The sequence below is a fragment of the Chiloscyllium punctatum genome, chromosome 40, assembly GCF_047496795.1.
Source record: "Chiloscyllium punctatum isolate Juve2018m chromosome 40, sChiPun1.3, whole genome shotgun sequence".
In the NCBI taxonomy this organism is placed as follows: domain Eukaryota; kingdom Metazoa; phylum Chordata; class Chondrichthyes; order Orectolobiformes; family Hemiscylliidae; genus Chiloscyllium; species Chiloscyllium punctatum.
In genome coordinates, this window is record NC_092778.1 from 2,235,005 (window position 1) to 2,353,755 (window position 118,751).

The 118,751-nt window shown below is 43.0% G+C and overlaps 1 protein-coding gene across 1 annotated transcript; it reads right to left on the reverse strand.

Annotated features, from left to right (window-relative positions):
* Positions 1 to 40,288: 40,288 nt before the first annotated feature.
* LOC140464750 (sodium/myo-inositol cotransporter 2-like) lies at positions 40,289 to 104,622 on the reverse strand. Its single transcript, XM_072560244.1, has 15 exons — positions 104,464 to 104,622; positions 97,327 to 97,398; positions 97,140 to 97,244; positions 95,398 to 95,457; positions 94,257 to 94,361; positions 89,580 to 89,685; positions 78,405 to 78,485; positions 70,567 to 70,772; positions 68,052 to 68,187; positions 65,408 to 65,515; positions 60,612 to 60,762; positions 51,206 to 51,374; positions 46,398 to 46,613; positions 42,555 to 42,693; positions 40,289 to 40,494 (listed from the first exon to the last, which is right to left on the reverse strand). The coding sequence occupies exons 1-15, from the start codon at positions 104,620 to 104,622 to the stop codon at positions 40,289 to 40,291; spliced, it is 2,019 nt and encodes a 672-aa protein (XP_072416345.1).
* Between the last annotated feature and the right edge of the window lie 14,129 nt (positions 104,623 to 118,751).

Here is a 118,751-nt window from a genome sequence, read left to right on the forward strand (position 1 = left end):
CAGGAACATCGACGTTTCGGGCAAAAGTCCTTCGTCAGGAATCGAGGCAGGAAGCCTCCAGCGTGGAGAGATAGATGGGGGGGTGGGGAGAAAGTAGAAAAGAGTACAATAGGTGAATGGGGGTAGGGATGGAGATGATAGATCAGAGGGGAGGGTGGGGGAAGGTAGCAAAGAGTACAATAGGTGAATGGGGTGGGGATGGAGGTGATAGATCAGAGGGGAGGGTGGGGAAAGGTAGCAAAGAGTACAATAGGTGAATGGGGTGGGGATGGAGGTGATAGATCAGAGGGGAGGGTGGGGGAAGGTAGCAAAGAGTACAATAGGTGAATGGGGTGGGGATGGAGATGATAGATCAGAGGGGAGGGTGGGGGAAGGTAGCAAAGAGTACAATAGGTGAATGGGGTGGGGATGGAGGTGACAGGTCAGAGGGGAGAGTGGAACGGATAGGTAGGAAGGGAGATTGGCAGGTAGGACAGGTCATGAGGATGGTGCTGAGCTGGAAGGTTAGAACTGAGGTAAGGTGGGGGAAGGGGAAATGAGGAAACTAGTGAAATCCACATTGATGCCCTGGGGTTGAAGTGTTCCGAGGTGGAAGATGAGGCGTTCTTCCTCCAGGCGTCTGGTGGTGAGGGAGTGGCGGTGGAGGAGGCCCAGGGCCTCCATGTCCTCAGCTGAGAGAGAGAGGGGATGTTGAAATGTTGGCCACGGGGCGGTGGGGTTGATTGGTGCGGGTGTCCTGGAGATGTATCCTAAAGCGCTCTGCGAGGAGGTGTCCAGTCTCCCCAATGTATAGGAGACCGTATTGGGAGCAACGGATACAATAAATGATATTGGTGGATGTGCAGGTGAAACTTTGATGGATGTGGAAGGCTCCTTTGAGGTCTTGGATGGAGGTGAGGGAGGAGGTGTGGGCACAGGTTTTGCAATTCCTGCGGTGGCAGGGGAAGGTGCCAGGATGAGAGGGTGGGTTGTAGGGGGGGGCGTGGACCTGACCAGGTAGTCACGGAGGGAACGGTCTTTGCGGAAGGCGGAAAGGGGTGGGGAGGGAAATATATCCCTGGTGGTGGGGTCTTTTTGGAGGTGGCGGAAATGTTGGCGGATGATGTGCTTTATGCGAAGGTTGATAGCGTGGAAAGTGAGGACCCGGGGGGCGGGGAGGGGGCGGTGGGGGGGGGTTCTGTCAAGTTGGTCGCCATTAATGGAGATGGAGAGGTCCAGGAAGGGGAGGGAGGTGTCAGAGATGGTCCAGGTAAATTTAAGGTCAGGGTGGAATGTGTTGGTGAAGTTGATGAATTGCTCAACCTCCTCACGGGAGCACGAGGTGGTGCCAATGCAGTCATCAATGTAGTGGAGGAAGGGGTGGAGAGTGGTGCCAGTGTAACTACATAAGATGGACTGTTCTATGTAGCCAACAAAGAGACAGACATAGCTGGAGCCCATACGGGTGCCCATGGCTACCCCTTTGGTCTGGAGGAAGTGGGAGGATTCAAAGGAGAAATTGTTGTGGGTGGGGATGAGTTCAGCCAAACGAATGAGAGTGTCTGTGGAAGGGTACTGTTGGGGACATCAGGAGAGGAAGAAACAGACGGCTTGGAGGCCCTGGTCATGGCGGATGGAGATGTAGAGGGATTGGATATCCATGGTGAAGATGAGGCATTGGGGGCCGGGGAAACGGAAGTCTTGGAGGAGGTGGAGGGTTTAGGTGGTGTCTCGAACATATGAGGGGAGTTCCTGGACTAGGGGGGATAGGACAGTATCGAGGTAGGTCGAGATGAGTTCAGTGGGGCAGGAGCATGCTGAGACAATAGGTCGGCCAGGGTGGTCAGGCTTGTTTTTCCTGGGAAGGAGGTAGAATCGGGCGGTGGGGGGTTCCCGGACTATTAGGTTGGAAGCTGTGGGTGGGAGATCTCCTGAGAGAAGGAGGTTCTGTATGGTCTGGGAGATAATGGTTTGGTGATGGGGTTGGGGTCATAGTCAAGGGGCAGTAGGAGGAGGTGTCTTCGAGTTGGTGTCTGGCTTCAGCGGTGTAGAGGTCAGTGCACCAAACGACCACTGCGCCCCCTTTATCTGCTGGTTTGATGGTGAGGTTGAGATTGGAGCACAGGGAGTGAAGGGCTGCGCGTTGTGAGGGTGAGAGGTTGGAGTGGGGGAAGGTGGTAGACAGGTTGAGGCGGTTAATGGCCCGGCAGCAGTTGGAAATGAAGAGGTCGAGGGCAGTAAATAGGCCAGCGCGGGGTGTCCAGGTGGATGCAGTGCGTTGGAGGTGGGCGAAGGGGTCCTTGGAAGGTGGGCGGGAGTCCTGATTGTGAAAGTAAGCTCGAAGGTGGAGGCTGCGGAAGAAGTGTTCGACGTCACAATGGGTATTAAATTCATTGATGCGTGGGCGGGGGGCGGGGGCAGAGGGGAATGAAGGCAAGGCCTTTGCTGAGGACTGATCGTTCGTCCTCAGTGAGGGTAACGTCAGGAAGGATGGTGAAAACTCGGCAGGGCTGGGAGCTCGGACCAGGTGTAGGTGTGGAGCTGGGAGTGGGGACGGAGCCTGTAACTAGAGTGGGTGTGGTGGTGGGGGGAATGGGGGTGGAGTCATGAGCTGGGGTGATGTTCCCCTCAAGTTTCTGGGGGGCAGGGGTGGTGACAGTGGGATCTGTTGGGGGGGGCGTGACAGCAGAATGCAGGTGAGTGGCATTAGTGGGGGCAGAAGTGGTGGCGACCATGGCAGTAGAGGGGGCAGAAGTTGCTGAACTTGTGACGTCAGCGATGATGTGGGGTGCGGAGGTGATGTCACATGTAAGTACAACAAACGTTTATACACCCACATCCATAACCAGCGCTCCTCAAACATTCCAGAAGATTCCCCCTGGCCTCTGGAACTGCTCGGATGCCATTAGCCATGTGGCTGGTACAGCTACCACCCCCACGGTGATCGATGACATCCTTCCGCCCTCATCATGGCCACTTCCGCAACCACTTCCGCCCCTCACGATTCCTCATGCACCACCCCCTCCATTTATCTCTCCACCCTGGAGGCTTCCTGCCTCTATTTCTGATGAAGGGCTTTTGCCATTAGCGTAGATTTTTCCTGCTCCTTGGATGCTTCCTGACCTGCTGTGCTTTTCCAGCACCACTCTGATCTAGACTCTGGTTTCCAGCATCTGCAGTCCTCACTTTTGCCATGTGATAACAAGACCTGGTTTGTGGGGGTTGGGATAAGGACACTGGAGAGCTCAAGCTTAAAATTATTGAACTCAATATTGAGTCTGGAGGGCTGCAGGGTCCCCAAGCGGAAAATGAGGTGCTGTTCTTTCAACTTCGCTGGAGCACTGCAGCAAGATTGAGACAGAGATGTTGGCCAGGGAACAGGGTGAAATGTTGAAACAACAGGCAGCTGGAAATTCAGGGTCTTTTTTGCACATACAGCACAAGTGTTCTGCGAAGCAGTCCCCAGTGCTTCATTTCCCCAATGTAGAGGAGACCACATTGTGAACAGCGAAGACAGTGGACTAGATTGTGAGAAATGCAGGCAAGGTGCTGCTTCACTTGGAAGGTATGTTTAGGCCCTCAGATACTGAGGAGGGTGGAGATAAACAGATAGTGTTGTACCTTCCGGTTGCAACAGAAGGTGTTGTTTTGGGTGGGAGAATTGGGAATGAAGGAAGAGTGGACCAAAGTGTCCCAGAGGGAACAGACCCTGTGGAAAGCAGACAAGGAAGGGGAGGGTAATATATATCTGGTTGTGGCATCTTGCTGGAGGTGGCGGAAATGGGGGTCCAATGTTCCTCCGGATGTAGATGCTGATGGCATAGTAGGTAAGGACAAGGGGAACTCTACTGTTCCCTTGGAGAGAAGATAAAGGATGAGGGCTGAAGTGCAGGAAATGGGTCAGACCTGGCTGGAGGGCCCTTTCAACTAAGGTGCTGGGAATCCTTGGTTGAGGAAGAAGATGGACATTTCAGAGGATCCCTTGTCAAAGTTGGCATCTTCAAAACAAATGAGACAGAGGAGTATGGGATAGTCTTTACAGAAAGCAGGGTGTGAGGATGCATAGGCCAGTAACTGTGGGAGTCGCTGGGTTTATAGTGAATATTAGTGACCAGTGGGGAAAGACTGATGTTTCCCTCCCTTTGCTTGTCAGTCTTCCAAGGGGACTGTTAGTTGCGGGACACCCTGGTCCACTCTTCCTTCACTGTCAACAGACCTGCTGAGATTTTCCAGCAATTCCTATTTTTGTCTCGACCATTAATTGCAACCTTAACAATTCTGGTTTATGAAGTGAATGGTTGAGCCCTTGAAAACAGGAAAACTTAAGGTATAAGCAAGAGGGCACAAGCTTAAGATGATCACAAGATAACTACAGGAGAGTTGGAGGAAAAGAAAGGTTTTTGCATAAAATTGGCTAAAGTATGGCATTTACTGTGGCAATCATTTTGTGTTCTGCCAAGGCCACTCGCAGGGCTGGGGTAAAAGAGGCTGCTTTTGTCATTAGCACTTGACAGAGTGTGGCACTGATGAGATCTAACAGAATTGAGAACCAAGTAAATCTCTCCACAGTCCAACCCTGCACACAGCAAGATAATTGTGGTTGTTGAAAACCATTCATCTTAATCACACAATATAGATACAGTGAAGTGCCTTAAGCCATAGCAATATTACAGAATAAGCCTTCAGCTGGATAAACTAGCTGCCCAGTCTAACCCCATTTACCCAGAGCCTGATCTATAGCCTCACTGGTTACAGAGCTTCAGCTGCAGCTCCAAGTTTCTTTTCAAATGAAGTTGAGTGTTTCCACCTCAGCAGCAAACCAGACAGTAAAATTCAGCCACCAACCAAAACCATATAAGCAGTGCAACAGCGACCCCCCTCAAACACCACTTCCTAGAAACAGCTTCCTATTTGCAAAACATCTATCCACGACTACATTTTGTTTCCTGTCACGGAACCAATTTTGGATCAAACTCATTATATTCCCTTGGGTCCCATGGATTTCATTTTTTTCTGACTAGTCTGCCATAGGATCCTGTCAAATGCCTTGCTAAAAAAAATCCATGTCGACAATATCCACTGCATTACCCTCATTGATTGTGAAATAGCCAAGTGTGTACCATGCCCATAGAATCTCACTTTTGGATGCTTCCATCTTAGAGTAGATGGATTTCCTGCCCGAAATGTCAACTCTCCTGCTCCTCAGATGCTGCCTGATCTGCTGTGTTTTTTCCAGTGCCACAATCTATCTACTCTGAATCTCCAGCATCTACAGTCCTCACTATCTCCTAGGTGCTTCCATTTTGCCATTGATTTTCCTTCAAGTGACTGAGATTTAATGAGAGAGTTGACACTATATTAGCTTGCTAATAGGTTTAGAATGATCAAATAATGTTTTTAGCTTAAAGAAAAAGCCAGAGGTGAAAAAATATTGATTCATTTTGAAGGAGACCCAACTGAAGTTAGATATGAGTTTCTCCCAGCAAAAAGAATTTGTTCAGAGCAGTTATCTCAGTGTAAGGGTTTATTTCATGAAAACCTCAAAACCAGGAGTGTTTCTTTGGAACTCTGCAGATTATTAAAGACTCAGAAACTCTGTATTCTTAGTGAGTGAGTAGTCAAAAGACAAAAGCCTCACAATTCACCAGTGGTCATATTGACTACAGGAGGTGGGAGGTCATGTTGTGGCTGTACAGGACATTGGTTAGGCTATTTTTGGAATATTACGTGAAATTCTAGTCTCCTTCCTATCGGAAGGATGTTGCAAAACGTGAAAGGGTTCAGACAAGATTTATAAGGATGTTGCCAGGGTTGGAGAGCTATAGGGAGAGGATGAATAGGTTCTAACCAAACTTAGATTTGATAAAAAAAGGGAAGTTTCTCTGATGTCTTTATTAACTATGAAGTGATGGTGTTGGATGGTTTTTCTTGTTGCTTTTGAATTCTTTTAAACTATGCTATATTTAGATTGCTTTTCTTTAAAAAAATCTTGTGTATTAAATGTCTGTTTTTTTGTAAAAACAAACCCGCAGCCCTTGTGCGTTTGTTTCAGTGGAAGACTGCCAAATTAAATAAAAATTTAAAGATTAAGTATGTTGTATCAGGCCAGAATTCATTCTGCAATCTGACTTGCCCAGTCGTATCATCAGTTGGAATCATAACAAATAGAAAAATAGGATTACAATAATCAGATGGGGTTTAGACATGAAAGGGCTTTCTTTTCCACAAAAAAAGTTCCTGTGATTAAGATTCTTCTTTAGAAACAATTCACACATTTTATAGTGCTGGCTGAAAATTAATTTTTCTTTTCACCTGGCTACTGTACATGTTCTAAACTACAATATCAATGAGGAGGCAAAATTGATTCTTGTCATAATTCTTGTCACAAGGTGCAATAGATGAAAGTGTAGATTCTTAGGTTCACAATTTTTTTTATTTGAGAACTAAGAGGTAAACATAAAAACAAAAATAACAAGAATTCACTTTGAGTATTTAAATATGATTGTAATGAGGCTGGCAGGAAGCTGTTTGTTTGGTCTCTGATATGGAGACCCAAGAGGAATCCGTTAACCCCCAAGAAACAGATGAAGAGGAGATGGCCAAATGAGTTCTGCAAATGAAAAGGAATGAATTGGTTAATGAAGCTAACAATCTAATCTGTTAAAGTTAATTACATCAGTATTGACAAATCATGAACAAAGCAGAATGACTAGATCCTGATAACTAAAACTGAATGAACAGAGTACAGCTAGCGAGTCAGTTATGTGATCCACCAGTGGATGGCAGTAGTGACATGACATTTCAATATTCCAAGAAATATAATCCGTTAACAGTTTGGGTGAAAATCCTTTCATGGATTTTCTACAGCTAATCATTTCCATTTTGCTTTCATTTTAAACTTGTATTTTTGTATAATGTGGTATTATATACTGGATTACAAGACAACAGCCTTATCCATAGATGAATGGTACATTAATTGGTGTCTGTGCTCTTTCCAATATTGATTAGAGAGGAAATCTATTGATGGTATTATGGGGTGGTCCAAACGTGCCACAGTAATTCACTGATGTGCATTACATATCTGCAGACTTCTGAATAAAGCTTTGGCAAACTTGCCCTACTAAATGGGGGGAAGAGGAATTCTCTTGTCTATTGGTCAAAGTTCACAGACATTTTTCTACATTTTAGTGCTATTCTGTTGATTTGGCCATGTGTGTAAGGGAATTATTAACTATAATGATGTATTGGTAGTTCTTTCAGAGAGACACCATGATGAGCAAAATAACCTTCTCATCGGAGTAATTAAAAACCTTACAAGTAATAATTACTTCATACCTTTTAAAGGTATTACACTTGGAAGTGTAGTATCAGAGGTACCTTAAAACTATTTCGCTTGAAGCCATCATAATTCTAAATGCCACTTTTCCAAAAGATGGAGATTTACAGTTAAGTGACTTAAATACTCTGATGATAAATTGTTTTTTTTTATCATGCAGGTTATCAGGAGGAACTATAAGCAGGTCAGCCACAGTGAGTCTCTCTGTGAGGTGAAGTGTACATGTAGATGAAGGTCAGTGTTTGATCATGTGCTCCCACAGTTTCCATCTTATGAGCACGACATGAAACACTGTTGCTAAATGAATATGAGTAATATAAATGCTTTTCCTTGAGGTCTTGTGAAAACCTGCAGTTTTAAAATTCTGTGAGATAATGGGGCGGCATGGTGTCTCAGTGGTTAGCACTGCTGCCTCACAGCACCAGGGACCTGGATTTGATTCCAGCCCCAGGCGACTGTCTGTGTGGAGTTTACACATTCTCCCTGTGTCTGCGTGGGTTTCCTCCGGGTGCTCCGGTTTCCTCCCACAATCCTAAGACGTGCAGGTCAGGTGAACTGGCCATGTTAAATTGCCCAGAGAGTTAGGTGCATTAGTCAGGGGTAAATATGGGGAATGGGTTTGGGTGGGTTACTCTTCAGAGGGTTGGTGTGAACTTGTTGGGCCAAAGGGCCTGTTTCCATACTGTAGGAAATCTAATCTAATGATTCTGAAGGGTTTCATGTTTATGCTATACTAGTTCTACTTGGTGATGTCTTCCAGTTTCAGAGACAAGGAGTTCTTCTTCAGCCTTTGGAGGGAGTCAATGTATCTGTCCCAGCTCCCTGAGATCCTAGTGATAATGTCGGACCAAATGCAGTTGTATTTGTGTCATGTGATGCAGTTGTACTTATTGCTATCATGTGACAAACCTTCATGTTATCTAAAATCAGCACCTTCTCTGCAGAAAATATATGGTGGTTATCCGCTGACCTTAATCATTAAAACAAAGACAAAACAAAGACAATTGAAGATTGGTGGTAGCAAGCGACCTCAAACAGCCCATGCCCAGTCCTATATACTGGTGGAGGGTGGTGTCTGGATGAAGTATATCTGGAGATTGGGGTTTTAACCACTTTGAATGTTATTGGCTTCTTGAACACATTGTTAAAATTTTAAATACACTTATCCTATTATTTATCTCATCACTGTCATGTTCACATGTTCAGTATCTTGGGCAAATATCAAAACAAAATAATTCTTTTGTCTTTCTGCTCTCTATCATCACCTGTGGTATCATACAGTCTATTCCTTAATGGTCCTATCTACAACCACTCATTAAATATTTCCCATTGCTATTGTTTGCTCATAAAATTGCCCATTTTCCCTCTCTGGCTCTATTCTAATGCCCTCAAAATCCACTTGTCTCAGTCTATTAGCCAGTTTTCTTGCCATATTTATGTCCTTCCCTATTATCATCTTGAAGCATATTATATTAAGATTACTAATGTCTAAATGTTCCCTTTTATTTCCTACTCTTGTTCATTACTTGTTACTCAATCTTTACTTATTTTGGCTTTTCTTATGTAATGTGTCAGAAAGAAGGTACGGAACACATTGTAAAGAACTCTATTCTGTTATCCCCTTTATTTACATGGAAATCGCCCTACAAATTCTAGCATCTCTTTCTCTTTTTCTCTCTGCACTACCTTTGTCTTTCTATTCTATTGATCGGTGATTCTCTGGTCCAAATCATTATCCATTTTTTCTTCCCAAGTTCCAAATGCACTATCCTAAACTTTTATTCTTTCCTGTATCTTCACCCAATTAAAATCAAGGCTTTTGGTAGTCTATTTTCCTCAGGTTATCCCTGAGGATTGAAAATGTTAAATGCTTTTGATCTTTTGAAATCCTGTTAAAATCCTGAACCATGTAAGGTTTTTGCTCTTCAGTGAGAGTTCCTGTCAATATAAGAAATGTCCCCAGTTCCACATTAGGAAGCCACTCAGTACTCTACCTGAGTCTAGGACGACATATGTTGATTTCTCATAGCATTTGAGGAATGCCTGAGGAGTCATCAGCTCTGAACTGGCGCACAAATACTTGATGGTATTCTCCTTGATGATTAGATGTCGGATTTCTTCAGGCACCGTATGGTTTGGTCCAGTGATGTTTTTCTGTATGAGTGAGATGTGTTGTCACTATCAACTGTAGACCACTTCCTTTACAGGTTAAAGCACAACTGGCAACAGTAGCAGCAGCTATCTCTCTCTAATGAGACAGCAGCCCCATGCTCTCGTAAGGCAATGGTTACCTTATTTTATACATGCACTGTCTCCAAGTCTGGTGGAAACTGAGATATGGCTGCAGATACCCCCACGGTTCCTAATTCCTCCCTGCTGTGTCCTTTTACCTTCCTAGCCCAGGGTTTCCTGGCTCCCTATGATCACATCCAGAGTTCCTGAACCACTTCCCTTGACCCCCCATTGGTATTTCCCTGCTGTTATATTTCCACCACAAGGTGGGGCCGACTGGATTTAGGTGAGTCACTGATAATATTCATCCTAATAATGTCTGATCATTATGATTCGCCAAGTGTCCATGAACTGGAACCACCTGTGCCCCTCCCCAGTTAAAACGGGCGCCTTTATATTAATGACAGAGATGGCATGACACACTGTAGAGTTGCCACCTCTTGGATTGCTGTGAAGTCTCCAGAAGTTGAAGATGAATCCTAAAGCCTGCTGTAGGAAGTGGCTGGTTGGAGGTGGGGGTGGGGGTGGGAGTGGGGGTGGGTGTAGTTCAGAGAGTTTTGTTTTAAAAACTGTTTCTTGTCTCAATTTTCTTTGTGCATATTATACATTAATTATAGAAATATTGAAAAAAGTGAGAAATTGGCCTCTTTAGTGAGATGGTTGGAGGTTCCATGTGGCACCTTGAGGAGTGGATTTAACCAACTTGGTCAACCCTCAGGTATGGGGCACCTGAATGGTAGACCAATGGAGCAAGTTGCTGCCAGGGTTAATAAAAGCCACTGCTTGTGTATAGTACTCTGCAATCATTCAATAAGAAAGGCCTCCGGCAACAAAGACCCTCAGCATATCTGGGCTGTCCAGACACACAACTGCCCCCAGGGTTAAACCACTGCACTTGACTGGAGAAGAATCCCCGAGGTAAAAACAATGACTGCAGATGCTGGAAACCAGATTCTGGATTAGTGGTGCTGGAAGAGCACAGCAGTTCAGGCAGCACCCAAGGAGCTTCGAAGCTACTTGGATGCTGTCTGAACTGCTGTGCTCTTCCAGCACCACTAATCCAGAATGGAGAAGAATCCCCTTCCACTTTACCCCACTCCCATCCATGCTTTACTGTATTCCCTTCCCCTATAAATATTGTTACTCCTTGTCACCTACTGTCATTCCGCCTTACCCCCTCAAGCTGTAGTGTCCTATCCCTAAGAATAGGTTCCTGAGTCTCCTGCCCACAGTAACAGCCCCTCACCCTCCTCCACATCCCCATTCCCCTGATTTCTCAGGATGGGACTGACAGACCGAGCCAGGCCAACATCTTGGATAGGTTGTGCCCAGAGCCCTGACGGATGCCTGTATATATTCCCCGACTGTGTTCATTCTATATCTGGCCGCTGAGCAGCCACGGGACTGACTGTGAGCCACTGCCCACTGTACAGAGGCATGGACTTCCTGACCAGACCCCTGACCAAGGCCACACCTCTGGACTGGTCTCGTGGATGGTGCTGGGATCTGTTGCCTCTACATGGACATTGGTGAGACCCATTCCTGTCAGAGTCTGATTCCTGGCTGCCCAGGCAGAGTGCTTGTTGGGTAAGCTGCTGGCACATGGTGCTGCTGGAAGATAGACCTAACTCACTGGCGTACAGCAAGATGTCTTCCTCCTGTGATTGAGGATTGCAAGCTGCCTGGATGTGTGACTGTGCTACAAGGTAAAGCAAGGCAGGGATGCTGTGAGCCACTAAGTGAATGAGTGCTGAGAGAGCAAGCAAGCAGCCCTGAGATGTAGCATGGTCCAATCAATGAGCTGGGAGTACGTGCCTCTCCATAAACCCTTCCTGCACCAGCCTGGTCCATGCTGGTTGCCAGTGCACCCTGCAGTGAAACAGCCTGCAATTGGATCGATAAGGTACCCTGAGGATCCTGGGAGGTTGGCAAATATCAGATGCCAATGTCTGTTGAGGAGATTTGCATGCAGCTGATGTCCATGGTTCATGCCATGAGATACTGCCTGCTGCTGAGTAACAAGGAGAACTCTTTGCAGATCACAGCCCATGGGCAGTGACTGACTGGGCCCTCTCTGTATGGTGGAGAAAGTGAGGACTGCAGATGCTGGAGAGTTAGAGTCAAAAGGTGTGCTGCTGGACAAGTACAGCTGGTCAGGCAGCATCCTGATGAAGTGCTTAAGCCCGAAACGTCGACTCTCCTGCTCCTCGGATGCTGCCTGACCTGCTGTGCTTTTCCAGTGCCACACTTTTTGACTCTGCCCCTCCATGTGTGGTGGTTGGTATCATTAAAGCACCATCTTCACCACATCATCAGGATACGTTTGGGACTCACCTTTAGTATAACCCCTGTCATTTGGAGCTCACCGTGACAGTGCTGCTGTCGGATTGCTTTGTGTGCAGGAACAGGGCATTCACCTCATGCAGTGGAACAGGGTACGTCCCAGAGCTCACCAATCACTTTCCTGACTTGCCTTGTCTTTCAGTGTAGACAGATAGCCAGGCAGGCTGGCATGTCAGACAGCAACAGACAGTCACAGGGACTCTGGTCAGTCAGGGGGCTGCTCAAGAAAGGTGGTGAGAAATATCAAGTGAGTGAGTGAGGGAGTGAGCAAGCAAGTCAGCGAGATAGTGAGGGATTGAATGAGTGAAACAGTGAGCGAGTGAACGAATGAGTGAGTTAGTGAGTATGCAAATGAGTGAGTGATTGAGAGAGGCGAGTGAGCGATATAGCAAGTGAGTGAGTAAGCGAGTGAGGGAATGAGTGGTGGATTGAATGTGAGTGATTGAGCAAGGTGAGTGTGAGGGAGGTGAGTGATTGAGGGTCAAGAGTGTGGAGCTGGAAAAACACAGCAGGTCAGGCAGTACCCGAGGAGCAGGAGAGTTGATTTTTGGGCATAAGCCCATCATCAGGAAGCTCTTCGTCAGCCCTTCACCTCCTGCTCCTTGGATGCTGCCTGACCTGCTGTGCTTTTCCAGCAATACACTCTCGACTCTGATCTCCAACATCTGCAGTCCCTACTTTCTCCACGGTGAGTGATTGAGGTGAGTGACTGAGTGAGTGAGTGAGTGAGGTGTGTGAGTGTGAATGGGGGGTGAGTGATTGAGTGAGTGAGGGAGGGAGTAGGAAGTGAATGAGTGAATAGGAAATGTAGAGGACAGGAAGAGTTAGTGTTTAAGGGGATGGGGTGAATAAGAGCCATTGAGGGAATTGAGAGTGAGGTTAGGTGAGGGAGGGGGCAGGGCAGGGGGGGGGGGGGCAGGGCAGGGGGGGGCAGGGCAGGGCAGGGCAGGGCAGGGGGGAGCAGGGCAGGGCAGGGCAGGGCAGGGGGGGGCGGGGGGGGCAGGGGGGGCAGGGCAGGGCAGGGGGGGGCAGGGGGGGGCAGGGGGGGGCAGGGCAGGGCAGGGCAGGGGGGGACAGGGGGGGGCAGGGCAGGGCAGGGCAGGGCAGGGCAGGGGGGGCAGGGGGGGCAGGGCAGGGCAGGGGGGGGCAGGGCAGGGCAGGGCAGGGGGGGCAGGGGGGGGCAGGGCAGGGCAGGGCAGGGGGGGACAGGGGGGGGCAGGGCAGGGCAGGGCAGGGCGGGGGGGGCAGGGCAGGGCAGGGCAGGGCAGGGCAGGGCAGGGGGGGGCAGGGCAGGGCAGGGCAGGGCAGGGGGGGCAGGGCAGGGCAGGGCAGGGGGGGACAGGGGGGGCAGGGCAGGGGGGGGCAGGGGGGGCAGGGCAGGGCAGGGCAGGGGGGGGCAGGGGGGGGCAGGGGGGGGCAGGGCAGGGGGGGCAGGGCAGGGCAGGGCAGGGGGGGGCGGGGGGGGCAGGGCAGGGGGGGACAGGGGGGGCAGGGCAGGGCAGGGCAGGGCAGGGCAGGGGGGGGGCAGGGGGGGGCAGGGCAGGGCAGGGCAGGGCAGGGGGGGGGGGGAGCTAGCAGAGTGAAGATGCTGGGACTTACCGTGGTCCTGAACCTTCCCGATCCATTACTGTGCACTCCTCCAGACTGTGGGCACTGCATTGACACTTGGTGCTACCTCAGAACAGACTGGCAGCATTGGCGTACTGCACGGTTGGGTTTTAATAATGGCACCCTTGGCGTAAACGTCAGATAATCCCAGCACCAGGGTGCATGAGGTCGATTGGGGAGTTATGGAGACATGATGTGTACTTAATGAGGTGAGCAGTGTGAAGGAACTCAAGCTCAGGAGAAGAACCGTCCCTGAACCTCCCCGGAAATGGCCCTAAGCCCATTTCGGTTAAAAATCGGCCCATTGTCTCAGTGAAGGTGAGTTCTCCGCTGCACTGCCTGAAATGCAAGCACAGGAATCAAATTCACAGCTTCAGATCGGATTCAAACTCTGACCTTTGGATTTTGCTGGATGTAAATCCCAAGTTTCAGGAGGAGAGTGAGACATTCTGGGACCAGCTTGTCCACAGGCTCCATCTCTGAAGTGTCCATCATCAGGGTGAGAGGCAGGTTCACTGGTCGCTGCAACCATTGGCGATACAGTCGATCTGGGATATTGTGTGACATCACAAGGATCTTAGTGTCTGTCTGAACCAGCCTAAGAGTAAGTGAGGTACAAGGAAATATGGCAAAAGAGAAACAAAAATTCCATATTACTCTCTAATTGGAAACATGGAGAAAAAATCTTCTATGAGACACATTGTGTCAGCACAGTGAGAATAATAAGGCAAGAATATCAGAGGAAGACATGCAGAGGCCAGCTGGGATGTCCATACTTGGTTAAATGTCCAGTCTATGGTCATTGTCCAGACCCTCACCAAAATATCAGCAAAATACCAGGGGGCTGCAAATTCACTAACCACTTCTTCCCAATATGGCAGCAGAGGGAGGGCAAGGTCTGAAGAGGTAAACAGTGAGAATATTATTCCTGCTGTTTGTTATCAAGGCAGCATACAGATCTGATCTGTACTGAAAGCGTCAACTAGAGGGAATGTCAGAGGATTGTAATGTGTTATGATATAACCCACAACCCTTAGGGTGGCAATTGTTAATATAGAATTCGCAAAAAGTTTAAAGAACATTAATGAGCATGAGAGAAAACATAGCTTGGGTCCAACCCTGGGCCAGATGTTTGAGGAATTTAGTGTTACTTGATTTAGTTTGTAACGATGTTACTTGCCGCTCAGTGTCCACAGTCACAATCTTTCCATCTTATTGTAAATTAAGATTGTGACAAATTCAAAAATATGTTCAAGGCTTAAGCATATTAATTTTGTTTGCAAAAAGAGGTTCCTCTGCATGGATGTATGTCACTTCTAGCAAGGGTAACTTGGGCCATGCTATGAGCTCAACTGATTACATTAACTTAGTTATTAGTGTAACTAAGCTATTGGTGCACCCGGGATTACTAAGGAAGTGCTGCCGAATCATCGAATCACCTTTAACTTTGGACTTTTTTTAGGATTTGCAGATGTGGGCTGGTTGGGTACAGTGTACACACAACAATCAAAGGAACATACTGTTTCATTTGCTCAGCCAATCATTGAATTTAAGCCAACATACCTGGCAACATACTGGCACTGAATTTTATACATGAGCATCTGTGTGGTAGACAGAATATCGTTGTGAACTGATGATTGCATTCATTCATGGAAAACATCACTCACATTACCATTGAATATTATAAACATGAAATGGCTTCATTAATCTGTTCAATCTTTTGAGAAACCTTGCTTCTCTAGTTTAATGTGAAATAGACCAGGTATGTTTTAGTTGTCTGGTGGTGATAGCCTCTGGCTCATTATGAGTTTGTGTGGTATGTCACAAACTGTAATCAGATCAGGAAAGCATTGGCCAGCAGGATAGCTTTGGTGGGATTGATTTCTGAGTCAAGATTATAAGTTGAGCAAATGACTAAGGTCCTATTTACAAAATGGTTAATGGGCTGTTTCACATTTGCTAAGTAACGGCTGCAGTCAGTCCAAAAAACATAGTGTAGATATGTTTGGCTGAGAGTCCAGATTCAGAAAATGCTAAACTCGTCGGGTGGCTGTTTAGGCAGCTGGAGAGAACTGATGACTTTAAACAGCAAGTGCTGGAAAAACCAAAAGTTCCAAGGAAGAGGCATGTTGCACTCAAAATGTAAATTTTCTGTCAATCGCTGCTGCCAGACCTCTTGAGTTTCTGCAGTCTTCTCTGTTTTTATTTCAGATCTCCAGCATCGACAACATTTTGCCTTTATTATTAAGTTAACTTTGCTTGATTGGCGTTGTTATGTGGGTTATAATAAATTAGTTTTTCTGTGATTCTTTTGTCAATGTCTCCATGTTTGTTTACATTTGGTTAAATAAATAGAACATAGAACAGTACAGCACAGAACAGGCCCTTCAGCCCACGATGTTGTGCCGACCACTGATCCTAATGTATGCACCCTCAAATTTCTGTGACCATATGCATGTCCAGGAGTCTCTTAAATGTCCCCAATGACCCTGCCTCCACAACTGCTGCTGGCAACGCATTCCATGTTCTCACAACTCTCTGTGTAAAGAACCCGCCTCTGACATCCCCTCTATACTTTCCTCCAACCAGCTTAAAACTATGACCCCTCGTGTTAGTCATTTCTGCCCTGGGAAATAGTCTCTGGCTATCGACTCTATCTATGCCTCTCATTATCTTGTATACCTCAATTAGGTCCCCTCTCCTCCTCCTTTTCTCCAATGAAAAAAGTCCGAGCTCAGTCAACCTCTCTTCATAAGATAAGCCCTCCAGTCCAGGCAGCATCCTGGTAAATCTCCTCTGAACCCTCTCCAAAGCATCCACATCTTTCTTATAATAGGGTGACCAGAACTGGACGCAGTATTCCAAGTGCGGTCCAACCAAAGTTTTATAGAGCTGCAACAAGATCTCACGACTCTTAAACTCAATCCCCCTGTTAATGAAAGCCAAAACACCATATGCTTTCTTAACAACCCTGTCCACTTGGGTGGCCATTTTAAGGGATCTATGTACCTGCACCCCAAGATCCCTCTGTTCCTTCACACTGCCAAGAATCCTATCCTTAATCCTGTACTCAGCTTTCAAATTCGACCTTCCAAAATGCATCACCTCGCATTTATCTTGTTGAACTCCATCTGCCACCTCTCAGCCCATCTCTGCATCCTGTCAATGTCCCTCTGCAGCCTACAACAGCTCTCTATACTGTCAACAACACCTCCAACCTTTGTATCATCTGCAAACTTGCTGACCCATCCTTCAATCCCCTCATCCAAGTCATTAATAAAAATTATAAACAGTAGAGGCCCAAGGACAGAGCCCTGCGGAACACCACTCACCACAGACTTCCAGGCAGAATATTTTCCTTCTACTACCATTCACTGTCTTCTGTTGGCCAGCCAATTCTGTATCCAGACAGCTAAGTTCCCCTGTATCCCATTCCTCCTGATCTTCTGAATGAGCCTACCATGGGGAACCTTATCAAATGCCTTGCTGAAGTCCATATACACCACATCCACAGCTCGACCCTCATCAACTTTTCTAGTCACATCCTCAAAGAACTCGATAAGGTTTATGAGGCATGACCTGCCCCTCACAAAGCCATGTTGACTGCATTTAATCAAGCCATGCTATTCCAGATGGTCATAAATCCTATTCCTCAGAATCCTTTCAAACACCTTGCAGACAACAGACATGAGACTTACTGGTCTGTAATTGCTGGGGATTTCCCTATTTCCTTTCTTGAAGAGAAGAATTACATTTGCCTCTCTCTAGTCCTCAGGTACGACTCTAGTGGAGAGCGAGGATGAAAAAATCTTCGCAAGTGGTGAAGCAATTACTTTTCTCGTTTCCCAAAGCAGCCGAGGACAAATCTGGTCCGGGCCTGGTGACTTGTCAATCTTGATGTTTGACAAAATTTTCAGCACATCAGCTTCCTCTATCTCTATCCATTTCAGCATGCACGCCTGTTCTTCAAAGGTTTCATTCACTACAAAGTTCGTTTCTTTCATAAAGACAGAAGCAAAAAAACTCATTTAGGGCTTCCCCTACCTCCTCAGACTCCACACACAAGTTCCCTGTGCTATCCCTGATCAGCCCTACTCTTTCTTTGACCATTCTCTTATTCCTCACATGAGTGTAAAATGCCTTTTATGTTCTCCCTAATCCGTTCTGCCAAGCCTTTCTCATGCCCCCTCCTGGCTCTCCTCAGACCATTTTTGAGCTCCTTCTTCACCTGCCTGTAATCCTCTAGAGCTGAGCTTGACCCTTGCTTCCTCCACCTTATGTAAGCTACTTTCTTCCTTTTGACGAGAAGCTCCACCGCTCTCGTCATCCAAGGTTCCTTTATCTTACCCCTTCTTGCCTGTCTCAGAGGGACATATTTAATCATCACTTGCAACAACTGTTCCTTAAACAGTCTCCACATGTCGATAGTGCCTTTAACCATGGGACAATTGCTCCCAATCCATGCTTCCTAAATGTGTGAGAAGTGGTTAGAGGTTCTGCCATTCACAATTTGAAAGTCTGTTTGATTGACATTTTTGGGGTATTCTCACTCCACCTTGCTTTCAACACATTAGTGAACGGGTGTTTCACTTCTAAGTAGTTTCACAGGTGGCATGGTTATCATAAGGTCACCGGTCCTTTGCGCAGTGTATTCTGGATGAATGGGTATGGAAGAGCCATGAATAGTGGTATAAAACCATGTTCTTTATTCAAAATGACTTCATTTATTGAGTGGCTGAAGCCATTGGCTAAGTTTCAAAAGACCGAGGAATAGCATTTTAAAGACTTAACTAGTAGCTCTTAATGTGGCTGAACATTTACACTGTTACACTATAGAGCCTATGGTCAGTCAGAGACTGCTGTCACAGTCAAGGGCATGATCTCAGTCCAGGGATTGATCATGATCAACTTAATCTAAATATTGAACATAACAGTTTAAGAATTAATTGAATTAATTCACTTTAAATATTGACATTTGGTGTAATTGGGGCCTTGTGATCAGTGTCCTTGCAGTTGGGGAATGAGCCAAGGTCAGTCCTGCAGGTTCAGTTGAACCAGTCTGGGGTTGAGATTGTGTCAGTTGGGAAGCTGAGGACTCATCAATCAGGGGGCTATTGGCTGTTCCCTGGGACACACACTGAGACAAGCATCAACTGTGCCTGGAGGGCCATCAGTTTGGTGAAAGATGCTCTTTGGTCTGCCTGAAACTTGTTGGTCTTCCAGAGCATGGAGTTGACCCTAATCAAGTATTGCAGACTGGCACATTCCAAGGTCCTGGACTACGTGCTGAGGGATGTGCTAAACCCTGGGGCAGCTCCTGTCAAGGTGCAGTGGGGAAAGAGTACTGCCTGAGGTCATGCTGTTGAAGGTAAATGGAGGCCTGTTCAGTTATCAGACCCTCCCAGTGTCTCAAGAATATGTAAATATTAGTATTATATCCATAAGAGAGGTCTTTTGTTTTTTGGATAGAGTCAAAGTCTTCTTTGTTTATTTGATATGTAACTGTTCAGAACTGAACTGATGGAACCCATTCAACTGAGATACAGAGGGGCTGATAACTATGAAGAGCATCCCTCCAAATATAAGGTTGGGATTTAATATAGTATGGGTGGACATTGTCCTGTGGGAGTTGTTTTTTTTCTGCAAGTCACCATCCTGTTGTCTTCAGTGGAGGGGACACTGGATAGTGATAGCGGGTTGGAAGGGCTGAAGGTAAGACAACTTCATGGTTTTGGAGCTTGACATAGATTGAACCATTGCATAAAGGTGCTGCATCAAATAGTGAAAGGGCTGGACCATTAGCGTTGGTGGGAGCTGTGTGCAATGGAAGAGTTCAAGTGAGAGTGAGTTGAGCAGCGAGATGATAATGGCAGAGATCCTTGCATGGTGTCAAAGTTCAATAACCATCTTTCTACATTTCCAGGCTACAATTCTTCATTCAGGGGCACTGCATTGAGCTAGGTGGCTCTCTCTGGCAATGCCTGGTGCCATGGCCTCCTTTGATGGTATGAAAGAAAGAGGATTACATGTCCTCTCCATCACCCCATCCGCCAAGACAAACAGGCTGATGGACTAGGTGCCACCTCCCAATCAAGTGACAGTTTATAGCTTGGCAGCATTTCAGCTGGTACTGGTTAGAAATCTGGTGCCCACAGCATGAACGCTGGGAGGTCCTGGCAGCAGTGAGCACTTCTGTCTCTGTGACTGCACAGTCAGACGAGAAGGGCATTGTGGATGAGGCAAGCTATGGAGGATTGCATGAGAAAATGTGCCATGTGCCATGGTGGGAAACTCCCCATGAAGCTCCCTGAAATAACACTGCACCAAAGCATGGGGAAAATTCATTCCAGTCCTACACAAGATCCACAGCAAAATGAAAAGGAAGAAAAAAGCTTACCCTTCTTCATCAGATTGGTTGGTGAGATCCCGGATTACACAGTAAAGCACATCAATGGAAGACTGAAAATAAAAATGAAAAAAGCAGTCATCAGAATCATTGTAGTATTTTACTTGGATTAACACAAAGTTAGTCAAAGTGTCAACATAGACATTGCACTTAGATTATTCTTATTTATGCTCCTAACTGGTGGTCATGGAACTGCATGAGTTTGCGTGGAGCTGTACTCAATTAGTTATGTCTGTGATGTTAGCCTCTATCCTTAACTTGTCATATATATATTATACTTCAAATGCAAGTCAATGAACTGTGTTGCCACTTTGAATTGTACAACTGTGTTGCTGCAGATGTTTTCAACTGTGTCGAACTTGTTGGGTGCATCCCCTGAAAACCTTTGACTGACTTTATAAAGAAATGTGTACCTAAGATTTCACAGTTCTTCATTTGACTCAACTCATGAATCAGTATTGCATTGAGTTTGTTGCGTGCTGATGACCTTATCTCTGCAGGCTTTGAAACAATCCTGAGGTAAAATGGTTGGACTGTTCTGGGAGACCTTTTCTATCCATGTTTCAAGGTCTATGTACCTAGGCTGTGTCTTGGCAAGTCACTGTAGGAAATGAACTGGTTTGTTAACGTCCTTCATGTGTCCTTGATAGTCTGCAGTGCAACGATGATGACAGCTCCTCCTCTGTCAGTTAGTATGCTCAAGCGATGCTTCCCAGGTTCGCTTGAACATACCATTTTCACTGTTGAGAGAGCTTGTTTTTGCCACTGAGTAAATCTGTTCTGCCAGGCTGCTTGTACGTAATAGTTGTTTGCAATCTGTTGTATACTCACCTTCATCTGTCACTTCTTCTCTGGTCAAGTTGTCTCTTGTTTCAGATATTTCTGGCAAGGTGACTCCCATCTGCCTCTGGCTGTAGGTGGTTTGTGTCTGTGGCTGAAGTGCTGTTTGCTGTGGTGTCTCTCTATGTCTTCACGACCAGACGTCCCACCTAACATTGCCTCACACTCTTTTAACCTGAGGCCTTCCAGTTGGGCATTTGTGTACCTCAAAGGAAACTAGATTTCAATCTTTTACATGTTACCATGTAAAAACAAAGAACAGGAGTAGACCATACAGCTCATTCTAGCTCTCTTCGATTTTCCAGCACCATCTCCATATTCCTTACTGTCATTAAGCTATCATGTACCATCTTGAACTTGTGTTATGGTCAGATCTCCATAACCCTCTGGGACGGAAACGTTCATGGTTCACCACCTTCTGAATGAAGTGATTCTTCCTCATCTCAGTTTGAAATGGCTTGTCCCTAATTCTGTGATGTTGTCCCCTAGTCTGAGACCCGCCTGCCAGGTTACATCCACTCTGTCAATCCCTGTCAGAATTTTGTAAATTTCAGTGAGGTCACTTCTCATTCTGCAAAACGCTACAAGATACGGATCAAGTTGCCTTATTCCCTTCCCCTAAGGAAATCCCACCATCACAGGTATTAATTTGGAGAACACATCCTGTAATCTCTCTATGAGAAGTGTATCCTTTCTTCGATAAAGAGACCAATACAGTGCACAATGCTCCAGGTGATGACTTGCCAAGAGCCTCTACAACTGCTGCAAGGCATCTTTGCTTCTGTACTCAGATCCCCTTGAAATGAATGCCAACATCCCATATTCCTTTCTAGTTGCTTGTTAGCTTTTCCTGACTCTGGAATAAGGAGACTCGTATTGTTTTGAACACCCACACATCCCAAACTCTCACTATTTAATAGATATTCCTCCTTTCTGTCTTTTTCTACCTAAGTGAATAACTGCACATTGGACTTTGTATCCTATCTGCCATGTTCTAGCCTATTCACTCAGGCTGTCCAAGTGCTCTCGATGCCTTCTACCATCCTCCTCACAATTTGCATTCCCAGCCAGCTTGGTGCCATCAGCAAATGTGGAAACATTATATTTCATCATCACATCCAAACCATTGATATGATTGTGAACAAGGGTGGATCTAATACTGACCCTTGAGTTACCAGATTATTAACAACCTGCCAACCTGAGAATGACCCATTTATTCCTAATCTCTACTTTCTATCATTTTTACCAATTCTCAATCCATAGTAACATATTGCCCCAATCCCATCTGTTCTAATTTTATTTAGTAACCTCCTATACTGATCCTTATCAAAGTGTTCTGAAAATCAAATACACCATGTCCACCACTTTTCCTTTACAATGCTTCAAGTAACATCCTTAAAAACTTCCAACATGTTTGGCAAACGTGATTTTCCATTTCTGGCCCAATTTTGCAGTCTTTCTGAAATGTTCAGTTCTCACATAATTTTTTACTGGTTTTTGACATTTTCCTTACTGTAGAAGTCAAGCTAACAGGTTTGCAGCTCCCTCTCTTCTGCCCTCTTAAATACTGGGTTACATTTGCTACCTTCCAGTCAGCAGGAATCTTTTCAGTATCTACAGAATTATAAAAGACACCTACCAAAGTACCCACTGTCTTCTTTGCTACTTCCTTCAATGTTCTGGAATGCAGCTCATCTGGTCCAGGGACGTTATCAGTCCTCTGTGCTGCTTTTTCTCCCCCAGTTCTATCTCTGACTAAAATTAATTTCTTTACACAAAGTAAATTTCCTTTGTACAGTACATTTCTGTAATTTCCTTGTTCTCCACCGTAAATTTTCCTGTCACCATCTGACAGAGGCTCATTTTTTATCCTTACTAATCTTTTTCCTTTCACATATTGGTATAAGTGTCTATAGTCTGTCTTTATGTTCCTCACTAGCTAACATTCACATCCTCTTTTCTGTTTCCTTATCATTTTTATGGCCCTGCTTTGTTGGATCTTAAATTGATCTCAATCTTCAGGCTTACAACTATTTCTGCCATTGCCATGAGCCAATTCCTTTAATCTAATGCACGCTTTAACTTCTTTTGTTAACCATGGTATGTTTACCCATCCCTTCAGGTGTTTGTACTATAGAAAAATGTACATCTGTCATCAACCTTTTGGTATGTCATTAAATACTAATCATTCCCTGTCTACCTTCAAACACCTTAGAGTATTTTCCCCTGTCCACTGTGATGCTGTTGTCCCTTTAACAAAGATTTTGTTGTCCTGGGTTTTTTTGAAGAGAGGTTGTAAAGCTAGAGGTACTGAACTGGCTCCTGAAAACAGCTTCAGTCAATAACGTAGGAGGCCTTTGGGTTTTTTTCAAAACAGTTGGAACAATGGAAGGGAGTGGCCAGCTCTCACTGACCAGGCTTTCTAGTGTTTTGAGCTGTCGCAGTCAGAAGGTGTTTTGGGTCCCAGAAGGTTGGAAGCTTCAGGAAAGGATTCCTAGCTGCTACTCTCTCTGCAATCTCTCTTGATATTGTTTCCTCCTGGGATTGGAGAATTGCATGCGAGAATCTATGTCTGAATTTATCTTTTTTGCCAAGGGGTTTGTTTATGGGATGTTACTATAATAGAACAATAAATTGGTATGAAGTACCGTATCTATTATTTGGTTAAGTTTTCCAATAGTTAAGTTATTCTAAACTCCTCTTTCTTTGTTTGCATTTTAACTACATTGTTTAAATAAATTGTTTTCTGCTTAATGTTGAGTAGTTTGGTCAGCCACATCACATCTACCTTCGAATTAAGGAAATGTTAGGATCTAGTCTACCTTCTTAAAATATTTTGAGGGGGTCTTATCTGGGCCATAACACAACCTCAGTTGACCCTCATACCTTCATACATCACTTTGTGCAGATCTAAGCTCCAGTTTCTGAATGTTGTGTTTAAATGTTAAGCAACATTCTACCATATTGTGGTCACTCTTTCCCAAAGGCTGCTTTACAGCTGGTTATTCATTAGACCTTCCCCATCGAACAATATCAATTCCAAACTAATCCAATCCATAGTTGGCTCCTCAACAGATTGTTCTAGAAACCCCTTTATTACACAGTCCAGGAATTCATCCTCCAAACCGTTAGTGCTGATTAGTTTTACCTAATCTATATGTAAATCAAAGTTCCCTCTTATTGTTGTATTACCCATTTTTCATGCATCTCTAATTTTCTGATTTATAGATACCCAATATGATTGCTATAGTTTGGTGTTCTATAATCAGCTCCCACCATTCTTTCCTTCCTCTTGTAGTTTCTCAGCTCCACTCAAACTGACTCAGGGAGGCAACATGCCAACCTGGAGTCACAGTTGTAGCTGCAGAAATGGCTGTCCATTTCCCTAACTGAAGAATCCCCTATCAGACCAACTCTTTCACTCTCCTTTCTCCCTTCCAGTAGAGCAGAGATGCCCACGATGCCACTAATTCGGCTCTGACCGCACTGCTGTGAGGAACCATCCCTTTCACCAGTGTCTATTGCAGAAAACCAATTTATGAAAAAAACATCTCAGGGAACTCCAAGGGGGAGGGTGATGGCCTAGTGGGACTATTGCTTGATTATTAATCCAGAGACCCAGGTAATGTTCTGAGGACCTGGGTTTGAGTCCCACAACAGCAGAGAGTGGAATTTAAATTCAATTTTTAAAAAAAGGGACTATGACTCTAATGATGACCCTGAAACCATAGTTGGAAAAAACCCCACTTTGTTCACTAATGTCCTTTAGGGAAGGAAATTACCACCCTTACCTAGTTTGGACTACACATGACTCCAGACCAACAACAATGTGGTTGACTCTCAACTACCTTCTGGCCAATAAATGCTGTCCTAGATAGTGATGCCCCCCCCGCCCCACATCCTGTGAATGAATAAACAATATTCCTGTACTACCTGCTTGACTCTCCTGAAATGGCTATTTGAGCTAAAATGTCCAAGTACGCTATAACGCATGTTTCTTCAATGCAAATTGGCTATAACATGATTGAAGAATTTAGACCATTATGTGTAGAACGGTTTCCTTTCCTGTATTGGTTATAACATGATTCCAGTCCCATTGGTTTAAATGGTGCTGCTGTTATGCAATTTTCTTATAACGCGGGATTGCACAGAAACAGAACTATCGCTTTGTATCAGAACAGACTGTACTTGCTTTCCACTTCGTTTACAGCTGCCAATCCACCACCGCTGCCACCATGTTGTATTATCTTGGCTGGGATCAATGCACACTTAGTTAAAGAGAACATAGAAGTTGTACTTGGTGTTCTATTGTGAGACAGTTCTTTGTGCTTCAACCATGGTGACACCACTTGGCTGATTGTATCACTCCCAGCCCCACCACGAACATGTGCACAAGCATATTCACATTACATGACCCACTTCTAATTAACCCAGCAAAAAAAAGTCCAGTTCTCACTGAACAAAAAAAAATCACAATTCTAATAGTAAATGACCATGGTCCTAATACTCCATAACCTTCCTGGGTACATTGGCACCTTCTGTATGTGCAAAGTGGGTTGGAGATTATTTCTCAACAACTCCAAAGAACGTGATTGCGATGATTTAATTAGCAACTGAATAGAAAGGCTATCACTTGCCCATTATCACTTAACCAAGCTTGGCTGAAAGGTTACTGCTGAATAAAACATGCCACTGATGCACACCTCTCTGTGGATGCAGAACACTTGTGGCATTTCTGTTCAATATATCTTTTTGGCACTATTTCCCTGTAACCCAACTGAGATTGCAATTTACCGGGCAGATATTAACCAGTAATCCTGTCAGGTTTGATCCCCAAGTGTTCTGTGTTCTTTGCCCAGTGAGGTAGAGATTACAGGAGATTACTGTGTTTAGGACAGTATCTGCGTTTTGTCACAATATACTTTACACGGTATTTCTTGGTCAAAGGAGTTTATAGTTTTAAACAATGACAGTGCATTGATTCCATCATTTCAAACACTTGCTCCTGAGGCAGATGCAGTGGAGACGCTACACTTAGCTTAATTCACAATTTGTTTTAATATTGTGCATCTGTTTTGAATGATTACTCGTTACTGGACCCTGTGGTGGAATGTTGCTGTTAAGAAGTGATGGCATTATATTCAGGAATCTGGTACAAAGTGCAAAGTGAGGCCATTACGTTGCTCACCTCCAGCAGATGTATATAGTAGGTTGGGTGCATCAACAGTAATCCTGTTACTGGCATCTCCTGGTACTGGGAGTGTATTTTGTGAAGTAGAACTTCATAGTAATCTACAAAGTAGCAGGTGATGAATTCAACTTTAAAGCAGATGCACTGCTTAACATTTAAACTGTCAAACATTTAAAACATCTACAAAAGCAAATGGACAGCATAAGATTAAAGATTCCCTTTGCCTGATTTCCCCCAGTCTATGCATTACCATAATATCCTTTGATGTTAGCTACCCTTCCCAATAATCCCTGACTTTCTGTACAGCTTTACTAACATTTTCAAAACTTTCTCACTGCAACTGTCTTTGATATAATTTTTTATGTACTGTAAGACTGTAACGTTCTCTTCATTGTACCTTGCTGATATATCTCACACTCTATTATAAGACTGTCTGATATGACACATCTTCTTTACAATAGCATTCTTTGCCAAATCCCACTCTTTACTTTTCTCCACATTGTAACATTCTCCACATACATACATACTCCGATGTGACTGTATCTTTGGTATAACTCACATTCATCTTCAAAAATGTTTACCCCCCCTCCACCCAAACCTTCATTATAAATTCCCTTTCTTTATCCCGTGCAATTAGTATAACACCTTCTGATATGACTTTCCAATATTCCCCTGGGGAAGTAAACAAGGTTTCTTTAGGGTCAGAGTCTCCAAAGTGACAACACCAATGATGGAATCAATTGTTTCCTTTGTTTAGATTATTGGTACATGGAATGTTGGTGTCACTGGCTTGGTCAGCATTTGTTGTCCATCCCTTACTGACCCAGAAGAGGTGGTAGTGAACTGTCCTCTCGAACTGCTGCAGTTCATGTGGAATAAGTACATCCACACTACTTTTTGGAAGGGACCAAGATTCTGATTCAGCAACGGTGAAGGAATAACAATGTAATCAAATGCTTTTGTGATGTCCAAGGCATTCACTCTCACCTCCCCTCTGGAATCCAGCTGTTTGGACCAAGGCTTTGGGACATCACAATTCAAGTGGCCATGGTGGAACTCAAACTGAGTGTCAGTGGATACATTATTGCTGAGAAAGTGGAATCTGATCACACTATTAATGACCTCTTCCATCAGTTTGCTGATGGAAGTAGGTTGTTGTGGGATTCATTGGCTGCTTTGAATATGTCCTTTTTCTGGCTTGGACATACCTGGCCTATTTTCCATATTTCTGGGTTAAAGCCAGTAGCTGTAGTGGAACAGCTTAGCTAGGGTCACAACTAGTTCTAGAGCACGAACCTTCAGTACTGTTTCCAGAACATTGTCAGAGGCCATTGGCCCATGGTTCTTAGCTGACCCAATCATTTAATATCTTAACCACATAGGTTTTCAATATTCCAAGACTACTGTAAGTCATTAATGTGATAACCTGGATTATTATTGGGACCTGGGTGGCTGTGACTATCTTTGGGAGCCACAGTTCCTCTCCAATGACTCCAGGTAAACCTGCACGGTGATGAATACCCAAATAAATAGTAACGTTCTAGCTAGAGGAGCAGTGAGAATCAATTCAAGTAAGTGGTATGGTTGGAGTTTCTATTCTCTATATCCTTCATTAACATATTTTAACATGCTATATACGCTTAGGAAATTTATGATAAAGCCTGTTAATATGACAATCTCTGCCCATTACCAGTGACTGTTTTCAACTGCAAAGGCATAAAATGTTATTATCTGACTTAGATATGGTTATTGTTTCCAAACCTGCAATTTGTTTCCTGTCTGTCATCGATGGGTCAAATGAGCTGACGTATACTAATCGGTGCAGAATGAATTTCTGTTAAAATGGAAAACTGGAAATCAAATTCAGATAAAGATATTTCAGTTATTTCTCTAAATTCAACTCTGCTTTCAAAGTGATAGTTTGGGAGATATTTCACATACAAAAGTAATTACTAAATTAAGTATTTGCAAGGTAGATTTTTTTCAAATCTTTAATCATACAATTGCTCGGTGGAATCTTAGGGCATCAATACTTTTGGCTGATTTGAAATTTCCTGTTCTCCAAAAGGTTAGTGCAGGAATGAACCCATTTTAGTACATCTTCTGAAATAGGGCCCTCAAAAGTTAGCCAGTATCATATTTAGGCTTGAACTTGATGTATCTTTGCATTTGTTCTTCTGAGCTTTAACCAACCATAAGACCCATGAGGCATAAGAGCAAAAGTAGGTCTATCAAGTCTGCGCCATCATTCAATGAGATCATGGCTGATCTGATAATCTTCAAATCCACTTTCTTGTTTTTTATTCCCCATAATCTTTGGTTCCCCTTACTGATTAAAAATGTGTTTATTTCTGCCTTGAATAGATGTAATGCCTTAACAGCTGTAATGAAGCTGTTCCTTTAACAAAGTTAGGTTGTCCTTGGTTTTTTTTCAGAGAGATTGTAAATGACACAGGTTCCGAAACATCTGAGGTTGGATGGATTTTAGGGCCAATTTGTTTACAGCTAACAGATACTGCCTCAGACAGAAGGCGTTCAAATTTAAAGAAAAAAGATCACTTGTATAAAGAAAGAAGAGTGGCCTGTTCTACCAGCTCAGCTATCCTTTGGTTTGGTTTTAATGCAGCAGTGGGTGTGTGAGGAAAGGTCACTGGACTCTCTCTCTCTCTGACTTCTCTCCTGTAAGAACTTGTTTGATTTTTCCTTTTCTGTTAAAGAGTGTTTATGGGGATTATTGCAAGTATTTTACTAAGGGGAGGTCATGCCTGACAAACCTGTTGGTATTCTTTGAAGAGGTGACAAGTAGGTTAGACGAGGGAAACCCAGTGGATGTGGTCTATCTAGACTTCCAAAAGGCCTTTGATAAGGTGCCACACGGGAGGCTGCTTAGCAAGCTGAGGGCCCATGGTGTTCGAGGTGAGCTGCTGGGATGGATTGAGGATTGGCTATCTAACAGAAGGCAGAGAGTTGGGATAAAAGGTTCTTTTTCAGAATGGCAGCCGGTGACGAGCGTTGTCCCGCAGGGTTCAGTGCTGGGGCCACAGCTGTTCGCATTATATATTAATGATCTGGATGAAGGGACTGGGGGCATTCTAGCGAAGTTTGCCGATGATACGAAGATAGGTGGACAGGCAGGTAGTACTGAGGAAGTGGGGAGGCTGCAGAAGGATCTAGACAGTTTGGGAGAGTGGTCCAGGAAATGGCTGATGGAATTCAATGTGAGCAAATGCGAGGTCTTGCACTTTGGCAAAAAGAATAAAAGCATGGACTACTTTCTAAACGGTGAGAAAATTCGTAAAGCCAAAGTACAGAGGGATCTGGGAGTGCTAGTCGAGGATTCTCTAAAGGTCAACATGCAGGTTGAGTCTGTGATTAAGAAAACGAATGCAATGTTGTCTCTTATCTCAAGAGGGTTGGAATATAAAAGCAGAGATGTGCTACTGAGACTTTATAAAGCTCTGGTTAGGCCCCATTTGGAGTACTGTGTCCAGTTTTGGTCCCCACACCTCAGGAAGGACATACTGGCACTGGAACGTGTCCAGCGGAGATTCACACGGATGATCCCTGGAATGCTAGGTCTAACATACGAGGAACGGCTGAGGATCCTGGGATTGTATTCATTGAAGTTTAGAAGGTTAAGGGGAGATCTAATAGAAACTTACAAGATAATACATGGCTTGGAAAGGGTGGACACTAGGAAATTGTTTCCGTTAGGCGAGGAGATTAGGACCCGTGGACACAGCCTTAGAATTAGAGGGGTAAATTCAGGACAGAAATGCGGAGACATTTCTTCAGCCAGAGTGTGGTGGGCCTGTGGAATTCATTGCCGCAGAGTGCAGTGGAGGCCGGGACGCTAAATGTCTTCAAGGCCGAGATTGATAGATTCTTGTTGTCTCGGGGAATTAAGGGCTACGGGGAGAATGCGGGTAAATGGAGTTGAAGTGCCCAGCAGCCATGATTGAATGGCGGAGTGGACTCGATGGGCCGAATGGCCTTACTTCCATTTCTATGTCTTATGGTCTTATGGTCTTATTTTGGAACAGCATCATTAAGTTGGGATCGTCTGTTGAGTGGTTAAGATATGTTATTTGGTATTCTATTTTCTGTTCTTTGTGTTTCATTTGGTAATCTTTTAAATAAATTCCGTTTTGTTTAAAACTAAGTAGTTTGACCAGCTGATACTCTCCTGGAATATCCACTGTCCACCTGCTTAAAACAACGAGCAAAGTTAGGGTCTGCGCTACCTTCTTGAAACTGCTGGAACTAAATCTGTACATTAGGTGCCATCTGTGAAGAGAGGAGAAACAAAATTGCACATTTGTTGCTTGCTCTTGAAAAATTCAGCCTGATCTATTTTGCATTTCCATCATTTTCCTTTTTTAAGTGTGTGGACAAACCCTTAGAAACAATTTCTATCTGTCCACTGCGTTTATGGTCTGGTAGCTCAGTTTCCATAACGATAGTCCCAGCTATAATCATAGCCATTAAATGTGTTCATACCCTTAATTCTCACAGTATAATTTCAGGATCTTTACTCTGGCCACGGATTTTCCTGAACAAATAGAGAATAAAAGAGGCAATTTCTTCACACAGAGGGTGGTACATGTATGGAATGAGCTGCCAGAGGATGTAGTGGAGGCTGGTACAATTGTAACATTTAAAAGGCTTCTGGATGCGTATATGAATTAGAGGGATATGGGCCAGGTGCTGGCAGGTGGGACTCGATTGAGTTGGGATATCTGGTCGGCATTGACAAGTTGAACCAAAGGGTCTGTTTCCGTGCTGTACATCTCTATGACTCTATTAATCTGTGTTATTATCACAAAGCAACTTAAACCTTAACATTAGCAATAATTCCAAGGTGTTGCAGCAAGGATCCTGAGCTGTAAGTCACTGGGAAAATCCCTGATGCAGTATGGAACTGGGACTTAATTTGAACTGGAAAATGTGGGTATCCCTGCTCAGGTGGCACCCTATGTTCCACATGGTGGGGCAGAGTTTAGAAAATTGACAGTTGATCTCATTGAAACATATTAGATTCTTAGGCGGCTTGACAGGGTCAATACTGAGAGGATGTTTCCCCTCATGGGAGGGTGTAGGATCAGAGGGTGTAGTCTCAGAATAGAGGGGCACCAATTTAAGACTGAGATGAGGAGAACTTTCTCCTTTCAGAGGGTTGAGAGTCTTTGCAGCTCATTGCCAAAGAGAACTATGAGGGCAGAGTCCTTGTGTATATTTGAGGCTGAGATAGATAGATTCTTGATCAGTCAGGGAACCAAGGACTATGGCAAAAGGTCAGGAACGTGGATATGAGGAAGTTCGGATCAACCATGATCTCATTGAGGGTGACTGACCTACTTCTGTTCCTGTTTCTTATGGCCTTATGGTCTTGTAGTATCTTCTCATGCCGAGGATTGCAATACAAAACTGGAAGGATTTGGCACTCTGGCACTGCTCAGAGGTGGAACTGCTGATGGAATAAGAGGTGGTGGTGATGAAAGGGGAATCGAGTATGTCTGAATGAGTAATGGATATGACAGCCCAATGAACACTTGTGGAGGACAGAAATAGGAATCATTACATATGTACAGAGTCCAGCCAATCCTGTGGCAGAGATGAGCAGGAAGTTTAAGCCCCCCCAGTTCCCTCTTGGGGACATAAATCCAGGTTTCAGACAGGCATCTGTTTCCTACCAGCCAGCAGCCATCCTTGAGGAGTTTGTTGCAAACCTCCCAGGTATCCTCCCAGACCCTTGTTAACCCAACCCCTGATAGATTGTGGATTTTCACCATCACTCTGCACCCTTCCTTTGAACCTTTGAGCTTCACTCTATCACCCTCACCCTGGCTTTGGGGACCATCCTCCCAACCCACCTATTCTTGACCAATTATTATTCAATCTAGAGCATCCCCACCCCTCTCTTCAGTCAGCACCTGGCCCCACCCATCACGTCACACATTCACATTGCCCTAGTTTAGCCTCCACCTGCCATCCATCATCTTTACCTCTCCCTCTGTTACTATTGATTCTCAGAACCTCACACTTGTCCTTTCCTGTCTAACCCTTGATCGCCCCAGAATCAAGCTTGCTTTATTGTCTGTGTAGTCCAGTTTCCTATCTCCGTCCTCCACAAGTTTTCATTGGACTGTCATATCCCTCCTTCAGTCAGACATTTTTGGTTCTTCTTTCATAGACATCACCTCTCATTGCAGCAATGGCTCCTCTCCCCTTGTATCCCCGCACAAGATCCAACATTGTGGGTTTAGAAGGTGCTGTCAAAGGAGGCTTGAGCAAGTTGCTGCAGTAACGCTGGGCATGATAGACGTGACTGCCATTGTGTGCCAGTGGTGCAGGGAATGAAGTTTAAGGTGCTGGTAGCAGAATGATCAAGTAGCCAGCTTAGCGTTGGAGGGTGGCAAGGTTTTTCAGTGTTGTTGAAGTTACACTCGCCCAGGAAAATGGGGAGTATTCTATCACATTCCTGGTCAAGAAATGGAGTCAAGAAATGAGGTACTCATCACAGATTCCCCGGTGCTCCAAACAATTGTTCCGGACAATAAATGCCAGATTAGCCAGTGTTGTCCACACCCCATGAAATATTGCTTCAGTATCTCTGAGGAGTCATAAATAGTACTGAAAACTGTGCCATCCTCAACAGACATCTCCACTTCACCTTGTGATGGAGAGGACATGTTATTGATGAAGCAGCTGAAGGTGGTTGGACCTGAGGCACTGCCCTGAGGAACTCCTGCTCAGATGTCCTGGAGTGGATTGAGGTTTCTGACTCCTCTTTTGGGCAAAGTCCAGTAACTTTCTTCCTACTGGAGGTTTTGAAAAGTCATTGCCTGAGGTGTTAGACACAACATTCTCTGGTGACGAACACTTACCTCTAAGTGAACCTACACTTTGAAACCACCAACATATAGTGACATACCTTGTTGAGGAAGCATTGCAGGTCATGAAGAGTCATGTACAGAGAATTTCTCTCCACTGCTGCCAGTTTCTCATTTTGAGATGTGGAGGTGGATGCGTGACTGGCACTGAAAACTGTTGAAGTCATTTCAATTGTCTGGTGACCTTTGGATGCCAAATTCAGAACGATTTGTCAGTTTTGTTTTCCGAGGTTTTACCTGCTCCTGAATATTGTGGTAGTATTCACACTAAGTTTGGGAAAATAGCGACAAGTTGTACACGAATCTGTCGTTTAGCAACAACTACATTCAAATGCAAACAGCAGCAACACATCACAATAAAAAATTCCAGTGAACATTCTATAGATTCTCAATCAAGAGTCAGTTTAGTTTTAGTTTCCTCTTTGTCCACAGAACTCTATCCTTGAGTTAATGTCTGTATTATAGGAGATACATTGGGGTAAAATGAGATAGAGGGGGAGGTTAGTTGTCAGTCTGCGTGGGAGTGTTCGGTCATGTCCACAACCTGCTGGACTCAATTCTAAGTATGTGGGAAGTTTGCTTGAGAATGGAGGGAATCTGAGAGTTAAATATATAAAATGCAAATTAATCAAAGGTTTCATGCTGGATTCTAGTTCTTAATGGCAGTGCTTCGGTTTCCTGGACTGTTGAAACTTGTCAGGGTCAACAAGGCGATTTCTGGAGCTCAATAACTGCAAGCTGGGAAACCTTTAAATGCAGGCTGTGTCAGATGTTTCTTTGTCTGAGTGAAATCACTTTACTCCGAGGACCTGCTCTCAGAGTGTGGTTTCACTGCTTTTGAGATTTCAAAGGTTTTGAAAGTCATTTCTGTTATTATGGAAGGTTTTAACTTGAACCTACTCTTTACAGCAGCATGGATTAATGCAGCTCCACCTTAGATGACGGACAAGAGCAGCAAACCACCTCAGTACTGTGTACAGCAGGAACAATACCAACAGGGAGGTAATAGCAGCCTATTCTGCAGCCACATTGCAGCCCCATAGAGCACAGCTCCAGTTACAGAAGGAGATACACTCACACGTGGTAAACAGACACATGGCTGGCTTTCTGCACCAGTGCTTCAGCTGCTCTGACTTTCACAGTAGGTCATTGTTAACGTGCGGATCTTCCTGACCCAGGACCTGGACACATTGGCCACAGAATGCTAATGGCAGTCAAGGTCACCACAGCCCTTAGTTGTCCCTGGGGTTCTCCAGGTGAAACCTGTAGGAGTTCAAACTCCTCTGTGCACAAGTGCCTCTCTAAGCTGACTGTTGAAGGGAGCCACCAGCTACATCCACTTTGTTATTGATGAGGGTTGTCCAACTGAAAGGGCCCTCACAGCCCTGGCTGAATGTTCAAGCAGCCATTGATTGTACCCAATGTGGTAATCAGGAATCAATCCCAAAACAGTTCCTGGTCCCTAGAACCACTGTAACAAGAACCTTTAGCAATCAACTCAGGCTTTATTCCATGTTCAAGCTGTCCCAGGAAATCTCATTCAGCATATCCTCGCTGGTGTATACCGCCCCCAGACCATCACTGGTTTTACTGAAGGGTGGGGCAGACTCGAACAGCAGGGTGGCCTACGTTGCTCCTACTTTGTATGTTTGTAAGCAGGCGTATTTGTGAATTGACATGGATTCCATTCCCTCAGTATTCAGTCAGGATGCCTTTGTTCTGTACCAGCCAATTCTATTTTCAGTCTCCATGCCTCCAAGCAGAGGCAGCAGGTGGCCTTAAAGACAAAGGCTTTCCTTGATGGATGTGGCTGACAAACCATTGACACAAACAAAAGCTCCAGCTGAAGACATGTGAGCACATCAGTGGTCTTTCAGTAAGCTTCTGGTTGTTAAAGTTGTGATCCAGACTCCAGGAAGGATGAGGGGGCACTGTCCATATACACCTCCAAGGCTCTCCAGAATGATGATCCTGACTGACTGCCAAATTTGTTGGTACAATCTGTCTCGGGACCAGTAATGTTTTTTTTTGTTTAAACTATACAATTTGACATCACATGTACTTGCTAAGAGAATAAAGCCACACAATTTCACAATTTTCAACAAATAATATTAACTTTACTCTACTAGAGGTAGAATTGTAAACAAAACCTATCGTACACCACTTATACACTAACATCTGGAATTAATTTGAGGTAAGTATGGATAACAGATAAACTGTGGTAAAATACCCCACAGAGCACATCAAAGAATAAACACAATAAAGACAAATCCTGCGGATTTCTCAGCCATTTCCTGACGCGGTAAATCAAACACAGCATCTGATGCCAGGGACTTGGACAATATCAGTCAGCCATTTGGGCCAGTCACAGCCAGGTTTCTCATCATTTAATGATGTGAAGATGAATGTAGGGCAGCCAACTTGACACTTTTTGCCCACTTTTCTCCTGAAATGACAGAAACAGAGACAATTACGGGTGATGAAAGTGGGTGGCGCAGCTGTTACCATTGATGCATGTGGGGCAATCTCCTGATGAAGTGGGTTGGTAATGCAGGGGGCATACAGGTTAGTGGTGCTGGGTGTTGGGGTTGATGATGCCGACTAGGGAAACCAATAGTGAGACTGGTAGAGCATGAACCTTGGTGGGAGGTTGGTACAGTAACAGAGATGGAAATGGGTGTGAGACATCAGATAGAAGTCAGTGACACTTATGCTGGTGGAGTCGAGAAGGTTCTTGACCTAGTTCTCGCAGTGTTGGACATTTCTCCAAGTGGCTGGGAACTGCTTTATTCCAGATGGCAGCATTGGACAATGGCAGCATTGGACGTCACCTGCTGTCATGCCAAGAGGAAGAGGATGTCCTACTTCCAGGACCCTGCCCACACAGTGTGGCACTAATTTCCCCTGCCTGCCATGTCCAGGACAATGAAGGGGACCATGCGGGGCAGCTTTTGACTGACAGTATTTGTCCAGATGTGCAATGAGCTTTTAAAGATGGCACTGGTGCCAGGAATGTCAGTCAATTTCAAGATATCCAGTGAGTGATGGGTTGATTTGGGATGCCCTGTGATAAATTAGGGAAAGTACTGGAGGAGTGAGATGCCACGCGGGTGGGTAATTAATGAGATATGTTTGGTAAGATATGGTGAAAAAACTCAAGAACTCACAACATCAAAACCTTCCATAAAATTCGACACAATCTGCACTTAACCAAAAAACTGTAACATGCAGCCCTTAAGAGTATTTCTTAAATGGTGAGAGGTTAAGAAATGTGGAACTTCAGATGAACTTGGGTGTGCTTATTCATGAGGCACTGAAAATTGAGATCCAATCACAGTCACAATTAAGAAGATAAATGCTATGTTGGCCTTTGTTAGATAGGGATTTGAGTGTAAGGTATCTTTATGGAGTTATATACAGCCTTGGTGAGACCACCCTTGGGGTTGTGTGTGCAGTTTTGCCCTACTTACCAATGAAGGCATGAAGTTGCAATAGAGGATGTGGAGCAAAAGTTCACCAAACTAATTCCTGGCATGGAGCAATTGTCCTGTGTGGAAAAGTTCAATATTCTCTGGAGTTTAGAAGAATGAGAAGTAATCTTATACAGACATGCAGGGATCGACAGAGTAAATGCAGAAGAAATGTTAGCCGATGAGGGGTCTGGAAGCAGGAAGCACATTCTCAGAGTAAGGGACAGGCCATTTCAGACTGAGAAGAGGAGGAAATTCTTCACCCAAAGGTTAGTGAATCTTCAGAATGGTCCACCCTCGAAGACTGACAATAATATAGGTTCACAACTGAAATTAATAGATTTCTACTCACTTAAACCCATCAAAGGATACACAATATTGAAGAAAAAAAGTGTTGATGACACCTTTCATTACATTACTGATAGGATGATAATTGGCAAGGTAGAATATTTCACTGTTTTCAATAAACAAGACTTACTGAGACAATTTTCTGTATTGCTGGATAGATGCCAATGTTGCAGCTCTACTGAAATAGCTTGGCTAGACTTGTGGCTTATTCTGGAGAACAGATTTCAGCACAATTGTTGGGAATATAATCAGGGCCGATTGCCTTTACAGTAAGCATTTTTGTTGATACATTGGTTGAATTCAATTCTGCTGCAGTCACAGGATCCCATGAATGCCCTGTTTTGAACTGTTAAAGTTTTTCAAAATTGACAGAGTAGATTCCATTTAGCATAAAGTTATTGACATACAACATACAACACAATGGAAGATATCATTATTGTGAAGACGGATCTTAGACTCCACAAGGAGTCTCTCCTACCAAACTGTCATGGGCAGATGCATCAGGATCAACCAGATCAGTGACAATGATGTCAAATACCATTTTCCCTCTTGTTGGCTCTCTCACCACTTGCTACAGATTCAGCACAGGCTTTATTTCCTCTGGGACTTAGCCAGAACAGTTTGCAATGGTGTTACTGAGCCATTCTTAGTCACCATGACTTGGAGGTGCCAGTGTTGGACTGGAGTAGACAAAATTAAAAATCACACAATCATTCTTGGTGATGATATTGAGGTCCTGTCCTACCCTGTCCACGGAACTTGCACAAACCCAACCCCATGTTGAGAGTGTGTTGCTGGGAAAGCACAACAGGTCAAGCAGTATCCAAGGAGCAGGAGAATTGACGTTTTGGGCATAAGCCCTTCATCAGGAACGAGGCTTGCGGGCCAAGGCTGAGAGATAAATGGGGGGGTGCTAGGTTGCTGAGAAAGCGATAGGTGGATGATGGTCGGGGAGAATGTGATAGGTCAGAAGGGGGAGTGATGGACAGGTCTGGAGGGCGGTGCCAAGTTGGAGGCTTGGGACTGGGATAATGTGGGGGGGAAGGGAAATGAGGAAGCTGTTGAAATCCACATTTATCGTGTGTATTTGAAGGGTCCTAAGGTGGAACATTCCTCCTCCAGGCGTCTTTAGTTTAATTTTACCCTGACTGGATCCATTCTCAAGCCATCAAAATGAGACCTTTTCCCATTTAAACATCCTACTTATGGTGTTCTCCTTGCTCTCCTACCTTTCAGTCAAGATCCTGTGGAAAGATGATCATTCCTGCCCAAGTGCTCCCTCACAGACACGACTTACCTCATTTCCCAGCACCACTTGCAGAAGTGCCTACTTAGGTGAGTCAGGGCACACTGGTCAAGGAAGTTCTTCCAAACATATTTGCAAAATTCCTCCTCCTCATTACCCACTAGTCTAACACAATCCCAATTTTTCTAATTAAAGTATTCCAGTAATCCAACACATGGTTTTTATACATCACAGTTGTTTACTTGCAGTTTTGCCCCTTTATCTCCCCCTCATAATTTAGCTGCCTATAGAACATCTCCAGTAATGTGATGAAACCATTTTTTTCCCCATCTCTAACCAAATGCATTCTGTCCTTGAACCCTCATGGATTTTCCGACTTTCTATGACTACAATATTTTCTGTGTTGTCACCCTACTAGACTCTTATGCTTCCCTACTTTTTCTGAACAAATTAAATCTTTGCATATTAAGTTCTCACCTTCCATTAGCCATGACCACAACAAGATGTTCTCACATGGCTATTTGTGCTTGTAGCTAACTAATCTTATTCATTTCATTTTGAGCATTTATGTACATGCATTGTAATTCTATCTTAATATTCCTCAATGTTCTACTTAGTCTACACCTTTCTGGTATAGAACTACTTCTTCTAGTACTAATCAATACTCTTACGTTAAGCCCTTTATTCCACTGCTGTCATCCATCCCCTTGCTAATTCAATCTAAACCAATCCAACCAACTGAATTAGTGAACATCCAAGTGAAGAATGGTTTCCAATCCTGTTGAAATGCTGACATCCCTTTTGAAAGGTACCTTCCTCCCCAGACTGTTCTCAATGCCCACCAATCTCACCAGTCTGAAGCCTTCCCACCCACTCTAGGCCCCAGGCTGCACCTTGCTCCATCATTCTGTTTCTATTTCACTAAAGTGTGGCACTGGGAGTATCCAGAGATTGCACCTTTCAATTGTTGATTTCCTCCCTACTTCCTGAAAATGTGTTAATACATACCCTTTCTATGTCATCATTTAAATGTGTAGCACAGCTTATAACTGACTCCCTTTCTCCTGCAGAATATTCTGCATTCTCTCCCTGATGCCCTAACCTTGGCACGGGAAGGCAACATATCATGCGTACCTTATGACAATGGCAATAAAAATATCTGTCATGTTAACCATGGAACCTCCTTTAGTGACTGCATTTCTGTACATCGTTGTTCCCCATTGTGGAGACCCTTGCCCATTGATCCTATGTTCTGGACTGCAGTTTTTTGTAGTGTCATCAATCCCAGCAGTTCAAATGCCAAGCAGCTGTTTAAGAGTTGGCATATACTCTGATGATTCCTGTACTTCCTGCCTCTTGCTGTCTTCCAGAAAGCTGCCCAGTTACTATCCTGACTGTTTGTTGCCCAAGGACTGGCCTTTTCTTGGAATAAGGGGTCCAGGAAACTCTAAGCAACCGTGAAGGTGTGCAGTGACTCCAGCTGCTCCCCACACTTTGAAATACTGAGCATAAGCTAAAGCAGCTGGAGATGCTGCTAAAGAAGGGGTTGCATATCTCACAACCTTTCAAAAGCACTTGAAATGTCATAACAGTCAAGGTTCTGGGCCAAGTGCTGGAAGTTAGGGCTAGTGTTGTTAGGTGGGTGAGGATCTGATGGACTGAAGGGCCTTTTCTGTGTTGTATGACTCTCTAACTCTCTCCCTTTCAATGACAATGTAGCCCCTGTGTCTTCCCAAATGGTGCATGATTTGGAGATGCCGGTGTTGGACTGGGGTGTACAAAGTTAAAAAAATCACACAACACCAGGTTATAGTCCAACAGGTTTAATTGGAAGCACTAGCTTTTGGAGTGTTGCTCCTCCACTTGATGTAGGAGCGGTGTTCCGAAAGCTAGTGCTTCCAATTAAGCCTGATGGACTATAACCTGGTGTTGTGTGAGTTTGAACTTTGTCCACATGGTGCAGGAATTGTAAACATATGGTCTCAGGCACTCATTTCGAACTGAACCTATTTTCTCTTTGACAATCTAGTGAGAACATTCTTTATACACTTTAAATATTTTTTATGGAAACTATTAAAGTTTTATTTAGTCTCTGGCTAATAAAGAAAGGCATTTTAGAGATATTACATATAACTGATAAAAAGGCTGTGTTAAACTTAATCAAAACAGTATTAAAACTCTTCCTTCAGTCAGGTGCTGGGAGTAAACTCTGACGGATGTGGGTGTTACACTTCACTCTGAGCAGTCTGCCTCCAGTATCTAACACACTGGATAAGGAACACAAAACAGGAATTGCTGGGAAAACTCAAAAAGCAAAGTTCACACTGAGGTGTGTGGTGTGTTTCAAATAAATAATTGACAGTGTCATTTTGCAGACATATGATTGGTTTATTGTCTTATGCAAAATAACTGTAAAGAAAGATAACAGCACCCACACAAAGGAGTAAGTTAGCATTGACCACATATCGCAGGCGGGGCTCTTCATAAAGTGAGCCAATATAACGGGTTTGAGTGTCAACAAAAGAAATATGCATCTGTCTTTCTTCCATCCCAAGGCACCACAACAACACACACAATGCTTTTGCTTTCATTGTCCTTTTACCTGCAAAAGATAAGCATAACTACCATTAATTTTGAAATTTTTATAGTCAATATTCTGATCCTTAAATTAGTATTTTAAACGAGTCATCTCTATTCATTCCCCCCCATTCCTACCTGTGGTGATTATCCTGCCTCTTTTATCTCATTCCAATCCTTCCCCACCTACCCATTGAAACTACGGCCAGATACAGAAGGAAGGGGCAGTGGCTTGAAATGCTCCATGCCTCCAAAAACAGTGACAGTTTAGTGATGAAACCAAACTAAGAGACCTGCTACATTCCCCTTTTCACATTGACACTGGAACTGTGTTCACCAATGACCTTTCTTTAAATGGAGTAGCAAGTCTGCATTCATCCTGTGAATTATTTACTGCCTTACATCATACGGCCTTCTTGTGTTTGCTCTTTACAACTTCAACTCCTGATACAACTACAACTGGTTTTCAATTGCACAGAATGTGGTCATTGGTGGATGGCTCAGTGTTTAATGCCATCCTTAACTGCCCTGGAGAAGTTGGTGGTGAACTGGCTTCTCGAACCGCTGTCCAGGTGGGAGTTCCAGCATTGTGACCCAGCAAAACTGAAGCAGCAGTGATGTCATTCCCAGCCAGGATGGTGTGGGGTTTTACAACATTATAAACTTCAGAACTTTAATAACTTTTCATAGATTGAAAGAAACAAAGATAAACCATTACACAGAAAGAAGTAGCAATAACACTGTCTGGACTCAGCTACGAAAGGACAAGGACACATTTATATAGGAATTGAAAGCAAATAGCCATATCTGGGAAAAGAGAGGGTTGAGAATATGTAGACAAACTGTTTGGATGCCTGCTTGATAAAGTGGATACTTTAATACCATCAAGGACAAGGATTGAATTGCCGAAAAATTTAAGGAGTGCATCACAGGAAAGTTGTGGACTCGAACAGACAGTTAAAGCCAAATGTAATAAGGAACAAGGAAATTACTTCCAACTAGAAGGTAAGTTGCAGAATTGCAATGATTCGGATGAAAGGACTTTAAAAGAATCATCAATATATCACATCACAGATCTGAAGGAGAAAAGTCTGTATAAGAATGGAACAGCAGAGCTCCCCCTTTAGAGACCTTCAAAGAACATATTGACTTTACAAGGGTCGAACCCTGGACACTTGTAGAGACAGATATGGTTAGTGGAATCTGGCCAAGTTACACCATTAATCGAGGAATAACCAAGTTGGGTTGTGATGCTTAACATGGTCTTAGTTTGGTTGCTACATGCAATAAAGTTTAAATCACCATTTGAATATTTGATTGTCTACAGGATTTCTGTATAAGTAAACATAACTTATGGTGATTTACCCACAACAGCTTGGAGGGGAAACTTCAAGCGTAAGTAAAATTAAATGAGTTTTAAAACAGGACAATCTGTTTCAATCAGTATCCTGTCAGGCATGTTAAGTTAAAATTACTTGGATAGCTACTTGTGCAAATAACAATTTGTTCGAACAATGATGAAAAACTAAACAAATATTACATTTTGTGGAAATGTGAAATAATATCAGAAAGTGCTGGAGGTACTTTGTAGGTCAGGCAGCAACTGTGGAGAGAAAGACAGATTTGGCTTTCAGGTCTGTGACCATTCACCAGAACAATTTCTGTGATCTATTTCTTCCATCTTTCCATTTCAGCCTTTCATTGGCAATTCTGAATCTATGCTTCGTAGTAACCAATTCAGCAAACATTATAAATAATCTTGTCCTTTGCATTCTCACAAAAATTTTGCTAAATTACCTAAGAGTTCTTTAGTGTACACTCTTGAAGTGAAGGAGCTTGATGGTACATATGTGATATGTTTGCTTCTTTATTTAAGGAGTAAGAAGGGCCTTAGCACTGACCTTCCATTTACCTTTTTGTGGCTCAGTTGTCTAGTAAGCAATGGAGAGAAGAGTTCTTTGATTAAGTCAGTTTGGGAGGGGCCCAGATTCTCATTGTAATTAACAGTAACAGTATCCTTCTGTTGTGTAGATGATGCTATAATCCAGGTGCTATGCAGTGAGGTGAATGCAAAAACTAGCCTACCATCCAGGGAGAAATCCAAGTCTTCATTTGTGATATTTTCCGTTAGTGTCGTATCTGACCCTTGAACAATGACAGGATCATCCTGGTCATGAGGTTCCAGTTGATTGGCATGGCGTGTATACCAGGTCAACTGAGCGATCTGGGAATGCAGATTGAAACAGAGCATCACACATCCATTGAAGGCAAAACTGGTTGAGGGTCAAAAGGATAATATCTGTAGGAGTGACCACTGCACAGTCCTTATATAGTCATTGAGTCATACAGCACAGAAGAGGCCCTTCAGCCCATCAAGTCTGTGATGACCTATCTACACCAATCCCACCTCCTAGCACTTGGCCCATAGCCTTGAATGTTATGATAGTTCATGTACTTTATAGAGGTTGTGATGTTTCCATCCTCTCCTTCCCTCCCAGACAGTACATTTGAGATTCCTATCAATGTCTGGGTGGAGTACCTTTTCTCAAATCCCTTCCAAATGTCCTGCCCTTCTCTTTAAAATTATACACCCTCATTATTCATCCTTTGACTAAGGTGAACAGCTGGTCTCTATCCATCCTGTCCATGCCCCCCAGGATCTCATACTCCACAGTCTGGTCTCCCCTCCAATGTCTTTGCTCCAAAGAAAACAACTTGAACTTATCCAGCATCTCTTCATAGCTAAATAGCAGCAATGTGCCCTCTGCAGTTCCCTCCAGTGTAATGACAGCCTTCTGACAGTGCGGCGACCAGAACTGCATACAGTACTTTAGCTATGGCCTAATCAAAACCTAGACAGCTCCAACATGATCTCCCCGCTCTTATCATCTCAGTTGTAAGTGTCTCACATGCTTCTTAGCCACCCTATTACTGTGTTCTGCCACCTCAGGGTCCCTCTGGTTTCTTTGAGGTTCCTAGTGCCCTTCCATTCACTGAGTATGCCCTTCTCTTGTTACTTCTTCCAGAGTGCACCACCTCACATGTTTCAGGGTTCAATTCCATCTGATCTGCCTATCTGACCAACCTATTGTGCTGTAAACTAAGACCTTTCTCCCTACTGTTAACCACCCTGGCCAATCTTTGTACCATCCATGAACTTTCTTATTATCATAGAATACCTACAGTGCACATAGAGGTCATTCAGCCTATTAAGGCCGCACTGACCCTCCGAAGAGCATGCCACCCAGATCCCCGCACCATCCCTGTAACCCCACATTTCCCATGTGCTAACCCATCTAACCTGCACATCCCTGGACATTTAGAATGACCCAATCCACCTAACCTTTGCACTGTGAGAGAAAACTGGAGCACCCGGAGAAAACCCACGCAGACAAGGGGAGAATGTGCAAACTCCAGACAGACAGTCACCTGAGGCTGTAATTGAACCTGGGTCCCTGGCGCTGTGAGGCAGCAGTGCTAACCACTGAGCCATCGTTGCATCATCATCCCCCTCATATTCACATCTATATTATATATATATATATATATATATATATATCAAGAATAATAAGGGGCCAGCCCTGATCCCTGTGCTATGTTACTGGACACCAGCCTCCAGTCACAGCCACTGCTCCTCTGTCTCCTGTCACTCTACCCATTTCAGATCCATCATGCCATTCTACCCTGGATCTCATTTGCTTTTACCTTATTTGTCAGTCTCCATGCAAGACTTTCTCAAAGACTTTGCTGACATCCATACAAACTACATCAACTGCACTACCCTCATCCCACACACCTGGTGACCTGAGAAAATGTTAGGTGTGATCTGGTTTTATTCATTCACAAGATGAGGGCATTGCTCGGAAAACTAGCATTTATTGCCCATCCCTAGGCCAATTAAGAGTCAACCACATTGCTGCGAGTCTGGAGTCACATGGAGGCCAGACCAGGTAAGGATGGGAGCTTTCTTCATCAAAGGGCATTAATCAACCAGCTGGGTTTTTCCAACAATTGAGAATGGATTCATGGTCATCATTAGTCTCTTCACTCCAGATTTCCAATGAATTCAAATTCTATTATCTGTTCATAGCGGGATTCAAACCCGGGTCCCCAGAACATTACCTGGATCTCTAGGTTAACAGTCGAGAGTGTGGTACTGGAAAAGCACAGCAGGTCAGGTAGCATCCGAGGAGCAGGGGTATCGACATTTTGGGATGACCAGAACATTGATTCTCCTGCTCCTCGGATGCTGCCTGACCTGCTGTGCTTTTCCAGTACCACACTCTTGACTCTGATCTCCAACAGCTGTAGTCCTCACTTTCTCTGCATTAACAGACCAGTACTAATATGACCATGCCATCAGCTCCCCAGTAATCACCCTCTGACAGGACCATACTGACTGTTCCTGAACAAACCCTGCCTCCAAGTGGAGATGAATTCTCTCCTTCAATGTTTCCTCCACTAGTTTCCTTACAGCTGATGTGAGACTCAATGATCTTTATATCCCTGATTTATTTCTACCAGCCTCCTTGAAAAATGAAACTGCATTAGCTGTCCTCTAGTCCCCTGGTGTCTCCCCTGTGGCCAGGCAGGAATTTGAAATTTGGGTCTGAGTTCCTGCAATTTCTTGCCCTGCTGCCCACAGCAGCCTGGGATGGAACTCCTCTGGGCCTGAGGATTTATCCACTTCTAAAATTGCTAGAGTCACCAATGCCTCCTCACTCCCTATTTCAATCTACTCAAGACCCTCATAATCCCTCTCCCCAGATTTTGTACAACATCCTCCTTCTGAATGAAGGCAGATGTGAATTACTTGTTCAACATTCTACCAATATCCTCTGGCTCCATGCACAGAGTGCCCTAGTTTTCCTTTTCCATTCAATGTATTTACAGAATATCTTGGGATTTTCAGTAATTTTATCCGCCCGTGTTCCTTCATGCTGCCTCATTGCTCTCCTCGTTGCTTACTTCAGAAACCCCCCTTCACTTTCTACATTCCACCAGGACCTTGATTGGGTTACTCCCTTTACATTGCTAAGAGCCTCACTTTTCATTCTTCTCCTAGTTCTCTGGGATTGTCGTTCCAACATTTCACCTGAAAGGGATTCTCCTTATTTCCTGTTTGAATGCCGCAGATCTTCCCACAAGTAGCTGCTCCCAGTCTACTTTGGCCAGAACTGGCCTTATTTGAATAAAATCTGCCTTCCCCCAATCCAACATCTTTTCTTCAGACTATCTCTTTTCTTTTCCATTTTAAACTTAAATCGTACTGTGTTGTGACCGCTATCAATAAAATTCTTCCCCATTGCCAACCTGACCAACTGCCCAGTTTATAACAAATCTGCTGGAAGTTAGATTAGCCACTCATTTAAATAAGGACTGCTCCTGATGATCTGAGCCAATGAAACACTTTTGAGATAAAAATGGGGATCTTCTGCACTCAGCAAGTTACGTTGAACATAACCCTGCACTGTTGAAATGAAGTTAATTCGATGCTGGGCACTGTGGGCTTGGGTTTTCTTTGTTTTTTCACAGTAGCTCTTTTTAGGAAGTGCTTATATATTTGGCTAGTAGGCATGGCCTGTTGACAGAGCAGAAGCAACTAGTAAATCTGATCTTCTTTGTTTTTATCTTGATATTCAAAATGCATTAGCACACACTGCACCAAGAGGGATTTTGAACCCTTTTGAGAGTGGAGTGGGCAGAGTCAGATTCAATCATGGACTATACCAAAGGGAATTGGGTCACTGTTTGTAAAGCAAGCATTTGCAAGGTATTGGGAGACTGGTGAGGGTGAAGGGGCTCCAATTTACTCTTGCAGACAGCCAGCATGGTCACAATCCTCTGTGCCTTAGCTATTCCACGATAAGTGAAATGGAATCACTAGAGTTAAGGAACGGTTCAACAAAGTATTTTACAAATACTTACTTGCTCTGGCGATGGAGGTTTAGAAAGGAGGCTGATGATCACCACTACAATAAGTGTAAGGAGACAGAGGATGAGGGAAAAGTACAGGAAGTGAACGTCTCTGACAACCACCGGCCGTGTATCAGGACTGCCGCATGCTGGCGGAGTGAAAATGAGATCCAAAATCATCCGGATTATGCCAGCACACATGCCAGCAGCAAGGCCCCAGAACGCAGCCTGTACAGAAAAGTCAGATATTAGCGCCTTAGTTCAGTAAATATTGAATGAGGTATTCACATGTAAACGATCACAGGAGCTTTTAAAACATCAGGAGTTTGGGAAATTTACCCTAACACTAAGGCTTCGATCAGAGACGGAGTTTCTATTGCAGTAATTGCTAGAAATACTCAGCAGATGTGGCAGCATCTATGGGGAAAGGAGTGGAGTGAATGTTTGAGGTGGGTGACTTTTAACGAGAACAGGAATCCAGTGTAATTTGTTTCTGATTGAGATAGAGAGCTGTTCCTCCGCGGTTTATGATTAATGTTCATTCCCTATGTTAGAACGATTTCCTCATTGGAAATGCTAGCAGACAGTATTCTGAGCCCCTCTTCCTCATATAACAGCCACAAAAAAATGTTGGAGCATCCAACGGTGGGCGTTGCCTTTCTTCAAAGCTAACACGGGATTTGTTCTCTGGCACCAGCAAGATAGGGACATTAATTCTCAAGGTGAAGATGTATTGTTGTTGTATCAGTGCACGGCCACTTTACTGTAAGAAGTGTTAAATTGACTTTGAAAATTACTTTTTTTCCTGTTGCTGATCAATTTGATCAAAAGGTTACAAACATATTGAACATCATTCAGCGTTTTATCCCACGCCGGGTTTTCATGTTGGAGCTGAAAGGGGAAATATTGGTTTGACCACAGAAGGCATCCCAGCTAATCCCATTCTTTATCAGGCATACATGTTTAAAACCAGGATATATTACAGAGGCACAGCCTTTTAGTGGTTCATTTCCTTAAGTATGGTGCAGACACCTAAAAGCACCTCTATTGCTGCCCTTTCTGACCATCTGAGTTTGTCACTATAATGTTGCAGCCAGAAACCAGTGTAATCACAGAAACACATAATCATTCAAACACAGCAGGAAGCCATTCAGCTCAGTGGGCCTCCACATGAGCATCTCACCCTCTGCATGTGCTTCTTTTTCAAATAGCAATCCTGTTCCCTCTGAGTGCTTCATTTGGAACTGCCTCTAACACACTCAGGCAGCATATTCCAGACGATAACCATTTGTTGCATGACTTTACTCTCATTATCATTTATTGTCATATCATTTTGCTAAATATATTAAATGTGTACCTTCTCATTCTTGACCTATTCACAAAATATTTTCCTCTTTATGTTGTCCAGTTGTCTCTTGATTGCAAATACTTTAACCAGATCCCCTCTCAGCCTTCCTTTTTCCAAGAATACAGTCTCAATTTCTCCAATTTATCGTCAAAAATAAAATCATGAGGGGTGTGGTTAGGGTAAGTAGACAAGGTCTTTTCCCTGGGGTGGGGGAGTCCAGAACTGGAGGGCATAGGTTTAGGGTGAGAGGGGAAAGATATAAAAGAGATCTAAGGGGCAACATTTTCATGCAGAGAGTGTTATGTGTATGGAATGAGCTGCCAGAGGACGTGGTGGAGGCTGGTACAATTACAACATTTAAAAGGCATCTGGATGAGTACAGAGGAACCTCGATTCTCCAAATATCAATTATCCGAATTTTGGATTATCTGAAGGGGATCTCAAGGTCCCGATAGAAACATTATGTCAATGATCTGTTTCAATCCTGATCCTGACAGGTACAATGATTAAAAATGAACTCAGCTCATTGACATGAACTCGGCTCATTGACATGAACTCGGCTCATTGACATGCTGCTGAGAACAGTCCTGGACCGTCCAGGCACCGTCTCTAAATGACTGACCTCCCCCCCCTCTCTCTTCCCCCCCCCCCCCCACACTTTCCCTGGAGTTCTACACAGGGATGTACCCTAAACCCCCCCCTTCTCCAGACAATCTCTCAAACATTATCCTGTACAGGGTAGAGGTAGAACGTGTCAAATTTTGTGCGTGCGTGCGTGTGTGTGTGCACTATTTGGAGAATTGCCCCACAAAGGCAGCAGCAGTCTTACTGTTGGTGTACAGTCTGACTGCCCCGGGGGAGGGGAGGGGGGGGGGGCATGGGCGTGGACAGGGATTGGACAGTGGGTGGGGATGGACAGGGGCGTGGGATTGGGGCAGCGGTGTTGGGGGGTGGGCTGGAGGGACAGGTTTGGATAGAAATGGGGCTGGGTTAGGGGGGGCAGTGTGGGAGTGGGTGGGGTTGGGGGTGGGCTGGGGGTGGGGTGGGAGTAGACGGGGATGCGAGGTGGTGTTGGACGTGGTTGGGGGCGGGGGGATGGGGTGGGAGTAGACGGGGATGCGAGGTGGTGTTGGACGTGGTTGGGGGTGGGAGGATGGGGTGGGAGCAGATGGGGAGGCAGAGTGGTGTTGGATGTGGTTGGGGGCAGGGGGATGGGGTGGGAGCAGACAGAGGGGTGGGGTCTTTCGCCTAGTCTCCTGAATGGTGAGCAGACTTCCCAGAAAACTCTGAGCCCCAGAGGAAATCACTTACCCAAATAATCAATTATCTGAACAAAATAGTGCCCGCCCATCTTGTTCGGATAATCGAGATTCCTCTGTAAATGAATAGGAAGGGTTTAGAGGGCCAAATGCTGGCAAATTGGGACTAGATTAATTTGGAATATCTGTTTGGCATGGACATGTTGGACTGAAGCGTCTGTTTCCGTGCTGTATAACTCTATAACTTTGATCTGCTGGAATCAGCCTCCCTTCTGCATTCTGACAGCTTCCCTCTCTCAAAGGGCAACCTGAGTCCTCTTTGACCATTTCACACCCTGGCTAGGCACTCTCTCCTTGCTTATTATTTTTCCTTCTCTGCTCCAGTCCCTTATTGTAAATAATACCCCACAATCTGACTGCTTTGTGTCCAGGAAATGAAGTTAAAAATTCAGTTGAGAGTGTGATATTGATTTCTGCACGGCCTCCTCCCCAACAACCAGCCCAGTCCCTCCCAGTAAATACCTGGACCATAGTGTTTACATCCAGGTGAAATACTATTAGCTTGAGACATCCCACTACGTTGAAACTGGCAATTTTGAATTAGACTTTGCTCAGCACAGAAACAGACCCTCTGGTCCAACTCATCCATACTGACCAAGTTTCCCAACCTAAACTAGTCCCAGTTTGGTCCATATCCTTCGAAACCTTTCTTATTCATGTACATATCCGAATGTCTTTTAAATGTTGTAACTGTACCTGCATCCATCACTTCCTCTGGCAGTTTATTCCACATACCAACCACCCTCTGTGTAAAAAGGTTGCCCCCTCACCTCCCTTTAAAATCTTCCTCCTCTCACCTTAAAAATACAGCCCCAAGTTTTGAATTCCACCACCCTAGCAAAAAGACCTTTGTGGGCGGCACGGTGGCACAGTGGTTAGCACTGCTGCCTCACAGCACCAGAGACCCGGGTTCAATTCCCGCCTCAGGCGACTGACTGTGTGGAGTTTGCACGTTCTCCCCGTGTCTCCGTGGGTTTCCTCCGGGTGCTCCGGTTCCCTCTCACAGTCCAAAGATGTGCAGGTCAGGTGAATTGGCCATGCTAAATTGTCCGTAGTGTAGGTAAGGGGTAGACGTAGGGGTATGGGTGGGTTGCGCTTCGGCGGGGCGGTGTGGACTTGTTGGGCCGAAGGGCCTGTTTCCACACTGTAAGTAATCTAATCTAATCATTCATCTTATCTATTTTATAAACCTCTAGAAGGTCACCCCTCAGCTTCCCACTCTCTCGTGAAAAAAGTCACAGCCTATTCCAGCTTCCCTTTATAACTCAAACTCTCCATTCCCAGCAACATCCTGGTAAATCTTTTCTGAACCCTCTCTTTCTGAACCCTAATAACATCCTTCCTATGACAAGTTGACCAGATCTGTACAGTACTTCAGAAGATCCTCACCAACATCCTGTACAATCTCAACATGACGTCCCAACTTCAATACCCTATGGTCTGAGCAATGAAAGCAAGTGTGCTTTGTAACCTTTGTAACCACCCTGTCTACATGTGATGCAAATTTCAACAAAATATGGACCTGAACCTTACAGGGAAGGAAATTCTGCACATCGTGTGGGAGCTTGAACAGAGCTACCAAAATAATCCAAGTCTCCTGCTCATTCACCATGGCCTGCAAATTCTTCCTTTTTAGGTATGTATGGAATTCTGCTTTCAAAATTACTACTGAATCTGCTTCCACCATCAATTTAAGCATTATACCCAAGATCACAGCAACTCGCTATTGAGAATAAAGTTCTTCGCTTTTCCAACCTGGTTCTTTTTGCTAATTATCTTATCTTAAACCTAGCTCCTCCTTAAACCTAGTTATTAACTGTCCTGCCTGTGGAAAACAGTTTTTGCCTATCTACTCAATCAAATCACTTCACTATTTTTACCATCTCTATTTTATTTCCCCTTAACTCTCCATGCCATTAAGAAAACAATCCCAGATTTTCTCATTTTTCCAAGTAACTGAGGTTCATTACCCCTGTTTCAGTTCTGTATCCTCTCTAAGGAATAGACTGAGGCAATTATTCCCATTGCTCTTGCAGTATTAGCTAATTTAGACCAAATCAAAACTTAATCCTGGGACACACTAGTCTGAAAGCAATTTGACCAATTCGGGTATTTGGAAGACTGTGAAGTCACCGCCAGAAGAAACTATTCACCTTTTCATTCGTTCGTTTCCAAAAGCAGCCAGCTACAAAGATCACTGCAATCGGTGGGGTCAGGTTGGAGGTGATTGACTGGATGTACATGAAGAGCTGACCTCCTTGGCTTGATTGCACCAGAGGAATCCACAAAACAGACACCACCACCAGGACCAGCACAAACAGTCTGAAACAAATGGAAAATCACATTTAGGAATGACACAGGAACTTCATTTAGTCATAGAGTCACAGAGATGTACAGCATGAAAACAGACCCTTCAGTCCAACCCGTCCATGCCAACCAGATATCCCAACCCAATCTAGTCCCACCTGCCAGCACCCAGCCCATATCCCTCCAAACCCTTCCTATTCATATACCCATCCAAATGCCTCTGAAATGTTGCAATTGTACCAGCCTCCACCACTTCCTCTGGCAGCTTATTCCATACCCATACCACCCTCTGTATGAAAAGGTTGCCCCTTAGGTCTCTTTTATATCTTTCCCCTCTCACCCTAAACCTCTAGTTCTGGACTCCCCAACCTCAGGGAAAAGACTTTGTCTATTTATCCTATCCATGACCCTCATAATTTTGTAAACCTCTATAAGGTCACCCCTCAGCCTCTGACGCTCCAGGGAAAACAGCCCCATCCTGTTCAGCCTCTCCCTGTAGCTCAAATCCTCCAACCCTGGCAACGTCCTTGTAAATCTTTTCTGAACCCTTTCAAGTTTCACAACATCTTTCCGAGAGGAAGGAGATCAGAATTGCACACAATATTCCAACAGTGGCCTAACCAATGTTCTGTACAGCTGCAACATGACCTCCCAACTCCTGTACTCAATACTCTGACCAATAAAGGAAAGCATACCAAACGCCTTCTTCACTATCCTATCTACCTGCGATTTCACTTTCAAGGAGCTATGAACCTACACTCCAAGGTCTCTTTGTTCAGCAACACTCCCTAGGACCTTACCATTAAGTGTATAAGTCCTGCTAAGATTTGCTTTCCCAAAGTGCAGCACCTCACATTTATCTGAATTAAACTCCATCTGCCACTTCTCAGCCCATTGGCCCATCTGATCAAGATCCTGTTGTAATTTGAGGTAACCCTCTTCGCTGCCCACTACACCTCCAATTTTGGTGTCATCTGCAAACTTACTAACTGTACCTCTAATGCTCACATCCAAATCATTTATGTAAATGACAAAAAGTAGAGGGCCCAGCACCGATCCTTGTGGCACTCCACTGGTCACAGGCCTCCAGTCTGAAAAACAACCCTCCACCACCACCCTCTGTCTTCTACCTTTGAGCCAGTTCTGTATCCAAATGGTCAGTTCTCCCTGTATTCCATGAGATCTAACCTTGCTAATTAGTCTCCCATGGGGAACCTTGTCGAACGCCTTAATGAAGTCCATATAGATCACATCTACTGCTCTGCTCTCATCAATCTTCTTTGTTACTTCTTCAAAAACTCAATCAAGTTTGTGAGACATGATTTCCCACGCACAAAGCCATGTTGACTATCCTGAATCAGTCCTTACCTTTTCAAATACATGTACATCCTGTCCCTCAGGATTCCCTCCAACAACTTGCCCACCACTGACATCAGGCTCACCGGTCTATAGTTCCCTGGCTTGTCCTTACCACCCTTCTTAAAAAGTGGCACCACGTTAGCCAACCTCCAGTCTTCCAGCACCTCACCTGTGACTATCAATGATACAAATATTTCAGTAAGAGGCCCAGCAATCACTTCTCTAGCTTCCCACAGAGTTCGAGGTAACACCTGATCAGGTCATGGGGATTTATCCACTTTAACCATTTCAAGACATCCAGCACTTCCTCCTCTGTAATCTGGACATTTTTTTAAGATATCACCATCTATTTCCCTACAGTCTACATCTTCCATATCCTTTTCCACAGTAAATACTGATGCAAAGATCTAGGCAGTACCTGGACAGCACGGTGGCACAGTGGTTAGCACTGCTGCCCCACAGCACCAGAGACCCGGGTTCAGTTCCCACCTCAGGTGACTCTCTGTGTGGAGTTTGCACATTCTCCTCGTGTCTGTGCGGGTTTGCTCCGGTTTCCTCCCACACTCCAAAAATGTACAGGTTAGGTGAATTGGCCATGCTAAATTGCCCCTAGTGTTAGGTGAAGGGATTAAATATAGGGGGGTGGGTTGCGGGTCGGTGTGGGCTTGTTGGGCCAAAGGGCCTGTTTCCACACTGTAAGTAATCTAAAAAATATTCATTTAGTATCTTCCCCATTTTCTGTGGCTCCACACAAAGGCCGCCTTGCTGATCTTTGAGGGGCCCTATTCTCTCCCTAGTTACCATTTTGTCCTTAATATATTTGTAAAAACCCTTTGGATTCTCCTTAATTCTATTTGCCAAAGCTATCTCATGTCCCCATTTTGCCCTCCTGATTTCCCTCTTAAGTATATTCCTACTGCCTTTATACTTTTCTAAGGATTCACTCGATCTATCCTGTCTATACCTGACATATGCTTCCTTCTTTTTCTTAACCAAACCCTCAATTTCTTTAGTCATCCAGCATTCCCTATACCTACCAGCCTTCCCTTTCACCCTGACAGGAATATACTTTCTAATTTCTGAAGGCTTCCCATTTTCCAGTCGTCCCTTTACCTGCGAACATCTGCCTCCAATTAGCTTTCGAAAGTTCTTGCCTAATACCGTCAAAATTGGCCTTTCTCCAATTTGGAACTTCAACTTTTAGATCTGGTCTATCCTTTTCCATCACTATTTGAAAACAAATAGAATTATGGTCGCTGGCACCAAAGTGTTCCCCCACTAACACCTCAGTCACCTGCCCTGCCTTATTTCCCAAGAGTAGGTCAAGTTTTGCACCTTCTCTAGTAGGTACATCCACATACTGAATCATCTCCATCTAAACCCTTAACACTATGGCAGTCCCAGTCGATGTTTGGAAAGTTAAAATCCCCGTACCATAACCACCCTATTATTCTTACAGATAGCTGAGATCTCCTTACAAGTTTGTTTCTCAATTTCCCTCTGACTATTGGGGGATCTATAATACAATCCCATTAAGGTGATCATCCCTTTCTTGTTTCTCAGTTCCACCCAAATAACTTCCCTGGATGTATTTCCGGGAATATCCTCCCTCAGCACAGCTGTAATGCTATCCCTTATCAAAAATGCCACTCCCCCTCCTCTCTTGCCTCCCTTTCTATCCTTCCTGTAGCATTTGTATCCTGGAACATTAAACTGCTAGTCCTGCCCACCCCTGAGCCATGTTTCCGTAATTACTATGATATCCCAGTCCCATGTTCCTACCCATGCCCTGAGTTCATCTGCCTTCCCTGTTAGGCCCCTTGCATTGAAATAAATGCAGTTTAATTTATTAGTCCTACCTTGTCCCTGCCTGACCTGACTGTTTGACTCACTTCTGTTCTCAGCTGTACCAGTCTGTACAAGTCTCTTTCCTCACTATCTCCCTGGGTTTCCCCCCCCCCCCACCCCCCACCTTACCAGTTTAAATCCTCCCAAGCAGTTCTAGCAAATTTCCCTGCCAGTATATTCGTCCACTTCCAATTTCGGTGCAATCCCTCCTTCTTGTACAGGTCAGTTCTACCACAAAAGACATTTCAATGATCCACAAATGTGAATCCTTCTCCCATACACCAGCTCCTCAGCCATGCATTCATCTGCTCTATCCTCCTATTCCTGCCCTCACTAGCTCGTAGCACTGGGAGTAATCCAGATATTACTACCCTTGAGGACCTCCTTTTTAAATTTCTGCCTAACTCTCTGTAATCTCCCTTCAGAATCTCAATCTTTTCCCAATCTTTTCCCTTCCTATGTCGTTGGTTCCAATGTGGACAATGACCTCCTGCTGGCCCCTCTCCCCCGTGAGAACATTCTGCCCCTCTCTGAGACATCCTTGATCCTGACACCAGGGAAACAACACACCATTCTGCTTTTTCTCTGCTGGCCACAGAAACGTTTGTCTGTACCTCGGACTACAGAATTCCCTAACACAATTGATCTCTTGGAAGCCGACATACCCCTCATTACATTCGAGCCAGTCTCAATACCAGAAACTTGGCTGTTTGTGCTATGTTCCCCTGAGAATCCATCACCCCCTACATTTTCCAAAACAGCATACCTGTTTGAAATGGGTATATCCACAAAAGACTCCTGCACTAACTGCCTACCTCTCTCACCCTTCCTGGAGTTAACCCATCTATGTGACTGTATCTGAGACTTCCCGCCACTTCCTATAACTGCCATCCATCACATACTGTTGCTGTGGCAAATTCCTCATCACTCCTATCTGTCTCTCCAACCGATCCACTCGATCTGATAAGATTCGCATCCAATAGCATTTATGGCAGATATAATCCGCAGTAACCCTTAAACTCTCTTTAAACTCCCATATCTGACAAGAAGTACATATCACTGCAAAGGCTATTTTTGCTCCTTCACAATCTACAGACCCAGAAAATAACACCATCTTATTCCTCTACAAACACTGCCCCAGGTTAAATTAGTAGCTATGGCTTATATTTTAAGTTTAATCAAGAGACTTATCTCCAAAAACATATAATCAAGAAAGAACCCACTATACTCACTACTGCAGCCTTTCTCTTGGACAGACTTAAAACAACAATTAACTTATCTGATTCTATGCTGTGAACTTTGCCCAACTGTTCCTCCAAGATTAGTTGTGAATTTCACTGTTTGTTAACTTTCTCTGTTGAATTTGATTTCCACCAGCATTCTGACTTTCCTTGGGTTACAGTTCCTGCAGTATCTTGTTCAAGTAACCACTCTTTGTGAAAGTGAGTTCTGACTGTCCACAGGTTATTGGGTATGAGATGCTGCATGGAAGAACCTTACTCAACATTTGCCAGCAGGACACACTAGGTGACAATAGAGAGTGGACTCCCCAAACCTTAGATCAAGCCCTTTGCAGCACACAATCTCCCACCTTATAGAGGAAGTCTAGCGTTTTCCCATTCCTGGAATGGTCAGGCAGAAAGAATGCTATTCAATCATTGAGACTGCATTAGTCTTTCAAAAAATAATCCAATTGGTTCCACTCCCCTGGTCTTTCTTCAAATGCCCATCATTTTATGATCTTTCAGTATTTATCCAATTCCTTTATGAAGGCTGTTAATGAATCCGTAACCACCACCCTATCATTTCCAATGTTAATTACCCATTGCTTAAAAATGGATTTCCCTATGCTTTCCTTTTTCTACCTCTGATTCTTTTACCAAATGAGTTAAATTTCTGAGCTCTTGATAACATTTCAGTAACTGGGGACACTTCAGACTGGATTTCCAGGGCAAATCGCTTAGCTGAACAGACCTGCTTTAGTTTAAAGGGCCCATTAGTTTTTGCACAGTACTTGGTCCCTTTAAGTCATGTGACCTGCTCATCTCATCAGGGAGGGAGAGGGGAATGTGCAAGGGGCATGTGGTGACTTGCCCACAGTTGAATTGGATGTGTAAGGAACATATTCTGAACAAGCCTTATTAGTTTGTATCAAATCATTGTGTTTTCTGCAGCAGAGTAAAGCTTTGAAGTTATTAAATTGGTAATAAGGAAAAGGCCAGTAACTCACACGAAGAAACAGCCAGTCAGGTCCAGCCTATGAAGAAGATTACAGTCAAATACCTCTTTTTGGAAAATTCAAGCCATTTAGTCCAGCCACAGAAGATTGAGTACTATCTGCGTGAGTGAAATAGAGGGAGCAAAGTGCTGGCAGGGAGGTTTTAAACTTCAGAAATAAATCTTAGGTAGTTGGAAATTGCAGGTGAGTGTTGTGGGGGCTAGAGTAATACCAAGATTGGCTCAATCAAATATCTGCCTCAGTTCTGTTTTTTTATTCATTCATGGAACATGGCCATCACTAGCCAGCCAGCATTGATTACCTTGAGAAGGTGGTAGTGGTGAGCTGACTTCTTGATTTGACCAGATGATTAGATTCCCTACAGTGTGGAAATAAGCCCTTCGGCCCAACCAGTCCATACCAACCCTACTGCAGTCCATCTGCTGTGTATTGATTCACAATTGCATCAGGGAAGGAATTCCAGGACTTTGAACCAGACCCAGATATATTTACAGGTCAGGATGGTTGGCTTGGAGGGGAATGTGGTTAAAGATGCCCTCCAAAACATCTCGTCCACATCCGCCCCTCCGCCCTCAAACCCCACCCCTCCAATCGTAACAAGGACAGAACCCCCCTAGTCCTCACCTTCCACCCTACCAACCTTAACTACAGCATAAACTATATCATCCGACGACATTTCCGCCACCTCCAAACAGACCCCACCACCAGGGATATATTTCCCTCCCCACCCATTTCTGGGTTCTGCAAAGACCGTTCCCTCTGTGACTACCTGGTCAGGTCCATGCCCCCCCAACAACCCACCCTCCCATCCTGGCACCCTCCCCTACCACCGTAGGAATTGCAAAACCTGCGCCCACACCTCCTCCCTCGCCTCCATCCAAGGCCCTAAAGGAGCCTTCCATATCCATCAAAGTTTTACCTGCACATCCACCAATATCATTTATTGTATCCGTTGCTCCCGATTCGCTCTCCTCTACATTGGGGAGACTGGGTGCCTCCTAGCAGAGCGCTTTAGGGAACATCTCCGGGACACCCGCACCAATCAACCCCACCGCCCCGTGGCCCAACACTTCAACTCCCCCTCCCACTCTGCCGAGGACATGGAGGTCCTGGGCCTCCTTCACCGCTGCTCCCTCACCACCAGACGCCTGGAGGAGGAACACTTCATCTTCCGCCTCGGAACACTTCAACCCCAGGGCATCAATGTGGACTTCACCAGTTTCCTCATTTCCCCTTCCCCCACCTCACCCCAGCTCCAACCTTCCAGCTCTGCACCGCCCTCATGACCTGTCCTACCTGCCTATCTTCCTTTCCACCTATTCGTTCCACCCTCCCCCTGACCTATCACCTTCATCCCCACCCCCATTCACCTATTGTACTCTATGCTGCTTCCTCCCCACCCCTACCCCCCTCTCATTTATGTCTCCACTCTGCAGGCACCTGTCTCTATTCCTGAGGAAGGGCTTTGGCCCAAAATGTCGATTTTCCTGCTCCTCGGATGCTGCCTGACCTGCTGTGCTTTTCCAGCACCACTCTAATCTAGACCTGGGAACTTGCAAGTGGTTGTGTTCGTATATATCTTTTACCCTTGTTCTTCAAGATAGAAGTGATCATGGGTTTGGAAGGTGCTGTCTTTGGTTCTTTGGTGAATTTCTGACGTGCATCTGCTGGATAGTACACACTGCTGCTACTGAACGTCAGTGGTGCAGGGACTGAATGTTGGTGGATATGGTGCCACCATATCTGCTTCAATACCTGAGCAGTTGTGAGTGGTGTTGGAGATTATGCAATCATTGGCGAACATCCCTACTTCTGATTTTGTGAAAGAGGGTAGGTCATTGATGAAGCAGCGGGAGATGGTTGGGCCCAGGACACTGCTCTGAGGCATTCCTACAGAGGTGTCCTGGAGCTGAGATACCTGACCTCCAACAACTATGACCATCTACCTATGTGTCAGATATGAATTCAACCAGTGGTGAGTTTGTCCTTGATGCCCATTGATGCTGGTTTTGCTAGGGTTCCTTGATGCACACTCAGACGAATGCAGCCTTGTTGTCAAGGATTGTTATTCTCTTCTCACATCACCTCTGGTATTCAGCTCTTTTGTCCATGTTTGGACCAAGGCTATAATGATGTCAGGAGCTGAGTGGTCCTAGCGGAACCCAAACTGGGTGTCACTGAGCAGGTTATTGCTGAGCAGGTGCTGCTTAATAGCACTGTGTTGATGACAGTTTCCATCACTTTACTGATGATTGGGAATAGATTAATGAGTGGTAATTGGCTGGGTATCCTGCTTTTTATGTACAGGACATATCTGGGCAATTATCTCCATTGTCATGTAGATACCAGTGTTGTAACTGTACTGGAACAGCTGGGCTAGGGGAGCGGCAAGTTCTAGCAGACACATCTTCAGTATGATTGCTGGAATGTTGTCAAGGCCTATTGCATTTGCAGTATCTAGTGTCTCCAACCATTTCTTGATTTCACATGGAGTGAACTGAATTCGCTGACGACTGGTATCTGTGATGCTGGGACCACTGGAGGGGGCCGAGATGGATCATCCACTCAGTACTTCCAGTTAAAGATCGCTGTGAATGCTTAAGGCTTAATTTTCACTGATGTGTTTAGCTCTTCTATCAATAAAGATGAAGATATTTGTGGAGGGTACTCCATTGAGTTGTTTACCAATATAGAATCCCCACAGTGTGGAAACAGGCTATTCAGGCCAACGTTAACCATCTAAAGAGCATTCCATCCAGACCTGTAGTCCATAACCCAGCATTTCCCATGGCGAACACACCTAATCTACACATCCCTGAACACTCTGGGTAATTTAGCACATCCAATCCACCTGACCTGTGGGAGGAAACTGGAGCACCCAGAAGGAAACCCGCACAGACACCAGGAGAATGTACAAACTCCACACAGATAGTTGCCTGAGGTGGGAATTGAACCTGAGTCCCTAGCACTGTGAGCCACCGTGCCACTTCCTCCAAGTGTTGACAACATAGAGCAGTATTGATTCATCAGCTGAGGGAGGCTGGTACGTGATAATCAATGGGTAGATTGCTTGCCCATGTTTAACCTGAAGCCATGAGACTTCATTGTGTCTGAAGTCAATTTTGAGGACTCCTGGGTCAACTCCCTCCTGACTGTATCCCACTGTGCTGCTACCTCTTCTGGGTCTGCCCTGCCAGTGGGACAGGACATATCCAGGGATAGTGATGGTGGTGTCTGGGACATTGTGATAATTCCTTGAGTATGACTATGTCAGGCTGTTGCTTGATTATTCTGAGCACCAGGTCTCCCTCTTTGACACTACGAGACAGCAACAATTAACTAGATTGGTTCCTGGGATAAGAGGGTTGTCCTATAATAAATGGTTGAGTAAATTGGGCCTACATTCTTTTATGAAATAATTTGACTTTGAGAGGAGGTTCCTCTGACTAGGATATCTTACACAGGAGAATGGTGCCATAATAAGGGGTCAATCATTTAGGATTGAGATGAGGAGAGATTTCGTCAGTCAGAGGTTTGTGAACCTTTGGTATTTTCTGTCTCAGACAGTTCTAAATGCTCCATCATTGAGCATATCTAAGGCTGAATCACTAATGTTAAGTCTTGCAGAACCAAGGGTTATGAGGACCATACAGAAAACTGAACAGAAATAAATGGTGGAGCAGATACAAGGAACCATTGGTATATTCCTGCTCCCGTTTCTCGTGTTCTTTTGTAACTAGGATGCAGCAGTTGTATTTATGTTTGTTTTTAACTGACCCATATTAGTCAGCTCTGTATTGCCCTACCTGCCAACGATCATGAGCTCCCATTCAGTGCAACGAGGTCGGATGTGATGCCAAACGTCCATTGTAAATAATGTACTCGCACTGTTAAAAATCGAAGTGAGGGAGGACATCAAGGCTGCAATCATTACTGACATCATAAGGCCTCGCAGTCCTGCAGTGGAACAGAAAATGGTCAAAAGAGGCATTGTGCTAAAAACTGTATTGTGGTACTGACTGTATTACAGGATGTGATTTATTGTGTCACGAAAGTATTTTATGATGAGTGACCCCAGGAGTAAGTTTTTGCTGCCTTCTAGCCCATATTAATACAAGCCTCGCACCACATATTTGCTCTTCTTAGTACGGCAATAAAACAATGCCTCCCCAATTTCCTGATGATTCCTGAATATGTGAGAGTCAAATATTGCCATGTCGCTATGAAGGAGGGTGCTGTGGATTAGTATACTATTTTTGTCTTGTTTTATCTGATGTATAATGTGTAATTTTAATTTAGATTGACTGTGGATTTGCTTGTGAATTAATGTTTGATGTATTTTGATTTTGATTTGATTATCACACGTTATAAAAAGGTGAAATGTTTCCATTGATCTTTCATTGTGGTAATTTGGTAAATTTGATTTTTTGGTTTGTTGATCTCAATATTGGATCATAACAGTGATTACTCAGAATGCAATCCACTGCAAGTGTGGAGGGCATCTTTTACTATTTCTCCATCACTTTAACTTGTGAATTTTACCAGAACTGTTAACGCTGATTATGATTGGTCAAGATAGAGAGAACGTGGAGAAGCTGTTTCCACCACTTGGAGAAGCTAGAACCCAACAGAGTTTAGAAGGAATTTCTTCAGTCATGGGTGATGAATCTGTGGAACCCATTAACACACAAGGCTGTGGAAGTCAAGACAATGGGTGTATTTAAACAGAATTAGACAGGTTCTTGAGGAACAAAGATTATGGGGAGAAGGCAGGAGAATGGTGGTGAGAAATATATCAGTTATAATCGAATGGTGGAGCAGGCTTGATGGGACAAATGGTCTAATTCTGTTCCTATATCTTATGGTCTTATGAAGTCTGACTGATGGATTTGTCAGGAACCTGTTAATTTAATAGATGCAAGGTGGGCAAGGACACAGAATGTACTCTTAGTTGGAGGCCTCATAAAGTGTGGCTCAGAAGCATCAGTACTGAGTGAGCTGGCCGAGTCCTAAGGCCATAGCTGCTGGACTAGCCTGTGACAGGCAGTGGGAGAACCAACATGAAAGACAACCTGTTTAATCTCATCTTCACCAATTTAGCTGTGGCTGTTGAGTCTTTCCATGACAGTGTTGATTGGATTAATTACTCTACGGATCTTTGTGGAAGTGAAGTCCCGTGTACAACACAATGGAGGGTGTCACTTGCTAAATGGGATCAGGTAACTAAAAACTGAGTATCTGTGAGGCACTGTGAGACATTTGTGTGTGCAGTGGGATTGTATTCTACCACAATCTGTAACCTCATGGTTACAATACATTATTCATTCCACAATTATTGCTGAGCCAGGTGCCAGCAATGAGTCATTGAGGCATGTAGAAGAGAGTGTACAAGCAGGACAAAGACTACCAAAACTGAGATGTCATCCTGGAGAAGCTACAAACACTGGGCTGGATGTATCCTAAACAGAGGAAGCAGCATCACATAGAGCTAAACGATATCACAAAAGGATCTGATCATAGCTCCACACTCATGCCTTCTCCAGATGTGAATGGTTGTGGATAATCACACAATTAATTTGAGCAGAAGGCTCCAAGAACATTTGATTCTTTGACAATGACAGAACACAGAGCCTGAAGACTGTGAAGACCAGTTTTTTTGTTTCTTTTGGACTGTGGACTAAAAATAGGAAATGATACTGCTTTAACTGAGGAAGTTATGTGGCACACTGAGACGTTAATCGAACACTCTCAGCTTGGGCGCAGCAAACACACTGCATGTGTATTCAACCCTCATGGCCATGTCAGAAGATGGGTGAGGGCTTGTCCTCAGTTCAGTCACAAGGAAGGCCGCTGTCTGTCAGGAAGCCCAGATATCATCAGTCACTGGCACAGTCTGCACTCAGCAGGTTTGCCTGACAATGTTCTGGGAATTGAGCATCAGTCTGTATTGTAGGACCATCACAAGAAGCCAGGGGAATCACTTATCATCTGTCAGGGAGCTGCAAGCACAGTGGTCAGGGGTCTGGTCAGTTATGTCGGAGGGTTGTTCATCAAGGTTAGTCAGGAATAAATGCAGTCCATCCATTAGTCATTGAGGCAACACAAAGAGGGCCTATCAGGGAACAGACGTCACTGCCAGAGAGGTGGGCCAGAAGCAGAGTCACTGTGTAGAAGGGAACAAGGACGGTGATGGTGGGGGATAATCCGAGGTGCAAGTGGGGTATGCAGAACAGCATCGGAGAGTATGATGGGCTACTGGAGAAGGGCCTATTGGCAGTGACCACCACCATGGTCTCCACAGAGGACCAGGGCGGGCATTGATTAAGGTGTAATGTTGGAGTCTGGAGACAGAATGACATTTTGGAAGCAAAATTCAATATGGTGAGGCTTCAATCTGATGGAAGCCAGAAAACAGCAGGGCACTGAGAAAGACCTTCTGTGGACACGTGGGTGGGTGGGTGGATGGGTGGTTCATGGAGGCAGCTAGCCTCATTTAAATGAGCAGCTGGCTCCATTCAGAGTAGTTTCTAACAGTCTGGTAGTGTGGAACCTGATATCTGCAAAGCTGTGATATGTTGTATGGGGAAGATGAGGGTGGGTTCAGGGGCGTAGCTGGTATAAGGTGAACACTGGGGGACAATGCCATGGAACAGTGTGTAGGTTATGAGAAGTGAATGCTAGTGATTATGTAGTCTGGGGGAAATGGGAGTAATGAGAATGGGGAGAGGGCATTAGATGGCACAATGGGTATGGTAGACAATGGAGTGGATATGTGGCATTGTGAGGATGATGTGGGGTAAGGTTGAGTAAAAGGTCATCAGATGGCAAATGTTTTGATGGGCAGTCTGTATTTAGGAGGGGGATATAATGAGGGACAAGTATTGGAAGGCTGTTTTTCGTTTCATTAGTGGGCAACAAGAAATCATTTCATCTGGCCAAGACTGGAAAAGCAGAATATATTTTATCAGGTGTGAAATTTTAAATATTAGAGTTCAGAGAGATTTGATTGTACTATTAAAAGAATATATTATTATGAAATACAGAAAGCAATTCAGAAGGCAAGTGACGTCATGTCTTTTATTAAATGACTGTAATGAAGAGGTTTTACACAATATACTGCACTGCAATGAGAGCAGACCTGGAATACCATACAACCTTTGTCTCCTTTTTAAGGAAGGATATTGGAAATTGGAGTGCTGGAAGGAGTGAAGAAGGAAAGATAGGCTTTGTATGGTGTCATATTGGAGCTGGTGGAAATGGTAGCTAATAAGTCATTGAAAACAATGGGTGTTTTCAATGGGTGAAAGGTGAGAACCCTATCATTGTACTGGGTGTAAAGAAAATTCAGAAATGCTGGGAATTGGATAGACCCAACCCAGGGCCCTGTCAACTAGGATGGGGGAGTATTCGATGAGAGGAAAGGAATATCTGAATCATTGGTGTGTTTCTCATCCGAACAGGTATGGCAGGATGAATGGAATGGAATTCTTCTGGAAACAAGATTTAAGGAGTGGTAGCCATGGAATCTGAGGCAGTCAGTGGCCTTGTGAATATTTTTTGAAAGGTTAGGAAATGGAGACAAGGAAACTGAAGGAAGGGATACATCAAAGGGCATATGGTGAGGTATGTGATGATTATAGATAGATAGCAATTGGAAGCAAATGTCATGAAATTTCCTAGTACAGCACAAAAGTGTAAAATGGCCCCAGTACCAGACATGAATGTATTGGAACAAGAGCTTAAAAATGTGTTGCTGGAAAAGCGCAGCAGGTCAGGCAGCATCAAAGGAACAGGAGAATCGATGTTTCGGGCATAAGCCCTTCTTCAGGAAGGGCTTATGCTCGAAATGTCGATTCTCCTGTTCCTTTGATGCTGCCTGACCTGCTGCGCTTTTCCAGTAACACATTATAAGCTCTGATCTCCAGCATCTGCAGTCCTCACTTTCTCCTGTATTGGAACAAGAGTAAAGAAAGTACCTAGAGAAAGACTGGAACAAATAGTGTTTCACAAATCTCACAAATCTCTATGGGAGATCATGGAATCATAGAAACTCTACAGTGTGGAAGTAGGTGATTTGGTCCATCAAATCCACAATATCTCGCTGAAGAGCATTCTACCCAGACCCACTCACTACTTTATCCTTGTGGCCTTGCATTGCCCATGATGAATCCACCTCGCCTGCACATCTCTGGGTAATTTAGCACAGTCAATCCACCCAACTTGCTTCAATTCAAGGAAGAAGCAGAGAGCCCTTAGTCAGTCCTTGTGGATCCAGGAGGTTTAAGCCTTTGGACACCCGTGGTGAACAGGAAGCTTTAAGTGTCAGGAAATTGGGAGCTATTAAAGTGTAAATGTCTAAATTTTGCTGTGACCATTTAAGATGATGCTTGCATACAAGCTGCATTGATCATCAGGTTTCCTTCACCAGAACAATGGGCTCTCAAGAAAAATAAAGACATGCTGTAGCACTGGGAGACCACTTGGCGATCTAATAATCTAGTGGCAGGGCAGAAACAGTGAATCATGGTCACTTCCTGCATTAATATGGCAGTGACCAACATGTTGACCAGTTTTTGTTTCTCACTTTAAGTTGACAAAGTACCTCCAGGTAGCAATTCCAATACTAATAATGGATAGGCGATATCCGTACAACCAATTGAATTTCCACAAACTTGGCGACAAGTATTCGGATCTGCACAAGCCACAAGATCTAAAACAAGAGGAATAGACTGTGAGTTTCTGAAGGTTACATTTATGATCTGTATACTATTCTATGCAACATTGCTTGAAGTTGTTATCAATAGCCCATGAGATTATTCAACTTTTTCTCAGTAAAACTATGGAGATTCATCAGTTAATTTCTGAAAATGTCACATCTAGAGAAAATATAAAGTTATAATGAGATTTACATTAGCTGGAATGATGGAAGGAATCATTGGATTGGAGCATAATTTGTAGAAAATCATTATGAAAATAAAATAAATTTTACAAAGTAGGTCATCCTCAGTTTACATTTACTCGCTGAAGATGAGCAGTGTCTAGTAAAATTAGAGTTAAAGAAGAGATCTCAGATGCTGCAATTTAGAAGTAACTATAATTGATAAGTCTGAACATGCGGACAGTATTAGGCCATTCATCCCCTCAAGCCTATTCTACCTTTAATTATATCATGGACGATTTGTATCTTAATTCTATTCACTTGCCTTGCTCCAGAACTCTTTCTTTAGTAAAAATCTATCAATCTCAGATTTAAGACCATTCTCCTCACTACCATCCTTAGTCTCTTGAAAAAGAGTTTCAAATGTCTCTCTCAAATTGGATGAAGAAGTGATTCCTAGCTTCCTGAATAGCCTTTATTTATAGTCTCTAATTGTGTTCCCTTAATCTCGATTAAATTCTCTCTACCTGAAAAATCTCTGGGTGGGACGGTCCATGGTTAAACTTTCTGTGTTACTGCTAATTGAGGCCCCTAAGTAGCCAAGTGGGACCACTTAAGATTGTCAGTGCACTACTGCCGGGATTAGCCCACTGCAGGCTTAGACTACGGATATACAACATTCCCAGAAACAAAAGGAATATGGGCTGTTGTCACCTTGTGGGAAGTGAGGTGACATGGTGGCGGCTTGGTCAAATGTGGGCATGCACATTGGGCAACAGTGCCCTTGCTTGCAACCCCTTTGCCCCCTCTCCCTGTGACCCTATACCCTGCAGAAGTCTACCCTTCCACTTCCCTTGCGTTTGAGACTGAGATAGGGAGGTACTTTATCGATAGATGTGACTCTGGTGTGTCTGTTCCCCCTCTATTGCACTACCAAATGCAGAAACTGTCAGCCTCTCAGTGGCCTGCCAATCCTGGCTGCTGCAAATGTCTGCCCCTAGGCACTTCATTCCAGTGGAAAGCCTGCCAGTGTTCCCAGAACTGCCTCCTTGGCAGAAGATTTGACAGGCCTTCCTTGTGCATCTCTCACTGTCAATGAAAGGTTCCCATCCTAGTTTATTGTGTGGGTTTTGCTTCCAACAAGGCATTTTAACTGATGGAGCAATGCTTATATTTGTCGCATAAGACGGGGTTATCATGGTTTTGAACAGACATAACTAGAACATACCAATATTAGATTCCAACTGAGCAGCAATGAACAGCATTCTTCCAATAGTATGCTGTTTTAAGCAGTAAGGTGAGACACTCAAGTCATATGCAATGATAATATCATGAGCACGTTCATTAAAGATATGCTGCCATACACTGACAGCTATCTGTGCTCAGTGAAAACTGATGCTACTAATTATCTGAATCCTCTGTTGTCCAGGGCTGTTATTCATTTGGTCTGCAATTGGTTTTCAAAATGACCATGAGGACCTTGGTGTCTTTTTTTTTACAGCTGGCAAGTACTGCTAACTAGGACATAAATTTGCCTGCAGTAGGGTGCTTTACATGATGCAATGTTTATGTTATCACACATAATATGAGAAACTAGACATAGGATGTTGTGGTGCTGATGAATCCAGCAGAGAGTAATTACAATCAGCTGTTTTAGGCAAACATAAGATTACAGTGGAGGAGAATGTTTCCAGTAGCTTGTCGTGCTTCCAGTGATCCAGGGTAAGATGGAGTCTGAGAAATTAAACCCTCAGGTTATACTTTGATATCATGGCCATGGCTCTTGAAAGTTTACTTCATACGAATTGAGATAGAGCACAAACATATGTATAACCTTCCTCACAATCTCGCCATTGGAGCGTTTGTAATGTTCTGGTCAATCTGTGCAATGGTGCTTCCAAAACCATTTTTTTAAGGCTCTGATGCATCGAACTGCAGACATTACAGTCCTCTAACAGTATGAGCTATGTACAACACTGATGATGGCTGAAGGAATGTGGTTCTAAATTTACGTTTTTCAGGTATTAGCAATGGAGACCTCCAACGATGACAATGATTCAGACAAGGAATTGGTGGTATCTCATTTAACAGAGTTAACATTGAGTCATGCCAAAGACCTAACATCAATGAAGGATACAATCGTCCTTCATTTCGCAAATTGCTGTTTGAAGCTAGATACACTGCAGGGTATATAACCTTCAAAGATTAACAATTGATTGATAATTTCTGTGAAACAGACTTTTACTGATTCAAAAATCAAAGTAATGAAACTGACTTTCCAACGCAGATTTATGAAGAACACATTTTTAGTTTATTGCCTTCATTAATATTAGGACCTAAGCTTTAACAACAGGCAACATGTACTTACTGGGAAAAAGGATTCGGCTGATCATGCCTGGAAACACCATAATGAAAATAGGCAAGATTTTCAAGTAAGCAGCAAATATGGTGCCACCCTTGGCATGAAGAATTGATTTGGCAGAAAGTGCCCTTTGCACAATAACCTGAAATTAATACAAGGTGTATATAATTCATTTGGATGTCAATAAATTCCCAATTTTGTGTAAAAATATACCATTGAAAAACGCTATTCAAACCAATTTATCTATTTACACATTTTTTGGAGTCTGCTCTCGGTTTGTTTCATCTCAGTCCATTAACATATCTTTTATTCCAATCTTCTATTTAAATAATTCTCCCTTAAATGTATCTGTGGTGTTTGCCACAGTTTCTCCATGTGATAGTATGCTCCACATTTGAATCATGCTCTAGGATTGGATTTTACATTCCCCTGTCAATAGGCTCTGAACTCCAAAGGTGAAATGGCCACCCCCCACAACCCCACAACCCCATCTGACAAGCCTGAATCTGAAATGTGAACCAGGACGGGTGTGTGGCCCAACAATTCAACTCCCCCTCCCACTCTGCCGAGGACATGGAGGTCCTGGGCCTCCTTCACCGCCGCTCCCTCACCACCAGACGCCTGGAGGAAGAACGCCTCATCTTCCGCCTCGGAACACTTCAACCCCAGGACATCAATGTGGACTTCACCAGTTTCCTCATTTCCCCTTCCCCCACCTCACCCCAAACTTCCAGCTCAGCACTGTCCCCATGACTTGTCCTACCTGCCTATCTTCCTTTCCACCTATCCACTCCACCCTCCTCCCTGACCTAGCACCTTCAGCTCCTCCCCCACTCACCCATTGTACTCTATGCTACTTTCTCCCCACCCCCATCCTCCTCTCATTTATCTCTCCACCCTTCAGGCTCTCTGACTGTATTCCTGATGAAGGGCTTTTGCCCAAAATGTCGATTTTCCTGCTCCTCGGATGCTGCCTGACCTGCTGTGCTTTTCCAGCACCACTCTAATCTAAACTCTGGTTTCCAGCGTCTGCAGTCATTGTTGTTACCGGGGTGGAACTGCAGGCTGCCCACCAATCCTTATGCCTATTGAGGCTAATTAATGACTAATTAAGGGTCTCATCCCATCCCTGCTAATATTTTAGCCAATTGCAAGGGAAAGCACATACTAACTGGATAGCCATGCAGCTTTAACTGTACAGACTGGTGTTGGGCACATTGACTAAACCTTCCTTGCGGGTCCTCTGTGCCCACTGGAGGCACACACCCCAACAATGTGAAGAATGTGGCTCCAACTCGCTCACCCACATTGCTGGATCTGCCAACCTGGACCTGGCAATACCCCGTACTTACTTTGAGTATGGGCTCCTCTTTGTTGGGACTGTCTAACAGTAATCATGCTCCCAGCTGACATTGCTGGGACTGCAGAGCAGCAGGACATCCTACTAGCTGGCAGCTCCCTAAGGTGAGAATGTCCTTTCAGAGATGGAACAAGTAGTCTTGCCTCAAATGACTGCTAACAGTGAATTGCGAGGGATAACTGTACATATTGAGAGCAGACTGCTAATCCCGTGATATTTTATCTGGGCTGTTGGGGACCATGTAGCTGTGTAAAACCCAGCCTCAAATAAAGGGGCTTCTCCTGGATTCCTTACTGAATTTATTAGTGATTACTTTGTATTCATGACTGCCTAATTTTGGACATACATATAAGTATTATTTTACTTTTCATATGTTTCACACTGTTGATAAACAGTTTCATGCTGAAATCTTATTCTACACACCATGTCATTTCATGCTATCCAATCTAAGTGCCTTAAAGTTAAGAGATCGCTTCACATGGGTTCTCTGGGATATAATCTAGTACTTGTTCAATTCCAACAGTATATGAAGTGTGTCCATCAGCAAAGAGCTTGAAACAACATACCCTCTAAGATGTAAATCTGTGTGGCTGCACAGAAATTCTGAATGTACTATACATCGAAATAGGCTTGTTGCTCACAACCTTGTTAATTCCCCTCGAGGCATTCCTGACATAAAATAGGTCACAACGTTTATAATGTCCTGTTAAACTGCCTATGGACAAAAAGGAGTGCTCAGGAGATTTTGTTGCCTGATCAGTACAGAAAGATGTCAATGGTCTGTTGCTGTGTAAAGTCAATAATCTTTATTTCTCTATGAGCTGCACCCAAACTGAGTTGGAATTTCATTTTAAAAAATGACCAAGTGAAGCAGGCCTTGGAGAGCTTCTCAGTGCCCAGAGTTGGTCGCATGCTTGGCGCTTGGCTTCATGTCAAAATTCTGTGGAATTATTTAAATCAAGTGGTGTGTCTACAGAAAGGGAATATGAACCATTTTGGACAAGTAGCATTGTTACGTCTAAAACTCTGAGTAGATTTGGAATCTTCTAGCCATGGTGACAGGTTTCTATGTGTGTCACATGCCTCAGCTGATCAAAAAGCAATAACATCAAGAGTTTTTGAACTTTACATACAGAGTGCAGATATATAAATGTGTGTTACCTGATCTGTGCACCAATACCAAGTAGAAAGAACAGTTATTCCAAAAATTACACCTGGCCAGGGAAAGTCAGAACTAATAGGATCTTGAAAAATGTGAAAGGCATCCTCCCTTGGTAGGCCACAGGTCGAGTTAGATTGATAAACATTGGGAATGGCTGTAAAATATTTCTTCTTGAGACCCGCATAGCCATCGACACTTTTAAAAGCTATAAAACACAGACTTAATTTACTGAACAAATCATTTGTTACACTTCCATATAGTCAAATAGATACTATTGACACACTAGTCATATTGTACCGTACACAACTGGTATCAAGATGCACTATGAAAATTATTATTCCTTTGAGATAATTTCCAAGACACAATTTTGACCAGAAAATTTTGTTTTGTATGAAAATTGTGCTTTAGTAAAATGTTTGCTTCTACCCTATTTTTTTAAACTTTTCCTTGCCTCCCCCCACCCCCCCCGCCCCATCCATTATACATTCTCCCTTCTCTTTTCCTCAAGTCAATGGAACATATTGTCCCCTTAAAATTGAAGTTAAATTGAGAGCTCACTCTGAGGGAAACCACTGGTGTGAATTCTTGATATATATATAATACCAGGCAATGGTGGAAGAAGGGTCTGTGCTGGGACATGTAGTATTTTCGATTCAACTTGCCTATTTTTACACCTTTTGACATACACACAGAACCCATGCACAATTTTGCCTGCACCTTTTGTCTTTTCACACAGGGGTCAGATTCATATTGTATTTTTTGAGTCAGGTTGGAGGAAGTGAGGAGTGTGAGTGTGGAGGCAGGCCACCACCATTCTCTAATGCTCCCAAACATCTTCCTACAATCACACCTATGCCAATTCTTGCCCCCCCCCCCCCCCACCAGATCGCCATGCCATCCCATACCTAAACCATGCTCCTGTCATCTCGCATCCCGTCACTCCCTACCCATTCCCCATTTCGTCTCATTAGCCCTGAGATCACACACATGCCATTCGATTACTCCCTCACCCGCAAACAAAGGCAAACAAACTTCACTTGGAAAGAAACAGAAAATAAATAGAAATGTGAAAACTTAAACTGAAATTTCAAAGAGAAAGAAATAGCAGAACATTGGAATTGGAGAGAGAAAAGCTGAGATTACACAAGTGGTAAATGCTGCTATAACTTTGAGGATGACTCTGGATTTAGTTCTTGTTTGGACTTGGCCAGAAATATTCATTTCATACCAAAGTTTAGTGAGATAGATGTTGAAATGTATTTGGAATGTTGAGAAAATTGCCATAATTTTGCTGTGGCTGAGATAAAATTTGATGGTTTTACTGTGGAAGGTGTTGGTGAGGAATGTTTGGTGGTAAACTTCTCTCTTTCAGATAAACAGTTTGGAGACTATGATAAAGTGAACATTGCTTAGGAGTTAGTGCCAGAGGCTTACAGGCAAATATGTGGAAATTTTATGAAGAATCATGAGTGAAATTTACCAAAGATAAAGGAAATGGCGTTTATTGCAGAAAAGAGAGACATGGTGTTGAAGCTTTGCAGTTTGATCTCATTGGGACTGACACTGAGTTACAAAGGGAGCAATAACTGAATCAAAACAGAAAGTGCTGGAGAAACTCAGCAGCTCTGGCAGCATCTGTGGAGAGAAAGCAGAGTTACCTTTTGGGTTCAGTGACTGGACTGGTTGGCAGATGGACGTTAATTGTCCAAAGCATTGCTGGAGAGAATGCACCAAGAAACAGTTGCCTCAAAACCAGTGTTTCATAGGTGGTATAGTTTGAGGAATGTTCTGTCAGATTTTGAATACCATACAGAAGGTGATGCCAGTGAAAGCGCTTAAAAATACAGTGTCCCTTTGGGAATAACATCTCACTGTGAAGACCAGAAGGTTTCTAAGTTGAGAGAAGCTACAGCAATGGCAGAAGACTAAAGAATGACTCACAATCATGTTAGAAACAATTTTTGATATCATAGACAAGCTGAAGAGTAAGATCTGATTACAATGAAGAAAATGATATGTGAGGGCTAAATATTAGAAATTTAAAAAAACAAACCTGTGTCATTTGTCAGGGCATTCAGTATTCCCCCAAAAAATCTGTCCAGTGAGTAAAATAGGTGACAAACTGATGTGTTCTCTTGCATTTACTACTAAAGTGGAACAAAGTGCAGAAAATTGTGGAAATTTTCTTGTTTAAAAGTGGTGTCCTTTTTCTTGTCTCATGAGGGACGATAAGCAATTATAATTCTAAAAGCTGCAGGATTAGCACAATCTTTAATATTGGAAGGCAGCAGGAATTTCCCTCCAGATAATTTGTTAAACAAAAACATTTTGATACAGCGTATTAATGGGAATTGCATACTCACACATTTGTATGGAGTTAATTTAGAATATGGCTTACTTAATAGTTCTGTAATTGTGGGGATGGCTTGTAAGTGTCCAATTGATGGCATGGATTTTTTATTAGGAAATGGTTTGACTGGGGATAAGGTGCTACCATCTTCAGCAGCTTGAGAAAAGCCCATTAAGACTGTGGAAACTGATGTTCAAGAAGAACTGAATAACCTAAAAGAATCCATGAATTTTTGGAACGCTGCTGCAAGAATTAATGTTTCGACTAAAGATGTGTCCAAAGAGTCACCAACTCAGCATTCTATTTTCCAAAGGATATAGGAATATCAGGCTGAAAAGAAAGAGTTAATGACAGTTGGAGGTAAGTTAAAAGTGGTTATGTGGTTTTGATTTCTATAGAAACTGATAATTTTTAAAAAGAATTCAAACTTCCAGTTAATGGCTGAAAGGATGACATGACAAAACTTTGTATTTTAACACTTTTATTGATAATAAAAAGAAAATAAAAATTCTATGGACTAAACACTATCTTTGGAAATAACTTGTGCACAAAATAGAGTATTTCCCTTTCTTTTTAGCATAAGACACTTAGAGCCATCCAACATGGAAACAGACCATTGGATCCAACTAGTCTTTGCCAACCATAATCCCAAACTAAACTAGTCTCACCTGCCGATGCTTGGCCCACTTCCCTCTCCACCAAATGCTTTCTACTATCCTTTAAGTGGCCATTTAATTCTCCCAGAATTATTCCCAGGTGAATCTTACTTCCTAAAGGGTTTACTTCTGCCATCTTCCCTCCTCAGCCTAGAAAATTTTAACCTCAGTATTGTCTTTCACTGAGTTTTCTCTCTCAGAGATTCTTCTTCTAGCATACACTAGTCCCAATCTTACAGCTTTGTTTTAATTCCTCATGAATTTGGTCATTGTGTTATTCAAGTGTGCTCTCACTCACATTCCTGTGTAATAAAACACAACTTCCTATTTCTTAAAGCTGCTCTCCCTGTCCCGAATCCTGAAAGACTAACCTTTCCTATGAGTTTTCAGGGATATCTTAGATCCTAACCCTTCAAAGTTCATCTCTATAGCATTATGTATCACTGAGACCTTGTATCCAGGTACAAAGACTGATTAGTTATCCTCGGGAGCCTAACTTTCTTTCTTTTTCAAAGTAAATGGGCAGGTTAAAGAAGATTCACTTATGATCCAAATTTTCATCACTTTTCTGGACTTTGGAGACTCACAGCCTATCCACTTTAGCACTCAGGCTGCCGCTACTGTCTCCAAGTGTAAACACCTTACACCTTATTCTCAGTAAACAATCAGGACTGCCTAGACTTTAGAAGAGATTAAATGATCCTTTTACATTTACCTTAAATTAAAAATCTTAAAAATTTCATTATTGTAACACCTCCCCCTTTGAATAATGAAGAATTGCACCATTGTGAAGGGTTCTTATAGATACCATTCAAAGTACAACTTATAACATTCTATACACTTTGATAACTAACTTAGTTCACACAGCACAAGTAATATTCTTCCCACCCCCCTCACTCACAATCCCCACACTGTCACATGTTCTTTTAAACAGCACATCTTCGTAGATCATAACGTTTTATCTGCATTAACCCAATTACATGTTACAATTAAGGTTTAAAGTCACTCAACATTGTTTCTTAAAGTTATTCTCTCATATGTGAGGATTTGTTTTACAGCTAGTAACTCCACCTTCTGCGATGCAGCATTTGTAAAAATCTTTCCACATGATGATTAAGGTTCATATTGTTTCCATGCTCTTGGTTAGTCATTTGTATCCTTGGATTGATCAAGAACAGCACTGCTGATTTCTGACATTTCCTCTGGCTTTTGAGTACCAACAGGTGAAAACTGTAGGTTCAGAACAAATTCTTTGTTGTAATGCTATTTGCTCTGTTGATCCAGCATTTTCTTTGCTTCTTCTTTAACACATTGCAGTGACATCAGTAGCTGAGTCCTTAAATTTCCTTTCTTTTTCAGAGATATAATTTCGATATTGTCCATACATAAAAATTCTTTCAGCTGGCTACTATCCAGTTATCTTGCTCATGTGTAAAACTATGGTTCCCTTGCTGCTTTAAGCATCTTGTTAAGATTAGATCGATGTTTGGATAAAAATTCTGAAATTCCTTTTTATTTAAATTTGCAGTTTTCTTTTACATTCTGTCTGTCTTTGTCTGCCAACTTTAGCACAAACTTTGTTCAGTTCTTTCAGAACAACAGTCATTGCTTCTTAACTTCGAAATTTCATTTTCCAATTTAGGACTTAAGTCTGTCATTGTAGTTCTACAGTAACAGCAACAGTTACAGTAAAGATATTTTAGTTTTAACAACTGTCTTTATTTGTTCATCTATTAGTCTGGAAGTCTATTGCTGTATTCTGTTTTGACACCGCGGACTTAGGATCTGGAGGCAGTTTAATTGAGACAGATCTAATTCATTTTCAGCTGGTTTTACCTTTTTGCTGTCAAGCTGATTTACTCTCAGAAGTCTGAGCTTTGATTCTTTGGACACATCTTTAGCTGAAACAGTACTTTCTACAGCAGGATTACAAAAAGTCACTCATTTCTTTGGTTTATTGTCAGTTTCAATGGACTTGCCTACCATCTCTGGTGACAGCAGCAGTTTATCTCCCACAAGGTCATTTCCTAGTATGAAATCAACATCATTAATAGGTAATTTCCACACCACTCCATAATAACAGATCTATTGACTAAAGAGCAGTTTAAATTCACTCTACGATTTAAACAATTTTGATTAATATCCCTCTTTTAATATACTTTAAATAAATAAAATTTCTCTACAGAGAAATTCATGTCTTTTGAGAACATCAGGGATTTAACTAACTTCATTTCTCAAAGGTCAACAGCTTTTTATGCCTCTTTATCTGACACCAAGCATTCAAATATAAAAAAATCCTATATTCCTCTATGTTCTGATTACACCCAATATAAATGTATTAGATTGCGTAACTTTGCCACAAGCTAAACTCTCAGAAATACTCGATATACACAGAAAAACTACCAGCTTAGCTTTCAACTTACAATAGGCTGCCTTTATGTGCCCTGTCTTATGGTTACACATCTGATTATGAGTTGTACCTCAATTGTCTTAGTTAATGCAAAAGTATGTTTTCTTTAGTTCATTGTATTAGTTGTCTCCTGAATAATGTTTGAGTTCTGTTGATTTTAGTTGGTTTGGTATATTAAATGTCTTAAAGTCTGAAAACATATTTAGATTCATCAGTCAATGAGAAATCCATCTATTTTAAGAAGTAATTAGACTCTGCTGTTATCATAACAAAACATGGAGTTGGGACTAAATTTTACAAATGTATTTTGCTTTGTTGGAAGTCAGCTTCTTCCGAGAAAAGATCTCTTAAATTGGTATTATGGATAGTATTAGCATTTCTGGGAAAAGGAGATACACTGTTGAAGCTTTTCATCTTGCTCTCAGAGTTATAAGAAAAACAAAATTTCGGTACTGAAATTTGGTATTCTTGCAATTCTGTCCTGAGGTGTGCAGGATCAGAGCTTTGACAGCATACCTTTTAGCAATTCTAAACTTCTGTACTAAAAGTAACTATAAATAAGCTCATTGTTTAAATTTCTATCTTGTATTGTAGTTCTGAGTACTTCATCTATCATGGGTTAAATAAAGTTTCAGCAGGCTACAAAGGTAGAACAGCAGTTCCATTTGTGTCAATCTTGACACATACTGGTGAACTCCTAAATCCTGCCAGATTTGGGCATTCCTTAATCAATCAGAAATTGGAATTCCTGGATTGTTAGATCAATCAGAAAAAGACTTGTAGAAAATATCTTCAGCTGTATTTATTTAGTTCTTAAGTGCACAGGCAGCACAGTTGCTCAGTGGTTAGTATTGCTGCCTTACAGCACCAGCGACCTGGATTTGATTCCACCCTCGGGTGACTGTCTGTGTGGAGTATGTGCATTTTCCCCGTGTCTGCGTGAGTTTCTTCCGGGTGCTCCAGTTTCCTCCCACAGTCCAAAGATGTGCAGGTCAGGTGAATGAGCCATGGGAAATGCAGGGATAGAATAGGGAGTTCAGTCTGGTGGGGCACTCTCCAGAGTGTTAATATAGACTGGATGGGCCAAATGGCCTGCTTCCACACTGTAGGGATTCTATGATTCTATCAGTAAGAAACACTTTACCACATATGGTTAATGAAGAGGTTTGTGGAACATATGCTTCAAGAGCTAGTGGGTACCTAACAGGCTAGTAGAGAATGATGAGGGCAGAGGTCGAGTAGCAATAGTCTCTCTCCAACATGAAACTGCCTTTCCATATGGATTTCCAATATTGGACAATTCTTTCCACATCTTGAAGAAGGGTAGCTCTGGAATTGTTGAGAAAATGGTTACCAAAAGGAATAGGGTTAAATGCAGCAGTGTCACAGTAATGGCTGATATGGTGCTAAGAGCATATTTGCTTTGTATTGACCTCTAAACATCCAAATTCTAGAAGTTCAATAATAAAGCAGCATAGAAGCTTCTGGGGAGGAAAGAGATCAGCAAGAACTTATGCTCTTTGCCAAAACCAAATGTATGTGAGAACAGGATTCCAGTGCTAGAAAAAACACAGAAAAGAAAACATTTCCTGCTGTTACTGTGGACAATAAAATAAATTCAGCCAAGGATTGAGAATAGATGTAGTTTGAAATTTTCTGTAGCACTGAATGGAGCAGAATTTGACTGTGCAATAATGTTTAAATTAGGTGATTATTGGAAGCCCTAATTAGAACTCTTGTGGATTTTTATTTCAATTTGATTACTTTGTTAAAATCTGATGACCAAAGGGCAGTGTGAGAGAGTTTATGACACAAGAATAATGTAGTAAAACAGAACTGGGAGTTGAAGCAAAGGGGAAGCAAAAAGAGAGTGAAATCACAGGCAGAGGCAATCCCTGCAGGATGTGAGTTATCAATAAGATATATAAGGGGTTGGATTATTTTGATCTCCTCACCAATGTGTATTTAAAGACAGACTGTAACAGGCAAATATCTGCTCCCTCCCACCCCTGACTGTTTTTAAGTCTGGTCTGATTTCCCAATTGAACGATAACACTAGCAACCAGAACTTCCATCTGAAATGGAGTTAAATCTCATGGATAAATTTGAAATGGGATTACATGATGCCATTTTGCTAATCCCACTTCCTGCTCCTGCCAATAGACTACCTGCAGGCCCTCCTGAGTAAAGCTTTTACCATCTTTCAGAGACACGCTTTGACAAACAGTTGTTATTCTAGCTCCTGAAATTAAGTCTTTCAGAGACATTAAACTAAGGGTGGCTTATAGAAAGACATAGATTTGAAGAATAGCTGATAGGTTCCCCTCTGTATGCCAATTAACTGTTGAGAAAGTTATTTTCCTAAGTTCTAATGTAGGAAATGAGGACACATAACAGTAACAAAGACTCAAATATGGGTACCAAATATCGTGAGAGTCAGCGATCCAGCCAGAATGATCACTGTCTGTAGTGTATCTGTATATATAACAGCAGCCAGCCCACCTGTCAGAAAAGGGAGAGCAGAAATAAATCTTCAAAACAAACTTGATTCAAAAGTGCATATAATTGAGAATGCGTGAGAGCATACATACAGAGTTTGCATCCACGCGACTGTTTCCACTTCCAAACCTGTATGCTTGCACATAATTATACAGGAGTGCAGACTCGGATCTTTTATTTGAGTTCATGTCTTCCGAATATTTATTTGAGATTTTTATCTTCATTTATGTTTTTACTTATGTCTTTACTACTGTATGTGTGCAACTGTACACATGTGTGTACATGAATGTTTCTTTCGGAGCATGGGAGTTTGTCCGTGTGTGTTGGTGTGTGTGTTCATGTTTATTTATGGAGTCAGTGTCCTGTTTGTGGCACGTCAGGTTTCACACTATCCCTTGGCAGGTTCCTAAGTGTACTACATTTACATGCTGTGAATACTCCTTGTGTTGAAGCTTTTTAAAAATTATGTCAAGATTCTCAAGATTATGTCGGTGGTGAACGTGAATCTTACGACACCAGATTTGCATGAGTTCAAAAAAGGCGTGAGACAGTCAGCTTTGAGCAGTTGTGTTTAAGGTCAGCAGTTTTCCTCACATGACTCTGCAGTAGGAGGGAGAGGAATAAGTTTATCAGCAGTTTTAAATGGATGCTCAGGACTGATGGCGTTAATAGCTGGTGTTTGAGTGCATGATATTGTGAGAAGGGAAGGCCAGTTGTGCTGGGTGTCATTACAGAGGGAAGCTGTAAGGCTATATTAAATGGTCAAGCGTGATGAGGGCATATCTGAAACAACAGGAAAAGATTGGAAGGCACAGAATTGGGCTTTGAAGATAGCATGCACTATGATTTGCGGTTCCATCAAATGCACACTGACATGTAAGGTTTGCAGATTCACGGTGGAGGAAGCCACTTTTATGTGTGGACAATGTGAGGAGTGAAGGTGTTTACTCTTTATTAGTTCTTTGGATATGAATCATGGATAAGCACATTCCCCGCTCTTATGGCTACCCATTCAAAAGAGTTCACTTGCTTAAATAGCCAAGAGGATCAAATATTGCTGAAATATTGGAAGCAGCAGGAAAGGATGCGACAAGGGGAGAGCTGTTGTGAGCAGACAACAGAGCTCTCAACAGCAGCATTAGGGGGACTGTCTGATCAGGATGTATCAGGAATACAACTCTCCATCAAGAGCTAACTACATGCAGGTGTTGGAGGAGCATTACAAAAGTAAAATGATGATGAAACTGTCATTGACAATGTGGAATCTTCAGCAAGACCTGCATCTGTGTGGATTTGGTGGGAACTGCGATGCTCAGTTTCTTCACCAGTGGTGGCTTCACATGTGAAACGGGTGACAGATGTGGTCTATTACAGATATAGGTGAACAGAGGAGGTGACCAATGCACAATTCCATTGTGCCAATATCTCGATCCATTTCTCCACATATGATGGCAGCCAGATGCTAGCGAGGGCATCGCTGGAGGTGAGATGGCACCGAAGAGTGGCAACTTTAGTTTCAGTGGTGGTGGCATGGGATCTGTGTCTAGCACAAGGTGGAGCACTTAACAAGGAGGACTGTAATGTTGAACATGTTTCCTTTATTTCTTTATTTTTCTGCCTTTAATATTCTATGTTTTAGTTTATTTTTCTTTGTTTTAACAGAAGAGTGGTGAAATTATACAACACCTTTCTAACAAAATATACATGACAATTAATAAATCAAATCAAATCAAGATGATCATTGACTAAACGTTTGACCATTAGCAATCTCTGGGATCAGATATGTACATTGTTCTTATTTGCCCATGGGATGTGGAGAATGTTGGCTGGGTCAGCATTTATTGCCCATCCCTAGTTGCCCTTAGGAAGGTGGTAGGGAGCTGCCTTCTTGAACGGCTGCAATCCATGTCCTATAGATTGACCTACAATGTCCTTAGGGGGGGAATTCCAAGATTTTAACCCAATGACAGTGATGTATCGGTGATATATTCCCAAGTCACATTTGTGAATTGTGAAGGATTGCACCTCTTGAATGTATAGCTGACAGGAGATGACAGTTGAAGGATCATTGTGGTGTGTGCATCTTTCCCAGGGAGCTGTCACAAACATACATCTTGCACCATCAAACCTCCCAGAGAATTTTCAGCCCTAGCCCAGGCTAATGGTTGGATCCTGGGCAATAAGGGCCATCGATACCTGTGAGGCATCCCATAAGTATAACAAAAGAGCTGTACAATCAGATTCATACCTTCACCACAGCAATTACTGATTACGCCTTACAGAAAAATACTTCTGCTGCTTTAACTGATTGAGATAGACTCTGCAATGATTGTCATCAGCAGCTGTACCTGATCTTGCAACCAACACAAACGTTACCGCAGGATTGGAGTGAGGAGCAATCAGTTCTCCTCAATTGAAGTTGAATTGAATTTGAACCTGAGGAGGAGGCCATGAACATGTATAACCCTTTAATAGATGCCAGGCTGCAAAGGGACATCCCACAGGATTCTAGTGACAACATTATAGATATACAGTTTGCCAGTATTCCATTGGCAGAACTTTATCATCTTCCTGCAATGCAGCTGTATGCCTGCCATTCTTCCTTGCAGAATAACCAAAAGCCAGGGTTCTCTACCATCCAGAATAAAACAGGCAGTGGAGCTTTGTTCCCCAAACTCTTAACTTCACTACACTTGGACAACAGGTCGTGACTTATCTCATCCAGCTCCACCTTCAAGATGCACCTGAGTTATACCCACAGAAGGTGATCTGCAGCAATCTCCTTTAGATTATAAACAGAGATTGAATGAAGTGGAGGATAGTGAGGTGCAGCTGTTGCATTGACTAGAAAGTATAAAACTGCAAACTCACACAAATGTTCTGAGAAGATTCTTATAATTGCAAACCGTCTACTTCAACAATTAATGCAATGTCCTTATCTACTCTGGAACCAGCAAAGTGTCTAGATTAGAGTGATGCTGGAAAAGCACAGCAGGTCAAGCAGCATCCGAGGAGTAGGAAAATCGACGTTTCAGGCAAAAGCCCTCCAGCGTGCCAACGATGAGGCAAGCCATTCAACATAGCTGTCATATTTCCAAAATCCTGACAAATTATGATTATATACATATGGATATAGCAAAAGCAATATATTTTGAATGTATTTACCAATGAGGTATATTCAGAATGATCACCATGCTCCTTTCCTGCTCCTGATGTTAAAGTTTACATTTCTGGAACGATGTGCTAGCCTAACAGCAGCAGCTGAGGTAGAAACATTCTGTTCACTGGATTGTCCTGTTACCTCAAGATCATGTCAGGCAGCTCTGGACATGTGAAGCCTTGAGGGCTCCGGCATGAGTGCAAGGATATAGCCCTTACCTCAGCTGTTGGAGCTATTGGGGTCAATGGTAGAGGGAGTGAGGAGATGTCACAAAACTTAGTACAGTCCAGAGGCGAGCACCTTCGGGCCAGCTGGTATGTGCTGCCTTTTCATTTCATTCCATGGTGGCAGCTCCCTCTCTCCCTGAGGAGGAAGGATTCCTGATGATAGATCCTGTTTCTTTGTCCTCTTCTCATTCAACCATCTATTGGGTTAGGCACATGCCTTGCGTGATGGAGTACACACCCAAGTATCTATGGGGTGAACGCTCAGCCTGGTTTTACATTGTGGTGAGCATCCTTTCCATGGAAGAAGACTTTTTTTAACTTGCATGGGAAGTGGCAGAACTCAGGATAATGCAGGCTTCTCCATGTTCCACACAAAGCTGCATGTATCTCTGCCATCTTTACCCCTGACTTCTATTGCATGGTCTGTAGACCTTTTGTGGTTGTGACCAGAGGCCCATGATCAGAGCACGGTGATTTTATTTTCTCAGAAAGAATAACCACGCTTAAGATAGAAGAAAAGTTAGAAGTCTCACAATACTAAGTTATAGTCCAACAGGTTTATTTGATTTGGAGATGCCAGTGAGTGTTGTACTGGGGTGTACAAAGTTAAAAATCACACAACACCAGGTTATAGTCCAACAGGTTTAATTGGAAGCACACTAGCTTTCGGAGTGCTGCTCCTTCATCAGGGTGATCACAATCACCTGGTATTGTGTGATTTTTAGGTTTATTTGAAATCACAAGCTTTTGGCATGTTGCTCCTTTGTCAGGTAAAGTGAAGTAAAGCATACAGGCAGAGAATTTATAGGCAGAAATATTTTTAAAATCATATAAATGGTGTGAATAGGGTGTTGTTAGGCCAAATAACAAGTCTCTGCAGGTGATCAAAAGTTTGAGTAAACTGCCAACAGCTGAATAGCATGTGAAGAGATGACCTATGATCTGATTAACTGAGGCAGAGAAATAATTACAAATAATAAAAATAAAATGGAGATAAACCAAATGGCCACAATAACATGTTAGGTATAAGATCAAAGGAAAGCTTTTTGATATAATTGACATCCAAGTTTATGCCTTGACACAAGATCACATTGAGTGGGTAACAGAGGCATTTTTAAATATATAGTGGCATTCTGAATAGTTGTAATCCAATTATGATGTGGTAAGCATAATGTGCAACATAAACACAAAATGAGTGAAGGAGAATGAGGAATGCACATAAATTAAAACAGTCTTGGATCAAAAAATGAAAAAGGAGAGAGACTGATACAATTTTGTCAAGAAACTGATCTTGAACACTGTTGGTTTCGTGGCCTTAAAGGCTTTTGAGACAGTTTCAAGGTTTTAAATAACAATGTGCACAATACGTGAAAGTCCAAAGTTGAAGGGTGTGCACAGTAAGGCAGCATCCGAGGTGCAAGAGAATCGACATTTCAGGCATAAGCCCTTCATCAGAAAATCCAAAGGGAAACATCAGAAGAAATTGCTCCAGAATGCTGCTGTGGGGGAGTGGGTATAACCTACAGAATCAACCTAAAGATACAGCAGGCAGGCAGACTGGGAAAAAAAACACTGTTCAAGCTGACGGCTGGAGATTGATAGATTCAGAACTGAATTGGAGCTGCAAGAAAGCTGTTCTAAAATCTAAAGCAACCAATCAGTAGGGAAACAATTCTGAGGTCGGAACAGCTTTTACCAAAAGTCAATTTCTTTTAGAATTGCAAAGTCCACTGCTGCTGTTTTGAAAATGGGACAAGCTGCAAATCAGATATTTTGTTTTAAGTTAAAGAAAAATTAAAAGAAGAACATTTAAAAACCTTGAAATTTGTTTTAAATGACTCAAAGTTTCATTGCAGCAGATGAAATCACCACCCTGAGACCTGGACACACCAGGAGATGCTATAGAGATCTGTTAACCCATTTGTTAATGTAACAAGTTGAACTTTCTTTTAGAAAGCAGGGAAAGGTCATACATGTACCTTTGACCCAAAGACACTTTACCGTCAGGATGCCAGGTGTTTTGTGAATATATGGCTGCAACTCTATGTCTAAGTTAGTCTGATTGAGAGTGTGCAGGAAGAACACACAGTAACCAATTGCTCTGATGTAATGCTTGTTTAATAACTTATAATATGCTTTACTGTTTTAAATTAACTAAGCCATGCACTTAATCAATCCTTTGGGGAGTGATTGATTCATGTACCAGGACATTCAAATCCCTCTGTACCATCAAAATCTGCAATGGCTGCCCATTTAAATAGTATACAGCTTTTCTGTTCTTCTTTCAATGCTTCAAGCAATATTATAAAGCAGTAAAAAAAATTCATAAGCACCCAAGTGTGAATATAATTTTAAAACCTTTTGTCTCCTTGCACAAGAACTAAGTTGAAACTGAAAATACCAAAAAGGAGAAAAATGTGAAACCATTTTGACCTTAACATGATGAAGTATGCAAACACCATTGTGACATTCACTCAAAGGTAAAGAACAATTATGAATGTCTCAGGAAGCAGAAACAGTAGTGGTACATAGAACAGAGAACATTACAGCGCAGTACAGCCACTTCGGCCCTTGATGTTGCACCGATCTACATAGAACATAGAACATAGAACAATACAGCGCAGTACAGGCCCTTCGGCCCTCGATGTTGCGCCGATCAAAGCCCACCTAACCTACACTAACCCACTATCCTCCATATACCTATCCAATGCCCGTTTAAATACCCATAAAGAGGGAGAGTCCACTACTGCTACTGGCAGGGCATTCCATGAACTTACGACTCGCTGAGTGAAGAACCTACCCCTAACATCAGTCCTGTATCTACCCCCCCTTAATTTAAAGCTATGCCCCCTTGTAATAGCTGACTCCATACGTGGAAAAAGGTTCTCACTGTCAACCCTATCTAACCCCCTAATCATCTTGTACACCTCTATCAAATCACCCCTAAACCTTCTTTTCTCCAAAGAAAACAACCCCAAGTGCCTCAGCCTTTCCTCATAGGATCTTCCTACCATACCAGGCAACATCCTGGTAAACTTCCTCTGCACCCGTTCCAGTGCCTCCACATCCTTCCTATAGTATGGCGACCAAAACTGCACACAATATTCCAGATGCGGCCGCACCAGAGTCTTATACAACTGCAGCATGACCTCAGGACTCCGGAACTCAATTCCTCTACCAATAAAAGCCAGTACGCCATATGCCTTCTTCACTGCACTATTTACCTGGGTGGCAACTTTCAGAGATCTGTGTACATGGACACCAAGATCCCTCTGCTCTTCCACACTACCAAGTAGTCTACCATTAGCCCAGTAATCCATCTTTTTATTACTCTTAAAGCATATTATAAGTTATTAAGATCTGTGGGACCACGGTCTCAGAAGGAGAAATAGAAGGCAAATGGATAAACATGAAAGTGAACATTAAATGGACTGTAAAGGAAGTGCAACCCAAACAGACAAGAAACAGAGACAAGCAATAGATGACAAACAAAATATTTAAAATGATGCTAAAGAGGGGAAGGAAAAGAAATGTCCATGAATATGATGAAATTGTTAAGAAAGTGAAGACTGCATTGAATGTTTGAAATGTTTTATATAGATTGAGCCGATATTCAGTGGAGTTTAGGACAATGAGAGATCATCTTATTGAAATATACAAGATCTTGATGAGACTGGAAATGATAGAGACCTGGAAGATATTTCCGCTTGTGGGATAGATGGAACTAGGAGGCATGGATTAAGAATATGGGGTCTCCCTTTTAAAACAGAGATGAGAAAAATTTCTTTCTCCTCTGAGGATCATTAGAATTCTCTTTCCCAAAGGCTGTGAAGGCTGACTCTTCAATTATATTCAAGGCTAATTTAGATTTCTAACAGATGGCAAGGATAATGAGGTGCAAACAGAAGAATAGAGGTGAGACAGCAATCAGATAGACCATGATTTGATTGAATGCTGGAGTAGGCTGTAAGAACTAAATGCCCATTCCTACTCGTCATTCCTATTATTGAGTCCCTGTGTAGGCAGGCTAAAGAGAAATGGTATAATGACATGTGTAATGAAGTATTGGAGCTGGAAAGAATTCAAATAATGAGATTATCCACCAGAAGGTAAAATCTTTAACAGATAGAAATACAGGGACAACATAAACTAATGGGTGCATAAAAGTCAAAGACTGTGATATATCATTTGAAAGTGAAACAATAGCAAAACAATGGTTGCAATACTTATTAAATATATAGAGACAAAGACGAACCAAATTGATATCAAAGGCAGGGAATTATTTGAAATTGATGACCACAGGAAAAGTTTGAGACACAGATGAACAACAAAAGAATAATGAACACCCTTGGAAAGACAGATTAAAAGTGATAAAGAAATTAATGATCAAAAATATACCAAGTGATTTAAGATATTCACTGTTTAAGTAAACTAAGAATCCTTATGCAATGAAATACAATGATCTTTGAACAATAAGCTTAATTAGTCGTCTCAGTAAAGTTATCTTGAAAATCATATTAGAAAGAATCAATAATACATCCGAAGTAGAAATTGGTGAAAAGCATTCTGGATGTAAACCTGAAATAGGAACGAGAGACGGAGTATTTAAACTAAGAACAATCTTTGAAAATCTACAAGAAAACAAGAATGTGTGTTTCATGAGCTAAGAAAAATTTTGATTTTATTTATCACAAAAAATTCTTGAAGTTTACTGAATTGTGACTTTGACAGTAAAGATGTGAGATTTATCCATCACCTTATATTGGTACAAAAAGCAAGCATCAGGCTAGAAAAGGGGCAATCATGTATTGCTTCATTTAAGAGAGAAGTGCAGTAAGAATGTATACTATCAATCAAATTATTCAATTCATGCACAGAACAATATTCACTGGATTAGATGTATTTCATGGTAAAAATTTGCAGCAAAAGCATAACAAAACTGGCATGCTGATAATGCAACATGTAACGCAATATGTAAAATCAGAAGAAGCCCTACAAGATATTGTTGAGTAAGTACATTCTAGATACTTAGAAATGATAGTTCAAAGCAACCTGTTAGAAGAAACTAGATTTAAGACTGAAGTGGATGGTGTCACAATGGAACATATTGTATATTGGACACATGATAACAGAAGATGACAGATGTGATGCAGCAGTTAGAAGGAGAATAGAAACAACCAAAAGTTGTTTTGCGAAGATGAATGATGTGTTAACAACAAGAAAACTCACGGTTGTAACAAGGGAAAACTCACAAGAATGTGACATTCTATCCACCATCCTGTATGCTTTAGCAACCTGTACAATAAGTGAAGACCTGTGGAAGGAAACGGAACTTTTGAAATGTAGGTGTTAAAATGTATATTAAAAATTCTATATATAAACCATAAGACAATTGAAGGGGTGTTTCAAATAGTGAGAGCAAAAAAAATCCTAAAAATTGACATTCAGGAAAGAAAATATCAGTATTTTGGCCATTGATCAGATTTGAAAAATAACAAAGATCTCTCCTAGTGGGCAAAATGGAGGAGGCAGTAGAAGGCACTGTTGGATGACAGAGATCATGTGGTGGCTGCAGAGGAGCTATCATGATGTGTGAGAATGACACAAGACAGAAGAGCAGGATATACCACAAAAGCATACCTCCTGGCAGGAGTAACTATGCATTGGTAACAGCAGAGGACAATGTCTTAGTTGAGCTGTTTCATAAGTAAAACAAACTTTTTTGTTTTTACAGCTGCTGCTAATGCATCACATTTTTCACTCAAGAGGTGTCTCACAGTTTGCTTTTGTCCACCTATTAATTGTTGGGATTGTCATAGTTTCATTGCTATTTGGATTAAAAGCAGAGTAAACCTCTAAGTGACAATCTTAGTTATATGCTATATGGGCTTAGTGTTGGGCTTACTGGGTTGAGGATCTTATCTCAGGAAAACTAAAGAACAGGTAAGACCACAGTTCCCAGCAAAGTTATGTTTGTGATAATTTGACAAACATTGGGCAATTAATAAAGTTTGATTAGATGGGTTATGTGTGATCAAGAATCTTAAGCTGATCCTCCCTCAGAATGATTAAAAAAATAGGAACTAGAACAGATAGATTTAGCTCCTTGGAGATCTTATAGTAGCCGATATTAGATTGTGGCTAACACCAAATTCTATTTAATCAGTTTGATCCAATTGATACCATTTCCTAATAAAAACCTGCTAATCCTAGTCTTCAAAATATCAATTGTTCTCCAATAGCCTCAGCATTTTGGGGAGAAATTTCAGTTTTCTCCGACCAACTTCAAACAAAATTCTTGTCTCTACTACTAAGGTCATTCACAAGACCTACTCTGACTTTTGGCACCATTTACTGGGATGGTGGACAGTCTTGAATAGATTTAAAATTGCATTGATGAAGGATACTTTTAATTTTAATTGACATCCTATTCCAGATAACACCTCAACTTACCTTAGTTAAAAATCACACAACACCAGGTTATAATCCAACAGGCTTAATTGGAAGTACACTAGCTTTCGGAGCGACGCTTCTTCATCAGGTGGTTATGTCCTCCACTACCACCTGATGAAGGAGCGACGCTCAGAAAGCTAGTGTTGGCCTATAACCTGGTGTTGTGTGATTTTTAACTTTGTACACCCCAGTCCAACACCAGCAGGTCCAAATCACAACTTACATTAGCATACAGAGCATTCCACAAGACAGGAATCCTTAAATGCATCTTTATGAATCACCTCAATCACTTACAAATCACAACTTCCAAAATCACACCATCTGTCTGATAGTAAGTGGTTCAAAACTAGAAAACACAATCTAGTATAATGCCCGAGTGAGAGTGTGCTACATGGTGTCATCTTTGAATTGAGACTCGAAGTAAAGTCACCATTTTCATGTTCGGGTGAATATTAAAACTTCCATATTATTAGAAGAAAAGCAAAACATTTTAAAGTAATGCTAGTCAGTCCCTGGCTCAACAGTTTTCTATAGTGAATAACTAATTGTATTGGAAAAATCAGTCACAGTAACTTCCATAGAAAAGATGTTCTATAGACAGACTGGTATATTCTCAGTTATGAGTCACTGTAGATAATTGTTTGCAAAGGAATTAAACGACCACAAAGATGGGAATACTAAAGAAATGGAAAATGGTTTATGGCAACACACTGACACAGACTGGGTGGACTGTTTCTATGTTTTAACATGCCATGATTCTGAGAGGCTTGGAAATGGTTTTACTTCTTCTTGTCTTCTTGAAACACTCAATTTTATGACAAGGCAGATATACAGTCCAACCTCTGGCCTGTTTCCTCCATAAGCAAACACAATCACTGAGAATGGGTGAACTATTACATGGTCTTATGATATTACTAAAATCTTTTCCAAGTGCTTTACAGTCTTCATAGTTCTGAGTAGTATCACTTCTGATCAGGCCAATTTGAGATCATGGTCAAATTCTTACCATTGCATAAGGAATCTCATAAAACAACTCTCTCAAGAAACATAATTCCTGATGTACAAAAGGTAAATTGTTTAAAAATGCATCACTTAATTGACAATGCCAGCTGAGCGTTTTAGTAGAGAAAACATTAATAATTGCAAATGGGTAAGAAACAGTTATCAACTTAAGAAAACCAGAATTCAAGGAATGGCACTTTTCCAATAGTAATAGTACTAGGTTGTTTTATATGTTAGGCTGGGTGACAGACCTACCTCCAATGGCATATATTGTAGTAAGAAAGAGTAACCCAACCACAGAAATGTACAGATCCCATTGCAAAGCAATGTGAATAATGATGGCTCCAGCATAGATATCAACCTGGACAAAATACATCATAAAATATATTACTCAGTAACATTAACCAACATGAAAAATATTTCACTAACTGCATTGTTGATTTCTATTGTGGGACAGTTTAGTGTCTGGTTTGTCTACAGTGTGGCGTAACTAAAGAAAGAGTAGGGAGCTGTCAGGTATGTATGAAATCAATGGGAATTGTGATTAAGGAGCGACGTAAAATGAGCTGCTAACTCCCTACCACCCACTTTACACAATCAAAGCCAAGACCTATCTAATAGCTTCTTGTGAGAATCCTGTTTCCTTTCTTTTTCTTTTTCGTCCCTTTATTAATTTTTATGAGCAGAACAGAAATATCCCCAGAAGACTTAATTATCTCAGAGATGGTATTCTCAATTTTGGATCTTTCCTGAGTTAAGTGTTCAGACACTTCCTCTTGAAGTTGCATTTTTCTCTCCATTGAGCTGAGATTTTATCACCATTAATTCGATAGAAAGTAAAGCTTTTCACTGTTCTGCGAGACTTTTCTGAATAGTTTGCTGTAGTTTTTGTTGTCTATGCTCTATGACTGATTCAATGGATTGTGACTAATGGGAGATCACAGCATGCTGGTGTAATAGGTCTGTGGAGACCTAATTCCCCATTGCTAAGGAGAACTTGACAGCTTGCATTCAATAGAGCAAAATCTTAAATTCTTGCTCTGAACACCATTGAAACATTTTAAATTCTGTTTAGAGGTTTGCTGTGTCACAATTTAAACAAGGGCATTTTTTGGACTTTCTGACAATGTACCTTGCCTTGCTTGCTATTGATCTGCCACATGGCCTAACCATTTATTTTTCTCAAGTGAGTTGAATTGGTCTCTCAATAGTTTGTCTGTTTACCAGCAAGCTGTATTTACATTTTTCATTATTTACATTCTTCAACACTGTAAAGTAACAAAGATAATGATGGTTGTCTCAGGCACATTAGTACAATTGAAGAATATCTACCATGCATTTCAACAATAAATTGACTTGTTTGTTGTCAATTTAAGCATGATAGGCCTCGTGCACAATGTATGTCATTGTTGTTCACTGTGTCATGTTAATACTGATGGACAAATATTCAGTTGCTTATCAGGAACTAAATAATTCCATGAGTTTTTTTTCATTTGAAGCAGCAAAACACACTATAAGTTACGAAGCAGACATTACAACAACCGAGTGGTTTCAGCATGTGTAGCTTGCAATGGTTATCTAACTGGTAGACAGAGTTACAGTATTGTATATAACATACAGAGTTCTTCAGGAAAACACTTTTAAAGGAAAAACACAAATATAACATGGGACACTTATCCATGGTATTCCACTGGGCTGTATCCTAGGTCCGTTTTGTTGGCAATATGTGACATGAAGCATGACACTAACAATGCCATAATCACAAATCAATGCAGCAGGTAATGAGCAAATGGGAATTACAAGAATTCAGAGGGCTATAGAAAAATTAAGCAGATGGCTGAATTGAGAGAAACAGGGAATTATGGTATACCATAATTCATACTTCCATGCAGAGCCTGGCTCAAAGGGTCTGAGGTCAAGAATTATTTTTGTGAAGTATTCTTTGCAAACAAGAACTTTCTAAGTGGGATGTGCACCCGTGATAACAGAAAGCTATTGGGTTTTATGGCCTTTAATTTCTGGCTGCCGGACTATGAAGCATCTCAAAACATCTGCAACGATCTTCTACAATGTCTGTCTGGTCTTGCTTCTCTTAAGGATTCGTGTGGTAGGAAGTGTTCCCAAAAAGGGTGGTATGTTAATTAGACCTCCTCCTTTGATACTGATCCCGATCCAGCAAGATGACCATTATCTGCTTGCAATTAATTCTAACTGGAAACATAGTACATTGAAACATAGAATATAGAAGAGGAGTGGGCCCTACATTCTCCCTGCTACCTGTTGTAGACTGACAATAATAAACAGCTGTTGCAGGTTGTCCCAACTGGCAGACCAATGCCGATATATCAGTTAAGCAGAAGTTATGTCACTTTGCTTATTACTTCCCTCGATTCCTTTAAACTGCTACCTACGGTCCTGAACATTTTTGAGGATCTGCGTATTTCTGTTTGGGCTTGCACTAGTTGGAATACTTCGCACAGCTTATTGTGAAGTGTCAATCTTTGTGTTTCACTGCATTTGTTCCCTTCAGCTTCAGGAGAAATCTAATGGTTCAAGGATAGTTGCTGGAGAGCAGCCTTATGTCTCAAAGTTCACCATCACCATTCTTGATGGATTTCTGGCCAAAAAGGATTAGAAACATCTTCCTAGCTCTCTCTATTGTTTCAGTCTTAGTCATTCACTGTTTTGTCTAAAGATTGATCAGATTCTCTACAGTGTGGAAATAGGCCCTTTGGCCCAACAAGTCCACACGACCCCTCTGAAGAGAAACCCATTCCCCTACCCTATATTTACCCCTGTCTAACGCACCTAACACTGTGGGCAATTTAGTATGGCCAATTCACCTGAATTGCACATTGTTTTGGATTGTGGGAGGACACAGGAGCACCCAGAGGAAACCCACACAGATAGGCAGGAATCGAAACCAGGTCCCTGGTGCTGTGAGGCAGCAGTTCTAACCACTGAGCCACCGTGCCACCCACGGTGAGGTGTTTGGCCTGGAAGCAGAGATAGGCAAGAGGTTGAGAAACCCTACCACAGACTGCATGCCATCCTGTGCCAAGTCCTTTCAAATAAACGTTTATGTTTTATTTGCAGGTTGTCTTTTGAAGGTGAAATTTGGGGTGTTATATGCATTGTACCCTACTATTTGCCCTCAGTGACAGAATATTGTAAAATGTGGAAAGATTTCTGTGTACGCTTCACAGGTTATACCACTAAGGGAGCAGCAGATGAACATTGACATTAGATCCATGTCTCCAAAGGAGGAATAATACAGAATGCCCTGAAATTCCATGGCGGAGTTTCTGCCGTATGCTGTAATTCAGCGTATTCCAGATTTTGAAGGATGTTAACATTATGGAGCACACAGCTGACCACTTCACACTTCTTAACCTGCTTCAGCCTGTGATGTAGGGAACGCCCTTACTTCCACAATGCAATCAACGCAGTAGAACTGATGCCTGATTCGTGAGATAGATTCTGGATGGATAAATGAATAGGAAGGGTTAAAAGGGATATAGGCCAAATGTTGGCAAATGGGACTAGATTAGCTTAGGGTATCTGGTTGGCATGGACAAGTCTGTTTCCGTGCTGCACATCTCTATGGCTCTCATTATGTGCCTGCTGTTTCTATCTGGTTGGAATGCAAGAAAGGGGGATATCAGTCATCTATATTTGTTCTTTCATCTCATGCTTTTGTTTTCAGAGGAGGGCTGAGACCAGTGGATGTGCTCCCTGAATACACAGTGTTGCTGGCATGGAAGTGGACATTCACCTATATGATACTTTCGCATGCTTGCATACTGACAGCACCTTTATCAACAGCAGCTGTGGAAGCGGTGTCTATCTTCATTGTTATAGGAGTCAGCAGAGTCAACTAAGTGTAGTTGATGCACGCTGCCCCATCAGGGATCCAAGCAAAGCACCAGGTCCTATCACTGTGTTTGTCTCTGCTGAAAGAGAAGACAGTGTAATCTCCTCTTCAGGACCCAACCACAGTGTCATGAAAGCCACTGGCAAGACTGTCGAAGGGCTCCAGGTCAACTTATAGGAGTGGCCCAGTTCAGCAATTATCTCCTTGTTAAACATGACTCCCCACCCAAACATGCTCCTGAGTCATATGGAAGTGAGAGAAGTGCTTCTGAAAAATCACAAATATAAACAGAGTTTCTGAAACCAACATGAAATCAGCTGGAATGATTGATCAACTTCATGACAGTAACACCCCTTCTGTTCTGGTGCATGCACAACACACTCATACGTGAGCTCAGGCCACCCTGTGGCCCACACCAGAATTGGCTGGAAGTGCAGCCAGTGCCATTATCCTGCTCAGGGCCTACTGTAACATGACCCAGTTTATACCATAGCTCTGTATCGCAAATGATTTTCTGTTCTACTGAAGTCAAAAGGAAAGGAAATAGATCATATATGAAATGAGCTATTGGTTTGTTATTGCACTTCTTGTGATACAATCAAACAGTATTTGGACCGTCCATGTTGACAGAATGAAATGGTCAAGGATACAGGGTTTTGCATATGAAACATAAGAACTTAAAAACCAGGAGCCTGCTCTGCTATTTAACATGATCATGGCTGATCTCAATTCAGCCTCGATTCCACTTTGCTGTCTGCTCTCCATAACCCTTCAACCCACCATTAGTTAGACCTCCATCTGTCTCCTCCTTAAAATTATTCATAGCAATATAGTATATGGAGAGTTTAGCACTGAGGTATATTGTATTTTCAGGATACCAGATGGTGAGAGACAGTGTGCTGGACCTACAGTGAATGTCAAGTAGTCACAATGTGGGGCATGCAGCGGAAACCTCAGTTTTCCCAATTGTTTACTTCATAATCAAATCAAGTATTCTCAGAAACACCTGCAATATTTATAATACATGTGGAACCTTCAATAAAAAAAAACAGACTTACTGCTATCTTCGTGAATATATAGATAATCAAAGAAAGTAAAGCTATTAAAAAATGAATTCTTTGGCCTCCAAATCGTTTCAGTAGATATTCAGGCATGGTGGTGACCTGCAGAGAGATAATATGTTCATCTTAGGGCAAACATGGAAATTGAGATCGAACCATTAATCGCAAACCCAGAGGCCAAACAGAAGAATTTGATCTGAATTTCACTGCTCTCATCTAAGTATAGGAACCCGAATCAGATTACATTGTCTTTGATCAGGCAGAAACCTTTTCACTTCTCCCACAGTTGCTATTGGAAGCAATAATGTCCCATCATAGGGTTTTTTTATTAACTGGATACAAATAAATGAACCAGGACAGCATTTATTGCCCATTCCTAATTGCCCTTGAGAAGATGGTAGTGAGCTCTTCTGGAACTAGTGCAGTCCACAGGAATAGGCACAAACAAAATGTTAATAGGAAGGAAGTCCCAGGCACTTGGCAACAGTGATATAGTGAAGTCAGAATGGTGTGTGGCTTGCAAAGAAATGTTCAGTTGGTGGTGTTCCCATGCATCTGTTACCCTTACCCTTTTTGGGTGGTAGAGGTTGTATGTTTGGAAGAAATTGAAGGAGCCTTGGTGAGTAGCTGGAGTGCATCTCGCAGATGGTACACACTGCTGCTTCTCTCTGTCAGTATCATGCCGGCTAGATATGGATATGGAGGCAGATGACTTGTGGTTTCCATCAGTTTAAAAAAACCATATTCTCACAAACCATAACCAGAGTTACGGTTTATGAGAACTGAGTAAATCAAACTCTGTTCTATTTGTTTGAACTGCTATTGTCTTTAAGGACCCAATTTGTGGGAGTGAAGTTGGTCTTTTTGCAAAATTGGTGATTTTACAAAGCTGCCGATTTGTCCTCACCTATTCAGCTACCTTTCAATTACCTTCCATAGCCTTTCCATCCCAACAATCCTAATTGTAATTCTTCATTAGTAGTCTGTTCCTATATTTTGCAGAATCCTGCTTTGAAACCCCCTTCTCTGGGGTTAGACAAAGTGTTGAATAAAGGATAACATGTTAAGTAGGAACAGGAAGTTTGATTTTTGTGAAAATGATTGCTTTGCATTAGAAGTAGTTAAAATGCAATCTTACCCCTGCTGCAATGTATATGGGTAGAAAAAGCCAACCTAGTAACATCAAAGCATACATTCCCTATAAAAAGGAAAAGTAAAGGAAATTATCATGGTATGATCTTGCATTACCTGATATTACAGCATTATTCTTTCACACAAAGGAAGTTCCTTTCACCACCAGAAACAACAGTCTTCCCCTAAGTTCTCGTCTTCTCTCCCCTCCCTCCAGACACAGCTATTCCCTCCCATCAGATGCATTCCCACACTGGACACATCTATCCTACAGCCAGCAGACACAACTATTCCCCTTTTCCCTCTCTCTACCAGACAAGAATTCCAAGCCTCAAACTTGCACAGCAGTTATGAGGCTGGTTCAGTTCAGTTTCTGGTCAATGGTAACCCCCAGGATGGTGATAAAATTAGGTTTATTGTCACATGTACTCAAGGACAGAATTATAGGAGTACAGTGAAAAGTTTACAATGTCGATGGCAATACCATTCAATGTCAGTTGGATTTGTCCTGTTTTTTGTGGGCAGGTCAGATTTGGACAATTCTTCACATTGCTAGGTTGATGTGAGTGATGTAGCTGTAGTGGACTGGCACTGGAAGAGTTTGGCTCAGAGTGAGACTAGTTCAGGAGCACAAGCCATCAAGACTTCTGCTGGAATGTTGGCAGTGTATATAGTCTTAGTAGTACCCTGTGTCTTCAGCTGTCTCTTTGTTATCATGAAGAGTGAATCAAATTGGCTGAGGACTGGCATTTGGGATGTTGGGAATCTCAGGAAGAGGCAAAGATGGATTGTCTACTCAATACTGCAGGCTGAAAGTGGTTACAGATTCTTCAGCTAAGCTTTGCAGCTCCAGGCCTCAGTGCACTCCTGACTCCGGGCCTCAGGGTGCTGCTCCTGGCACTGGGCCCCAAGGTGCTCCTGACTCTGAGCCTCAAGGCAGCTCCGGGCCTCAGGGTGCTCCCGGCTCCGGGCCTCAGGGTGCCCCCGGCTCCGGGCCTCAGGGTGCCCCCGGCTCCGGGCCTCAGGGTGCCCCCGGCTCCGGGCCTCAGGGTGCCGACTTTGGGCTCCAGTCAGAAACAGTTACTCTCCCCTAATTGCTGCTGATAGGCTCACCATAAACCTACTGCAGCACACATGGAGATTCTAATAATCCTTGAAGATCTTCCACTCATGCTCACCTGTATTTGAAACTCTGGTTTCAAATAAAACAAAAAGAAAATTAAAAAATTGAAACCAATAAACTTTCAATTTATATCATCCTGGTCTATGATCCTTCTTGTGTAACGTTATGTAATTATTAATAAATGACCTATAAATTTGTCTACCTGTAGAACATATGTCAGTCTGCATGAAACCCTCTGGCAGGCTGTTTGTAGCCAACAGCCCACAGCTCGGGTTCTAATATATATTCAGTCCTGTTCCTTGTAACCCTTGGTTTATTTCCCTGGGGAGCCCATACAAATTCCTTTTGATATCACTCGTTATCTCCTACTCCATCACTCTCACTGGCAATTATTTCCAGATTATTACCATTTGCTGCTTAATGTGTTTTTTCACATTCTGTCTGCATCACTTGTCTAAACCTTAATTCCTGCCATATAGCATGAAGTCACAATTTAACCACAATCTCATTGAATAGCAAAACAGACTCAAGACATTGATTGGCTAAAGCCTGTTTCTATAACTGAATGCTTTGTTTTAGTCGGAAACTTTTTACAAGTAAATATTTCAACATGTAAAATAACTTACACTCCACTCGAACACACTAACAGCAATTCCAGTGGCTGCTCCACTTCCAGCCAACCCAATGAAATGGCCACTTCCCACATTGCTGGCAAATAGGGTTGCTCCAATCTGGGCAAAAGAAATAGAAGTCTGAGACTAGGCAGTGTCAAATGCTGGTTGTCCAATGTAAGCTAGGAATCCAAATACTTACTGGCCACCAAGACATATTCCTTCCTGCCAAAAAGTAGCCTCGAATAGTGTTCCTCTTTGACTTGTACATGGACTAATCGAAAAAATCAGAAACAATATATCATTCTTAATCTAATACAATGCTGTTATTCGAAAGAATTAGACCTTAACCCTGGAAAACTATCTCTGCCTCCTCATCTCGATTTCCTAATTAGGGACACTCCTTTAAACCTCTTTAACTAAGCTTTAGATTGTCTAATCTAATACCTTCCTCATGTGGCTTAGTCTCTTTTTTTCAAAGTGTTCTTGTCAAGTGTCTTGGAGTATTTTATTCTGGTGAAGGTGCTCTATGAATGTTGTTGGTTACAGTGTAAAGTTACATGTCTGCATTGCTTTGTTCTGCAGTGAGTCTGAGTAACAGCAGTGCAGAGCTGAGGACCTTTGGAAAGCCAAGTCTTTAGGATACTTATCCATCCTGTTAGCAAGCTTTGATAATACAATATTTAACTACAGATCACAGAAAACTGAATACTACTTACATTAAGTTAAATAAAAAGATAGAATATCTTGAGTTAAAAAGGAATGAGAATTGAAAACATTGGTGGAAAATGGTCTGGAAGCAATCACTGATTCTAATCACATGACATATTATAAAGGAATTTTTTTGTTAAGAAAGTGCACATCAGCTACAAAATTAAAATGTGTCGTGCCTAGATGTTTGCTGCTATGGGTGTCATTTAGATTCCAAATGGCATTGTTAGCACAGATGCACGAAGAAGGCATTCAGTGTATTTGAGCTGAAAATGTGTTGCTGGAAAAGCGCAGCAGGTCAGGTAGCATCCAAGGAACAGGAGAATCGATGTTTCGGGCATAAGCCCAAGGGCTCATGCCCAAAATGTCGATTCTCCTGCTCTTTGGATGCTGCCTGACCTGCTGCGCTTTTCCAACAACACACTTTCAGCTCTGATCTCCAGCATCTGCAGTCCTCACCTTCTCCTATTCAGTGTATTTGGAGTAGTCAGCTTGTGATCTCAGTCAGTATGCAACACTGATCTGACACTAGCAGTGTGTATTCTGATGTCATAGAATCCCTACTGTACGGAAGCAGACCATTCAGCCCTTCACACCCACACTGATCTTCCAAAGACTTAATTGACCTGTACCAACAAACGCATCCCATTTCTCCAAACAAAACCATCACAATGTCATCTTGCCTTCAATACTGGAATAAAAACTACCACCAAAAACAAACCAGTGCAGAAATAACCATGTTCTTCATATACGCCCAGCCTGCCTGCCTTTGACCAGCCCAGTACTAACCCAGTAGCTGTAGCATGATTGGTGAGAGGCTGCTGACTATCTGTGGGAGAGACTGCAAATGGCCTGGCAGGATGACCTGATGAGGCTTTGCAAAAGAAGGTGGGACAGCACCAGCTCAGTGTGAGAGCCAGCAGTCAGGCCTGGCAAGTAGTCATCCTGAGAACAACTCTGTGACCCACAAAGCCACTGCCACTCACCCCAGGTCAGCACTTCAGCAATTCCAGAGATCAGCTACAGCACATATTGCAGACTTGCTCGAAGTACCTGCAAACCTCTTTGAACACTGGTCTCTGTTGCCATGACAGCAGCAGTTTGAGCTTGCACTGTATCATCCAGATATTGCAATCCATCTGCTGATACTGGCAGATGAGGTATTGGCCATCAATTCCTGTATGATGGTTGAGTCTGCCAGAGTTCTCCTGAAGTTGGCCAGTATTTCCACTGAAGGGTTAAGCTCAAGTTTTGCACCAAGCCCTGTGTATCACTGCATGTCAGACCTCTCTGTCCATCTTGACAGTGTCCATGGGCTCTCTGGCAGCCTTGCCAAATATTGCTGTGTGCATATGTCTTCTGTAATGTGCCTCTCCATCAGAGTCTTCATCTACAGCAGAACTTCTGTGGGATATTGCAGACCAACAAAGACATCTGCACAACTCCATCACTCAGCTGCAGTCTGGTGGCTCAGTAAATGCAGATTTTATCTCGAAGTGCACAAAGTCTCAGTGTCCAACCTGGTGGCTGCAAGGGTGAAAGCAAGTCAGAGTGTTTCTTCACCATCAGTCGTTTCTTCTTTAATTCCTCCCAGACCTTGCACCACTTCTTGGTCAGGTTGTGATTCTTTGGATATTTGAAAGGAGTGAGGCACAAGGGTAAGTTCCGGGTGAGTGGTGGTCATGGAGGGATCACAGACTGCTGACTAATGTGCAACTCCTAAATCAGAAGGGATTGTGAAATGACGGGAAATCAAGAAGGAGGATTAGGTTTTAAAATATCACAACCTTTAGCAGGTTCAGCCCACTGCTGGTCACAACCTCAGTATGTTTTCATTCACTCATAGGATGTGGGCATTGTTGGCTTAGCTGACATTTATTGCCCGCCCCTAGTTGCCCTTCAGAAGTTGGTGGTGAATGGTCTTCTCAAACCACTGCAGTCCATGCAATCATTACAATGTTGACAAGTTCTTGCTCCTCCACAGAATGTACTATCCCTTTAGGGGTGAGACTGCCTCTAAATATGATTACACTTGCATGAACGGGAGTCCCCTGTTGCAGAATCCCCTGTGGCTATTCATCAGTATAGTTAATGCATCTATCTGCCAGGTAAATGGCAATGTCACATGAGATGTCTATCCCCATGTATCAGGAGTATCTGGTGCAGGTAAATTGCAAATCACAACTCCAGTGCCTATTTTTGGGGGCTATCCAATTTTATCTGCCTCATCTCTTCAGATTTCTTTCTAATGTTGGGCCTACTAGTGACTCAGGGGATAAAATAGGTAGATGTCCATTGCAACACTGAGCCATTGGAAAGGACAATGGGTCACAGGGACTGAAGAGATCAAGAGAATGGATCACAATTGAGATGAGTGACATGAAAATGTGGCTGTGATCAGAAGAGGGCAAGGCGATGAAGGGGATAGCAGAAGCATCATCATGACCAATGCAGGGGCACGTGGGGAGAGAACAATGGATCACGCTCAGGAGAAGCCAGAGGACTATGAGAAGGAAGGAGAATTCAACATGTTCACAATTAATTCGGGGGGGATCTTAACAGATTTGTGTACCAAGGGCTAGAGAGTGATACCCTGGTTTTTACTCTTTCATGAGTTGTGAGCATCACTGGGAAAGCCAGGATTTTTTGCCCATCCCTAATTTTTCCTCAAACTGAACAACTTGCTAGGCCATTCATGGACTGTTAAGAATCTACAATATTACTGTGGTCTGGAGTCACATGTCAGCCAGAAAAGGATGGCAGTTTTCTTTCACTAAAGGGCAATAGCAAATGAGATGGTTTCCATGGCCGTTACCATCATTGGCACTAGCTTTAGATTCCAGATTTATTGATTAGCATTTATAACGCTACCAGTTGCTATGGTGAGATTTGAGCTCAAGTACCCAGGATTACCAATCTATTAACATTACCATCTTACCACTCTCCCCCTGCCTCTGAATAGTTGTCAGGGATTGCCCTCTCACAAACACCATCCCGAACCCCCAGCCCTCCACCCCTATCACTCACTTAATTTAAAATCATAAAAGTCATGGTGCCTTTGGTCCAGGTCTTTGTAATGTTAGTTTCTGCCCTAATAATATTAATGGTTAAGGCTAACAAGTCTGGAAATCAGGTAACTGCAATTTTGGACTCAGTTATTGTGCACACTTGCTCAAAATCAAACACAAGTTGATTAGCATCACATCTTGCTATTCAGTCTGAAACTGGACCTTTGCAGCTGGATTTTTGCACAGACCTCACTCCCTCACCCCATTCCATTCATATCGGACTGGATTCAGGGGGGAAGGAAGCACATGTCTTTATTGCCTCCTATTTGCAAGCCGACTTGCTTGTAATAGTGAACTGAGTTAGCAGATCACAGTGATAGACATTATTTGAAGAGAATATCATCAAGTGACTACAGAGTAAGGATCTGATTACAGCCATTTTATTGGAAGCAGCAGCTTTATCATGGAGATGGGGTAATCTTTCACTAAAATTTAGTTGTAAGATAGTGCTAATCACTGTGCCACCCTACTACCTCACAGTATCAGAGACCTGGGTTAAATTTCCTCCTCAGACAACTGTCTGTGTGGATTTTACACAATCTCCCAGTGTCTGCGTGGGTTTCCTCCCACAGTCCAAAAATGTGCAGGTTAGGTGAATTGGGCATGGTAAATTGCCTGTAGTGTTAGATGTAGGGGAATGGGTCTGGGTGGGTTGCTCTTTGGAGGGTCAGTGTGGACGTGTTCGGCTGAAGGGCCTGTTTCCACACTATAAATAATCTAAAAAAAATTATTGTTGGGGTGAAAGTGTTGAATCTTTGTTTTCTGTATAAATATTGAAGTGTTTTTTGTTAGATAGATAGATAGATAGAAAAATACAGCGCAGTACAGGCCCTTTGGCCCTCGATGTTGCGCCGATCCAAGCCCACCTAACCTACACTAGCCCACTATCCTCCATATGCCCGTTTAAATGCCCATAAAGAGGGAGAGTCCACCACTGCTACTGGCATTCCATGAACTCACGACTCGCTGAGTAAAGAATCTACCCCTAACATCTGTCCTATACCTACCACCCCTTAATTTAAAGCTATGCCCCCTCGTAATAGCTGACTCCATACGTGGAAAAAGGTTCTCATGGTCAACCCTTTCTAAACCCCTAATCATCTTGTACACCTCTATCAAGTCACCCCAAACCTTCTTTTCTCCAATGAAAACAGCCCCAAGTGCCTCAGCCTTTCCTCATACGATCTTCCTACCATACCAGGCAACATCCTGGTAAACCTCCTCTGCACCCGTTCCAGTGCCTCCACATTCTTCCTATAGTATGGCGACCAAAACCGCACACAATACTCCAGATGCAGCCGCACCAGAGTCTTATACAACTGCAAAATGACCTCAGGACTCCGGAACTCAATTCCTCTACCAATAAAAGCCAGTACGCCATATGCCTTCTTCACTGCACTATTTACCTGGGTGGTAACTTTCAGAGATCTGTGTACATGGACACCAAGATCCCTCTGCTCATCCACACTACCAAGTATCCGACCATTAGCCCAGTACCCCACCTTTTTGTTACTCATACCAAAGTGAATCACCTCACACTTACCCACATTGAACTCCATTTGCCACCTTTCTGCCCAGCTCTGCAGCTTATCTATAACCCGCTGTAACCTGACACATCCTTCCTCACTGTCAACAACTCCACCGACTTTCGTATCATCCGCAAACTTGCTCATCCAACCTTCTAGCCCCTCCTCCAGGTCATTTATAAAAATGACAAACAGCAATGGTCCCAAAACAGATCCTTGCGGAACACCGCTAGTAACTGCACTCCAAGATGAACCTTTATCATCAACTACTACCCTCTGTCTTCTTCCAGCCAGCCAATTCCTAATCCAAACCTCCAACTCACCCTCAATAGCATACCTCCATATTTTTTGCAGTAGCCTACCATGGGGAACCTTATCGAACGCCTTGCTAAAATCCATATACACCACATCTACTGCTTTACCCTTGTCCACCTCCTTAGTCACCTTCTCAAAGAATTCAATAAGGTTTGTGAGGCACGATCTGCCCTTCACAAAACCATGCTGACTATCCTTGATCACATTATTCCTATCCAGATGTTCATAAACCCTATCCTTTACAATTCTCTCTAAGACTTTGCCCACAACAGAAGTGAGGCTCACTGGCCTATAGTTACTAGGGTTATCCCTACTCCCCTTCTTGAACAAGGGAACCACATTTGCTATCCCCCAGTCTTCTGGCACTATTCCTGTAGACAACGAGGACATAAAAATCAAGGCCAATGGCTCTGCAATCTCCTCCCTTGCTTCCCAGAGAATCTTGCGATAAATGCCATCAGGCCCAGGCGACTTATCTATTTTCACCCTTTCCAGAATTTCCAACACCTCTTCCCTACATACCTCAAAGCCGCTCATTCTAATTAATTGTGACTCAGTATTCACATCGGCAACAATGTCCTGTTCCTGAGTGAATACTGACGAAAAGTATTCATTCAGTGTCTCCCCAATCTCTTCAGCCTCCACACGCAACTTCCCACTACTATCCTTGACTGGACCTATTCCTACCCTAGTCATTCTTTTATTCCTGACATACCTATAGAAAGCCTTTGGGTTTTCCCTAATCCTACCAACTAAGGACTTTTCATGTCCCCTCCTTGCTGCTCTTAGCTCTCTCTTCAGATCCTTCCTGGCTACCTTATAACACTCAATCGCCCCAATTGAACCTTCACGCCTCATCTTTACATAGGCCGCCCTCTTCCCTTTAACAAGGGATTCCAATTCCTTATTAAACCACGGCTCCCTCACACGACCCTTTCCTCCCTGCCTGACAGGTACATACTTATCAAGGACACTCAATAGTTGCTCCTTGAACAAGCTCCACATATCAATTACGCCCTTGCCTTGAAGCCTACTTTTCCAAGCCACGCATCCTAAGTCGTGCCTCACCGCATCATAATTTCCCTGCCCCCAGCTATAACTCTTGCCCTGCAGTGCACACTTATCCCTCTCCATCACTAGGGTAAAAGTCACCGAATTGTGGTCACATGTCACTGAATTGTTGTAAGTATATTGGCAGCTCTTGTGAAAATGTTCGATTTCTGACCTCTACACTAAACAATAGAGAAACAAAACCTATGATCTATCAAGCTGTGCCTCACTCTGGGATCAGACTTGTTCAATATTATCCTCAGTTGGGATGATAAGACTACCCAATGCACCACATCACCTCCCCAGATCAATCACATTTCCCAAATAAATGCTCAGAATTGGCCTTTTTACTGGCTTCAGCATAAATCCATGCTTGCTAGTTTCATGGCGGTTTAAAGAAATTGTCAAAGGTGCCCACAAGCAGCCATTTTGATGTCCTTTTGATTTAGGAAATATACGTAGAAAATTCAAAAGTGGCATTTACCTTACCAAGAAAATGACTGGAAACAAATGAAATGAAATCCTTGAGATAATAGGTTCCATCCCTAAATTCCAACTGCAGTTATGCATATTTTCCTGATCCATCTGCACTGCACCTCAAACTTAGAAGACATTTTAATCAAGAGTGTGTTTTCAGCCAGTAGTTTAGTAAGTAGATGAAGATCTTACCCAGACTCCTACAAATATAACAAGTAAAATGTAGAGGGACAGCACAACAATGTCAATCTCATTCAGTTTCTGATGCATGATGACACATTCTTGAGGTTCCAATGTACTGGCAGGGGCGTTGTCTGTCCTGAAGTAAGGGTTCTCTGTTGTTGTCTTCATACTTCCGAACTTGAACATAAAACAGAAGAGGAGAAAGTGAGGACTGCAGATGCTGGAGATCAGAGCTGAAAATGTGTTGCTGGAAAAGCGCAGCAGGTCAGGCAGCATCCAAGGAACAGGAGAATCGACGTTTCGGGCATAAGCCCTCCCTTCCTGAAGAAGGGCTTATGCCCGAAATGTCAATTCTCCTGTTCCTTGGATGCTGCCTGACCTGCTGCACTTTTCCAGCAACACATTTTCAGCATAAAACAGAAGAATAAAGTAAGTTTATGTAAATAGAAAATGTATTGTCTGAATAGACTCTGATTGAGCTGCTTGAGTGCATTAATTAATAATAAGTCAGTGGGATAATCAAAACGTTAGTCAAAGGAGGAGTGAGAGGAATAGACTCTCATGCATAGAAGAGAACAAGCAGTTTAAATAAAAACAAAAGATTCAGGAATATTTGTTTTGTGCAGGATTCAGTTGAAATTCTATGCTACTTAAAAGGAATTAAAACTCTTGCTAACTGAAGGGCTGTACTAACAGTTAGATTTTTGGAGCAGTTGAGTCCAAAAGAGAGGGTCAGATTTCCTAGTTGCAAGACACCAGGCGGTAAAAACAATAGCATGAGGAGAATTCTGAATCTAAGTGGCTGTGTTTAAACCTCTGTTGAAAAGGGGAATCAAGAACAGGGGGACAATTGTCTTACACACTTAATTGTAAGGGAGTGTTGCTGAACAAAGAGACCTTGGAGTGCAGGTTCATAGCTCCTTGAAAGTGGAGTCACAGGTAGATAGGATAGTGAAGGAGGCATTTGGTATGCTTTCCTTTATTGGTCAGAGTATTGAGTATAGGCATTGGGAGTTCATATTACGGCTGTACAGGACATTGGTTAGGCCACTTTTGGAATACTATGTGCAATTCTGGTCTCCTTCCTATTGGAAGGATATTGTGAAACTTGACAGGGTTCAGAAAAGATTTATAAGGATGTTGCCAGGGTTGGAGGATTTGAGCTATAGGGAGAGATTGAATAGGCTGGGGTTGTTTTCCCTGGAGAATCGGAGGCTGAGGGGTGACCTTATAGAGGTTTATAAAATCATGAGGGGCATGGATAGGATAAACAGACAAAGTCTCTTCCCTGGGATGGGGGTGTCCAGAACTAGAGGGCATAGGTTTAGGGTGAGAGGAGAAAGATATAAAAGAGACCTAAGGGGCAACTTTTTCATGCAGAGGGTGGTATGTGTACAGAGTGAGCTGCCAGAGGAAGTGGTGGAGGCTGGTACAATTGCAACATTTAAAAGGCATCTGGATGGGTATATGAATAGGAAGGGTTTGGAGGGATATGGGCCGGGTGCTGGCAGGTGGGACTAGATTAGGTTGAGGTATCTGGTCAGCATGGAAAAGTTGGACTGAAGGGTATGTTTCCGTGCTATACATCTCTATGACTCTATGGAGGAGGTTTGAAGGAACCATTTTTTCCAGAGGTATGTGGAAGTCTCAAGCCATCTCAATTTGCAAACCTTTGGAATATGTTGTGGTTAATCCTGTAAATTCTATGAAGTACCTATGAAGTCTATGAAGTATCATAAATTCTATGAAGTATTTGGTTTGAGTAGAAGTAACTGTAATCATTGTACTTGTAATAACTTTAATGTAATGGACTATTAAGATATAGTTGTCAGCTTCAACAGTATTAGATTTTGCTGTGGTTTTCTTTTACAACCTTATAGCTTGATCCTTTTAAAAAATACCTTGATTTTCAGATTTACAAATCAAATGATAAAATTATTATCGGTCTCTACCAAGATCAATACAATCATAACAATGGCAACCAAATGAGGGAAAAAATATTTTACCTGCACTACTTACTGTGCTAAATAAAACCAATGTTTAACTTACCTAGCAATTCAAAACTGGGCAACCAGTAAGCTCTGAAGGCCACCTGCAGCAGCAGAATTGTATTAAATCACAATCTATAATCTTATGGTCCAGCATATCATCTAGTCTACCAGTCTGATCAAATCAGAGAATCAGCCCTTGTTCAATGAAGAATGCAGGAGGGTATGCCCCAGGCATTCCTAAAGATGAGGTGTCAACATGATGAAGCTATAATAGACTCCAGACAGGGGTGGCAGCATGCAGTAGACAGAGTTAAGTGACCCAAGAACCAATGGATCAGATCCAAACCCTGCATACCTGATCCAGTCATGAGTTGTGGTAGACAATTGAACACTTAACAGTAGGTGGGACACCACAAATATCCTTATTCTCAATGAGTGGGGCCTAGTATATTCGTGCAAAAGACAAAGGTATGGTACTTGCATGCACCTTCAGCCATAAGGGCTGAGTGGGTGATCCAAGTCAGCCTCTTCCTAAGAAACCCAGATAAAAGTCTTCAACTAATTTGACTCACTCCACGTGATATTAAGAAACAGCTGAAGACAATGGATATAGAAGACATAGGCTGACAACATTCCAGCAAAAGTACTGAAGACTTGTGCTCCACAACTAGCCAAAACCCTCCCCAGCTGTCCCAATAGAGCCACAACACTGGCATGTACCCCACAAGGTGGAAACATACCATGGTATGTCTTGTGTACAAAAAGCAGAACTAATTCAACTCAATTACTGACCTATCAGTCTACTCTTGATTGTCATGGAAATGGTCATCAACAGTTCTATTAAGTAGCATTTGCAAAGGAATAACTCATTCACTGACATTCAGTTTGGTTTTCTTCAGGGCCACTGGGCTTCTGACCTCATTACAACCTTGGTCAAACACAGACAAACAAGCTCAACACCGAAGGCGAAGTGACATTAAGGCAGCATTTGATCAAGTGTGTCATCAAAGAACCCTAGCAAAACTGGAGTCAATGTGAATCAAAGGGAAACTCCTCTGTTGTTTGGGGTTATACCTAACACTAAGGAAGACAGTTGTGGTTTGTGGAGGTCAATAATTTCATCTCAAAGGCATCACCACAGGATTCCCTCAGGCTAGTGTCCTAGGCCAACAACCCTCAGCTGCTTTTCCTATCACCTTCCCTCCATCATAAGGTCCAACTGAGAACATTAGCTATTGTTGTGCAATGTTTAGAATTACATTTTTCAATATCCTGTTTTAAATCATTTCATGGCTTTTTTCTACCTCTTTCAACCTTACAATACTCCGGGCACTGGGCTAGGAACCCAGAGGCTCAAGCTAAACTCTGGCGACATCGGTTGAAACCTCACCATGACAGCTGTTGGGATGTAAAACTCCGTTAATAAACCTACTCCCACAGAAACTGTGAAAGTGTCACTTTCAATGCTGTAAGACACCATTGGAATCATGAAGGTCCTTTGAGGGAAGAAATCTGCCATCTTTTTCTGGTCTGATCTACACATGACTGAAGATCTGTAGCTGATCCCTAAGTTGTCTTCTGAACTATCATGTTGCAAACCACTGAGTTTGGTGAGAAGTTGGGGTGTAATAAATTCAGGCTATGCCATTGATGCCTACATCAACTAGAAGGCATACATGTTTTAAACAATCTATACCTTCTCCCAGTCATTGCAGGCTGTGTATTTAACCCTATTGGCTGTGGAATGCTGCTATTAACGTCTCTAATTTCCTCTCCCCATGAGAGTCCTCTGTAAATTCAGCTCTCTGACCAAGCTTTCAGCCACTCAACCCATTATATCAGTCTCAGTTCTGAATCAATTCTTATACTTTTCTGAAGCACCTTTAGGATGTTTTTCAACATTTAAAGTGGCTAGACATAAAATACAAGCTACAATGTTAATCGTGCTTTAAGGCAGAAGATTGTTACCTCATTAAGCTGTTGGATGAATGATCAAACAGCTTTGTATGCTTTTCTTTCCAGTTTGGGAATATTCTGCTGCTCCAGTTTATTAACAAATGTTAGCAATGTTGTTCTTAGAAGTTCTTCCTTCCTAATGGCCCTGGGACGTACATTGAAACCATTTGGTTTCAAGTTGTTGCCTCCGAGGTGGTGGAGGTTTTAATGCCAGACTTTTGAATTTGCACCCAAGTTGGTCCAGTTGAAGAATGGCAGTTGGTGACAGTTGGATAGAGTGCTTCTCCTCTGTTTGAACCTGATTGGCTGTTGGTTGCTGGCTCCTATTGTTTGTTTGGTTGATTTTCATTCTGTCACCTCTGATTGGCTCAAGTTGTTTTGTTCCATCTCCCAATCTCCTGAGGCTTATACAAGTGTTTGGGGTAAATTGTCTGACACACAGAAGTGGTCTCACGTTGAGAGCATTACCTTACTTAAATGGGCATTGGTGGCACAGGATTCATTCTGTTAGAGTAGCACTTAGTTTTGCATTTTGTTCCTGCTTTTATCTGTCAACTCTTTTTTGTTTGGAACAGGTACTAAACTCTTCATAACTGCCTGTAGCTGCCATTTCTTTCCTGTCCACTATTGTCACTTCTCATCTTTCACTATTTCCAGGTCTGTAAGTGTCAGCCATTCCTTTTTCTTACCTGTAACAGTGTCTGCCTTTATCGGCAACACTTGTTTTTATATTCTTAGCACTACCCCATGCCTGTAACGACAGCATACCATTATCGTCTGCCTGCTACATTCACCTCTTTCAGAACCCTGACAGTGTGAGGAGAGAGAGCAGTGAGACCCCAGGACCCTGACTCTGTGATGAGGGAAGGGAGACAGGTCAGACCAGAGAGAGGACAGGGAGCATACTGAGAGAGGACAGGGAACAGAGGGAGGACAGAGAAGAGAGGGAGAGAGGACAGGAAGCAGAGGGAGAGAGAGAGCAGAGGGAGCAGAGAGAGAGAGAGAGAGAGACAGGACAGGGAGCAGAGAGAGTGAGAGGACAGGGAGCAGAGAGAGAGAGAGAGGAGAGGGAGCAGAGAGAGAGAGAGCAGAGAGAGAGAGAGAGAGAGAGGAGAGGGAGCAGAGTGAGAGAGAGGAGAAGGAGCAGAGAGAGAGAGAGAAGAGAGGGAGCAGAGAGAGAGAGAGAAGAGAGGGAGCAGAGAGAGAGAGAGAGGAGAGGGAGCAGAGAGAGAGAGAGAGAGAGGAGAGGGAGCAGAGAGAGAGAGAGAGAGGAGAGGGAGCAGAGTGAGAGAGAGGAGAAGGAGCAGAGAGAGAGAGAGAGGAGAGGGAGCAGAGAGAGAGAGAGGAGAGGGAGAAGAAAGAGAGAGAGAGGATAGTGAACAGAGAGAGAAAGGACAGGGAGCAGAGAGAGAGTGAGGACAGGGAGCAGAGAGAGAGTGAGAGAGAGAGAGGACAGGGAGCAGAGAGAGAGTGAGAGAGAGAGAGAGAGAGAGAGAGGACAGGGAGCAGAGAGAGAGTGAGGACAGGGAGCAGAGAGAGAGAGGACAGGGAGCAGAGAGAGAGAGAGAGAGAAGACAGGAAGCAGTGAGAGAGAGAGTGAGAGAGGACAGGGAGCAGAGCGAGAGAGAGGACAGGGAGCAGAGCGAGAGAGAGGACAGGGAGCAGAGGGAGAGAGATGACAGAGCAGAGGGAAAGAGAGAGAGAGAGAGAGAGAACAGGGAGCATAGAGAGAGAACAGGGAGCAGAGAGAGAGAACAGGGAGCATAGAGAGAGAACAGGGAGCAGAGAGAGAGAGAGAACAGGGAACAGAGAGAGAGAGAGAGAGAGGGAGCAGAGAGAGAGAGAGAGGAGAGGGAGCAGAGAGAGAGGTGAGGGAGCAGAGAGAGAGAGAACAGGGAGCATAGAGAGAGAACAGGGAGCAGAGAGAGAGAGAGAGAACAGGGAGCAGTGAGAGAGAGAGAGAGGACAGGGAGCAGAGAAAGAGAGAGGAGAGGGAGCAGAGAGAGAGTGAGAGAGGACAGGGAGTAGAGAGAGAGTGAGAGAGGACAGGGAGCAGAGAGAGAGAGAGAGGACAGGAAGCAGTGAGGGAGAGAGAGAGGACAGGAAGCAGACAGAGTGAGAGAGGACAGGGAGCAGAGACAGAGTGGACAGGGAGTAGAGGGAGAGAGAGAAGACAGGAGTAGAGAGTGAGAGGACAAGCAGAGAGAGAGAGAGAGGACCAGGGAGCAGAGAGAGAGAGGACAGGGAGCAGAGGGAGAGAGAGAGAGAGAGAGAGGACAGGGCGCAGAGGGAGAGAGAGAGAGAGAGAGGATAGGGAGCAGAGAGAGAGAGAGAGGACAGGGAGCAGTGAGAGAGTGAGAGTGAGAGGATAAGGAGTAGAGAGCAAGAGAGGACAGGGAGCAGAGAGAGGGAGGACAGGGAGTATAGAGAGAGAGAGAGAAAGGACAGGCAGAAAGAGAGAGAGAGAGGACAGGGAGCTGTGAGAGAGAGAGAGAATAGGGAGCAGAGAGAGAGAGAGAGAAGAAAGGGAGCAGAGAGAGAGAGAGAGAGAGAAGAAAGGGAGCAGAGAGAGAGAGGACAGGGAGCAGAGAGAGAGAGGTAGGACTGGCAGCAGAGAGAGAGAGGACAGGGAGTAGAGAGAGAGAGAGAAAGAGGACAGGGAGCAGAGGGAGAGTGGACAGTGAACAGAGAGAGAGGGGCGAGAGCAAAGAGGGAGAGAGGACAAGGAGAAGAGTGACAGAGAGAGAGGAGAGGGAGCAGGGAGAGAGAGAGAGAGGATGGGGATAATTTAGGGCTGGATGCAGTGTGAAACAGGATGTGCAGCGAGAAAGTGTGAGTATCCAATTCAGTCTGATCTACCATGTCCAGAGACATCACAGGAAAATAGGCAATTGCTTGGGTGTATTTACTTCTTTATCTTTCAAATACACTAATAATAATATTTGCTTGTAGTTAGGGCTTTTCTAGCTGTGGTGAGTGATAACTCATCATTTTGATGGAACGAGCAAATTAGAAGCAATCACAAAGTCCTAATATTAAGTAACAACTGAGTAGCTGGTGCATGTTCTTGTCATTTCTTTTTAATGAGAGTTTATTCCTACTGGTAAAATATGTTAGGTATTAGTAGGATCTCGGAGGGTTTATTAATCACAAAGGCATTACATTAATGATATGGCCTTCTTTATACCTTAACAAGGTTATCGAATAAATCATGAGCTCATAAGGCCCACTGTAACTCTCAAAGTGAAATCCTGTGCCTCTTGGGGTCTCCAGGAGCCTTCCTGTGTTCCGAATGATCATTTCTGCAGGTAGTGTCACCAGTTACAACAGCTTGAACTCCACGTTTCAGAACATGAATGGCACATGGCATTATTGAAAACAAAATCCATGCAGCTGAGATCATGCTGATCAGCATTTATAGATTGGACCACTCCACAGCTTCAAGTATGCAGAGAGAGGAAATAGGTGGCTAACTACAGTCAAAGAGAAACAGACAGCTAGTGCAGGAGTACTGTAAATACAGCCTACTCTCCAACCAATTTTCAATTTGGAATAATGACAAGAATTGAACCAGAACCAAATCAAAAGCACCCTAGTGGCTCAGTCCTACAGGATGTACAAGGAAGGTTGGAAGAGCAGTAGCATTATGTTGAATAGTTCTGGGAAGAGGTCAGAGGTGAACAGGGGATGGTGTGTTCCTTCCCAGGTGCTAGGGTGAAGCATGTCACTGAGTGGCTGTTGGGGTAAAGTGAACAAACAGCCATTGTGGTCCATTTGGTCCATTTGGCATATACAGAAAGAGGGACGTGAACCTACATTCAGATTTAGGAGGCTCGTAGCAAATTAGCCAGCAGGAGTTTAAAAGTAGTCATCTCCAGACTACCTGTGGTACCATGTGAAAGCAACTATACTCTTTGATTTTCAGAGGCTCCTTTTTCATTCTCACCACCATATTTATTAGATAATGCAGTCACATAGAATTATTGGGTTCTGTGTTCACGTTGACATAAAGGGTCTTTGGACTTGCAAAAATAACATAATTAAAAGAATTTATTAATATCCTCAATAATTATCAACTTTCTATTAAACTTAAAGCCAAAACACAAAAGAAAAGTATTTATCTAATGACCTCCTCCTGCTCCTAAGTTTAATGTTTCTATGTTCATGTATTTTGAGACAACAAAGTATTTGGATTTGTATTGTGTACCAATCTAACTTCATAGAAGTTTCTTTTGGGTAATCCAAGATGGAGGACAGGAAGAATTTCTGGCTGTAAGAGCTGCTCCTTTGTTGAGGTATTTTAGGTGCTGGAGGTGATTTCCTTGAATTCCAGGAGCAGCAATTACTGTTTTTTATGCTGTGGCATTGTTTTGGAACTTTGGGAAAAAAAATCAAAACAACAGCAGTTTCAAAAGGGAAAAGAACAGACAAAGGAAGCACATGGTGAGGTCAGTGCAGGAGGGAGAGAGAGAGAAGGAAACTGACACTGCCTTTGCTGTTTGAATTCATGTATTGCTGGATATTGGAGTACGTCTGGGAAAATTAACAAACAGTGAAATTCACAACTGATCTTGGAGGAACTGTTTGGGTGAAGTTCGCAGCTCAGAAGCAGATAAGTGTGTTGTTTTGAGTGGCCTACAGAAAGTCTGCAGTAGTGAGTAGAGTGGGTTCTTTCTTGATTATAGGCTTTTGGAGCTATGTCTCTTGATTAAACTTCAAATATAAGCCATAACTATTAATTTAACCTGGCGCAGTGTTTGTAGAGGAATAGGACGGTGTTAATTTCTGGGTCTGTAGATTGTGAAGGAGCAAAAATGGCCTTTAGTAGAGTAATATGTGCTTCTTGTTAGATGTGGGAGTTTAAAAAGGGTTTAAGGGTTACTGCGGATTATACCTGCAATAAATGCTGTTGGTTGCGAATCTTGTTGGATCGAATGGACCAGTTGGAGAGACAGTTAGAAGCAATGAGGAATTTGCAACAGCAACAGTATGTGATGGATGGCAGTTATAGGAAGTGGGGAAAGTCTCAGATACAGTCACGTAGAAGGCTTAACTCCAGGAAGGGTAAGAGAGGTGGGCAGCTAGTGCAGGAGTCTTTTGTGGATATACCCATTTCAAACAGGTATGCTGTTTTGGAAAATGTAGGGGGTGATGGATCCTCAGGGGAACGTAGCACAAACAGCCAAGTTTCTGGTATTGAGACTGGCTCGAATGCAACAAGGGGTACATCGGCTTCCAAGAGATCAATTGTGTTAGGGGATTCTCTAGTCCAAGGTACAGACAGACCTTTCTGTGGCCAGCAGCGAAAAAGCAGAATGGTGTGTTGCTTCCCTGGTGTCAGGATCGAGGATGTCTCAGAGAGGGTGCAGAATGTTCTCACGGGGGAGAGGGGTCAGCAAGTGGTCATTGTCCACATTGGAACCAACAACATAGGAAGGGAAAAGGTTGAGATTCTGAAAGGAGATTACAGAGAGTTAGGCAGAAATTTAAAAAGGTGGTCCTTGAGAGTAGTAATATCTGAATTACTCCTGGTGCTACGAGCTAGGGAGGGCAGGAATAGGAGGATAGAGCAGATGAATGCATGGCTGAGGAGCTGGTGTACGGGAGAAGGCTTCACAATTTTGGATCATTGGAATCTCTTTTGTGGTAGAAGTGACCTGTACAAGAAGGAAAGATTGCACCTAAATTGGAAGGGGCCTAATATACTGGCAGGGAGATTTGCTAGAGCTGTTTAGCTTTCCAAACATAGTAAGGTGGGGGGTGGGGAGGGGGCAGGGAAGGGGGAGAGAGGGGGGGTTAGCGGTGTGACCCAGGGAGATACTGAGGAACAAGGTCATCCTGAGATGGTACAGTTGAGAACAGAAACACGTCAGTCAGGGCAGGCAGAAGCAAGGTAGGACTAATAAATTAAACTGCATTTATTTCAATGCAAGGGGCCTAACTGGGAAGGCAGATGAACTCAGGGCATGGTTAGGAACATGGGACTGGGATATCATAGCAATTACAGAAACATGGCTCAGGGATGGGCAGGACTGGCAGCTTAATGTTCTAGGATACAAATGCTACAGGAAGGATAGAAAGGGAGGCAAGAGAGGAGGGGGAATGATGTTTTTGACAAGAGATAGCATTACAGCTGTGCTGAGGGAGGATATTCCTGGAAATACATCCAGGGAAGTTATTTGGGTGGAACTGAGAAATAAGAAAGGGATGATCACCTTATTGGGATTGTGTTATAGACCCCCCAATAGTCAGAGGGAAATTGAGAAACAAACTTGTAAGGAGATCTCAGCTATCTGTAAGAATAATAGGGTGGTTATGGTAGGGGATTTTAACTTTCCAAACATCGACTGGGACTGCCATAGTGTTAAGGGTTTATATGGAGAGGAATTTGTTAAGTGTGTATAAGAAAATCTTCTGATTCAGTATGTGGATGTATCTACTAGAGAAGGTGCAAAACTTGACCTACTCTTGGGAAATAAGGCAGGGCAGGTGACTGAGGTGTCAGTGGGGGAGCACTTTGGGGCCAGTGACCATAACTCCATGAGATTTAAAATAGTGATGGAAAAGGATAGACCAGATCTAAAAGTTGAAGTTCTAAATTGGAGAAAGGCCAATTTTGACAGTATTAGGCAAGAACTTTCGAAAGCTGATTGGAGGCAGATGTTCACAGGTAAAGGGACGGCTGGAAAATGGGAAGCCTTCAGAAATGAGATAACAAGAATCCAGAGAAAGTATATTCCTGTCAGGGTGAAAGGGAAGGCTGGTAGGTATAGGGAATGCTGGATGACTAAAGAAATTGAGGGTTTGGTTAAGAAAAAGAAGGAAGCATATGTCAGGTATAGACAGGATAGATCAAGTGAATCCTTAGAAGAGTATAAAGAAAGTAGGAGTATACTTAAGAGGGAAATCAGGAGGGCAAAACGGGGACATGAGATAGCTTTGGCAAATAGAATTAAGGAGAATCCAAAGAGTTTTTACAAATACATTAAGGACTAAAGGGTAACTAGGGAGAGAATAGGGCCCCTCAAAGATCAGCAAGGCGGCCTTTGTGTGGAGCCACAGAAAATGGGTGAGATACTAAATGAATATTTTGCATCAGTATTTACAGTGGAAAAGGATATGGAAGATATAGACTGTAGGGAAATAGATAGTGACATCTTGCAAAACGTCCATATTACAGAAGAGGAAGTGCTGGATGTCTTGAAACACATAAAGGTGAATAAATCCCCAGGACCTGATCAGGTGTATCCTCGAACTCTGTGGGAAGCTAGAGAAGTGATTGCTGGGCCTCTTGCTGAGATATTTGCATCATCGATAGTCACAGGTGAGGTGCCGGAAGATTGGAGGTTGATAAACATGGTGCCACTGTTTAAGAAGGGCGGTGAAGACAAGTGAAGGAACTATAGACCAGTGAGCCTGACCTCGGTGGTGGGCAAGTTGTTGGATGAAATCCTGAGGGACGGGATGTACATGTTTTTGGAAAGACAAGGACTGATTAGGGATAGTCAGCATGTCTCACAAACGTGATTGAGTTTTTTGAAGAAGTAACAAACAGGATTAATGAGGGCAGAGCAGTAGATGTGATCTATATGGACTTCAGTAAGGCGTTAGACAAGATTCCCCATGGGAGACTGATTAGCAAGGTTAGATCTCATGGAATACAAGGAGAACTAGCCATTTGGATACAGAACTGGCTCAAAGGTAGAAGACAGAGGGTGGTGGTAGAGGGTTGTTTCTCAGACTAGAGGCCTGTGGCCAGTTGAGTGCCACAAGGATCAGTGCTAGGTCCTCTACTTTTTGTCATTTACATAAATGATTTGGATGTGAGCATTAGAGGTACAATTAGTAAGTTTGTAGATGACACCAAAATTGGAGGTGTAGTAGATAGCAAAGAGGGTTACCTCAGATTACAAAAGGATCTTGACCAGATGGGTCAATGGGTTGAGAAGTGGCAGATGGAGTTTAATTCAGATAAATGCGAGGTGCTGCATTTTGGGAAAGCAAATCTTAGCAGGACTTATACACTTAATGGTAAGGTCCTAGGGAGTGTTACTAAACAAAGAGACCTTGGAGTACAGGTTCATAGCTCCTTGAAAGTGGAGTCGCAGGTAGATAGGATAGTGAAGAAGGCTTTTGGTATGCCTTCCTTTATTGGTCAAAGTATTAAGTACAGGAGTTGGGAGATCATGTTGCAGCTGTATGGAACATTGGTTAGACCACTGTAGGAATATTGCGTGCAATTCTGGTCTCCTTCCAACCGGAAAGATGTTGTGAAACATCTTTGTGTAAGGGTGTTGTAAGGGTTCGAAAAAGATTTACAAGGATGTTGCCAGGGTTGGAGGATCTGAGCTACAGGGAGAGGCTGAACAGGATGGGGCTGTTTTCCCTGGAGTGCAGAGGCTGAAGGGTGACCTTATAGAGGTTTACAAAATTATGAGGGGCATGGATAGGGTAAATAGACAAAGTTTTTTCCCTGGGGTCGGGGAGTCCAGAACTAGAGGGCATAGGTTTAGGGTGAGAGGGGAAAGATATAAAAGAGATCTAAGGGGCAACCTTTTCACACAGAGGGTGGTACGTATATGGAATGAGCTGCCAGAGGAAGTGGTGGAGGCTGGTACAATTGCAACATTTAAGAGGCATTTGGATGGGTATATGAATAGGAAGGGTTTGGAGGGATATGGGCTGGGTGCTGGCAGGTGGGACTAGATTGGGTTGGGATATCTGGTTGGCATGGACGGGCTGGACTGAAGGGTCTTGTTTCCATGCTGTACATCTCTATGACTCTATGACTTCAAAATACTTCTATGACCAGATGAGATGGAGTGAATTATCTCCTCTTTTTTCAATCTCTTCAGTTGGTCATGGCCAATGTTTACAATTCTCTTCTCATATGGACTATACCTCTCTGTCATAAAAATGGGGTAATCCAATGTCTATTGTAACAGGTAGGAACCAGTTCCTACATTTTCCTGAGTGAAAGAAAGAGCAATTTTCCTATCTGTTAATGTTGAGAAACATGGTAAAGATAAAATGTCAAATGTGTGTACACAAACTTAAGAAAGGATAGTGTTGAATACAAAACGAAAAGATGAAAAGCTCTAGAGTGTCCCTGAGATGTGAATGTTTTAACCTGAGACCACTGTTGTTTAACTAGTGTTTTGAGTGAACTGCAGCAGTGACTATGTCAGTTCTCCCTTGGGTTGCTCGTTTTAATCAGTTCTGTCACATAGCACTTCTCCTTGAGAGACTGAGAGCGTACTTTCTCCAGTTGGTTCCAGTTGCACTCAAAAATCCATTTGCTCTCCTCAACCAAAAACACCCACCTCTACCTGGACCTGTCCTTTCTAGCCTTTTACCTGCACTGGACCTGTTCATTGAGAACTGTCAGCATGACGTTGGCCGTGTCAATTTCCCTAAACACCCCCTTATCCATTCAAACCCCGACCCTCTAAATTGACTGTTCTCTGTGCTCTCAGCTCCAACCCTGGCTTGTAATGAACCCTGCTGACAAGGGTGATGCTGTTGTTGGTGGCTAATGTACTGACCTTGACATTGTGGAGGCTGAACGCCAACTCCCAGATACCTCCTCCTATCTCCCCCTGGACTGTGACCCTACTATGCATCTATTCTGAAGATGCCAATCTTGACTGGTAGCCTCTGAAATGTCCACCTTCTTCCACAAATGAGGATTTTCCACCATCGTATTTGACAGGGCCCTCAGCCAGGTCTAATCCATCTGCTGTATTCTGGCCTTCACCCCCGTCTTCCCTCTCTTCCCTCCCACAATAGTGGTAGGGTCTCCCTTGTTGTCACCTACCGTCCTACTAGCATCCATTTCTAAAAAATCATCAGCCATCTCCAGTGGGATCTCTCTACCAGATACATATTCCCCTCCCCGGCTTGTCAACCTTCCACAGGGACTGTTTTCTTGAGGCCACTGATTCACTCCTCCTTCGCTGCCAACAACCTTCCCCACCACCTCCCGGCACCTTCCCTTGCAATCTCAGAAGATGTTACATCAACCCGTTTACTTCCTCCCTCCTCACTATCCAAGGCCCCAGACACACTCTCCAGGTAGAGCAGCAATTTACCTGAATTTCACTCAATCTAGTCTACTGTATTCATTGCTCAGAATGTGGTCTACTGTACACTGGGGAAACAAAATGAAGACTGGGTGACCGCTTTGCAAAACACCCTTGTTCTGTCTGTAAAAATGATCCTGAGCTTCCAGTTGCCTGCCATTTCAATACTCCAATGTGTTCCTCGGCCGACATCTCTCTCTCTCAGGCATGCTGCAGTGCTCCAGTGAAGCTCAGCACAAATTGGAAGAACAACACCTCATTTTCCACT

Coding starts and splice junctions, on each gene's coding strand:
- LOC140464750 (XM_072560244.1), bottom strand. CDS start 104,622: ATGAAGACAACAACAGAGAACCCTTACTTCAGGACAGACAACGCCCCT. Junction 97,399..104,463: donor TTATATTTGTAGGAGTCTGG/GTAAGATCTTCA, acceptor TTTTTCGATTAG/TCCATGTACAAGTCAAAGAG. Junction 60,763..65,407: donor ATTGGAATTGCTACCTGGAG/GTACTTTGTCAA, acceptor GTTCCACTGCAG/GACTGCGAGGCCTTATGATG.